At 37.3% G+C, this 144,179-nt stretch overlaps 11 protein-coding genes and 1 long non-coding RNA gene across 16 annotated transcripts in view; 8 read left to right on the top strand and 4 right to left on the bottom strand.

Moving 5' to 3' along the window:
• The first annotated feature begins 24,546 nt into the window (after nt 1-24,546).
• bdkrb2 (bradykinin receptor B2) lies at nt 24,547-27,090 on the top strand. Its single transcript, XM_063006727.1, has 2 exons — nt 24,547-24,569; nt 26,160-27,090. The coding sequence occupies exons 1-2, from the start codon at nt 24,547-24,549 to the stop codon at nt 27,088-27,090; spliced, it is 954 nt and encodes a 317-aa protein (XP_062862797.1).
• A 6,132-nt stretch (nt 27,091-33,222) lies between these two features.
• LOC134324848 (B2 bradykinin receptor-like) lies at nt 33,223-34,242 on the top strand. The gene has a single exon (XM_063006728.1). The coding sequence runs from the start codon at nt 33,223-33,225 to the stop codon at nt 34,240-34,242; it is 1,020 nt and encodes a 339-aa protein (XP_062862798.1).
• A 4,441-nt stretch (nt 34,243-38,683) lies between these two features.
• On the top strand, nt 38,684-39,754 carry bdkrb1 (bradykinin receptor B1). Its single transcript, XM_063007981.1, has one exon. It carries the CDS (start codon nt 38,684-38,686, stop codon nt 39,752-39,754), a length of 1,071 nt encoding a protein of 356 aa, XP_062864051.1.
• Nucleotides 39,755-43,809: 4,055 nt separating this feature from the next.
• Nucleotides 43,810-44,784, top strand: LOC134324849 (ovarian cancer G-protein coupled receptor 1-like). The gene has a single exon (XM_063006730.1). It carries the CDS (start codon nt 43,810-43,812, stop codon nt 44,782-44,784), a length of 975 nt encoding a protein of 324 aa, XP_062862800.1.
• A 5,950-nt stretch (nt 44,785-50,734) lies between these two features.
• Nucleotides 50,735-51,667, top strand: LOC134324850 (psychosine receptor-like). Its single transcript, XM_063006731.1, has one exon. The coding sequence runs from the start codon at nt 50,735-50,737 to the stop codon at nt 51,665-51,667; it is 933 nt and encodes a 310-aa protein (XP_062862801.1).
• Nucleotides 51,668-59,551: 7,884 nt separating this feature from the next.
• kcnk10b (potassium channel, subfamily K, member 10b) lies at nt 59,552-73,891 on the bottom strand. Its single transcript, XM_063007579.1, has 7 exons — nt 73,837-73,891; nt 68,542-68,951; nt 64,300-64,417; nt 63,065-63,225; nt 62,702-62,894; nt 61,408-61,550; nt 59,552-60,528 (listed from the first exon to the last, which is right to left on the bottom strand). The coding sequence occupies exons 1-7, from the start codon at nt 73,889-73,891 to the stop codon at nt 59,881-59,883; spliced, it is 1,728 nt and encodes a 575-aa protein (XP_062863649.1). The 3' UTR covers nt 59,552-59,880.
• A 2,783-nt stretch (nt 73,892-76,674) lies between these two features.
• Nucleotides 76,675-85,248, top strand: spata7 (spermatogenesis associated 7). Of its 2 annotated transcripts, none has more exons than XM_063007312.1 (11): nt 76,675-76,832; nt 78,020-78,112; nt 80,604-80,651; nt 80,747-80,862; nt 80,967-81,412; nt 81,886-81,928; nt 82,053-82,159; nt 82,257-82,307; nt 83,049-83,126; nt 83,223-83,280; nt 83,376-85,248. In XM_063007312.1, the coding sequence occupies exons 1-11, from the start codon at nt 76,790-76,792 to the stop codon at nt 83,913-83,915; spliced, it is 1,623 nt and encodes a 540-aa protein (XP_062863382.1). In that variant the 5' UTR covers nt 76,675-76,789; the 3' UTR covers nt 83,916-85,248. The 2 variants fall into 2 exon arrangements, with proteins under 2 accessions (XP_062863382.1, XP_062863383.1); XM_063007313.1 differs by having other exon boundaries at nt 80,747-80,805.
• A 770-nt stretch (nt 85,249-86,018) lies between these two features.
• On the bottom strand, nt 86,019-87,983 carry LOC134325801 (uncharacterized). The gene is made up of 2 exons (XR_010014356.1): nt 87,904-87,983; nt 86,019-86,599 (listed from the first exon to the last, which is right to left on the bottom strand). It is a non-coding gene; the product is annotated as an uncharacterized LOC134325801 (long non-coding RNA).
• Nucleotides 87,984-88,450: 467 nt separating this feature from the next.
• ptpn21 (protein tyrosine phosphatase non-receptor type 21) lies at nt 88,451-105,996 on the top strand. 2 transcript variants are annotated; one of them, XM_063007652.1, is made up of 20 exons: nt 88,451-88,538; nt 90,275-90,565; nt 91,967-92,136; nt 92,259-92,356; nt 93,112-93,179; nt 93,306-93,376; nt 93,738-93,825; nt 93,982-94,070; nt 95,012-95,099; nt 95,345-95,424; nt 95,507-95,614; nt 96,107-96,167; nt 97,106-97,187; nt 97,740-99,190; nt 100,775-100,912; nt 101,140-101,358; nt 102,976-103,104; nt 103,217-103,451; nt 105,171-105,331; nt 105,487-105,996. In XM_063007652.1, exons 2-20 carry the CDS (start codon nt 90,386-90,388, stop codon nt 105,613-105,615), a joined length of 3,645 nt encoding a protein of 1,214 aa, XP_062863722.1. In that variant the 5' UTR covers nt 88,451-88,538; nt 90,275-90,385; the 3' UTR covers nt 105,616-105,996. The 2 variants fall into 2 exon arrangements, with proteins under 2 accessions (XP_062863722.1, XP_062863723.1); XM_063007653.1 differs by lacking the exon at nt 95,507-95,614.
• Nucleotides 105,997-114,511: 8,515 nt separating this feature from the next.
• Nucleotides 114,512-123,094, top strand: LOC134324915 (akirin-2-like). Its single transcript, XM_063006838.1, has 5 exons — nt 114,512-115,114; nt 119,617-119,760; nt 121,045-121,194; nt 122,232-122,303; nt 122,397-123,094. The coding sequence occupies exons 1-5, from the start codon at nt 114,940-114,942 to the stop codon at nt 122,405-122,407; spliced, it is 552 nt and encodes a 183-aa protein (XP_062862908.1). The 5' UTR covers nt 114,512-114,939; the 3' UTR covers nt 122,408-123,094.
• An 807-nt stretch (nt 123,095-123,901) lies between these two features.
• On the bottom strand, nt 123,902-138,824 carry orc3 (origin recognition complex, subunit 3). 3 transcript variants are annotated; one of them, XM_063007157.1, is made up of 20 exons: nt 138,743-138,812; nt 135,178-135,232; nt 134,889-134,986; nt 134,654-134,798; nt 134,470-134,574; nt 133,974-134,128; nt 133,665-133,789; nt 132,428-132,587; nt 132,226-132,339; nt 132,007-132,140; nt 131,073-131,136; nt 129,207-129,323; nt 129,057-129,136; nt 128,729-128,862; nt 127,451-127,536; nt 126,265-126,359; nt 124,724-124,865; nt 124,526-124,642; nt 124,324-124,403; nt 123,902-124,030 (listed from the first exon to the last, which is right to left on the bottom strand). In XM_063007157.1, the coding sequence occupies exons 1-20, from the start codon at nt 138,764-138,766 to the stop codon at nt 124,021-124,023; spliced, it is 2,040 nt and encodes a 679-aa protein (XP_062863227.1). In that variant the 5' UTR covers nt 138,767-138,812; the 3' UTR covers nt 123,902-124,020. The 3 variants fall into 3 exon arrangements, with proteins under 3 accessions (XP_062863227.1, XP_062863226.1, XP_062863228.1); XM_063007156.1 differs by having other exon boundaries at nt 123,902-124,047; nt 138,743-138,800; XM_063007158.1 differs by lacking the exons at nt 123,902-124,030; nt 124,324-124,403; nt 124,526-124,642 and adding an exon at nt 124,992-125,028 and having other exon boundaries at nt 124,731-124,865; nt 138,743-138,824.
• Nucleotides 138,825-141,180: 2,356 nt separating this feature from the next.
• znf292a (zinc finger protein 292a) overlaps nt 141,181-144,179 on the bottom strand; it is a 20,510-nt gene continuing 17,511 nt past the window's right edge. Inside the window, exon 9 of the mRNA XM_063007770.1 lies at nt 141,181-144,179. This exon is cut by the window's right edge and continues 1,848 nt beyond it. Coding sequence (XP_062863840.1) covers nt 141,586-144,179 — 2,594 coding nt within the window. The 3' untranslated portion in view covers nt 141,181-141,585.

Consider the following 144,179-nt stretch of genomic DNA (forward strand, 5'->3'; position numbering starts at 1 on the left):
GAACCTAAACATGAGAGGTTTGTAATGTAAGATGGATTTAATGCAATACATTTTTTGGTGATTTCAGATACCAAAAATTAAACCAGTGAGGTAGACAATGGAGGAAAAACCCAGCAAAACCCATGTAAAATTAATTGAAATAATCAAAATATTCAATGGTAGTATTTTTTTTAATGATTTTATTATTGTCATGTTTATTTTCTATGTTACTATATTGTAAGCATTATACTCATCAGGGTTTCAGTGGGTTCAAAGTGTCCCAGAAAGAATTCCATCATTTACATTAGTGTAAACATTTCAGTGGAAAGCCCTCCTTGCTACACTAATCTTGCTGTTAAAACATACTCGGGTATGTGACAGGGCGGTAGCTCAGCAGTTAAGGTACTAGACAACTGATCTAACAGTTAATGCTTCAAGCTCCAGCAATGCAAAGGTGCCTTGAGCACAGACCTTAACCCTGAAATGCTTGCAATGTAGTAGATTACAAATGGAAGTCACTTTGTATAAAAGCATCCACTAGTTGTGAGAGGGAGGGAATTCAAAAGTATGGATTGATTCTCTGTCCGTGTGTATTCTTACCTAGCTCCTATTGTTTTCATGAGACAAAAATGCACATCAGATTAGTACCTGCCCTTTAGTCATAGAAACAATTCACAGAAACAATTACTGCCCTTAAAATGACTACCCAAAATTATATTATTTACGTGAAATCTATAAAAAAAAACAGTGTATAAGTTTAATGACAGTTTTCCTTGGATGATTTTATTAAATCAGCTTACTTTTTTGTCATACAATAATTATCATTGTCATATGCACTGTCAATAGGACCAGATCTCTTTCATGCACAATTACAATTTTGACTGTATCAAACCTTTACATTATTATTTTTATGCTAATGGACATGGTTATATGACCTGATAATGATTCACCTAAAACTCATATGTGTGGAGACATACATTTAGATAATGATTGCCCCTGAACTTATCAATTGTGAATAACTTATTTCCAGAGTTGCCGCAGGTTAAGACTCTATTTGACAAAGGCAATATTCTCTGAATTCATTCAGTAATGGTATTCTGTCTGCCTAGCTGTTACAAACTAAAACAGTGGGAATTATGAGCTAAAATGTTTTAGTGACCCTTTTAGATTTAAGATGTGAATACTGTAACCAGTTGTAGCTGCATGTAACCAGGGCAGTTGTAGCCTAGTGGTTAAGGTACTGGACTAGTAATCAGAAGGTTGCCGGTTCAAGCCCCACCACTGCTATGTTGCTGCTGTTGGGCCCTTGAGTAAGACCCTTAAGCCTCAATTGCTTAGATTGTGTACTGTTACAACTGTAAGTCGCTTTGGATGAAAGCGTCTGCTAAATGCCGAAAATGTAAATGTAAATGTAAATGTAACCAGACCAATCACTTTAACAAATGCTTCTAAAAGTACAATTTAAGATTTTAATTGGCATGCATATAATTCAATTGTGAGTAAGCATGTGCTAACTTTAACTTATCCATAAGCAATAAGTGACACTCAAGTGGTAGGTGGAAATTTGTACAAAATGTGGTTTAAAACAGTAAGTCAGGAGCTTGGGTGATGCAGTTGTCTAATAATTGAGCTCACCACAGATGAGATTTGAGTTCAAATTTCAGTTGTGCTATCAACCAGTGATGCACCTACACAGACAAACAATTTGGCTGTATGACTGTAAGAGAAAGGGACAGTGGTCTGCAATCACAGCCACTGATGGCTCAAATGAGATGCCTGTAAAAAGAGGTTGTTGACTGCAATGGCAATGCATGGCTCATACATGCTACTGCACTCTATGAGACTCCACCTATAGCAAGTATAAGGATGTGGTCAGTTTATAACCCCTCTCGGTTGGAGGTGGCATCAAGAAAGCCTAGAAGCTACAAACAACATCAAAATAGAAAAAAAGGACAAAGGCAAAACTGTAAAATAACGTGACTAAAAAAAAGATTTGATTTAGGTGTATATATTTATTCTTTCAACACGGATGTCATAGTGTCAGGTAGCATTAGTCCCATACAGTTCCAGCAACCCCTGTACAGTCTCTGGTTCTGGTTACTGTCTGTGTAAAATGTTTATGTTCTGATATGCTCTTCCTGTGTTTGCATTAGTTTACTTAAGGTTCTTTGGTTTTCTTCCAGAATGAAAAAGTAACAAAAAAATAAATAAACCGGACAATGTTGCCATCCTTAATATAAAAATGTTTTGTTTGGTTTAGCTTTGTTTATAAAGAAATACCACTTGACAAAATCACAGTTTATTTTGTTTCATTTTGTCTCTTGTTGCTATCCATTTTCCTTATATGGTCAATGTTTCCTGTTCTTGTTTCTTGCCAAGTGGTAGGTAATTAGGTTAATTAGGTAGACCAATTAATCAGCTGCTAAGTCTACTTAAATCCCTTTGTGTTTGCCCCAGATTTCTTTATGCTCCACATGAAAGGCATATTGAATTTATTCTTACAGCACTTTAACTATATTATATCAGTATTTTGCTGCAGCATGTTGCTGTTGAAAGGATTGATATTTGCTAAGGATAGCTTCTAGCAAATGCTGCCTGCCTTATTGTTGCTTTTACTACTGCTGCTAGCTTTATTGATGCTAACAGGCTCAAAGCTAAAAAGTATGTTTCCTTGAGCCATTTACTTTTCACAACTGCAATAAAAGCTTTTAGATGCCATTGGGGGTGCTGCTGCAGATTTTGAGAGTATTGAATTGTATTAGCTTCCCTTTAGCCAGGCTATATTATGCATATGTAAACAAGAATTCAATGAATTGTAAATCACTAGCTAAAGAGGATTGTGGTATTTTGAATAAATAATGTGTAACTGATGTGGTTCAGTTGTATGATGACATGCTTTTGAAAGATATACATGCTGTATAATCTAATAGTCTTAGATGCCAGTTTGTTTATAACCGAAGAGAAACGTATTCTTTTAACAGATGCACTATTAAAAGCCGAACATGCCCTAAAATCCAAAGCCTGTCTGGTTTTGTTTCTTCACATAAATTCCTAGGTGCTTTAGGGTGCTCATGCTGAGCTTCCATTACTACTTTAATCATTTTTGGACACTCGTTTGCCAACCGAGTCTGCCTCTGGTTATTATGCAGAGTCCAGAACAGGACAGGTTATGTAAAGATTCTGACTGTCTAATGCACTTTTCATGTACTCATTCTTTTTCACCAAGAGATGTAGTATTGCAGTATTCAACTGGCTGGTACGAAAACCTGCCACTGCAGCTTTCCATTAACGTACCTGTATACTATATGGCTTCATGTGGGCAGACTTACTAAGTATTAGGTTTAGGTGTTTTAGCCACAGTTATTTCTGAGAGGTGTACAAAATCATAAAAGTAAATACTTTAAGCTTTGTGGCAACAGTTTAAGGACCATGTTCTGCTCCTACTTGACTGACATGAAGAAATACTTTGGTTTCTTTAGGTGTGTTGTATCTCCAGTGGCCTAAACACAGCCTTGACCAACCTTAACCCCAATTAACACATTTGGGATAAAGTAGAACATGAATTGTTAATTATTAATTTAACTTTCTGATTCAATAGAGAAGGCTGTTATAGCTGCATAGGGCAGATGTGGGTAAGCTACACCTTGTCTATTGTTTTAAAATTGGATGTCAATTGTGCATTTCTAGTAATAAATATAGTAATTATAGAAGCTTGCGTTACAGTTTATATGGGTACAGCTTTTGAAACATGTAATTTAAGACAAAATGGTAAAACTAATGGAATTCTTTATTCTCATCTATTACTGTATTGACAGTAATAGGTGCTGAATTTCTTTACAGCTAGTGATGGGGTAAAAAACTAAATACTGATGTAATTTCAAACAGGTGATTGTAATCATGAAAGGCTAATCCACAAAAGGCTAAATCTCTGAGGGGCAAATATGGGCAGAGGATCTTCAGTTTGTCAACAAATGCATGAGCAAATTATTGAAATGTTTAAAAAAAGGTTCCTCGAGAAAAGATTGGAAGGGATTTGCATATTTCTCCCTCTACAGTGCATAATATCATGAACTGATTCAAGGAATCTGAAGTAATTTTAGTGCATAATGGGCAAGGACACCAATGATCTCCAAATACGGTAAATACGGTGCCCAGATGCCAGAGCGAGATATTCCACTAGCACACAAGCACTGATATGCTGAACACCCCGGTTTGAATCTTGGCTCTGCTACCGGTTGGCTGGGCACCATCTAGCGGGCACAATTGGCAGTGCCTGCATAAGAAAAAATTGGCCACCATGTCTGCTGGGTGGGAAAGTGACTGGACTAAGTGGATGGGGTATTCAAACGCTGTGCAAGGACCCTGGTTAGCAGTTAAAGGTGCCTCTGCACAAAGTGGATGAGCCTCATGTGCGAATCCACCGAAGCATGGGCATAAAAGAAGGGGTTGAGGACTGTGCACGCATCAGAGGGGGGGGCGTGCGCAAGCAAATATACCCTTTTTAAACGCAGTTGTGATCCCCAGCAGCGGAGGACAAATTGACTACGCTAAATCGGGAGAAAATGCATAAATACATTTTTAAAAAATAGGCAAATACATACATACCTGTCTATTTAGTCTGTGTTGAAATGTGAAGGGTTAGATCTGCTTGCAGTAGAAATAACGTCAGGCCGTCTATAAATTCTGAGAGGGCTTGATAATAGTGCTTCTATTAGAAACCAATTTTAAATGACAACATTGACCAATCACATCTTTCCTCTAAAGGTGCGGGCTAGGAAAACTATATGCACTCAATATGAACTTTTTAAAACTTTCAAAACTTAAAGCTCTTTGCTTTACTTATCTTTTTAATTATTATGTTGGCCAAGAAGTGATGAGAGGATTAAAGTATCCAACAAATGACACATCTTTTCATGTCATGCATTAAAATGTAGGGATGAGTCATCCGTTTCAGTGCCAAGACATTTTTATATTGGCCTTTTTTCCTTTAAAACTTGGAGTCAGTGCGGTCCTCCAGTAAATTCCAGGTTGTGTTTATATTGCTCTCATGCTATCATGCTATGTTCAGTGAAGATTTTTGCTTTTTTGTGCATCTGTTTTAAATTTGTGTTTTAGTACTGGCTGCAGCTTTAACTCAAGCTATACACTGGGTGTGCCTGTAAACTTTCTTTTGGCTCTATTGTATTGAATATCTTACTTTTACCTTTTTAAATAAATATTTAATATTAATTGAGCCATAATTTTCTTGGCTTGGGTATAAATAGGGTATGATTATTAGTTTTCCGATTGTAAAAATTGTGTCTGTTTCAGTCATCATATCAATTGCAACTCTTGGTTTCACATCCTCTAACAAAGCGATCAACCCACTCCTAGAGTTGTAGTACTAGAGGAGGAAACTCAATTGTACTCAAATTGGTAAAATGTATACACAGTTTTCTTAAGTATATGTCATGCATATTGACATAATTAAAAAAAACTTATAAATGTTAACTCTACACTGTCATAAAAAGATTCAGATTTGTGGCCAAGCTGTCTGTGGGCATAGCAATGGATGATCTGGAGAGCTTAGCGAGTCTCTCTGAACACTATTCAGCCCTCTATGAGACTCCATTACAGACAGATGGAAAGATGTGGCTGGTGACTATGTGATTAGGGTAACAGATAAAGATAACATGGTAAAATAAACACTTCAAAACACAACTAAGTGGACATTTAAGCTTAGATTTAAGGAGCCCATCTCTGTAATAATCTTTTTTTTTCTTTTTTTCTCCCACTTTTTAGCGCATACAATTTATGCCCATCAATCATCCTCTCACTAATGCTGGTCCCAGCTCATGATTGGGGAGGACGAGGCTGCTCCACGCCCCCTCCGACACGTGCACAGCAATCGAACATCTTATCACCTACACTTGACGAGTGCAGTACAGTGCTGTGTACGGAGAGCCACACCCTCTACCGCACTCCTTTCCCATCTCCGTGCAGGCGCCACCAACCAGCCAGCAGAGGTCGTAATCGCACTAGTCTGAGAGAGAGTCCCCATCCGGCTTAATCCCGTCCCTATCTGGACAACAGGCTAATCGTTTTTCATGTGGCCGCTCAGCCTCAGCCGGCAGGCAGAGCCAAGATTCGATACAATGTATTCGAGATCTCAGCTCTGGTGAACAGCGTGTGTTTTTACAGCTCCTTTAATAATCTTATAAATGTTAACTGTACAATATCGAGATTCAGATTTCCAAAATATGGCCAAGCTGTCTGTGAGCATAACAATGCATGACCAGGAACCCAGGATTGTTGGGTGGGACTGCTTGTTCTTATCAGTTATCATATTAATTGCAACTCATGGTTTCACATCCTCTAACAAGGCATGTGCTAGCCCTCATCACCCCAGACTTAGAGTTGTAGTTTTAATGGAGGAAACTCAATTTGACTTAAATTGGTAAAAAAAAAACTATTGCTTATGTCTCTCAAACAGATTCCGGTTATGACAGGAGTTTTCATGGACTCATCACCCAACGATGACTACAGCGCTGAACACTCTCTCTTCAACTCGTCTGCAAGTGTGAATGCAGCCCCAGCAGTCTTAGTGCAGACTTACCATGATGAACACCAGCATGTGTCCACAGATGCCATCTGGTTGTGGATTGCCATTACTGCCACCATTGGGAACATTGTGGTGGTTGGGGTGGTTTATGCATTTACTTTTTGATCCGTCCAAAAAAAATAGGACTTGAACTCAAGAAACCGATGGTGAGGTAGATTTTTTTATTATATAATCATAACTTTAGAACAAAACTTTTCCTTCAACAGTTTTATCTACAAGCTATATAAAGATTTACAGTTCAGTGAGCTGTAAACTTATTCAGAAGATATTCAAAGGGATTAAATCACTCTAAGGATGGAACCTGCTTCAGTGTCCCCTGGAGACATAAGAAGCAATTAAGAGAGATGTTGCTCAATTATTTGGACTAATGTCTTTTGACGCTGCTGTTCCAATCATTTGAGATTCCATTTAATCAGGAAGTGCTTATTTTGCTGCTAGAATTTAAAAGGCAACTATGATAACAGCAATAATTACAATACATTACAATATGTGGGTAAAAATATGTGAACACCTGACAATTAGCTTGGTGGACATCTTACCATTGGTGTTAAAATTTATTTTGTATAAATGGTTTTATATACCTTTTAGCAAGATGTATGGCAACCAGCCGGGTGCCCATGCACAGGCACAATAGTCTGTGCTTGTATGGAAGGGAAAAGGTCAGACATTCAGTCATAGTACAATTGTAGCCTCTACTGTCTGGTCAATGAGTCTAGCAGTGGATGATCTGAAAAGCTTAGTGTGTCTCTCCAAACATGATTTATCTGTCTGTAAGACTTTATTACAGGCAGGTGAAAAGATGGGGCTGGCGACTAAGTGCGAGTCATAGGGAGCCCTCCTCTGCCAGTGCAGGGGGCTGTGCAAATGGAAAAAAGGCAAGAAAAAAAAAACTAAAACATTTCAAAATACAACTAAGTGGACCTTCAAGCTCAAGGTACAACATACTTAGATTGCACCATCCATTCATGGTAAAAGGAAGGTACATCTTTTACAAGCAAGACACGAATAGGCCAGTTTGGACCTTTCAGGTAACTGAATGTTTACAGATAAAACTCATGTAATGTTTGAAGCTAACAAAAAAGAATGCACCATGCACACTGTTAAACATAGATGGGATTCAGTGATGTTTTGGGGTTGCCTTGCTGCCTCAGACACTGGCTGGCTTGAATCTGTGTAAGGCACTTTAAAGTCAAAAGACTATCAAGGCATTTGAGTAGAACAATGACTAGAACAGAAGAACAGAAATCCAATATGGAATTACATAAAACACTTGATTTCAGTGTTTGACTCCAAAGGCTGTGTTGTAAAATGTTAAGTGTACCAATATAATTGTATAAAACATTATAATTGTAATAATTCTTCATTCATGTTCTATAACTTCAATACAACGTGAAATAAAGCTTAATACAATACATTTGTCAGTTTTAATTTCAATAACATTTAAGATGCAGTTTGGTGTACTTTTTTCTTTAAAAAGCATTGTCTGAAAAGCACTGTAGAATATCCAGGTGCAAACCTGAGACATGATGTGATCCCTTTCTGGGCCCCTTTTAAAAATTATCAGCTGTGAACTGTAAATGATGTATTAGCACTATTGTAAGACATAAGTATGATTGTATTACTAGTTTAGTCAAAATGTGTTTTTCTATAATTATTACATTTAAAAACTCACTTATACTTATACAATTAGGGTCGCGGGGATGCTGGAGCCTATCCCAGCTTTTCAATGGGCGCAAGGCACACAGTAACACCGTGGACGGGGCGGCAGTCCATCACAGGGTAGACACACATACACACACCCATTCACCTATAGGGCAATTCAGTGTCTCCAATTAACCTGACCGCATGTTTCTGGACTGTTTGGCCAGTTTAAAAGTTCCAGTTGAATTGCCATTTTTGTGTAACTATTGATGAAAGAATGAATTCATTTATAGTCACGTTTTACATTTGCTGTAGCATTATTGGCTTCTGTACCTTGTACTAATTGCATGTGATAAAGTTTAAAGGTTAATATCTAAATAATATCCTGTTTTTTTATTATTTAGAAATAGTATTGCTAAAATGAATAAATATAGAAATGAGCTGCATATGTTACACCAGTGCCATTCTTATCCAAAGACCAACTTGTTGAAATGAAGAGTTCGTCTTACTATTGCCAATGTCTATGTGGTGTATGACAGTGGTAGCCTAGTGGGTAGAGCTTTGGGCTATCAACCGGAAGATTGGCGATTCAAATCTAGGCTCTGCTATGCAGCCACTGTTGGGTCCTTGAGCAAGGCCCTTAACCCTTTCTGCTCCAGGGGCGCCGTACGATGGCTGACCCTGCGCTCTGACCCCAGCTTCCAAACAAGCTGGGATATGCGAAGAAAGAATTTCATTGTACTGTACACCTGTATATGTACTGGTGCTGGTCATAAAATTAGAATATCATGAAAAAGTTGATTTATTTCAGTAATTCCATTCAAAAAGTGAAACTTGTATATTATATTCATTCATTACACACAGACTGATATATTTCAAATGTTTATTTATTTTAATGTTGATGATTATAACTGACAACTAATGAAAACCCCAAATTCAGGATCTCAGAAAATTAGAATATTACTTAAGACCAATACAAAAAAAGGATTTTTAGAAATGTTGGCCAACTGAAAAGTATGAAGATGAAAAGTATGAGCATGTACAGCACTCAATACTTAGTTGGGGCTCCTTTTGCCTGGATTACTGCAGCAATGCGGCGTGGCATGGAGTCCATCAGTCTGTGGCACTGCTCAGGTGTTATGAGAGCCCAAGGTTGCTCTGATAGTGGCCTTCAGCTCTTCTGAATTGTTGGGTCTGGTGTATCGCATCTTCCTCTTCACAATACCCCATAGATTTTCTATGGGGTGAAGGTCAGGCGAGTTTTCTGGCCAATTAAGAACAGGGATACCATGGTCCTTAAAGCAGGTACTGGTAGCTTTGGCACTGTGTGCAGGTGCCAAGTCCTGTTGGAAAATGAAATCTGCATCTCCATAAAGTTGGTCAGCAGCAGGAAGCATGAAGTGCTCTAAAACTTCCTGGTAGACGGCTGCGTTGACCTTGGACCTCAGAAAACACTGTGGACCAACACCAGCAGATGACATGGCACTCCAAACCATCACTGACCATGGAAACTTTACACTGGACCTCAAGCAACGTGGATTCTGTGCCTCTCCTCTCTTCCTCCAGACTCTGGGACCTTGATTTCCAAAGGTAATGCAAAATTTACTTTCATCAGAGAACATAACTTTGGACCACTCAGCAGTCCTTTTTGTCTTTAGCCCAGGCGAGACGCTTTTGACGCTGTCTCTTGTTCAAGAGTGGCTTGACACAAGGAATGCGACAGCTGAAACCCGTGTCTTGCATACGTCTGTGCGTGGTGGTTCTTGAAGCACTGACTCCAGCTGCAGTCCACTGTTTGTGAATCTCACCCACATTTTTGAATGGGTTTTGTTTCACAATCCTCTCCAGGGTGCGGTTATCCCTATTGCTTGTACACTTTTCTCTACCACATCTTTTCCTTCCCTTCGCCTCTCTATTAATGTGCTTGGACACAGAGCTCTGTGAACAGCCAGCCTCTTTAGCAATGACCTTTTGTGTCTTGCCCTTCTTGTGCAAGGTGTCAATGGTCGTCTTTTGGACAACTGTCAAGTCAGCAGTCTTCCCCATGATTGTGTAGCCTACAGAACTAGACTGAGAGACTATTTAAAGGCCTTTGCAGGTGTTTTGAGTTAATTAGCTGATTAGAGTGTGGCACCAGGTGTCTTCAATATTGTACCTTGTCACAATATTCTAATTTTCTGAGATACTGAATTTGGGGTTTTCATTAGTTGTCAGTTATAATCATCAACATTAAAAGAAATAAACATTTGAAATATATCAGTCTGTGTGTAATGAATGAATATAATATACAAGTTTCACTTTTTGAATGGAATTACTGAAATAAATCAACTTTTTCATGATATTCTAATTTTATGACCAGCACCAGTATATATGACAAATAAAGTATATCTTCCTCTTAAGACTTCTTAATTTCAGAAATATTTAGCAAATTTCTGTATTAACTCTGAGATTTTATTGCTATGGTGATTAATGTTTTCTAATCAGGGACATTAAATGAATATTCTCCAGGACATGGCCAACTTATTTTTGGGTACAGTTGTTTTCCTTTTTTCAGGTGGAGTAAAATTATACATGGAAGCAGCGATAAGTGCATGACATGCTCTGATATAACAGAACTTTAAAATATGATGCTACTGAGAAGGTCAAAACTGACAGACAGACAGACAGACAGGACACTAATATTGTCACAACAGGGCTGTGGCTTTCTGTTGGACTTGCAGAGAAATCATGAGAAAAGTCAGCCAAGCCTGAGAAAAAATAATTTATTCATGGACATGAAACTGAATTTGCCTCTTTCATATTTTGCATAATCCTATGCAAAATTCTGTGTGGTACAGTGCTACATTATTTTATTACTATATATACCACTGCTAGTACACTATTTTGGTATACTTTGGTTTAAGTACAGTATGTGGGATTTGTGATGCTTCATACATCATCAGCTGTCATTATTGAGGTTATTTCATTATTGTTTCCTGCCTTCTGCCTAATGAATCGGACCCAGCCCAACCCTGACCAGAATATAGGGGTGGTAAAGCAGATAATTAATGAATAATAATAATAATCATTCCTTAAAATAAACTTTTACCATCCCATCTGCCTAATTAAAACACGTTGAAAAACAGCTATTAGAATATTTACCAAACCCATAACCATTTCTGCAGAAGCTGCAAAAGCCATCAGTAAGGTGACCTTACATATTTTTCACATTGTTGCCCAGAATAAATGCACATACTAATGAGCTTGTAAATCTTAAATGCATAAAAATGTGGAGTCTCCTGAGATTTACCACAACATTCTTTCCTCAACTTGACAGCTCTGCACCAACAGGTTCAATATGCTAATGTAGGTCTGGGTTTTTAGAAACAACCTGTCATCATCTGTCAGCTCAAACATCCCATACTAATACCACTGTTTTTTTCCCTAGCAATAGCAATCCTTCACTACCATTTAGTCATTTTGTAATCCCTGTCACATTGCCAGAAACAGTCTGACTTAGCTCAGACCAGAAAGATCAATTTAATCTTAAAACATTCTTTGTCTTATAGTCCCTTGAATGTTTATTAAGGTGAAGATTTTAAATCATTCATTTACTCATTCATTCACTTTCTGTTTTACCCCTACTTTATTCTGGTCAGGGTCATGGTGGGCCCAACCCACAGAGCGAAAAGTAGGAAACACCCTGGACAGGGTGCCACTCACAGGACAAATACACACATACTCACACCCAGAGTAATTTTAGTAACTTCAGTCAGCCTGACTGCATGTCTTTGGACTTGAGGGAAGAAAGCCGAGCCCCTGGAAGGCACCCACGTGGACACAGAGAGAACATACAAACTCTACACAGGAAGAACCCAGTGCAATTGAACCCTGGCCCTTCTTGTTGTGACGTGACAGCGCTAACCACTGTGCTACCATGCTGCCCTTTTAAAAAATTATATGTTGGCCTAAATTGATTAAGTTTAGTAAGTTTATGCATTCATATTATTACTGAAACATGTTTTAGTAACACACTCGCCACTGCTAAGATTTAAACCCGTATTCTATCAGCTGACTGGGTGACATTAAATTTTGTTTCTTGGATAACTAATAAGTTTTATCAAATAGATAACTGCTACTCATATACTGACGTACAAACAAGTGAAATTTCAGTATCAGAGTCTTATTTTTATTACTATAGTCTAACTGTTACTCAACAGAACCTGAACATGGATAATTTTCCATAACCATATTATGTTAATACACCATTATTGCTTTGGAATGGTTGGCTGCGCAGATGGTTCAGCTTTTTCCAACGCCCTCTGTTTTGTATAGTTAGCATTTGCAGCAAGCAGGCTGGATATTTAGCCATTATAGTTAGTAAGCTTTGACATTTACAGAGACTTGATATAAATATGTTAATCATCTGCATCAATCCTTTAGTAAATCGATCCTTCTGCATAAATAGTATGGCATGGTTTTGAAAATCTGGCCACCTGAAGATTATGTTTAGGCTAAATACCCTCAATTTAAGGTTATAAATTTGCTTCCATACAGTCACATTAGCATGTACTGTATGTATTAGCATATATGTATCCCACACCAAACGCAAATAATTTCCTCATAGACCTTTTTTAATGACGTAACAATGTTTGTACTTTGTGTCATGCGAAATCAGGAAAGGTATTTTTACATAAACTGTTTGCATAATTGTTTCTCTTCCAGCCAAAAACAGCCCAAACTTATTAATCCTCTTTCATCAAAATTTAAATCATTTATTCAGGTAGATAGCATTCTCCTGCTGTCTGCCAAACCAAGATTTATCTGTCTGACAAAACAGATGAAGCATAATTTTTCACTTTAAAGAACATGTTTCCACACTTTAGAGTCCTTTGGAGTTGATATTTACGCATGTCCAGCCTCATTCTGCGTGGTCTTTTTAGGCTTTTGGTGTGTGGCTGCTTAACTATTTAAAGCAAGTCAATGAACTGTTACATGTGCTGTTTAATTAAAAAAGGTGGCATATTGTGAGACTACTATAGCAAATGTCACAGAGCTCTTCAACACTCAGTGCCAGTGTTTGTCTGCTGGGCTGTATCCTAAATTTCATGCACCTCTTTGCAACTGTTTAGGGGAAATTAACTGTGCTGTGTTTGTGCAGGATGTAAAATGCTTACACTGTGGGTTCTCCTGTGTCTCTGTACAACAATACAGGATAAAATTAGCTGAACGTGTGATAATGTGATTGACTAATGTACAAGAACTGATCATTCAACTGATAAAAACTATTGTTCTTCAAAGACACTATAGTACAACACTAAGTATTTTACATTCTGCATTAGGACTGCGTTAAGAAAGTTTTTTTTTTTTTAGTATTTTATTCGAGATTTTATTGTTAATAAGCATTTCTTTTTTTTTTTTTTTTTTTTTTTTTTTTCCTATTTATAAGCGCACATTTCTAGCCAGAAGAGGGCACTGATTTATCAAGAATGTGACCCAAGCAAACCTTGACATTTTTTTTCCAGCTTCTGCGTCATTAAACCACATGAATTCTGGCTTGTTGTAAGTTTATATCAACTGAGGCATAAGTGTCTGGTTTGGGAAATCACCTTTGTAAACTAAATTGACCCTAGTATTATTTATAAAGCTTCTTGAAGCTGTCTTAGACAAGGTTATCAGTGGAATGTTGAAATATGGTATGTAACTGTACTCATTCTGCCAAAAATGAAGTGAAAACATCACAATTTAGAGAGAATGTTCCTTGTAATTTTTTACTTATGTGCAAGTATGAGGCGTTACAGTGGTACAATGGGTACAATGGGCCTGGGTTTAATTACTTGGCTGGACAGCCAGTGTTCTTTTTGTGTTCTTCCATCAGGTGATTTCCTCCCAGAAGTCCAAAGACATAAAGTCAGGCCAATTGGAGCTACTAGAAATGGCAGTGGTAAAACAGACAATGAATAAATGTACATGTTGTCTTTTATTATTTAGCACAAAATGTTTAAATATTTAAAAAACACATGTCTAAATGTATATCAGAATCAGCTTTTTTCACCAAGTATGTTTACACACACAAGGAATTTGTTTTCGGCTGTTGTTAGCTCTCTACAATATACAATCAATACGATATACAGACAAGACTATACAGATAATGTACAAATTTAACACTAGACAGAATTTAGTATATATACAGAAATTAGAAAAATAGCATAGATAAATAGTCAAAATTTAAATGAAATTACAGTAATGTACAGTATGAATAAAGTGCAGGGTGGCATGTAAACAACAGTTCAGTTCTGGTTATTAATAAGTTTGATGGCATTTTGGGAATAAACTGTTACAGTGTCTGTTTGATTTTGTGTGCAGGGCTCTGTAGCGCCTGCCAGAGGGTAAAAGGTTAAAAAGGGTGTGAGGAGTCCATGATTATTTTTTCTGCCCAGTTTCTGGTTCTTGTTATGTACAAGTCCTGGAGGGTGGACAGGGGAGCACAGATGATTTTCTCTGATTTGAGCATTTTATTAATATGTTCTTGCAAATTCGTTTATTCCAAATTTTTATTATTGTGGAATACCCTGCTGGCATTTACCAAGCCCGGATTTGTTCATCAGCTTGCCAGATGTTATGATTTGTTATTTTAGGAATGCCTTCAACCTGTTTCTGAGTCCAGTAGTGGTGTGCTGGGCCACATTTACATTTTTAACATCTCATAACATGCATTGTAACTACTGACAGTATGTACTGACATGCTATGTTGTGCCATCAGTTTTTTAAACTATTCACAGAAAGACTGATTTATCATGCAATAAAGCATGCAAGAATGATTTATTATGCAACATGTAATCAAAAAGATAGAGCTTTATTAATTCATGTAGGAGAAGATTATAAGGCAGAAATATCCCTGTACAACTCATCAATACTGCTTAAAGTATGGACCTGTATTTGTATGTTTTATGCACTTAAACTACATTGTACATTTTAAAGTTCTCATATCAAGCATAAAGGAATACCAGTAACCTAAAAACATAACTTGCCTTTAGGAACAATCTTTACTAAACAAATTACAAAATAGTACACCCCCATAAGTATTTTGTATGTGTGTGCTTACTGCTTCACAACTGAACTGTTGTTGCTTCTAAACATTTACATAAAAAGTACACAGAGTAAACCAGAACTGGCAAAACTCTGACAAACTGACTTGCTGGAAAGGCAGCATACTGAATGTGCTTTATTTGGGGTAAATGAGCAATTTAGTACTAATTCATTCTACTGCCAGTTTCTGGCAGTGCTGATTGCATGGTTATATGCCTGATTTTATACATTTGCAATAGATGGCTAAGTAGACAAACTCTAAACAAAAAGTTAGGTGTTTCCCCATACTTTAAACCATGTCGTGTATAGTGTGTCAAATAGTTGTATTTTACTATATATACAATTTACATATCTAGCTGTAATGTTTTTTTTCCCCAGACAAATAAAACATTAGTGTTATCCATAACATTCTACATCAATATTCTCAATTTAATCTCATAATTTACCAAAATCTTCAGCAGTTATAATTTTTTTAAGCTGTTGAGCTTATGTATGTTGCCAAGCACATGTGAGTTTGGTCTTTTTCCTGTTTTTGGCAACAGAATACTATAATTCACCCCACTGTTGACGCCTAGAAGCTTATTAGTGTGGTTTAGTGGCAGCATAATTTCAGCCTGGAATAACAATTGTACAGACAACCACCTTGCTACAGTAGTACAGCCAGTCTGTGGTGCTTCAAGTTTTTTTTTTCCACCAACAGTATGAAAATGAATACATATGCAAAGCTATTTCTGAAAGTAGAGATATGATATTTTTCCATACACAAGTGTACATTTCTCTCTTAGATGTTTGTATTAAGCAGTTTGTACTGTTTTTTTTTTTTTTTTTAATTCTCATGAATATGTTCTGTTTACTATGTCTAAACATTCTATAGTTGGAGATGTGCAGCCAGCAGAGGTTTCATATGTAAACATGAGAGTAGTTCACTGTTTTTAATTTAAAAGCCACGGTGTTCCAAAACACTTCCCTCACAAAATACACATTATCTTCTAGGCTCAGATTTCAAAATCTTCCAAGCTTCCAAGAGAAAACAGACACATTGTCTGCCATGAACATGTATATAATAGACCATATTTGGAAATGTGCTTTAGGTGTTTGAGAATTATTATTTCTATATTTGTCATGCTCTAATGACTAACAGTCACTGCGTCAAGTGTGACTCTTCCCGCCTGATTCTATTAAAAAGCATATGTCAACACATCCAAACAAACCCACTGACCAGTTAATAATTGTTGCGTCACTTAACTAAAAGGGTTTATTTTCTGTTCTGCACTACATAAAAGCACCATATGACCATAGGAAAAACATTCAAATGCACACAAAGTAAAGAAAAAGGTAATGAAACAGGTCAGCTTAGAACATGATAATCTTCAGAATGCACACACAGATAATACCAGTTTAACACATGCAGAGAAACACATATATTAATGTACTGGGCCACCATGAGCCATCACAACTGCTTGGCATGGATTCATAACCTGCTGACATGCCCTGAGGATGGGCATCCTGAAAAAGACCACACCTATCAGAATAGTATGTTTTATCATATTGATTAGGTCAGGGGTGTCCAAACCTTTTCTGTTGGGGGCCAAATGGAGTAAAAAAAACATGCAAACACGGGCCACAGACTCTTTTGTAACAAATAACAATATAATAGACTTACCTGATTACTAACAAATACAGTGTATCACAAAAGTGAGTACACCCCTCACATTTCTGCAGATATTTAAGTATATCTTTTCATGGGACAACACTGACAAAATGACACTTTGACACAATGAAAAGTAGTCTGTGTGCAGCTTATATAACAGTGTAAATTTATTCTTCCCTCAAAATAACTCAATATACAGCCATTAATGTCTAAACCACCGGCAACAAAAGTGAGTACACCCCTAAGAGACTACACCCCTAAATGTCCAAATTGAGCACTGCTTGTCATTTTCCCTCCAAAATGTCATGTGATTTGTTAGTGTTACTAGGTCTCAGGTGTGCATAGGGAGCAGGTGTGTTCAATTTAGTAGTACAGCTCTCACACTCTCTCATACTGGTCACTGAAACTTCCAACATGGCACCTCATGGCAAAGAACTCTCTGAGGATCTTAAAAGACGAATTGTTGCGCTACATGAAGATGGCCAAGGCTACAAGAAGATGCCAACACCCTGAAACTGAGCTGCAGCACAGTGGCCAAGATCATCCAGCGTTTTAAAAGAGCAGGGTCCACTCAGAACAGACCTCGCGTTTGTCGTCCAAAGAAGCTGAGTGCACATGCTCAGCGTCACATCCAACTGCTGTCTTTGAAAGATAGGCGCAGGAGTGCTGTCAGCATTGCTGCAGAGATTGAAAAGGTGGGGGGTCAGCCTGTCAGTGCTCAGACCATACGCCGCACACTACATCAAATTGGTCTGCATGGCTGTCACCCCAGAAGGAAGCCTCTTCTGAAGTCTCTACACAAGAAAGCCCACAAACAGTTTGCTGAAGACATGTCAACAAAGGACATGGATTACTGGAACCATGTCCTATGGTCTGATGAGACCAAGATTAATTTGTTTGGTTCAGATGGTCTCAAGCATGTGTGGCGGCAATCAGGTGAGGAGTACAAAGATAAGTGTGTCATGCCTACAGTCAAGCATGGTGGTGGGAATGCCATGGTCTGGGGCTGCATGAGTGCAGCAGGTGTTGGGGAGTTACATTTCATTGAGGGACACACGAACACCAATATGTACTGTGAAATACTGAAGCAGAGAATGATCCCCTCCCTCCGGAAACTGGGTCGCAGGGCAGTGTTCCAGCATGATAATGACCCCAAACATACCTCTATGACAACCACTGCTTTATTGAAGAGGCTGAGGGTAAAGGTGATGGACTGGCCAAGCATGTCTCCAGACCTAAACCCAATAGAACATCTTTGGGGCATCCTCAAGCGGAAGGTGGAGGAGCGCAAAGTCTCGAATATCCGCCAGCTCCGTGATGTCGTCATGGAGGAGTGGAAAAGCATTCCAGTGGCAACCTGTGAAGCTCTGGTAAACTCCATGCCCAGGAGAGTTAAGGCAGTTCTAAGAAATAATGGTGGCCACACAAAATATTGACACTTCAGGAACTTTCACCTAGGGGTGTACTCACTTTTGTTGCCAGTGGTTTAGATATTAATGGCTGTATATTGAGTTATTTTGAGGGAAGAATAAATTTACACTGTTATATAAGCTGCACACAGACTACTTTTCATTGTGTCAAAGTGTCATTTTGTCAGTGTTGTCCCATGAAAAGATATACTTAAATATCTGCAGAAATGTGAGGGGTGTACTCACTTTTGTGATACACTGTACACTTCCTTTTTATTTCAGTGACATTGTTATTTCAGGGATGCCTTCATACTGTCAGTGCAAACAATGATGGGTCGTGGTTCACCACTTTGTGCCAAACTTCATGAGAGAATCGTTAATTAGTTAAAATATATATTTCTCAATGCAAGATTGCAAATAATTTCACCATCTACCATACATAATATTTTAAAAGATTCAAGTAATTTGGAGAAATTTTAGACTGTGTAGGGCAAGGTCTGATACAACCGCTGTTGAATGTGCATGATTATCAGCCTTTGGACAACATTGCATGAGAAACTGTCCTAATACTGTGATAAATATAGCCATGTTAGCTTGGGGGTAATTTGGAAAACCATTGTTACTTCACACAGTCCACCACTGTATTAAAAAATCAGCAAACTAAAACTCTATTACACAAAGAGAAAGCCAAATATCAGTTCTACACAACAACACTGCCAAGTGGACCCAAGATCATCTTGATGGTTCAGAAGACAGCAGAAATGTGTGCTATGTTCAGATGAGTCCAAGCTTCAGCTTGCTTATGGATAAAAAACAGATTTCAATTTCTGTGTGCCATAGATAAAAAGGACCATCCAGACTGTTATCAACGAAAGGCGCAAAACCAACTGTCATGATGTGGAGGTGCATCAGTGCCAACAACATGGGTGAATTGCATAGGTGTGAAGATACCATTGATGCAGAGGCATACGTATATTGGACTTTTAGAGAAAAACATGCTGCCATCAAGGCAGCATCTTTTCCCAGAAAGTCCATGTTTATTTTAGCAAGACAATGACAGGCCTTATTATGCACACACTACAACAGTGTGGCTTTGTAGACGTAGGCCTGGCCTGCCTACTTTCTTGATCTGTCTCCTTTTGAAAATGTTGGGTGCATCATGAAGAGAAGAATCAAACAACAGCAGCCACAGACTCTTAAGCAGCTATAGTGCTGGATCAAGAAATAGTGGAGAAAAATTTTACTTGCAAAACTGCAACAATCAGAGTCCTCAGTTCACAAACCATTAAAAAGCTGAATAAACACAGTGCTAAACATGCATCTGTCCCAACATTTTCTGAATGTGTTGCAGATATAAAATTCTAAATGTGTTCATATTTACAAAATACAATGATCAATGAAAAATGGGATGTTTCTTTATACTTTGTTAAATAAAGATTTAAGAGAATTCAATCAAATTTTTTTCTTTTATTGCATTTTATAAAATGTCCAAACTTTTGAAAATGGGGTTTGAATTTGGTGTTCTGTTTTATTTTACCAAACAGTTACCATGTCATCCAATGATACTAGATGCCAGTTATTAGCCACAACATTCTATTTAGCCAACATAGTAACATTATCTATACAACCTTTTTTTCCAATTTTCCTCCCAATCTAGTCATTTCCAATTACCCGATTATGCTTCCTCTCTACTGATGCTGATGTCCACTTCTGATTGAGGAGAGCGAGACTGACACACGCCCCCTCTGACACATGTGCAGTAGCCGACTGCATCTTTTTACCTGCACAAGGCAAGTTCATATGCAGATCAGCTTTGTGTTCGGAGAACCACACCTTGATCAATGCATTATTCCCCAGCTCTGTGCAGGCACCATCAATCAGCCATCAGAGGTCGTTATTGCACCAGTTATGAGGTCCCTATCCGGCTTCCCACCCTGTATGAACAACAAGCCAATCGTTGTTCATGTAGCCACCCAGCCCAGCCGCATGGCAGAGCTGAGTTTGAAAATGTCAGCTCTGGTGTATACAACTTAGTGTACATCTACATACATACTTAAAGATGTTGTTCACCTCTTGTTCATATCTTGTAAGTACAGTATAGGTTGTTGTCAACTCCATGTCTTTGCTAGAACCAAAGTTCCAAGGCATCAGTATTATTTTTGCCCTGCTTTTTTATTGTCCAGCTATCACATCCAAAAAGAACCACAGAGAACACCATAGTCTGAAGAAGTCTGGAATGTATTTCATTACTGCTGGATATTTTGCTGTTAATTACTAAGTTATTTATGTGGTAGACAATTATTAACAGGTGCAGCAGTGTTGTTGGGGTCATTAAACACCTAAACGTCAATGCTGGGAGGACAGTAGTTACCCAATCACAAATATAAAGCAATTAATAAAACAGGTACAGAACAACACGTGAAAAAATTGCATAGCTTAAGCATATAACTGTGCATCTACAACATGTACAAACAAGGTCTGTGTGCCTAATAATGTGGTCAGCAAGTGTAAACAGTAAGATACTATACTATTATACTAATGGAATATTACAGTACATAGTAGTAAAAGCAATAAGCCATAGTGATGAGCTTGCTTTGACTATTTATTCAAAACTTGTAATGCAGCTCAAGGCCAGTGTTAATTTTGACAGCAAAATTTGATTTAGTTTTAGTCATAGTCTTTTGACTAAAATGTAATTTAGTTTTAGTCATAATTTAGTCATCTGAATTGTTTTAGTTTTAGTCTAGTTTTAGTCAACTAATTATCATAAGAATATAGTCGACTAAATCTACAGTCGATTCAGTCGACTAAAATACATGTTTGTTTGTTTATTAGGATTTTAACGTCATGTTTTTACACTTTGGTTACATTCATGACAGGAACGGTAGTTACTCATTACACAAGTTTATTCGATACACAAGTTTATATTGAACACAGTCATGGACAAATTTAGTATCTTCAATTCACCTCACTTGCACGTCTTTGGACTGTGGGAGGAAACCGGAGCACCCGGAGTAAACCCACGCAGACACGGGGAGAACATGCAAACTCCACACAGAAAGGACCCGGACCCGCCCCTCCACATACGCTAAAGTAGTTATGATTGGATCTGTTTCTAACTTGTCCCTACCTTCCACAAAACTAAATCAGTTCTGATTGGATGTCATCCCTGCCAAACATTTTCGTCTCGTTTTTATTCGTTGACGAAAGTGTCGATTCATTTCGTCATAGTTTTTATTCTTTTTTGTAGTTTTTATTTAGTTATCGTCTCGTTTTCGTCATGAAAAAAAAGTTCGTTGACGAAAACTATGACGAACATCATTCGTCAACGAAATTAACACTGCTCAAGGCCAACTTCCAATGAACTTATATGACTGGAGCTATTAGGTCTACCAAAGAACTAGGAAAGATATGATCCATGCAACTAATATTTTGTCTGGGGAGTCCAGTGCATTAAGTGAAACCCCTTAAGGGGACAAGTGAGAGAATTATTTATTCCAGCATACAGAACGTAAGTGCACAATCCAAACAACAGATTAGAAATCACACATCTGTGGTCAGTAATGGATTATACATGATAATGCACTTAGAATTAATTAAGTATGAAGACAACATGAGTGACAATTAAGATGGCACATACGACTTATGTGGTCATTAATGGCAACTATAATAATAACAGCATTTTAAGAGCCTTTTCTGTACTGAAATAATCCCTTTGAGACAATCAGCAAAAGAAAAATGGTGTTAATTGCAGATGTGAGGAGCATTGATTGCCATTACAATATGAACATAAGTTCACTTCATTTCATCTGCTGAAGGGGCAGCAAGGTGGGTAAGTCATGCAACATGTATTATTATTATTATTAGTAGTAGTAGTAGTAGTAGTATTAAGTAATTAAAATGTAAGATGTGTTCAAATAAAATTAGAATGAAATATCCAAACATTTTAACTAACCAGTAATTTTTTTAGTAGGTTTTTGTAGTTTCTGCCAAATTGAGTTAATTTTAGTTTTAGCATGGTGAAAAGCACTAATGTAGATGCATGTAATTCCCCCACTTTACTGTCTTATTTATATAAGTGAGGCAGAAGATGCAGCATTGGTGTCTCTCTAAACACATTTTTATAGGGTCATGACTTCAAATACTTTATAAAACTACTTTATCAAGCAATTAATAAGTCAAGTCTAGACAAATAAACAGTCTGACTATATTTGGTGTAAGAAAAAAAAATCACTTTGTCTTATTTAAGCCAGGAAACTGTGATTCATGAAAAAAGAGAAGGGGAGGAAAGGACTGGTTGTGGCAACACTTTTAGAGGCAGTTTAGTGGGTTTTAAAGGAGTTGGGCTAGGCAGTATGCTGCAGAGTTGTGCAAGAGGGAAAGTGACAACATCTGGAGAAGAAAACACATCTGGATCGATTTTCTATAGGGTCTCATTCAGTGAATTGCGACCGGCTTTTGTGTAAACCATAGGCTGAGTGAAGATAACATAGGGTAAGTAAGAATTGTCTTTACATAAGTATTTTAGATTTAGTAAGTCATTTTCACAGTAATTCATATAAGTGACTATTAAAACTTTTGGTAGAAGTGGTTACTGACATAGCAATAATACAAATGACATAGGGACATACATTAAACAGCATTTGAGTTTGTTGACTTGTATCTAAACTTTTGTAATACATTTTTAATCAGTATAATAGCAAATAGCACATTAATTAATCAAACAATTTGCTGTATTAAGTATACCAGTAAAAATAATGTTAACCAGTTTTGGCATACTGTAAAATAAATTATAGAATATTTACTCTAGTTTACTATAGAACTACTTACAGTTTTATATAATGTTGTTTTTGTAATAGATACAAATACAAAGTGGGTAAATGTATAGTAGTTCAACCCAAATGTAATGAACAGTGAACTGTAAATTCTGTTTATAGATCGGGCTGATTGATATTCTGTGTGATAATAGGTGTAAAAAAAAAAATAGGAAAAAAACATTGGCCTTGCGATGGATTGGCGCTCTGTCCAGGGTATTCCTGCCTTCTGCCCAGTGTTTGTTGGTGAAAACAGACCTGCTACAACCCTGACCAGGTTAAAACGGTTGATAAAAATGAAATGAACGTGAATGAAAACCCAAGAACATAATACTACTTTGTTTCACTGTAGTTTAGGCAACAGTATCGAGAGTAAAATACTACATAGTTAAAACTTTATTTTAGAAGTTTAAAAATCTATTCAATCTTAACAACCTTAACTTCAACCTTAATGTTAGCTGGCTTCTTGCACAAGCACAGGTAGAGCAGCTGTAAATTCTAATCTCACAAAGTTCCACAAAATAACCTTAAGATTAATGTTTTATAAAAAAACTACGAACATTTATAATGATAAAATGAATAAATAATTAAAGCTTACTGATGGTTCTAAGATAAGAATGACATATAGGAAGGAAATGAGGCTTAACATGCAAACAAGCAGCTCATCAGGTTGGTTTGTGTGGTTTGCACTAATATTTAACTACTGATGTTATACTGGAAACTAACCTCCTAATTATTAATAGTTTATTAAAGAAAATATGATTTTTTTTATATTTTAAATATTATTGTGAAAACAAACATTATTTTACACTAAATAAGTAATTTCTGCCAACAAATTGGATTTACAGCACTGCATTGTTTACTAATACTGACTAAAACAATTGCTCTACCAACATCATCACAAAATTCATTAGAATAAATTGCCTTCAGACCATTTTATATGTATAACTATAAATAACTGAATACTTGATCTCTATGAAAGCTAATTATTAATGCTCTGCTGTGTCAGCATGCAGCATCGTTCACTTCCTTCCTCTCACATCTTTCTTCTGATCATTAACTATTTTCCTCCCAGATACTATAATTAGGTTAATCATGAGATGTTTCTAACAATATGTGGTTATTTCTTACTACAGAAGTAATAGCCATATGATCTGGTTTAAAATAGAAAACATGCGCTCAGGTGGCACAGAGGTAAAACACGCTAGCACACCAGAGCTGACATTTTGAACTCGTCAGTTTAAAACTCAGCTCTGCCATCCGGCAGGCTGGGCACCTACATGAACAACGATTGGCTATTGTTCAAAGGGGGTGCCGGAAGGGACCTCATAACTGATGCACAAAGTTGATCCACATATGAACTTGCCTCATGCAGGTGAAAGGATGCAGTCGGCTACTGCACACATGTCGGAGGGGGCGTGTTTAGCCTCAGCTCTCCTCAGTCAGGAGGGAGATAAACATCAGTAAAGAGGAAGCGTAATGCAATCGGGTAACTGGAAATGACTAGATTGAGAAGAAAATTGGGGGGGAAAATAGAAAACATGTTTTTTCATTAATTAATACCTTTTGGTGAGTGTTTGAGGTCAAATGATCACAGTAAATAAATCACTTTTTATTGAAAACAGGGATTTACCAAGTCAATCAGTTTTTTTTTTTTTTTTCTTTTTTTTTTTCTTTTTTCTCCCCCTTTAGCGCATCCAATTGTTCAATTTGCATCGTGCTTCCTCTCTGTCTATGCCGAACCCTGCCCTGACAGAGGAGATCGAAGCCAACCCATATCCCCTCCGAAACACGAGCAGCAGCCAGATGCATCTTTGCCACCCACACATTGATGAGTCTGGCGCCACCTAGCGTTGCATGCGGAGAGACACACCCTAAGGGCACTCTCCCTCATCTCTTGTGCAGGCGCCTCTAATGAGCCGGCAGAGAACGTAATCGCATTCTGACAGAGAGAGACCCACATCCGGTTCTTTGTCCCTGCCAGGTTGCCACTGTTGGGCCTTGAGCAAGGCCCTTAACCCTCAATTGCCACAGTACTGTGAGTTGCTTTGGATAGAAGCGTCCGCTAAATGCCAAAAATGTAAATATAAAAAAAAAAGATAAGCTACAATTATACTGTTTTTTGGTCCATCTGATATGAGTCCAGATAACTTAGAAACATTTCTACATAAAATTTATGTATGGCTTTCCTTTTGCATAATAGGGTTTCAGGTTGAATTTCTTAATGCAGGGGTGGACTGTGTTAAGTGACAACGGTTTTCCAAAAAAATTCTTAGCTCATGTGGCTATTTTTTTTAAAGTAGCATGATGACTTTTCAGGCAATGTAATCTGAGGGCCATGCACATTCATCAGTGGTTTCCTGCCTTGCCCAACATACTCTGGAGATTTCTCCAGATTTCTTAACCTTTACACAACATTATGTACGGTAGATGATAAAACACCTAAAGTATTTTTGAGTATTGAGTATTGTTCTTTTTGAATTGATTGATAATTCTCTCACAAAGTTTGGCATAAAGTGATGAGCCATTACTCATCTTTGCTTGCAAAGTCTAAACCTTATGATCCGTCACCTGTTGCCAATTTACTTGCTTATTGTGGAATGTTTAAAAAAAAAAAGTGTCATTTTAATACTTAATAAAATAAAATTTTTTACTCTAATATTGCTCCCGTCCCAACTTTTTAGTGTGTTGCAGGCAATAAATTTAACATTTATTTATATTTACAAAACATTAAAAGCTGAATGTGGTTCATGTTACAGCCATATTGTGGATGTGTGGTTAATCTTTTGCAGGTTTGCTATTATAGAATGGTAGGAGGACATGGGGTGGAATTTATATTTTACATATTTATTAATATTTATAGTTACTTGGTTGAATTATGTTATAAAAAAATTTTTTTATTAACAAACGAAAATCTCTTTTGACAGGCATCACATGGAGCCAGAAATCCTGGGAACAATGCCTTCATCTTATTCCACCAATCTATTAAATCATAGCATCTGCCATGAATCAGAGGCATGGGACTGGTTGTATACCATGCAGCCAGTCTTCATGTATGTCATCTGTGTTCTGGGAATCCTGGGAAATGTGTTTGTCCTTATGGTTTTTTGCTTGCACAAGAATGCCTGCACTGTGGCTGAGATATACCTCGGTAATTTAGCTGCGGCTGACCTCCTCATGATGTCCTGCCTGCCTTTCTGGGCAATCAATGTGGCCAACAGTTTTGAATGGCAGTTCGGCTCTCTGATGTGCCGCCTGGTCAACACAGGCATCAAAATGAACATGTTCTGCAGCGTCTACTTCCTAGTGCTAGTGAGTGCAGATCGCTACGTGGCTCTTGCGCATGCTATGACTTATGGCAGGATGCGGCGGCCCTGGTATGCCAAGCTCAGCTGCTTGGCTGTCTGGTGTCTGGGAGTCCTCCTGAGCATCCCAGCATTGAAATTCAGGGAAGTGAAGTTAATCCCAGAGTACTCGGTCACTGCATGCATACTGAACTACCCTACCCGCGAGATCGAACTGGCCTGTGACATTCTGCTCATTTTGCTGGGCTTCATCATTCCTGTGTCTGTCATATCCTTCTGCACTTGCAAGATAATAAAAGCCCTGCACTGGCGAGTGATGGATAGGTTTAACGTGGTAAAGAAAGAGAGAAAAGCCACAGTACTGGTGCTAGCTGTTCTGATAGCTTTTTTACTTTGTTGGGTTCCTTTTCATCTGGTAACTCTTTTAGATATTCTTTTGAGATCCAAAGTACTTAGTGGATGTGCACTTGAACATGGACTGGATATCTGTAATCAGATATTTACATACCTGGCTTTAAGTAATAGTGTTCTTAATCCCATCCTCTATGTGATCGTTGGCAAAAACTTTAGAACAAAAGTGAAAGAGCTTCACTCATCAACTCGGAAATCATTTACATCATAAGAGATCACACATCCTGTTGGAATTATTAACAAATAGCATCATGGATCTTATTCAAATAGAACAAAATCATTTTATTGAGAGCGAAAATTTTAATAAAAGGAAGCAAGATGAGTGAAATTTTACTCCAAAAGGGATGCCACTCAATAATAACTTCACATTTTGACAGACTGTACGATTAAGACATGGTGCTGGCGGTGCCATACACTTTCTACATCTTGATAATGCTTTAAATGGTACTCAGAGAGCTAGTTAAAAAAATATTGACACTTTTTGATCTGTCCTCTAAAGTGTGCTTTTACAAAACCTTATCAATAAGTATTTTTAAATGCATCATCACAACTATGGTAAATTTGTTGTGTTGCCATGTACTACTAGTAGTGGAAATCTCAAGAAACGGTTGTTTTTATTCTAATGTAATCAAAACCGCTACAGTTGGTGTCAGGTGGCGGCCACTTATCCTGGTTTGTGATCTGAAAAAGTTACAACTTGTAAAATAAAGCAGAACAATGTTATAAGATTTAATTTCTTTTAAATTATTAGAGTTTAATGGTAAAAACTTAAAATAAAATTATGATAGTGTATATTTATAAATACAATAATTTAAATACAAATATGGCCTTAAGTATTGAAACATCCTCTCTATTTAATTAATCTGTTCAGCCACAACATTTGCTAATAAATAGATGTACAGGTGTAATAAATCAATTATATAAAATAAATTATATGCTTTTAACTTTGCAGCGACAGTTTAGGGAAGGCCCTTTCTTGCTCCCGTGTGACTGTGCCCTTGTGCACATAGCAAGGTCCATAAAGACATGAAGAAAATCTTGGTTCAAACTAACTCCAGTGCTCTGCACAGAGCCCTGACCTCAGCCCCACCAAACAGTGACTAAATGGGCAAATTTATATGCTTAAAGGTTCATATAGAGGTCACGCTATTTTAATATAATTTGGTTTTAAAATTGGATGTCCAACAAGCTCGTGGTAGGCCTCCAAATACTTTTGGCCATATGGTGTGCTGTATTTGATGAAATCTCATTATTACGACGGCAGGCCACTTTAAAGAAAAATATTTTAGTACGTTTCGATTTCGAGATTAAAGTCGAAATGATTTTGAGATTAAAGTCAAAATATTATGGCCATAGCAACCTCCTTGTGTTAACATCAGGGCTGTTCATGATTTTGTAAAGTTATACTTTCATATCGGTTTCACAAATAAAGAAATCCCCAATCTCCTGCACATCAGCACCAGTTTGTTATTAGCTTAAGGATGCTAAAACGGCTTTGCAATAAACTGTGTTTATTTAGAAGAACGTGCGCCACCAGTGCACTCGGCGTCTGCATCGTTGCCAGTACTTCTAGCCTCATGGACTCGTACGATAAACTAAAGCTGTATGGCATCGCTTTAAATGGTTGCATTGAAAGGTATAGTCATCATGTCATGTGAATGAAAGTGTTCAGTACAAACAACGACCCAAAAATAATCATGGGTTATTAGATAACCACAGTAACGCTCATTATAGGCTGCCCTCAGCGCTTGCGTGCCAATCCAGGTACTGAGACCCATGCTTCTCTGAACTTAGGCTGCACACTCTTTGGCCATAATATTTCGACTTTATTCATACAATTGAAACTTAAAATGTTTTTTATAGTGGCGCTAATACGTCGTCGTACATTATAACTTTTTTTATTTTTTAGATCACCAAAACTCAGATAAACCACAAGAGGTCGTTTTTGCCTTTGTAAAAATGGAAAAATCTGGAAGGAATTTTGTACTAACATTTTACTATTTTATTTTTTGCAATTTTTTTGTAAATCCTGTAGAGAAAACAAAACATAACACAGCAAAATGACCCATGTGTTAGAAACTTGTTGTATGATTTAATACAATCTATCAAACATTGTACGTACATATTCATACTGTACATCTCTATATTTATCCCTAGGTGCATGATTTCTCAGCTAATTTCCAACTTTTAGTTTCTTGAATAATTTATGAATAATAGTTTTTGTTATCATAGTTGATTTAAACTTAGTACACTTCTTATGTAATGTATTATAATGATACAGATAATATGTGCATACAATATAAGTGGAGAAATGTTATAACTTGTAACTTGTAAATGCTGTATAATAGATTATAATGTGTAGTGTTGCTTAAGTGTGTATCATATGTGGTGTTAAGTGATTAAAAAGAGGAATAATAGTTATTTGAAAAAGAAGTGTGTATTTACATCTCTGGATATTGGGAAAAAAAGAACAAATAAATAATATTGTAAATATTTTCACATTCTTTCAGTGATGGTTTCTTATGTAAACCACTGAAAACCAAGTCACAATTGTGTTAAAAACAACTAAAAATAAAGTGTACAGCTGTTGCTTTTGGCCGTTTCTAATGTGTATATAATGACAATATAATGGGTTGAATAATTTAAAAAATGTGTCACAGTCTCTCTGGTTGTGGAAAGCCTGGTGTGTCTTGTGTTTTCCCTGAAGCCTGCTGTCTGTCGAGACATGTTGTCTAAAAAGCCACTAGTGAGTACATCACCCACACATGACCACAAGGTCCTGGCTTAGCAATAAGCAGGACTTTACCATTTTGACTGTGTGGGTGGGTACATGCAGCCTGGAAACAACTTGTCATCTGTTTCTTTTGCTTTTAGTAAAGAATCTGTTTTTTAAACACTGATCTCATCTGTGTAATTGTAATTTGAAAATAAAACTTCTGGGTTTTTAGCACAGACGTGGCTGGGACTGTTAAGTCATAAAAAAGTTCATATTTCAGAACTGCAGTAGGTAGATAGCCTAAAAGTCACAAACACTGTAAAAAGGCTAGCCTAGTGTCATCCAGTGGATCAATACTAAATGCTCCAAGTGGTCCACAGTCTGTGTTCTACAACACACGGATATACAGCCCACAATTTAATACACATTTATTTACTCATTTTCATTATTTACTCTGTATGGTTAACTTCACAGTCATTGGTGTCCTTGATGTAGATGGATTTAAAAAGGTTAATGAAAAATGTATATAATGTTTATTCACTTGTCCAAAAATACATCTAACATCTAACCATAAGCTCATTTCAAAACCATAGTCATTAATATGGAATTCCCTCCCCGTCTGAGGCTACTTTTTTGGGAAAACTACCTTCAAGATTTTGGACTGTATATGTGGGGATTTTTGATGGCAGGTACAAATGTTGGATGAGAAGGATTAATTTAGTTATGGTTTAGGCTCTGTCTAGGACAAACTCCCCAAACCATGCTTGAACATGCTTTTTTTTTTTTGCATCTTTCCCAATTTTCCTCCCAATCTAGTCATATCCAATCACCCGATTGCATTAAGCTTCTTCTCTACCGATGCTGATCTCCACTCCTGATTGAGGAGAGCGAGACTGACACACGCCCCCCCGAAACATGTGCAGTAGCCAACTGCATCTTTTCACCTGCATGAGGCAAGTGCATATGCGGATCAGCTTTGTGTACAGAGAGCCACACCCTGATCAAATCATTGTTCCTCGACTCTGTACAGGTGCCATCAACCAGCCAGCAGAGGTCATAATTGCATCAGTTATGAGGTCCCGGCTCTGGCTCCCGTCCTGTATAAACAACAGCCAATCAATGTTCTTGTAGTGGCCCAGCCTGCTGGATGGCAGAGCTGAGTTTCGAACCGACGAGTTCGAAATGTCAGCTCTGGTGTGCTAGTGTGCCTGCTGTCTTAAATTTGGAATCATCAAATACTATAATTGATTTTATTTACCTGTTATTAGCAACGATTGTGACTGAAATATACTAGAAAGTGCCCACATACTTTTGACCATATAGTGCATTATTTAATAAATCTACATGCAAGTTGCCACTTCACCTGTATGTTTAATTCAATCAGGAGGTATAAGAAATCTGTTTGGTTTTACCATTCCTTAAAACAAATTGGACAGCACGGTGGTGCAGTGGGGTGGGGTGACCAGGGTCTTTTCCGTGTGGAGTTTGCATGTTTTTTCTGTGTGCGCATGGGTTTCTTTCCATAAGTTTCCTTCCAAAAATCTGCAGTTATTTGGAGATATTAAAATTGCCCTAAATGTGTTTGTGTGTGTGTGTATATATATATATACACACACACTGCCTGGCCAAAAAAAAAGGTCATCACCTGGATTTAACTAAGCAAATAAGTAAGAGCCTCCCAATGGATAATTACTGCATGGGTGATTATAATTCAGCTGGCAACAAGTTATTTAACCCTAACTGACGCAGTGAGTAGCTTCTCATTTGTTAAACAACCATGTCGAAAGACACATCCCAGACATCCCAAGTTGCAAAAACTCATTTCAGGGAGGTACCCCTGGTCCCGGACCTCGACCCCGACCCCCCAAGCCCAAAAAAAAAGCTAAAAAACCTCTAGCACACACCAAAGGATATGGGTGATAACAGAACTTTTAGGAGCTGCTAACTGAGCTACTAAGCTAACTGTTTGCGTGACAAACACATTAATGTGTACTACATAGTGCACTACATAGTGTGAAAGATAATAGATTTATGTTCCCTACATAGTGCACTAGATTGTATATTAGAAAAGAATTAATGTTCCTTACAGTGCACTAGATAGTGTACTAGATAATAGACTTATGTTTCATACATAATATAATACATAGTATTAGTTAACGGATTTAGGTTCCCTACATAGTGCACTAAATTGTATATCAGATAACGAATTTATGTTCCCTACATAGTGCACTAGGTAGTGTATTAGATAATGCATTCATGTTCACTACATAGTGCACTAGAAAGTATAACTAGATGATGATTTGTGTTCCTTTCATAGTGCACTAGATAGTGTATTACATAATTAATTATGTTCCCTACATAGTGCACTAAATTGTATATCAGATAACGGATTTATGTTCCCTACATAGTGCACTAGACAGTATATTAGACAATTGATTTATGTTCCCTACACAGTGCGCTAGATTGTAAATCAGATAACGGATTTAATACGGGATCGGGGAAAAAAGTCTGTGTTGCCTGCGTGCGCGTGTGTGTGCGCTCTTGGCCGCTCGTTCTAGATTCCGGGAGATTTTATCTGACTTGCGGGCATCGGGGAGCCGCTATGTATATGCAGGAGACTCCCGGAACTTACGGGAGACTTGGGATGTCTGACATCCTGTGGTCGTGGAAAAGATGTTAATCTGTTTCAGAAGGGTCAAATTATTGGCATGCATCAAGCAGAGGAAACATCTAAGGAGATTGCTGAAACTACTAAAATCAGGTTAAGAACTGTCCAACGCATTATTAAAAAGTGGAACATCCTTCCCCGTGATAAAATTGCAGTAACGCACTGCCTCTCGTGACTTATTGCTTTAATAAATGAATCAATAAATAATTTAATGAAAACAAATATTGACATAGTTTTTTGACCAGATATCTTTTTTAATTGTTTTTTGACAACACATAACAAGTTTATTTAATTTAGTATAACTAGTTTTACATGTGATATCTACTTTAGAGGTGTCCAGGTATAAGATATTGATGCAAACCTGTCCGCCTATCAAAAATAAGCATTTAACATTGTCTTTATGCATTAGAACACTATACATACAATGTTATGATTATGCAGCCAGTGAGTGGCCATTTTTTTGCACCAAGCTGATTAAAAAAGTAAGAAGCACCTATTTAAGTAATAATCATATTTACAATAATGGGCAAAACAGTGATGTACTTGTACTTATTCATCCAAGCCAATGTAGGAAAGACAGCCCATATGATCCTTAATTTGTTATTTATTTATTTGTCCCACAAGTATTCCATGAGGGGCATGGCACTCAGTGCTATCCCAGTGTGAAGTCAGGCAGATAAGATAAGCCATCTGTTGCCTCCATTTGATGTTTATCGGCGTCATTTATTTAAAGAGGTTTCTAGAGGTCCATTAGTAACCATGTGCAGTTGTTGTCCTTCTTGTAATAAAAGGAGGGTGCCTGCCACCTCTACACTTTTTTGGCTTGATCTCATTTGCTTTCCTACAGCATTTCTTTCTGTATTCACATGATTACCTCTGTAATAGCACTTATTTATTTACAAATAAAAGTTTAATTGAGTTTTACAAGGTTCACTGGAACAGTTGTAATGGTTTTAAACATGACTGCAGATCTGACACACTTGGACAGGAAGGTGCTAGAATGTAACCACACAGATGCCTGGGACTGGGTCTATTCCATACAGCCAGCTTACATGTCCATCATATGTGTGCTGGGCGCATTCAGCAATGCCTTTGTCCTTGTGGTTTTTTGCATCCAGAGAGGGCACTGCTCGGTTGCAGACGTCTATCTCGGAAACCTGGCTGCTGCTGACCTGCTGATGATGTGCTGCCTTCCCTTCTGGGTCATCACTGTCATCCACAAGTTCAACTGGTCTTTTGGGGAGCCTATGTGTCAAGTGGTCAACCTTATAATCGGCATGAACTACTACTGCAGCGTGCTCTTCCTCAGCCTGGTAAGTCTGGACCGCTACCTAGTGCTGGCTAGGCCGATGACCATGGGAAGGCGCAAAGGCACTAGCCATGCCAAGGCCGTCTGCGTGGCGATTTGGCTTGCAGGCTTTTTGCTTAGTCTTCCAGCCTTGCTGTTCCGCTCAGTGCGGTTCTTTCCTGATCTCGAGGTAGAGGCATGCTACCTGGATTACCCTCATGATGGATGGAGGCTGCGGTATAACATGACAGTCAACCTGGTGGGCTTTTTGATCCCTGTACCCCTTGTAACTTACTGCAGTTATCATATTATTATCATTTTAAGCGACAAACAAGTGAGAAGGTGCTCAGCACTAAAAGCAGAAATGAAGGCTGCTTTCTTGGTCCTTGTTGTGCTCTCAGTTTTTATTCTTTGTTGGCTGCCTTTTCAGATTGTTATGCTTCTAGACACACTTTATTATTTTAATGTCATCTCCGGTTGTCTGTGGGTTCATGGTCTGGACATTGGTATCCAACTCTCTACTTATCTTGGTTACAGCAACAGCTCTCTAAACCCTTTTCTGTATGTGATAGTTGGGAAACAGTTTAGACAAAGAGCTAAAGGGGTATTTGAACAAATCCTAAGCTGTGGAAGCACCCCAGCTCACAAAGTCTACTCAAGTGTGAGATATACCGAGTGCACGAGAGTGTGAGATGAAGTGCTTAGATAGTGATTACACAGTGACCTCTGCTGTTTAGTGATTTTCATTGCCAGTACATTGTTAGATGAACTTAAAAATACACTAATTAGGGTTGCCAATGTTTAGTTATACAAAAAGTTATACATAAAGAGGAATAAGGAAACATGACCATTTTGATCTAAAAAGGGGACACCCCAAAATAGGACAGTTGGCAACACTTGGCTCTAACTGACTGCAGTCCTAAATAAGGTAAAACAGTTACCTAACCTAAAAAAAAACTGTACGTTTTCATTACAAATGCTTCGTACTAGAATTGTACCTTGTTTCTATAATAGGTATGTTTTACTATGTTTGTTTTATGTTGAATGGTTATATAGTGCTAAAATACTAAGATTTTAAGTTATTTTACACCAATAATTTGTTTTTGGAATACACCATATAGCAAACAATACATACAGCACACCTCCTAATTATTGAGTCTAGGTGTTTAAGCCACATATATTGCCAACAAGTGTAGAAAACCAATACTATAATCTTAAAGTACAGGATTTAAACTCTGTGGCAACAGTTTGGACAAGGCCCTTTCCTGTTCCGGCTTGACTGTGCCCTGTCCACAAAGTAAAATCTATAAAGACATGGTTTAACGAGTTTGGTATGAATAATCTTCACCTTAACCTTACTGAATACCTCTTCGATCAAATGGAATACTGTCTGCCAGGCTTTCTCAGCCAACATCAATCAGTGCCTCAGCTTCTCACAAACACACCCTAAAATCTTGAGGAAAACTTTACCAGAGAAGTAAGGGCTGTTACAGCTGCAAAAAGAAAAAGGCTTCATATTAAAGGCAATGATTTTAGAGAGATTGTTTAACAAGCTCAAAATCAGGTGTCCACAGGATAGTTGAATATGTTACTGTCATGTCATGTGACCCTGACCAGGCAGCTACTACAGATATATAAATGATGGTATAAAAACATTGATGTAATTCTTCTTTATAATCTTTAGGTAATACTCATTTATGTTCTTTAATTTATGCACTTATAATTAAAAAAAATAATAATAATAAGTGCTCTTATGGCACTACAGTTCTGATACTTATGCATACCCTGCAAATACCCTCTGTTTATGTTAGTAAAAGTATGTCACATGACTTGGTTTGTTATCTTTGAGCTGATATGATCATGTTTATATGTGCTGCAGCGCATTTATGATTTGATCATGAGATTTTTCAGTAAACTGCACCAACATTATAAACTCATAAGGCTTTAGTCTAAATTCTTAGTCTATGTCTTTACTGATAATGAAAGTTGTTGCAAATCATGGTGTTATTTAACTAATTTAAATCTCATAAAGCTTGTTTAGAACCTGTTTAAACCAGTCTTGGCCAAAATTAAAGCCAGTGGTCATTTTAAATGAATTGTAATAATTTTTTGCATGATGTAATTGTGGTTTCATTTTAATCACATGTATCTTAATTTAGTACATTGTATCTAACTGTTCTGTCCCTGTTCAATAATTACAGTAATCATATAATGTATTTTAATGTATAATTATTTATATTACTTTATAATTTAAGATTTCTTTTTTTGCAGTTATTTAATAGTTTTAACTTGCCATTTCATTCAATTCATTTACTGGACATAGAGACACAGAGTAGGAATACAGCCCAGACAGACCACAGTACATTGCTGGTCATCATATTCTAAATAATTTACTCACTCACACAGAGGGGCAATTACAAGTATCCAATCCATCTTCTTCATGTTTTAGGAGGTTGGAGAAAGCCAAGGTTCTCTAATCTTAACACTGTAAGGCACCCACACACAATTCACATATTTAATTTAAATATAAGGTGTTTTATACTGACTGTAATTTATTATAATATACCTTTCAATGTGTTTTTTTTTCCATCCTGTCCCAGGGCAATAACTGATTTTGTAGATCACAGTAATTTATAATATTAAACAATTTCCCTGCCAGTTAAAATAAAGCATTGCAAAAACGTTATTTTGTGAACATTTGCTGAATAATGTAAATATTAAAGGGCCTACAGCAATTACCTTGACAAATTTCTAGTTTATACAGATTTATTGTATCAGTTTGTATCAGCAGTTTGTATCACCAGTGCAGAGTGAGAAGCCAGAATTATAAACAAGACCTATCATTTAAGCTTTGTGGGAGTGGAGGAATGCAGCTATGTACACCCAGCTCCCTTTCACTGCTCAGTTAATCAGAAAGAGCTGTGCGTGATCTTAGCAGTCTGGATCATATAGAAAGACTTGCTTGTAAGGTAAGTATTATTTTGATCTGGCTTTATTACATAATCTCTCAGTGTAACATTGCCAATAGATGTTTAACTATTAGCGCAGCTGAATGAAAATTAGTACTACTGCATATACTGAAATATGTTTTACCATTGTGTGTTTAATGTTCTTAGATATAAAAGCAGAAACAACTTTGAAACCATTCTCTAGATGGGTTGGGAGCTTTAAAATGTAAGTCTTAAAATACTAACATACACACCCTAAGTGGTTTGTGGTGGCATGTAAGACAAACATCTTTCAGGGAAGATCTGTATTCCAGTATGTGTTTCAAACTTCCTATAAATGTCCAGTGAGGTTCAAATCTGGTGGTTGGAGTCCTTAAACCATGTTTAAACCATTTTGGCATTATGTAAGGGCATATTGTTTCTCTGAAATACACAAAAGTTATCAGTAAAAGTGTTTGCATCATATGGTGCTCCTGGTCCTGTAAAACAGTTAGTTGGCCATGCAAACCATTCACTGAACCACATGATAACTCACTGAACCAGGGCAGCGGTTGCCCAGTGGTTCAGGCACTGGACTAGCAATCAGAAGGTCCCTAGTTCAAGCCCCACTGCTGTCAGGTTGCCATTGTTGGTCCCCTGAGCTAAGTCCTTAACCCTCAATTGCATGCATTGTATTCAGTCATAATTGTAAGACACCTTAGATAAGAGTGTCTGCTAAATGCTGCAATTGTAAACAATTGTCTTTACTGTTATAGACACCCCCCCCCCTTTATTTAACAGTAAGCAGCAATTCATCACCTAGATGAATTGCTGCTTACTGTTAAATACAGAGGGGGGGGGTCTATAACAGTAAAGACAATTGTAGGAAATATGGGAAAATTTACTCATTTGACTGATTTATTTTTACCACTGCACAGGAGTCCAGGATTTGTACCCCTTACACCACATTCTACATATTAACAAATTGGTTTTTTTTGTAAAGAGCATAATAACGCTAATATTAAATAGGATATTTTAGGCTGGGCCATTAAAGTGAATTTGAATTTTGTGGATAAAGTCATTTAGCATATGTCTAGTCTATCCCAATCAATAATCTTCAATTTGTAATAACTGTTCTTCTTTCCTGATGTGGTTTGTCCATTGGACATACACTGTCATGTATAGTGCTGTGAAAAGTGTATTTGGCCCTGAAACGGTTCCTTCTATCTTTGCTAATTTGTCACTAGTTTTAATTTTTTTAAAAGACAAAATGATTAAACTTAAAATACAGCTTTTAAATGATCTTTCCATTTATTCCATCCTGCAATCAAATGTTGCAACTTGCGAGTCTTACATCATTGTAGAGGAATTTTGGTCCATTTTTCCTTGCAGGATTGTTTATCTGCAGAATTGTTTATCTACATTGAAGGACCATTAACTGCCTGTTTAAGGTCTTGTCACATTATCTTAATATGATTCAAGTCAGTACTTACTTTCATCTGGTCATAATTGTCCAGCTGCATAATTTAAACTGAGCACGAGCTTTAGGACACAAACTGATGGGCAGAACTTTTCCTTCAGAATTTTCTAATAGAGAGCAGAATTCATGGTTATAATAAGTCACCCTGGTCCTGTGGAGGCAAAACAGTCCCAGACCATCATACAACCACCACCAAGTTTAACTGTTGGAATGATGTTTTTATAGTGGAACGCAGTGTTTGAATGATCAGTCCATGATAATCCCAAAAGTTTTAAAGATAATTTAGATGTTTTTTGGCCCAGTGTCTTTCTTATTGTAGAATATTGTACATTGTCTCAGAGCCTTAGTACTAATCCAATGAGCTGTTTGTGGGACATTCTATCCTGTATCACATTGGTTCTGAAGTGATCTTCAGATTTAACAGGTCTGGCAGTAATCATGCCAGGGTGTGGCTAGTGAAATTGAACCTGATTCTCAGATTGGTTGATTAAGTAGCCAAGGGAGCAATTACTTTTTCACATAGGGTAAAATCAACATTCAAGAAATGTACTTGGGTCATCTTTCTCTAACTTTAAAAGCCGTTTGATTTGAAACATTCAAGTGTGACAAATACAGAAGAATTGGGAAGGGGCAAATATTTTTTCACAGCACTCACTGTATGTTGAAACTTTTTTCTTAAAAAAAAAAAGTTATAGCTGTTTTTTCTTTTCTTTTCTTTTCAAAGAATGGATCAACAGGAGCCCATATATGTGGATTCATTCCAGGATCTAAATTCTACAAATTTCTCATCGTCAACGTGCAACTCCTCAGAGTGGTGTCTGTTTAATGCTTTAGTTCCTCCATACATCTTTATTGTATGTTTGGTTGGTATTTTGAGCAATGCATTTGTGCTGTTGGTATTCTTCTTACAAAGAGTCAAGTGGAGCGTGCCTGAAATCTACCTAGGGAACTTGGCATTGGCTGATCTGATATTGCTGACTTGTCTGCCATTCTGGGCCATGAACATCCTAAATGACTTCTACTGGCCATATGGAGAGATCCTGTGTAAAGTTGTTAACCTCTCCATCATCGTCAACATGTACGCCAGCATTTACATATTGGTGATGGTTAACATAGACCGATACCTTGCTCTAGTCCTGACTATGAAAGCGAGATGGTTTAGACGAAGACGGAATGCCAAGATAATTTGCTTCTGTGTCTGGCTTTTTGGAGTTGGCATGGGCGTACCCACTGCAACTTTCAGAAAAGTGCAGTATGTCCCGTATTTTCATACCACAGCCTGTATAATCCATTACCCTTCTGACTCCTGGAAACTGGCCCACAATCGTCAGTTGGTCCTGTTGGGCTTTGCCTTGCCTCTTCTGGCTATTGTTTTCTGTACCTGCAACATTGTATGGGTTCTTCACAAAAGAAGGGAGGGGGTTCGGCCACAGAATGAAAATGACAGGAAGGCCACAGTGCTGGTGTGCGCCGTAACCCTGCTTTTTTTCCTCTGTTGGGCTCCATTTAATATTTTTACCTTCCTGGATACTCTATGTGACACTGAAGTGTTGGATATAGATAGCTGGTCTCACATCTTAGACATTGGATCACAGTTCTCTACATACTTGGCATTTCTAAACAGCTGTCTCAATCCACTACTGTATGTTTGCTCGGGGCACTATTTCAAGAGGAAAGTTAGTGAAATCTATAAAAGGAGGAAGAGTTCTACTGCATCTATTGCTACAGCAATGCAGCGATCAGTTATATCAACGTATGTTCAAAGAAGTGAACAAATTAAGCCTGTTGTGCTGTAGTATCAGAACTATAAAATATACACATCTATAAATGAATATATGATGTATTACACTTTTGTCATATTGTGTGGAAATGTAATCAGGCACAAATGTACTGGTATACATAATACAGCACTGAAAATATAAAAGTTTGTAATCATTAACGAGTTCTGTGGTCTGGAAATTCTCAGGCGGTTGTCTCTATTTGCAACAGTACTTGTGAGGTGTATCTAAACATTTACCATATGTGGCAATTTAGGCAGTTCCAGCAGTTTATTCTAACAGCATTTCTGTTTTGTTTTCATCCAAACATCACTTCTTGAACATAGTGCACATTAATATTGAGGAAATAGTACATAATATCAACATAACCAGTCAGCAGCATTACTGGAGGTGCGGCTGATCCCCACCTCAAAAAACATGCCAGCTGGTAGTGTCCATGATAAAGGTTTTGAATAAAAGTAAGTTCCATTCCAATTCTAATTAAATTTCTGAAGATTAATACAGTGCAAAAAAATTCACCCATTTTTCAACTTATTTTATTTTTGCATATTTGTCACACTTACATTTCAGACCATCAAACTACTTTTAATATTAAAAAGATAAACCAAAGAAACACAATGTTTTTTTAATGATGATTTATTTTACTGAATGAAAACTGCTGTTCAACTCTTTTTGGCCCTATGTGAAAAAGTAATTGTCCCACTTGCTACTAAATCAAATTACCCAAATTAAATTAAGAATTATGTTCAAATTTATTAGCCACACCCAGGCATGATTACTGTTAAACCTGTCAAATCGAAACATCACATAAACAGAACCTGTCTGGCAATATAAAGCATGGTAATACATCTGAAAAAGTAGCACATGATGCCATGTTCTAAAGAAATTCAAATACAGTTGCATAACAAAATCATTGAAATCTAAAAGTCTGGACAGGGTTGTAAAGCCATTGGTGAGGCTCTGGGATTCCAGCAAAGCATAGTGTGAGCCATTATCTACAAATGGAGAAAACTTGGAACAGTGGTGAACCTTTTCGCATCAATGGTTCATCCAGGAGGTCACAAATAAAACCCAGATGAAGTGATGATCTAAAGAACTGCAGCCCTCACTTGCCTTAGTTTGATTGCAGCTGTTATTGCCAAGGGTGGCACAACTGGATTTGGCACTTGCTTTTTCACATAGGTGATATAGGTTTTACATCTTTATCTTTAATAAATGGAATGATTATTTAAGAGCTGTATTTTGTATTTATTCATGTTGTCTTCTATCTTCTATCATATTATCTTATACAAAGGAAATTAAATAAAATGTTTTGTTAGAATTGGTAAAGAGTTGCTTTCTAAGAAATTAATAATTTTCTTATTGTGTTTTGTGAATAACAAAATGTTCCATTTGTCATCTGTTCAGAATATCTGATTGTTCGCAGCCAGGCCAAGCACAACGCAAGCAAAGGCAATCACAAAAACGTGCAGTTGTAGCCTAGTAATGAGAAGGTCGCTGGTTCAAGCCCCACCACTGCCAGTTTGCTGCTGTTGGGCTCTTAAGCAAGGCCCTTGACCCTCAGTTGCTCAGATTGTATACTGTCACACTACTGTAAGTCACCTTGGATAAAGGCATCTGCTAAATGCCGAAAATGTAGTTAGTAGCAGCTAATCTGTCAGACTTTACTTGATACCTGTGTGTGTGTGTGTGTGCGCGCGTGTGCGTGTGCGTGTGCGTGTGAATTTTGCATTTAATACACATACATTGTAGGAAAACCTAAAATGCATCGTTTTCTGATTTAAAAAAAAATCAACTAACTTGCCAGAGTCACATCTGAGGTCTCAAGTCAGACACCACCAGTTTATTTCTTTACCTTATATTTCCATTTAAACCAGTATCATTATCTCTGCTGTCATCATCCCTCCACAAATTAATTTCTGAATAAAGTTCTGGATTTAAAAACATGAACCCCACCCCCAGCGAAGCAGTCCAGAACCGGGGCTGGTTCACAGTTTGCTTCTATACCAGAAATTCCCCAGTTTATACCTTACAATGTTTATATGCCCTGCATTCCTCTTGACAGATGATCAAATACTCCCTCTACTGGACTGGAAAGTTCATCTCCTTCTCAAGTTATAGTGAGAGGCACGACGTCAATGTAACGAAAAACAGGCACATGGATGAAATATGAGCTGTATCTACAGTGTATGGTTCTACAGGGAAAGGAATTCTACAGCAGGGCTATAAGGAATTTACATTGAACAGAAATGTTGCACAATACTGCACTGTTTAATAAATGGTCCAATAAAAAGTGGCATCAGAAATTCATTAATCCCTTTGAATATAAATGATTAAGAAAACAGATGTTTTTGGTGTGAATTGATTAGTACATCAAAAAATAATTCAAGGGAAAAAAACAGATGTTTTTCTTATGTATAAAAAACTACACTTGGTGTGGCAGTTACACTTCCCAAAATACATGTACTAAAACGTACATTTGCTTGTTCTTATTTATACTAAAGGGACAAGGTCTTAGATATTTCATCTAAAATTACAAGTGTTGAGTACCTCTTCAATCGTTCAGGTTTGTTCTAATTCTCTGCTCACTGTGTGCAAAGTTTGCTAAGTTTTTCCTTGGTCTGTTCTCCCACCTCCCAAAACAGTAAGTCAGTTGACTGGCTACAGTAAATTTCCACTAGGTGTGAGTGTGGTATCCTGCAATGGACTGCTCTCTGGGTTCAGGGTGTATTTTGTCTTGTTCTCATTGTTTCTGGAAAAAAAGCTTCTGACCCACCACAACCTTTTATTTTAGAGTGTTACTGAAAACTCTCATCTCTTTTTAGTTGAAATTTTAATGTAAATCTCACATTCTGTGGTATAAAATATGTATTTTTAATATACATTTATTAGTGATATACTGGATGCTTGGTTTGTCTGATACTAGATGTGTCCACATGAAAAGAAAAAAATATCCAAAAATAATATTTATATTAAAACTTTAGTATAAGGCATTTTTATCATGATATTTAAATAAAAGACAATTTGTTAAGACAATAAAAATTAAAATTAAAGTTAGAAAAGGAAAAATCCCAAATCCTAATCTTTAAAACATTTGCCTGTCTGTTTACATATATTTGTCCAAAAATTTTAAATGATTAATTTCAGACCTGCCTGTGGGTCATACCTAAATAAATTTAAAGTATTGATTTTAGACCTGCCTGTTGGTCATTATAGGGACCACTGCACTGTTCAGTTTACTCACTCACATTCTTAACCGCTTAGGGTAGCTTTTCAATGAACGCAAGACACACAGCAACACCCTGGATGGGGCGCCAGTCCATCGCAGGGCAGACACAAATACACACATACACACACCAATTCACTTATAAGGCAATTCTGTGTCTCCAGTTAACCTAACTGCATGTTTTTGGACTTTGGGAGGAAACCAGAGCTCCCGGAAGAAAACCCACGCAGACACGGGGAGAACATGCAAACTCCGCACAAAAAGGACCCGGAAAGCCCCACCTGGGGATCAGGTCACAGCAGGTCCAGTTCAACCAGGGGACACTGGGTACAAGGCAGGAATTCCCTTGACTGGGTGCCAATCCATCACAGGGCTTCTGCTAACTGCCTCCCTCAGACATAGCCAATTATGTTTGTGTATATTTTGATCCCTCTAGCTACCAAATGCCTTGTACTATTTTTTAGTTAATACTATAGTCACTTAGTAACTTACTAACACCTCGGGGGAATTTAGAGCAGCTAATTGGCCTTCTGCATGTTTTCAGGAGGTGTGAGGACACCAAAGTATACTTCAAGGAAAAAGTGACTTGGGGGTTAGAATTAAACCCAGGTCCCCAGCACTTGTTGCTGAGTGCTACCAACTCTACCACATGAAAAACAGTTCAACAACAGAACAAAGTTAGGTTCTTTCTCTTCTTTGAAAACACTTCCACATCAGAGACTTGTCATAATGCAAATATATTAATTTGCATTAATTTGCATGGCACCAACATTTTCGACTACTTACACGCAGCATGAAATGAAATGTGTGCATTTATGGTATTCAGACAGCAGTCCGTGGAGTCATCATGGCTTCGAATGAATCCATCAACGAGGATGAATTTTCATCTCTGTGCACATACAACGACACTGTGGATGCTTACATGTACCCTACAGCCTACGGTCTGTTTTTCATCTTCGGACTTCCAGGTAACTGTTTGTCCTTGTATGTAGCATGGGTGTTAATGCGAAGAGGAAACACCCTGGCAGTGTACTTGGTCAGTCTGTCCGTGTCTGATCTGCTATACATCATTACTCTGCCTGTATGGATCATGCTAGCTATAAGGCAGCCAGTAAATGACACTATTTGCAGTCTCATTGAAGTCATCATGTACAATAGTTTCTATGTTGGATCAGGCCTACTTTGCTGCATCTCTGTGGACCGCTATCTTGCTGTGGTCTTCCCTCTACACTTTACCAAGGTACACAAGGTTCGAACAGCCATACTGGTCAGCACAATTGTATGGCTAATTGAAATCGTTTTACACATTGGACTTTTAGCATACACATCAGAACTGCAAACATTCTCATCTAGTCGACTGTGTGATACTAGAATACCCATGACCACACAATCAGCCCACGCAGCGATAGTGAGAGCAGTACTTGGATTTCTTATCCCCACATTCCTGATGGCATTTTGCTTTCAGCAGATAGTCGTATCTCTGCAAAAGAGTGTATCCACAGTGGCCAGTGAACGCCAAAAGATCCGCAACCTGCTTCTGCTTCTTTTCCTAATATACATGGTGTCTTTTACCCCCTTCCAGGTCGTCATGTTTCTTAGGGGGTTGTTGGAGCCTGAAAGCTGTGACTATGCCAAAGGTTTCAGAGACTACTACATGGTATTTGTTGCAACCACAACAATTAATAGTGTGGCAGATCCAGTAGTTTACTGCTTAATGACAGAAAGTGCCAAGGCAGAAATCCTGAGGATTTTTACAAGCTTTCGGACACAGTTCCACAAAACTGTTTCCATAATGAGATCATCTTCCTCCTCTACTGCATGACTGCAGTACTTTTTTCCTGCAGAGGTTCTTAGAACATTTTTTACATTAACAATATATTTCTGTCTTTCTGCTATTGACAAATGCAAATATTTTTATTGTGCTGTAATAGTTTTTTGAATGCTACAATATTAGCTTCAGATTTCTAAAACATTGCAAAAAAATGCAAAAAATAACTAAAATATGGGTGTTTTAAGATGTTTGATATTACATGATTAGACTGTCAGCATGAACATTGTTATCTACATACTGTTAAGTTAAATAAACCAATAAATACAAAAATAAAACTTAATGAAACTTAAGAGAAAGTAAAGATGCACTATTTTTGTGATGGCTTGAGATACCAAAGATACATAAATTTTTGCCATTGTTTAGTCAAAAGTTTGTATTGTACTCTAATTGTCATTTAGGGTTGGTCAATAACATGTGTAATCACCCACTAATGTCAGGAGAATTCCAATGCAGTATATATATATATATTAGGGCTGTCGAAGTTAACGCGATAATAACGCATTAACGCAATCTCAATTTAACGCGATTAAAAAAAATAGTGCCGTTAACGCAAATTCTAGTTCATGTTGAGATTTGACTGGTAGAACCAACGTTTTAATGTCGGACTTGCCACCGTTGTTCATTTGCGGTTTGTTAAAATAATATAACTGAGCGTCGTAGGGATGCACTTGCATAATAAAGAAATAAATACACGGTATATTCACAAGTTGTCGGGAGCAAAACACTTTATTAACTTAATCTGTTACGGCACTGAATACCGGAGTCAAGCACGCTAGTCCATGAACTATGGAAGCCCCAAAAGGGTCAAAACACACTCACTTCGTGTAGAAACGTCCACTTTTCACATTTCACTTAAAAAACCTTGTTTTCTATAACATTTACACAGATTTTATTTAATGAGATTAATCGCGATTAACTATATGAAATTCTGAGATTAATCGCGATTAAAAATTTTAATCGTTTGACAGCCCTAATATATATATATATATATATATATATATATATATATATATATATATATATATGAAATATATAGATATACAGCAAACACTGATTATATATATGGAATTAAACTTTATATATATAAAATAAAACTTGATATATATAAAATGAAAACATTATTTTATATATATATATATATATATATATATATATATATATATATATATATATATATATATATATATATATATATATATATTGGTTTTCATTCCACATATATCAGTTTCATTCAAAAAATATCGAGTTTCATTATATATATATATATATATATATATATATATATATATATATATATATATATATATATATATATATACAGTGTATCACAAAAGTGAGTACACCCCTCACATTTCTGCAAATATTTTATTATATCTTTTCATGGGACAACACTATAGACATGAAACTTGGATATAACTTAGAGTAGTCAGTGTACAGCTTGTATAGCAGTGTAGATTTACTGTCTTCTGAAAATAACTCAACACACAGCCATTAATGTCTAAATAGCTGGCAACATAAGTGAGTACACCCCACAGTGAACATGTCCAAATTGTGCCCAAATGTGTCATTGTCCCTCCCTGGTGTCATGTGTCAAGGTCCCAGGTGTAAATGGGGAGCAGGGCTGTTAAATTTGGTGTTTTGGGTACAATTCTCTCATACTGGCCACTGGATATTCAACATGGCACCTCATGGCAAAGAACTCTCTGAGGATGTGAGAAATAGAATTGTTGCTCTCCACAAAGATGGCCTGGGCTATAAGAAGATTGCTAACACCCTAAAACTGAGCTACAGCATGGTGGCCAAGGTCATACAGCGGTTTTCCAGGACAGGTTCCACTCGGAACAGGCTTCGCCAGGGTCGACCAAAGAAGTTGAGTCCACGTGTTCGGCGTCATATCCAGAGGTTGGCTTTAAAAAATAGACACATGAGTGCTGCCAGCATTGCTGCAGAGGTTGAAGACGTGGGAGGTCAGCCTGTCAGTGCTCAGACCATACGCCGCACACTGCATCAACTCGGTCTGCATGGTCGTCATCCCAGAAGGAAGCTGACGCACAAGAAAGCCCGCAAACAGTTTGCTGAAGACAAGCAGTCCAAGAACATGGATTACTGCAATGCCCTGTGGTCTGACGAGACCAAGATAAACTTGTTTGGCTCAGATGGTGTCCAGCATGTGTGGCGGCGCCCTGGTGAGAAGTACCAAGACAACTGTATCTTGCCTACAGTCAAGCATGGTGGTGGTAGCATCATGGTCTTGGGCTGCATGAGTGTTGCTGGCACTGGGGAGCTGCAGTTCATTGAGGGAAACATGAATTCCAACATGTACTGTGACATTCTGAAACAGAGCATGATCCCCTCCCTTCGAAAACTGGGCCTCATGGCAGTTTTCCAACAGGATAACGACCCCAAACACAACCTCCAAGATGACAACTGCCTTGCTGAGGAAGCTGAAGGTAAAGGTGATGGACTAAACCCAATTGAGCACCTGTGGCGCATCCTCAAGTGGAAGGTGGAGGAGTTCAAGGTGTCTAACATCCACCAGCTCCGTGATGTCATCATGGAGGAGTGGAAGAGGATTCCAGTAGCAACCTGTGCAGCTCTGGTGAATTCCATGCCCAGGAGGGTTAAGGCAGTGCTGGATAATAATGGTGGTCACACAAAATATTGACACTTTGGGCACAATTTGGACATGTTCACTGTGGGGTGTACTCACTTATGTTGCCAGCTATTTAGACATTAATGGCTGTGTGTTGAGTTATTTTCAGAAGACAGTAAATCTACACTGCTATACAAGTTGTACACTGACTACTCTAAATTATATCCAAGTTTCATGTCTATAGTGTTGTCCCATGAAAAGATATAATGAAATATTTGCAGAAATGTGAGGGGTGTACTCACTTTTGTGATACACTGTATATCAGTGTTTGCTATATATTTCCTGTTTGGCTTGCCATAATATTATATATATATTGAATTTAGGTTTTAATTTAATTACCACATGTTAGTAATGTGCTTTATTTCTGAATAAAATAATGCATTGAAACACTGTAACTTATCATTTAATAAACTGAATCTGACATTTCAACTTGACAATAATCACCAAACATCAAGGCAATGTAACTCAAAAATAGTTCCAAACCATGAATTAAAAGGAAAGATGCTTATAAAGACTAATGGCTTTCATTAACAGTTAGGGACCCACATAACCTTGGCGAATTAAAGACTATAAGATTACATTTGCCAAAAAGAAGAGTGTCAAAACTGAACCACAACGCACTAAGAAGCTAATTATTATTAATGTTTTAAACCTGCAATTGCAATAAATTACTATTGTTATTATTTCTCTATTAACTTGCCTTTTTAATAAATCTGATATTAAAGCCATGTACAGTAATTGCCTTTTTTTTTTATTTCTTCATTTTGATGTACAAGCATCAGGACTTCAGAACAGCCTGATAAAATCATTGATCATTTGAATTTGTGAACAGTTTAATTTGCATAATTTATTTCATATACAGTCTACTGATTCTATATATGGCCTCGGTTTTTTATAGTTCACATACAGTATAAAGTAGTCTGACTGCCTTTGTTACTGTATATTTATCAAACTAAATTTAAGATTGTAAAGAAGAAATCTTTAAAGGAACTTAAGTCAAAAAGATACATGTATTAAGTTATAATCTTTATCATTTGATTACATTTAACCAACACCCACATTACCTTTGTGAAAAGGTAATTACAGATTTACTAGGTTACTTACAATGCTGTGAATTAATATTATCTCATTTTTTTGCACAATTCCTTTAAACAAAATGCACTGGTTGCTTTTTAGAAACAAGGAAACAGAACTACTGATTGCGTTTTACCACTTTGTTTATACTTATTCTATTAAAAAAAAAAAAATTTACACTTCGATTAACCCTTTGATGCACAACATGGGTCAAAAATGATCCTTATGTATTTACTATGGAACTTGACAGAAACTACTGACATTTGTAAGTGTTTGTAGTCAAAAACATATTTACTGATCTTTTGAAAGACAACCAAAGATTAGGCTCTTGAATCTTGAATATGTCCAATACTATTTGCTGAATACTATTTGCATGAATAACTGACAAATGTGCATATGAAAATATTCTTGAATGGATGAATATGGGTCATTTTTGACCCATGTTGTGCATTAGAAGGTGTTTGCTTAGCTTGTGCATCAAAGGGTTAAGATTATGGAAAGAAAGAGAGATTTTTAAATGGTTTAGTAGTGGGAGTCCAAAGCTAACATTCAGTCACCTTATGGTCAGTAAACCAACAACTGAACCAGTAAAAGAAACATTCTTGACATCAGTGTAGCAAAGCAAATCTAGAATATGAACATGATTATGTCGTTATCAGTAAGGAAATCAAAATTTCTAAATAAAACTGAAACATTTAAAGACAGTCAAGTGACAAAGTGAACAGTTTGTGTCAACATGAATATTTAAGTCACCCAATAGTATAACAGCGGGGCAGATGTAGGTTGTTGTAAGCAGTTCATTCAGATTAGACAAAAATGAAAAGTAGATTTTGGAGGACAATAAATGAGCAGCAGAAGCAATGTAAAAAGCAAGTTACATCATAAAAAACACTGCTTTACCTGTCAAGCTGAAAAAACTACAACCCCCAACCCCCGACCTCAGAATGTTTTCACTTCTGTTATTACACCCACTTAGAACATGAAGACAGACAAACCACAAAATGCAGGAAATGACGCAATACTTTTTTTACACAGAGTAGAAATAGACACAGTGGACACGGTCTGCGTTTAGCTCTTTTTAGATTGTATTTTTTCATTTAAAAACTGAAGTCCATGAAAGGTCACCTGAATGAAATGGTGAGTTTATTGTGTCTGTATATTTTTTAAGAAATTTGTAATATGTCTGTGACTTAGAGATCTACAAATGGCTTTTGATTTATCTTCTCTGCATGTTCATATTTGTCAAGTGGAGTGTAACTTACTTAATGAAAACATTAGTTTGCTAAAGTAAAAAAATGGTCACACTAAGTTAGTTGTAGCATTAAAACAAGGTTGTTTGCAATCATCAGTTAGTTGTTATAATAGAAAAACATGTTATGTAACTAATCAGCCATAACATTAAAACCACCTCCTTGTTTCTACACTTACTGTACGTTTTATCAGCTCCACTTACCATATAGAAGCAATTTTTAGTTTTACGATTACTCACTGTATTATTTAGGTGGTGAATCATTCTCAGCACTGTGACATGGTGGTGGTGTGTTAGTGTGTGTTGTTCTGGTATGTGTGGATCAGACACAGCAGCGCTACTGGAGTTTTTAAATACCGTGTCCACTCACTGTCCACTGTAGCCTAGTGGTTAAGGTACTGGACCAGGTACTGATCAGAGGGTCACTGGTTCAAGCCCCACCACTGCCAGGTTGTTGCTGTTGGGTCCTTGAGCAAGGCCCTTAATCCTCAATTGCTCAGACTATATACTGTAACTGTAATGTATATGGTAAGTGGTGCTCATAAGATGGGCAGTGAGTGTAGAAACAAGGAGGTGGTTTTAATGTTATGGCTGATCGGGGTATATATATATATATATATATACAGTATATGTATATATATACTGTATATATATATGCTAGAAATTCTAGAACACTGTAAAAAGTTTTCCCAGTACTGTGCAAGTTAATCAGCAGTTGCAAAAAACAGTATTTCTCATAACAGAGGTTCTACCTGTTATTAAATTCCAGAGTAAAATGATGCAGGATTATTGTAGGCCTTTAAATAAATTTTGTTATTGGCTTTTACAGCTCAATGATCGATAAATTGTTACTTGTCCCTGTTTTACCACTGGGAAACAGAACTATTGTTTGCTTTTCATCACTTTGTTAGGCATTATTACCTGATCTTTTTCTGTTTCTTTTATATATGTTTAGCTGAACAAATATGAATTCTACAGCTAACCATACCTATAAAGATGACGATTGTTATCCTGATGATATTCTACCCAAGCACTTCTTTATTGTTCTCCAGCTGCTCATCATGCTGATAGGCATCCCTGCAAACATTTTTTCTCTGTTTGTTTCTTGTCATCACATTAAACAGAAGAATGAGTTGGGGATCTATCTACTAAACTTGGCTCTTTCAGACATCTGTTTCATCGCAAGCCTACCAATATGGATTATATATACTATCAAAGGGTCCTGGATTCACACCAGCACTATGTGTACAGTTTGCGTATTTCTTCTCTTCACCAACTTCTACACTAGTGCCTGGCTACTGAGCTGCATTGCTGTGGACCGCTACCTTGGTGTGGTTTACCCACTTAGATTCACTTTTTTTCGAAAGCCCAGTTCAGCTCTCGTGGTCAGTGCTGCTGCATGGTTATTGGTAATCATAATGAACAGCTTCATTATTTCACCAAAAAGCATTTATGATGAAGATGCAATGGTCTGCCTGGATGTTTACCCTCTGCGCAAAAGGAATATAAATGTAGCCCGGTTTGTTCTAGGCTTCTTCCTACCTGCTGTGGTAGTGGTTTTCTGTTACTGGAGGATCTGCAAAGAGGTGCAATCAAACAAGGCTACTTCCTGCTTAGAGAGAAAACGTTTGTTTAGACTTTTGGGAAGTGTATTATTAAGTCTCACTCTGTGTTTTGGGCCTCTCCATGTTGCACTACTGCTAAGGGCTGTCCTGGAGGACTGTAAACCTCCAACTTGGCTTTTCCTACTTATTCAGATAGGCAAGGCTCTCTCCAAACTCAACTGCCTGGCTGATCCATTTCTATACTGTTTCATCACTAGAACTGGTAGGAGCAGCATTATTCAGGCAATAATGATGTTAAAGAGGAAGGAAGAAGGAGCCACAATGACACAGTGATGCCAAGAAGTAAATATAAGGAAGCTTTAAAATGTGTGGTACATTGTGGTACATTCTGACCATGCATGAACTACATGTATAAGGGTTACCATGGCGTTGCTGTACATGTATTAGTACCTCAAATTCATAATGATAAGTTGTTACAATTAAAAAGGTTTTAAAGGCATTAAATAATGTATTATTTTTAAAGTCCACTTGTATATACTGTATGTATATACACTGATCAGCCATAACATTAAAAACACCTCCTTGTTTATACACTCACTGTCCATTTGATCAGCTCCACTTACCACATAGAAGCACTTTGTAGTTCTACAATTACTGACCGTAGTCCATCTGTATCTCTGCATGCTTTGTTAGCCCCCTTTCATGCTGTTCTCATGGTCAGAACTCTCCCAGGACCACCACAGAGCAGGTATCATTTGGGTGGTGGATCATTCTCAGCACTGCAGTGACACATGGTGGTGGTGTGGTAGTGTGTATAAACTGGTATGAGTGGATAAGACAGCAATACTGAAGGAGTTTTTAAACACCTCACTGTCACTGCTGGACTGAGAATAGTCCACCAACCAAAAATATCCAGCCAACAGCGCCCCGTGGGCAGTATCCTGTGACCACCGATGAAGGTGTAGAAGATGACCAACTCAAACAGCAGCAATAGATGAGTGATTGTCTTTGACTTTACATCTACAAGGTAAACCATCTAGGTAGGAGTGTCTAATAGAGTAGACAGTGAGTGGACACAGTATTTAAAAATACCGCATTGCTGCAGTACAACACCTCTTATCTCTGATTAACATATTTATTAGGTACAAACTCACTTTTTTACATCTACAAAAGAGTTACATTTTTTCAAGGTAAAATGTATAACTTTTATAATATATAATATAATAAAAATAATAATTTATAATATAATAAAAAAAACTGTTTATGCACAGCATGTGGTGTAGTGTTTTACTTTAACCATTAGATAATTACATTAAGAGCTTTAAACATCACTGACAAGCTGTAAGGCATAAACTTGTGGTTATGTTAATGATTTTACACAACTCTCAACAGTCAACCTGCTTGGCAACAAATTTCTCTGCAGGTTTCAAAGAGTAAAAATAGCAGTATGCAAAATTCACAGCATGTATTCACAGCATGGTAGGAAGTTATAGCGACATTGGCAAGCCTGAACATCAATTTTTTTTATTCTCTATTTACAACGTGTGGTGTCAGCAGACATGTGGGTATATGCGTATTGAACTAATTCCAGCACCTTCAGTTGGCCTTGGAGGGCTCTTACCCTTGGAGGACTATTAATGCAACAGATAACACCATCCACATAGGATCAGTATCAGCTATGTCTACTTTTTCATCCTATCCTATGTCCAGTACTATTTCCACTGATTTGGAAAATACTTTAATATGCAATGACTGATTGCAAAAAGATCTCTAGATATATTTTGAAGAACCACTAAAAATTTGCCTACGTATTCATTATTTTTACTTTATTTACTCTGGAGGAGGTGTCACGCTAAAAGAAATGCTTATGCATTGCCTCAGATTGTTTCAGTGCTCAAATGATGGGTAAAATATAAAGTCATGATATGTCAATTTGAAATAAAATCCACACCACAAAAAGGCAGTGGTACCTCAGCAAATAAGCTACTGGACAAGTAATCAGAAGGTTGCTGGTTCGAGCCCCAACAATCACCAAGTTGCCACAGTTGGGCCCCACAGGTAAAATGTTTCTTGGACCAATTTCAAAGGACCTGCAGGTTCCTTAATCAGCTGTATAAACAACAGTCAAGATACTTGGATAAGCCCACAGGATGTGCTCAATTTCAAACCTTGTTTTTAAAAAATCACAGATTTCATGGATTTTTAAAGAAAAGTGGCACATTTCACAGCAGTCATTAAATAACACTCTTAAATTAAATGATAGAATAAATGGAGCTACAGTACACAGCACAGCCTACTTTAATAGTTGAATGTAAACCTAGAACATTCAGCAATGGTGTGAGGCTTCATGTTCGAAAATTTGTGTCAGTGTTTTGGTACCGCCCTCTCTCCATCTACAGAATTGGAAGTTTTCCAAACTCAGTTACCTAAGTAGTGTTTTTAGCTGCTTTACACTTCGACATCTCTGACATTTTGACTAACCGAATGATACCTCAATTGTTATAGGATTGCTAGGAGTGACTTATAGTCCAAATTAACCAGTAAACCTGAGACACTTGAATCCTCTGAAAAATGTTAAATTGCTAAACACAAACCTTCAATTTTGAATTTCACAGCAAGTGGGTAGCACTGTCGCCACACAGCAAGAAGGTCCTGGGTTCAGCCCCCAGGTGGAGCGATCCGAAACCTTTCTGTATGGAGTTTGCATGTTCAGTCAGAGTCAGAGAGGTTTTATTGTCATTTCAGCTACATACAAGTACATATTGAAACGAAACAGCGTTCCTCTAGGATCACGGTGTAACACGGTACAAAAAGTGCAAGACAATACAAAACAGTGTAAATACAACAATAAATACAAAAAATCCTATAATAAATAACTACAAAAGATATTCCTAATTATCCCTAATCTAAACAAGTAATTAGAAGACAGGACTAAAGACAAGTGTTAGTACATGATGGTGAATAGATGGTACAATGGTTCATGAGGTAAAATGTTCTCTCCGTGTCTGCGTGGGTTCCCTCCAGGAGTTCTGGTTTCCTCCCACAGTCCAAAGACATAAAGTCAGGTTAATTGGAGATACAAAATTGTCCATGACTGTGTTTGACATTAAAACTTGTGAAGTGATGAATCTTGTGTAACGAGTAATTACCTGTCCTCTCATGAATGTAAACAAAGTAAAACATGATGTAAAAATCCTAATAATTAATAATAATGATAATAATAATAATTTCACAGCAAATTGCAGGTTACACAGGAAACACAGTCTCATTTCACGGTTCATGGCATGATTTTCTTGGCCGTGAATTAGATAGGGTTTTAATCATAATATGGGGCTGCTTTTCTACAAGTGGTACAGATAAATTATTAATATTAAACAAGTCATAAAGAAGGTCCTGGGTTTGATCCCCAGGTGGGGCGGTCCGGGTCCTTTCTGGGGTCCTTTCTTTCGTTTGAATGTTCTCCCCTTGTCTGTGTGGGTTTCCTCCGGGAGCTCTGATTTCCTCCAACAGTTCAAAAACATGCAGACAGGTTCATTGGAGACACTAAATTGCCCTATAGGTGAATGGGTGTGTGTGTGTGTGTGTGTCTGTCTGTCTGCCCTGCGATGGACTGGCGCCCCCACCAGGGTGTTACTGTGTGCCTTGCACCCATTGAAAAGCTGGGAACCCCCAGCTTTTCAGAAACCCCCCCCCCCCCCCCCCCCCCATGTCCCTAATTGGTTAAGCGGTTAAGAAAGTGAGTGAGTGAGTTATAATTGGTGCAACATGCCAGGACATATTACAGAAACACAAAATAACTTATATATAACTTATATATAACATGGTCTAGCCCAGCCTTTCTCAACCGGGGTGCCGTCTGGCTTCGTCAGGGGTGCCGTCAAAAATATTCTGATAATGATGGGTCGTTCGCGAATGATCCGATTCTATTGAACGGCTCTTTAAAATGAACAAAAGGAACCGAGTCACGCCTCTGGGAGCCGATATATATATATATATATATATATATATATTAGGGCTGTCGAAGTTAACGCGATAATAACGCATTAACGCGACCTCAATTTAACGCGATTAAAGATATTAGTGCCATTAACGCAAATTCTAGTTCATGTTGACACTTGACTGGTAGAACAAACGTTTTAATGTCGGACTTGCCACCGTTTTTCATTTGCGGTTTGTTAACATAATGTAACCGATCGTGGTAGTGATGCACTTGCATAATAAAGAAATAAATACACGGTATATTCACAAGTTGTCGGGAGCAGAACACTTTATTACACTTAATTAACTTCTTCTTCTGTACCGAATACCGGAAAGCTGAGTCGAGCACGTTAGTTCATGAACTATGGAAGCCCCAAAGGGTCAAAACACACTCACTTCGTGTAGAAACGTCCATCAAACCATCGTCACGATACAACCACAGACAAGTCTGATACAATAACTACGCCTTATCCCACCTAAAGCACCGCTGATCTACAATGTTTGCTGATGGAGAAATTCTAACCTACAATCTGACATTTACTGTCTAGTATGTGAGTGAATAAAACTCCCTTACAGTTTTCTCTTGTCCCAGCAGTTTTTAACATCAGTACATTTAGCATAAAATGTGTTCACCATTTTAATTGTAACATTTCACTTAAAAATCCTTGTTTTCTATAACATTTACACAGATTTTTTTTAATGCGATTAATCGCGATTAACTATATGAAATTCTGAGATTAATCGCGATTAAAAATTTTAATCGTTTGACAGCCCTAATATATATATATATAATATGGGTGATTTTTCAATTGCGGGCTCTTTTTACCATCTTAACTTTTGAAAAATAAAATTAGTAATAATTTAGTTTTAATTATGTCAAGATAATGCTTACACACTTTAGAGCAAATGAATTTTAATATTTCATATTTATTTGCGAAGTGGCATAGCAAAATGTCATTATGTGTTGGTAATGACGTGTTGCGGTAATGACAATTTTTACTTTTTTTAAGAAAAAAACTAGCTAGGCCATGGATTTGCTAAAGCTAGTCAACAGCTAGTACAAGATGCACTTTAAATACATATAAATAATGTGTAAAAAAAAAATTTATGGTAAAGTACTGCAATATTGATGTAAATGGTAATGACGCTGAATAAATATACTCTATGATCAGGAGGAATACATGATTAAAATACTCACATTTCCAGACATTAAAATGTTAATCTTCTCTCATGGCCTTGTGAGTCTTTGTTTCCATGGTTACAACATAAACAAGTGTTACCTTCAATGATTCCCTATGATTCCCTACAGAAACCATACACTGTTGCGCTAATGACGATAATGCTGGGGACAGTAATATATTGCTCAAAAATATGCATAGGTTGTACAAATATGGGAAAAAAAATTACATTTTGTTTCTTTTTAAGTTATTATAAAACTCATATTGTGATTTTTATAATGAATTGATCACTTTTTAGCATTTTATTAGAGCAGAGAAGTTTTAAAGTCTGGGTTGGGGACAAGGCCAAAGTAGCAAAATATTGATGTTTAAATCATCATAAAAAATGGAAATGGAAACCGAGAGCGAAGAGCGAGCGACACAGAGAGAGAGAGGGAGAGAGAGAGAGAGAGAGAGAGCGAAAGAGAGAGACACACACACACACACATACAAACTGATCATTATTACTACCTCATTACTGTAAATATTATAATTTTTATTGTTATTATTTTGCACTGTTTTTATTAATATTTTATTCTATTTTATTTTTTTTGCACATGTAACTGTTTTGTATATATTTGTTCTTTCTTACTGTTATTTTTTATTATTTCTCTCTAACTTGCTTTGGCAATATGAATGTCTTTATTTGTCATGCCAATAAAGCTTCTTTTGAGTTTGAGTTGAGAGAGCTGTAACCGAGCTACAGAGAGAACATGCAGAAAAGAAGCAGTGCTCTTAGTATAATGACAAATAATTGAGAAATAAACTATAAACTTGTTTAATTATGTTAAATCTGATTCGTTCATGGCGCGAACTGGGCTTTTCGAGCCTAACTTACATCAAGAACAAGTACAGGGAACGACTGAGGGCTCTGGACCAGGGGCTCTGTGTCTGCCTCTCATCCATCCCTGCCAGAATAGGGCGATTATGTGCATCATCCCAGGCTCAGGTTTAACATTAAGAGTAAGTCACGTTTACCCCTCCCTAAATGACACGAGGGATGCAGAGTGTAAGTTTTTTAATACATTTTAGACTGGGGTGACTTGAGATTTTGTATACTTTTAAAGGGTGCCGTGACTGAAAAAAGGTTGAGAAACACTGGTCTAGCCAACGTCCTGAATAGAGTAAGAATATATAATGTTTATAATATTATTTATGAAGAATATAAAATTTCTAGGTCCTCAGAGGGACCTTTAGATCCTTGTGGAATTAGAGATGTATTGCAGTCTTACAGTATTAAGTTTTGTTAAAAATGATTTATGTTTGCTTTCATAACCCAGAATCCTACTGTCTTTGGAGCTGTTGATCTGTTTATGCCTGATGTCATCTTTGTCCTTCGTCCTTATGGAGGCCCGATCCTTGCCAAAAATGCTTTTAGAAATTAGATGAGTCAGCATTGTTAAAAGCTTTCTTCATAATTGAAAAGGCAGAAATAAAGTAATTTGTGTCTTTTTTTATTTTCATTTTAGAGTGTCTCTGATTGCCCTCTAAGTCTATCTTGTCTAAGGGTGTTATTTTAAAATTACAACCCAAACCCAATTACTGTCTGGTTGACACTGTTGGACCATTAGATAAGGCTCTTAGCCTTGGCTTGTATTGTATTTGGTCACAATTGTGTCAATTTGGATAAAGCATTTGCTAAATGTTGAAAATGTGAATAAACAAAGGATCTTCAAAAAGTTTCTGCACTTTTATATTTTTGTTGAAAAAGGTGAGGGCAGGAGGAGGAGTAATTGCTCGTGTCTGAGAGACTGAGAGACAGCTTACAGTCTGGATTTAGCGGCATCTGATTTTCACCTTTTTGGACCACTCAAGGAAGCTTTAAGGAAAAGAAGATTTTCATGTGATGATGATGTGAAAGCAGCGGTGCATCAGTGGCTACGCACTCAACCAAACACATTTAGCTTATGGCATTAAAAAGTTAGTACGATGCTGGGAAAAATGCATCAGAAAGTGTAGAAAAGTGATGTCATTTGTTTTTGAAAATCTTGTGCAGAAACTTTTGAAGAACCCTCATACATACTTACGTGTAGGGACAATTTGAAGTCAGCAAACAACATTGTGCATATTTCTGGGAGGTAACAGCATACTAAAGTGCCCCTGCAGACAAGGGGAGAACATGCCAAAGAGTGATCATAGGCAATCCACACTAAATGCTGAGTTGGAGAATGCGTTTTAAAATGACCACAAATTACTGCTAGACTGATGAAGAGGTTTTGCTTTATTATCAAAGAAAATGAGTCAAGATTTCTTTTTGTGGTCTGTATACCTGATTTGGCACAGTTTTACCCTGGATACCCTCCTTTTTTCATTTGGGCATGGGACCGGCACTGAAAGCACACTCATAAGTGCACCTCCAAATGGCTAGGTGGTTCTGGCACAACTTGTTTATATATATTTTTTTTTTTTAATGCATTTTCTCCCCTTTTTCTCCCTTTTAGCGCATCCAATTTGCTCGATTGCGTCATGCTTCCTCTCCATCAATGCCGATCCCTGCTCTGATTGAGGAGAACAAAGCTAACCCACGCCCTATCCAACACGTGGGCAGCAAGCTGTATGCATCTTATCACCTACACTTTGATGAGTGCAGTGCAGCTCAGCACTGTGTACGGAGAGACACACCCTGAGTGCACTCTTTTCTCATCTCTGTGCAGGTGGCATCAATCAGCCAGCAGAGGTCGTAATTGCATTAGTTATGAGAGCGAGAGAGAGAGAGAGAGAGAGAGAGAGAGAGAGAGAGAGAGAGAGAGACCCTATCCGGCTTAATCCCACCCATATCTGAACAACAGGCCAATCGTTGTGCATGTGGCCCCTCAGCCAGGCCGGCAGGCAGAGCTGAGACTCGATACGATGTATTTGAGATCCCAGCTCTGGTTCCAGCGTGTGTTTTTACTGCTGCGCCACCTGAGCAGCCCTGGCACAAGTTTTTGATAAAGTCTGCTAAATCACAAAATGTAATCGTTAATATAATGACAGAAATATCAAGTACATATCAGTTTGACTTTTTAAATATTTATTCAGTTGATAATAAAGACAAGGAGTTGAACCAGTTTTTCTTCCTTCAACACGATGAAATTAAACATGTAGTCTGTAATATTGAAACCAAGATACAGTTAGGAATAGTAACTGGATGGCACAGCAGCAGTTTCTCTCCAACCTCCAACCTCTGATATTTTGGGAGATTCCCATAATCGTTTAACCCTGATAGCTTCCTAAGAGCTGACATTTTTGGCAACCAAGATGTTTAGGACCAGCTCAAGTCATATGTTTATGCGTCAAGCAATAATGTACAAAACAGAAAGGCACATTCTGCGGTAACATGAATTGCTCGCCTCTTTATCATAGTCTCATCTATGGCTGGTGTTCTCTCTCTAGCAGCATTTTCTCTGTTGCTCCTTCTTTGGTGTGTACAGGCACAAAACCATTCTGCTTGTTCTGCTCAGCAGATGGGCTACTTAATGTGGTGTTGTTCTCTTTTTGTATTATATTCTCTTCCTGCTCATCCTCTTCGTGAGCTTCCCGTCTATCCTCAGCCAACATGGTGTTGCTGCTGTCATTATTGATTCGCAGTGCGTCGTCTGTAATATTTGGCCGCATGTCTTTGTTTCTGTTACGCTTGGCCAGCTTGGTGAGCGAGCCAAAGCGGTTAAATATGTTTTCCTCTGAGGATGTGTGTTTGTTGAGGTGCTTGTCGTAGTGCTTGTCATATTGCTCAGCCTTCATTCGGAGGGTGTTTATCTTGGTGTCGATGCTCTCCTGTGAGGACGCGGTGAACCGGCCCCGATCAAAGCTGGAGAACATTGCTCTTTTCTCGGGTGAAAGCATGTCAAGGGATTGTGCTCGCTGTTCCAGTCCTAGACGCCTTCGTTCCATGCTCCGGATGGTGGCAGCACGCTGAAGCCTGTCATGGAGCTCTCCACTAAGGCGCCGGCGTGTCTCCCGGAACTCAGCACGTACGCTAGCCTTCCATTCAGCAGCATGAGCCTTAAACTCCCCCACCTGAAATTCACATATTAGGTCAGTATGGCTAGTAGTTGTAAGCTGTTAGTGATTTGTCAATACATTTTAATAAACTGAACTGAGGAAGAACAAAATATTAAGTACCTTAAACTGGCAGATAAGTGCCCACATATATTTAATGTTATGACAAAAGTCAATTTATCCTGATATGAACTTTCAAGGTGGATGGATGGATGGATGGATGGATGGATGGGATGGATGGATAGATAGATGGATTTAAAACAAGACAAATGGGCAGACAGGGGAAGGTTTGTGGCTCACAGGCAGGCAGACAGAAAATGGTTTATGGGCCATTGAATGTAAAAAATTAAAATGGTAATCGTATAAGTTTGCAGAATTGCATGCCTGATGTTTATCTGCATTTATTTGTTTAAATTTAAATGTTTATGAATTCATTTGTTGTAGAAAAAACAAGCACTGAAATTTCATTTTCATAATTAATAACATACCATTGTAATATATTATTTATATTAATAATATTAATATTTCCTAATAATATTTGGAAATAATTTGGATGATTAACCAACAAGTAAGCATTTCATAGTTAATATTACACTTAAATTTACGCTTTCTCAATCCAGACATGAGTTTCTTAGGAACCAGACCCACCGTGACCCTGACCAGGATAAAGCGGTTGATAAAAAATAAATGAATGAGTAATAAATAATTGATAAATGGGAAAACTATTAGTAAAAATTAAGTAAGCCCAGTTTATCATCAGATAAAGGCTCATTATGTCTTTTAAAATAAATGTTGCATAAAAGGTTTCTATATAACTGTTCAGTGATGTTTGTGCAGTAATGCCATGTATGAAATAAATGATTCATAAGAAATAACTTAGTTTTCTTAATATCTTACCTCCTCTTTTGTCTTTTTTGAAAGGACTCTTAGCCAGTCTCCAATCATGCTCAGAACTGCAGCAAAATACGCCAAGCCCACTAAGATCCAGAACCAAACTAATGGCTTATACCACTTCATGTATTCAATTCTTCTGTCTCCACCTGAAAACAAATTGTCAGATATCAAGACCTTTTAGAAGAGTAAGGTCAAAGAATTTGAAAGGAAACAATATACTTTGGTATCCTCACTATATGACCCAAGAAAAGTAAAATAAATCAAAACGTGCATAATAACAAAATGGTTATTTTTGATCATGTGTTTAATCAAAATCGTTAAAGCTTTAGTCTGTAAAATTAGTATTTTTGTCAAATTGAGTATTTTTTCCTAAAAACACAAAAATTACAACATATTGTTTTTTTATTGTTTTATCTATTTTTCGTGCTATTTTTGATGCATTCTTGTTTGTTAGTAGGTAGAATTTTTTTTTTACTTTTCCATCTCCATTATCCCGTCTTTGTGCAGGCACCATCAACCATTTACCACTCAGCAGTCATAGTTACGACTGTTTTGAGGAATCGCTTAGAACCTGCCTCCCTCTGACAAGTCAACCATTGTCTGTGTTGGTGCCCGGAGGGTCAATAGCACTCACAAGTTTAAAATGTCAGCACTGGTGGGCTAGTAGGTTTTACCTCTGTGCCACCCATGTGCCCAAGAACATTATTCTACACCAAAACAGTATTGTCTTCCCGGCAAGCAATCAATCAGAATCAGAATCAGAATACTTTATTGATCCAGAGGGAAATTGCAGAAACATAAAGCCATTGTCATTGTCATGTTGTTTCTATATGACATTTATGTATCCCTTTCAAAGCCATTATCACAACAGAAATTTTAAAGTGGTTGTCATAATTTCAGCTGGAAATTATTTTTATTTTGTTTCAGTTAGCAAGTAAGCCATGGCATGGTTTTTTAACTTTGACTAACCTGTAATTTTAGAATTTATTCCTTCAGTCAGTACATTGCTTTATTAAGCGTTTCTGTCACGTTAAATTAACTAGGCAGTAATGTGAAGCCTTTTCATTATTCAGACACAAATATGGTGCATTTTACCTACTTACACTAGCAAATTTTATTTCCACCAATAGCTGACAATGTAAAACTGCCTACTGCTGCTAATACAACTGAAATTGATACAATTTTACACGTGGATTTTATACAGCTTGTCAGTGGTATGACATTTGCATGATTTGTATATCAATACAATTATTATTCACAGCTTTACTGCACAATTACAAAAGTAAGTAACTCTTACCTGCTACGTAATCCCCAATACCAACAGTTGTTAAAGTAATAACAACAAAGTAGATGGCCTCCAGTGTGGTCCAGCCCTCTATGTGTTTAAATATGACAGCTGGGAGGGTGACAAAAATTATGCACCCTGCCAGAATAAAGAGAATGGTGGAGGTGACACGAATTTTGGTCTGACTAATCTGTCTGTGTTTTTGCTGTGGATAGAAACAGAAAGAATATGCTCAGAAATAGCACACATTCAAAAATATATAGCATAATAAAATCAGTTCATATTAATGAATATAGAATATAAATACTCTGTTCATCAATTCATATATCACAGGATTCAAAACTAAGAAATCATTAACTAAAGTGAAACAATTACCTTGAAAATTCTCTCCACCTTTAAAATGCTTTTAACAAACATGGTTCCCAGTTGATCACCAATTCCAGCCAGCAAAAACCCGAACAAAGGAATTCCAAATATGGCATATAGGATGCAGAAAATCTTTCCACCCTCAGTGCTGGGAGCAATGTTTCCGTAGCCTGTATATGTGGGTGTAGAAACAGCAAGATGTTATTTTAATATTGCTTCCCACTAAGCAGCACATCACTGATTGATCTACACAACTGAACTACACAACCCCATCATGAAAAGAAAATTGTTAGGTTACATTTAGACAAGTCAGTAATTGCAGGTTACTGTAGAGAAACAAAAGCTGACATTTTACTGTGAAATAAAAAAAAAAAAGAAAGGAAAAGTAGGATTGGTTTTTGAATTAGATTATCTAAACAGCTAAGCAACCAGGATTTTCCAAACTGAATACAATACAAAGATCATTTTACACAAACTTTATCATATTAGGCACAACCTCAAATGTCAAAAGGGTGCATATCAGTGCTTTCACTTCTTTAACAGCTAAGATGCCATTCAATAGCATTGAAACTGACTGGCAGAGTGAATACAAATAAAACAGTGAAAGAGCTCTGATTTTTTTAATCCCTGGACGAAGGGGTGTCATAAGACCTAATTTCCTGGGCCATGTGCCCCAAAAAATTTTGCTAAAATCATGTCAGGAAAGGTCAAGATAAACATAAACTTTCCCTTTTATACAAAATTGCTTCAGCATTCTTCCAAAAGCCTGAGTGACTGACACTTTTAGTCAGAGCCAGTTTCTTTTGCATGGAGTGCTGGGCATGCATAAATATTTAATGGACAATTAGCCACACATCAGACAATAATAGGAAATTATAGCTAAATATTTGGCTATAATATAACAATATCATGTTAAATTAGCAACTGCAGAAGGAACTGATTAAATTGTCAGTGTACCCCATGTGTATAAGAGAAAGAAATGTGGATGCAGATTTAGCAATAGTAATGCAAAACTAAACAGAATTTACTGTTCTGTGACTGACTCTCATCCATGACAAAACACCCAAAATTACTTAATCTAGTTAGTGTTAACAGGCTTTTTACCAGGTGCACAGTTTTGCCCCATTGTAGATAAGCAAGCAGAGATGTATGATTATGCCCCTTTTAATTCTGTGTCCCGTAGTATGACAAGTAATATAAAAACACACCCGCCTGTACATTTACTGACATTAAAATGAGATTACCTATGGTAGTGATGACTGTCCCAGCGAAGAAGAAGGCACTGCCCAGGTCCCAATGGCTGGAGTTATAGGATGTGTCTCCAATAGGACTCACACCAGCACTGACAGCATCTACTGCATGCTGAGAACAAAATGACCAAAACTTCATTTAAGAAGAAGGTTTTTAACCCGTCATGTTTAGCCAGTTTCTATACATAACATCAAGCAATACACAATATGCAGGCATACTGCATCACTCACTTTCTTCCCTGGTAGGGTAGTAACATGAAAATCTACAATCAGCAACCATGCTTGCATACAAATAATTAACGGTACATTCAGTGGCTTCATTACAGTCAGTTACTCATTATTTCCAGGCTTAAAATTGATATAAATGGTACTTGCCTTGGTTTTTGCATTGTAAATTGCCTATTTAAGTAAAGTCTATTTATTAATTATTATCTGTATAATTTGCTACATCTTTAATGTAAGTCATAAGACTTTAATCAGCAGGTTACAAAGGCCATATTTTATAAATGTATGTTATTTTTTCTCACTGTTTCTTTAGGGTATAAATGCAATTCTATGCAAATCTGTGATTTGTTAAGTCTTCGGAACATTTATTCTAACAGACAAAGGTTTAAAAATTAATTTTAAACAAAAAAATTTAAAATTTTATGTTCTGGCTGTAATAGAAAGGCCAGTTTTATGTACAGTACATTAGTATGCTTAGTTTTAAAACAATTAAAACACATATTTGATGTGAAAGGTAATGTAACATCTTATATGTGACACACATCAAATTCTAAATTTCTTAATTTTTATTTTTTTTAATCCAAGTTGGTTAGTAAAAACACTGCTCTTTTCTTTGTACTTTTGTCAGTTAAATAAAGGTTCAACTGAAATAACAAATCAAGGGATTTGTTTTTATTACATTTTACAAAATGTTCCAGCTTTTGGGAATTGTGACTGGGGATTGTAGCAGTTGACCTATCATTAGACAACACACAATTATAACTTTAATTGTACAGAATTTAAACATTAAATTAAAAATTTCATAATAGATGTTGGGTCAATCTGAATTAGTGTGTAAAATATCCAAACAGCCGATAAACAGCTGAGTATAGTGTGGTGTAAGCAGTGGTATAATCAATCCAGTCCTCCGGGTAGGGATTTGACCACCGACAAACACAAAGTATGCTCATCTGTTTACTTAGCTTTTTGTGCAACAGCTAATCGGTAAAACAGGATGCTATTCTATTTCCACTTAAAATGTCATATATAACCAGGACAGTTCAAGTGGTATTTGCTCAATCCTGTCTCAAAGTATCAGCAAATAAAAGCCTTAAACAACTCTGACAGGAAGCTAAATGTTAACACTTCAAATGTGTAAGGAGGAGAAATCAAAGCAATACACAGCATGTAATTAAGAATGTTCTGCTTTCTCTGAGTCATGCTACCACCCAGGTTCAAAAGCAGCATCCTGTCATAAGGAGAACATTTTGAGTCACTGATGCTCAACCCCCTGAAATGTACCATCATCCGATACCCCCATAAAGCAGAACCACAACACTGCGTCAGTCCAGCTGGTCAAACGCCCCAGGACAGAAAGAAAATATGACAAGCATGACAAGGCATCAAATGCATACGGCTGTGAGCATGCTGGAAACTATTCAATCTTATTTATGACCAATTATTCATTTGACCTGTTTTATACTATTTCCGTTTAAAACATGATCTCATGCTGTTGTTATCAAAAATAAAATGTTTGTTCTGAATCCAGGTCACGAAGCTTAATAAAGATGTGGAGCGGCTGTAAGTGCTATTATTTGGATTTAATGTGATATAAGATAAGATAACAACTTGTGATGAGTCAGGATATGAGCAGTCTTACTACATCCAGCCAGAGTTTACAGGAAGAGACCTAACCTCAGAAGACCAGGAATAATTCATTTTATATAGAGTTAACATCTCTCTTAAGAATACAGCTAATGGCCTGATCATATGTGCCGAGGCTTTTAAGTGGGGGTTTCAGTAATGAAGGACTGTTAGATATCCAGAGGTGATGGAACCATATGGTGAGTATATAATTTATATTCCTAAAAAGCAACCTAAAAAGCATAGTGTCTATGACAGGGTGGGTTTAGAATATTTTCCCCCTCATTCCATGAAGTGAGTTAATGAAAGCATTAGTTTATAAAGTACTGCTCCCAATATTGACAAAATGTGTGTTGATCTGCTTTCTGATTGATATGAAGTCTTCAATATCCATGCAATGCCTTAATAAAGTACTGTATTCAATCTCTCAAAAATATTTTAATTGGCCCTGAGTAAAAAGGTATTTAACATCCTAGTCACTGCATCAACCACTTTACCGAATGCAATAGATAATAGTTTTGCTCAATTAAACTTCACGCAGAGGCTTAATTACTGCAAGCCTTATTGAATCTATAATCATTTCAATTAAATGTTGTTAGTAGGTTAATAGGTCTCAGGAAGCAGCAAACTTTGCCACAAATAAAAAAAAAATTAGCAAAAAAGTTAACATACAGAATAATAGTCTTCAGGCTTTAATTTTAAAAAAGATAACAAAATCAAAGTCACCAGGCTCATGTTAGACAGAAATATAAAGCTTGCTTGACAGCAGCTTCAAATTTACAGCAGACCTGTTTTTGCTGGTTCTTCGATTACATTTCACCACATCACTACAACCCTTCAGAGTCTTCACTGTTCACCTATTGCATTTCATATCCAGTACAAGGTTCGTTTCATTACATATGAAGCTCTGCACAGCCTGACTCCTCACTACCTGGTTGAGCTTTTCTTTCAGTATGTCCCATCTTGTACCTTATGACTAACCTTAGCCTAAGGTTATTCTTGTCAGCCTTCTTGTTACTGGCCAATCGTTTAGTGTGGAAACTCCCAAATCGTGGAATACTCTTTCCATATTTTTATGGTTATGGCTGTACTTGAATGTCCTTTGTTGTACCTCTGTTTACTGTGTTTATATTCTTTGGTTGCAAAGCCTCATTGAGCATGAGAAAGGCGCTATAAAAGTGATGATGATGATGACCATCCAGACAAATTTCCTCTCAGCATAACGTAAAAAGCTTTTTCACAGCCTTGGCACCCCAGGCACCCATCAATCAAAGATCTTAGCTGCATGCTGGCTAAACTTCAGTTATATGCTTTACTGATGTTAGTATACTACCATGCACAAATGCACTCTTTCAAACATCAAGGAAAAAACTTTCCTCTCATATCCCCAGTGCTGTTTTAAACATTCAGAGTTTAAAGGTATACACTCTATATGAAGTGCAAGCTAGTAATTCTTTACACTTGTTATTAATTATTGTTATTATTATTATTAAGTGCCATCAAGTCAAGCAAGACTCCTGACAACTATCTGGATAATATTTCTCCAGAACAATATGACTTCTGTTTGGGTCTCCAGGCATCTTAATGGCTCATTCATTGTTGGCCATCTTCTTTCTTCTTTCTTCTTTCTTCTTCAACTCTTTGAAGCATAATAGTTTTATTTTCCAATAAATTGGCTGTTGTCATACTGTGTCTAAAATAAGAGCACTTTAGATTGATTATCTGGGTCTTCAAGTGAAAGGTTAGATTTAATTTTGTCAGGAATCAATTTGTCTGTGTTCTTCACCATTCAAGTTACCAGCATTCAAAGGCATCAGTATTCTTCCTGACCCACTTTTTTTTACTGTCCATAAAGAACAGCATTATGTTTTCTTTAAAGACAGGTGGTATGTTCTCCAGATCAAATTACGGGAGCCTAATTGTTTGATGCTTTTACTTTTTTCTTAGCTTTATTCTGAGCTTGGACATTGAAAGTTAGTGGTATGTTCCACATTAGGCTCCAGGCTATGGCTTTGCAATTAAAATTGAGTTTGTCTGTCTATTGGTGCAAAGAATGTAGTCAATTTGGTTTCAGCAAGCTTTATCTGGAGTCAAATCTTTACATCTCTTTTTCTGTTTTGACTTTTACTCAGCTTTTTTGTGTTAACATGTGAACACCAATGCATTTGTAATTACAACAATTTTCTTGAAGAAGTCGTGGATTTCTGAAATAAGTGTAGTGTGCCAATACTTTTGACCATGACTGTATCTGCTATGAGCCCAACATTTAATTTAACCCTGGCCACGCACACCAGCATTGCCATGTTACAAAATATGCATTGTTCTAATGTACAGCTAACTTGTTCAAAAAACAAGGCATTTAAATGAATCCATCTTCAAAGTACTTACCTTGATTAGGGCTTCAAGTTCAGCAGAGGACACACATGGGTTCCTCTGGAGGAACAGTGCTTTCTCCTGTGTAATGGTGTTTTTCTTATCACTCTCAAAGTGCTGTTCTAGTGCCTGAAACACTAATCCACCTCCCACCAGGTAGAGCACCACAACGACGAACACAGCCAGTACTGTCTTCCACTTCATCACTGAGTGGAGGGTTGAGCCTTCAGCTACAGCGTCCATGCTGGCCACTATACTCGCCGAACGGGAGGAGATGGAGAGCCTTGGCAGTGGGCAGTAATCATTTGCCTTTAGTTCACAACCCATTGGGTTCTGCATGGTGGCCACACTGGCTTGAACCAAGGACGACTGTGCCACGCCAACCTGTGGCTTTTTTGGAGGGGCCATATTCGTCTGAACCACCACTAAAGAAAGATAAAAACAAGTCCGTTTATCAAACACTTACAACTGGTAATGACTAGATATGTTACCTGTTGCATACAAATATATGACAAGTATTTGAATAAATATCACTTTTTGTGTTTGTTCTGCATTTTATCATGAAGTCAGATAAAAATTGTGACTAATCAAAAAAAGCCATGTTGGACAGCAGTTTAATACTAGTAGTTAAATTAATAAGTGTCTGTTTAAGCATGGTTTGGTAAGTGGATGGAAACGCGAGTAAATCCACAATAACATTAAGAAAACATTCCAAACATTCCAAACAGGTAAAAACTGAAGCAAAAAACTTTTTGTAAGGACACAAATGTCATGCACACTAAACTATGGTTTGCAGTCTTGTCCTACACAATCTATGATTTCTCCGGATTTTCTGAATATTTTGACAATATTATGTACAGTAGATGGTCAAAGACCTAAAATTGTGGTCATTTTGATTGACCGATTTGGTTCTCATGAGGTTTGGCACAAAGTGGTAAACCATGACAAAATTTTGCTTGCTGTGGGGAAGCTCCTTCACCTGCCCCATCAACTGGCAGCAAGACGAACAAAGTAAGCCACGTGCGATGGGAGTCAAGCACAAGAGGAGGAGGAGAGTGCAGAAGCTTGTTGTTTTAAAGCAAATGGCTGCAAAGTTTGATGCTGACCCAACTCCTGATGTGTACTACATTTGAACACCAGGTAGCATCTAAACTAAGGCAAATATAAGACCCAACAAATAGAACTAATAGAAATATCATGATATATGATACTCAAGACAATAAAAATATTGAAGTGGCCTGTACAACATTTGCCAAATTGTTGCCTAAATCAATCTTCTGCACTTACACTGCATGTTTAAGTAATCATAGGTGTACAGAAAACCTTTACAGTTAAATTACTGAAGTAAGAAACAGTTGCAGTTTAAATGTGTGGACTGCCATATATAAATTTATTGCAAACACATCAGTAGAAGTTGTTTATACAGGGATGTGTTATAAACAGATATTCAGGTATCTACCCAGGAGGGAATAACTGACAGCTGCTACTACAACCATGAACACACAGGGACAAAGCAAAGAATGTAATGCATTTTAATGTGTGTTTGAGATGCATGCCGGCAAGCCCCTCTACCTATGGGAATTGCTTCCCTTTGTGTCATACACAAGGGTGGAGTCTGAACTAACAATGATGTAATGATGTAAAATGAAGATTCACCACTAGCTGCACAAAACTAGCCATGCTTTGGCCCAGGTGTAAGGTATACCATTAAATACAGTAGCAAAAAGAAATACATAAGACATTCATTACCAAAAGCCATTTGACATTTTACTAGGTTTGTAATAAATGTAAAAGAAAACCATGATAGCACATAAATGTTTTAATTTTAGTATTTCTTTTATAATAAGTCTTAAGATTTTGTATAGTATGTAGTGTGTACAGTTCACTGAAAAAAATATTCTGAACATTAGTTAATTAAATGTAATTAAATCATGCATGAGATAGATAGATAGATAGATAGATAGATAGATAGATAGATAGATAGATAGATAGATAGATAGATAGATAGACAGACAGACAGACAGACAGACAGACAGACAGACAGACAGACAGACAGACAGATAGATAGACAGACAGACAGATACTTTATTTATCCTGAAATAAATTATAAGCATGTATGTTACCATTCATTTTTTTGGTTTCAGTAAATGATAATGAACAACATAAAAGCAGAAAATAAGCATATTTTGGTTACCTTATATCAGCTACAAATAATTAGGCTCATGGTGCTTGAGGTTTACACTGTGCTTGAGGTTCACGCCTTTGCCTGGAACATCACAACCTTTTTTCACTGTCTGCTTTACATGGTGTGGATTTTGTGGTGCCACCATATTTCAGTAACACAGTAAGATTATATTATATGGAAACTCAGCCTGAAAAGGACATTATCTTTTGTAAATAGTCTGCATTTGCACATTTCTGATCTGCCGTGGGGGTCATGGGTAATTTGTTTGTGTATTTGTTCCATCTGTGTTTATGTGTTTTTCATAGTTATCCTCAGTTTTTCTCTATAAAAGAAACAAGTATCATCTACATAGTTCATTTAATTAACATAGCAGATAAAGCTGAAACTCACTTTTAGTTAACTCTATTCAGTACAATTATGCTGATATAATAATACTGTTACAATCCAATCAAATCAACTACAGTGTATCACAAAAGTGAGTACACCCCTCACATTTCTGCAGATATTTAAGTATATCTTTTCATGGGACAACACTGACAAAATGACACTTTGACACAATGAAAAGTAGTCTGTGTGCAGCTTATATAACAGTGTAAATTTATTCTTCCCTCAAAATAACTCAATATACAGCTATTAATGTCTAAACCACCGGCAACAAAAGTGAGTACACCCCTAAGAGACTACACCCCTAAATGTCTAAATTGAGCACTGCTTGTCATTTTCCCTCCAAAATGTCATGTGACCTAGTGTTACTAGGTCTCAGGTGTGCATAGGGAGCAGGTGTGTTCAATTTAGTAGTACAGCTCTCACACTCTCTCATACTGGTCACTGAAAGTTCCAACATGGCACCTCATGGCAAAGAACTCTCTGAGGATCTTAAAAGACGAATTGTTGCGCTACATGAAGATGGCCAAGGCTACAAGAAGATTGCCAACACCCTGAAACTGAGCTGCAGCACAGTGGCCAAGATCATCCAGCGTTTTAAAAGAGCAGGGTCCACTCAGAACAGACCTCGCGTTGGTCGTCCAAAGAAGCTGAGTGCACGTGCTCAGCGTCACATCCAACTGCTGTCTTTGAAAGATAGGCGCAGGAGTGCTGTCAGCATTGCTGCAGAGATTGAAAAGGTGGGGGGTCAGCCTGTCAGTGCTCAGACCATACGCCGCACACTACATCAAATTGGTCTGCATGGCTGTCACCCCAGAAGGAAGCCTCTTCTGAAGTCTCTACACAAGAAAGCCCGCAAACAGTTTGCTGAAGACATGTCAACAAAGGACATGGATTACTGGAACCATGTCCTATGGTCTGATGAGACCAAGATTAATTTGTTTGGTTCAGGTGGTCTCAAGCATGTGTGGCGGCAATCAGGTGAGGAGTACAAAGATGAGTGTGTCATGCCTACAGTCAAGCATGGTGGTGGGAATGCCATGGTCTGGGGCTGCATGAGTGCAGCAGGTGTTGGGGAGTTACATTTCATTGAGGGACACATGAACTCCAATATGTACTGTGAAATACTGAGCAGAGCATGATCCCCTCCCTCCGGAAACTGGGTCGCAGGGCAGTGTTCCAGCATGATAATGACCCCAAACACACCTCTAAGACGACCACTGCTTTATTGAAGAGGCTGAGAGTAAAGGTGATGGACTGGCCAAGCATGTCTCCAGACCTAAACCCAATAGAACATCTTTGGGGCATCCTCAAGCGGAAGGTGGAGGAGCGCAAAGTCTCGAATATCCGCCAGCTCCGTGATGTCATCATGGAGGAGTGGAAAAGCATTCCAGTGGCAACCTGTGAAGCTCTGGTAAACTCCATGCCCAGGAGAGTTAAGGCAGTTCTGGGAAATAATGGTGGCCACACAAAATATTGACACTTCAGGAACTTTCACTAAGGGGTGTACTCACTTTTGTTGCCGGTGGTTTAGACATTAATGGCTGTATATTGAGTTATTTTGAGGGAAGAATAAATTTACACTGTTATATAAGCTGCACACAGACTACTTTTCATTGTGTCAAAGTGTCATTTTGTCAGTGTTGTCCCATGAAAAGATATACTTAAATATCTGCAGAAATGTGAGGGGTGTACTCACTTTTGTGATACACTGTATGTGCAACCATTTGACAAAAATTGGGGTACTTCAAAGAGTCATTTTTTAGTGTAATTGGCAATTTTTTTTTCATAATTTCATAATTATTTATATAATTTATTTTTATCTGCATTTGTACATAATTTATTATGTATTATTTGTTTAAAATAGCAATATAAGACCATATTGTTGTAACTTATCTCAAAGGTATTTAATTTGTTTAATGAGTTCACTATACTATTCTGTTTTACCTAAAAGTATTACCGTTAATATGACTTTCGGCCGACGCTCAAAGTGACCTACACATGACACGCATGCATGTGTGGAATGCCTGAGTGATAAAAGATATAGGTTGTCTTTGTATTGTAATTAAAGTGCATTGGGTTATGTTATTGATAATTGTACTACTTTACAATCATCATAAGCCAAATATTAATTTTTGGCATTCTTTAGATATTTTTCAAACACAAAGGCAATATTTATCAGTGATATATTTATGATTATGTTTTAGATTGTATATCCTTGTACATCAGATATTTCTGGGGTTTGTTGTGTTTTTTGTACAGTTAGGATTTAAAGTACAGAATAGAACACACTTTTCAAAGTTAATACTGTGGTTTCATTTTTACTCAGCAGGTTTTTATTATAGATCATGTTTACCAATATAGCTTGGTTGAACACATTATTTTAAATAAGTAAGACATTTTATTATATCTTGTGTCTTATATATCTGACCAGGTGGCCATAGATTTGTGTAGGGCATCCACCCATTGATCAATAGCATGTCCAGGGTCATGAGTATCAGTTTTCAACTAATACTATTGCATTATATCATCTATAAGTCACTGCTGAAACGTGTAAAACCTTTTACATACATTAGAAATAGTTATAGGTGATTATTTTAATACACTATACAGGTATTATGCATAACGTTGTAATATAAATATATTTAAAGCAGCATATGTGTATATAAAACCTATACACAAATAAAGGAAGGCATTCACACATATTATTCTTTTCTAAATAAATCTGAAAGAACACTTACCTTGTTCAGGGTCCCAGTTTACCTGCTTTCTGTGATTCTCTATTGGAAATTTCATCCTGGTAATTTGAAAGTGTCCACTCGTGGGTAAGGTTAAATCACTGGTTTAACGCATTGTCTGCTGCTGTAGTAATTCTGCCGGTACGGGAGCGCGCACTGTGGTCGCGCACGCTTCGGCTGAATGGTCACTTAATTTAACGTTATACCCACTATAGTAGCCGTTATCACACTAGTCTGTATATATCTGAGGAAAATTGACAGGTTGAACAACCAATTGGACCAAAAATGTGAACCTAAACGTGGTTATCGGTGTAGATTAAGCTACAATAAACCTCAGTGTGGCACCTCACTGCATCCAGTTGTCATGCCACTTTGTTTCCATAGCCAGTGGGCGAAACCCGTATCGACATGTCGACATATTATTCTTAAATTTAAAAAAAAGCTGTTGGTGATGGTTAATAAAAACATATTCAGACTAATGTACTATTTAAATACTTTTACTTACTGGTTCCAGGATGGATGCTACAGCGGCGTGTGTTGCTCCACCTCAGAAGGCGCGTCTGTTCCCGTCTCTCCAGCACTCACGTGGGGGTTGAGACAACGGCTACGTATAGGCTATTATACCAACTGACACGTCAAGAACAGACTCCCACCTTTTTTAATATTCGAGAATAGGATGAAACCAAAGTACCAGGTAATAGCACACACACACATGAAAATGCAAAACTCTCAGACAGTGAAGTAGAAAGAAGTAGATTGAACCCCAGGTTCTCAGGACCCATGTTGCATTGGGGGCACCCACTCAAGAGCTGCATCAGTGAAACACATGGTGTCAATGCTTTAAAACAAAATGTATTTGTAAGCATTTTTGCATTGCATTACCAAAAATGTCAGATGTTGAGACAGTCCCATCACACACCCACAAACAACAGACTATTAAAAAGGGGGATTTAATCATAGAAAACTACAAGTAAAATAGTCTGTTGTTCTAGTTTAAAGCCACTGTTATGCTGGTTCAGCTTCCAGTGTCATGGTATTATGATTTATAATGGCAAGGGTGCCGGTGGATCCAGCACCTTTCCACTTAACACAGGTTGCAATACATGCAGAACAGGACATTAGTCTGTTACAGTGCATCATAGACTTGCCCACACATTTACATCTAAGCGGCAGTCCCCAGATATTTTCACTAATCACACTCTAATGAACACACCTAAAACATATGATAATATTAATGTGTTATAATTCTTCCCTTCCCATCCTTTTTTCTCAGTTTGATTTACAACCCCAGATCAGAAAAAGTTGGACAGTATGGAAAATGCAAATAAAATCATTGTGACAAAAAATACCTCAAGAATTTTTACAATTGTGCCGTGGCTTGGTGTGGACCCCCACCCTCATAATGAATTAAGCATGAAATTGTGCTTAGGCCTTCCTAAGACAGCATCTATTAATAACAATAAGGCAGTGCAGACTCACTTTATGACCATATGCCATTCAGTACATAAAATATTTAGTCTATCAAGTGCAAAGCTACCCCATATAGCTTTTTATCCATATTACAAATTAAACATGTAACCTTTACATGATCATATAAGCAAAAAAATAATTAAACAAGATTTGTCTTTGAAATATGTGCATTCAAAACTACATTTGTGACAGTTTTTCACAGGGCTGCACATTAACACAGCTGGTCAGATCAGTGGAGCCACACAGACATGGATGCCACAAAGACATAGGCGTTGAAGACATGGGTACAAAACTTACATTCAGTCATTGTCTGTAAAGATATCTGAATGGTTTTTTTTGGGTCTGCATGGGGTTTTCTCTGGGTTCTCCTATTTTTTCCCACCTCACACAATCATGCATGAAGTGGATTGGCCACTCTTTTAGACTTTTCCAAGTTCCGCACAGCTTTGGAATGACCTGGAACATCAATTGAACAATATTAGTGCCCAGCCATATGCCTCTCCCACTGTCAGCAAACCATCCCTGATCACTACTAATCTCTATAACTATATACCACTAGTTTTGTCTAGGGCAAGAGTGGACATTCCAAACCCAAAAAATCAGCTCATACAAATGACCCAGCGCATTGCATAAATACCAGGCCAGTGGGTGGGAAAGATCTCAAACCCCAAGAATGAGAAACATACACCTCTTGTTTACAAAGATTATTCAAATGCTTAAGAAAGTGAGCATGTTTATTTATTTATTAAAGTGTCTGAATCCTAAACAGAGGAGGGGAGATTATTTTATAGTGCATCCTCCCGCTTTGCCTTGGGCAGCACTGTCGCCTCACAGCAAGAAGGTCCTGGGTGCAATGCCCAGGTGGGGCGGTCAAGGTCCTTTTTGTGTGGAGTTTGTATGTTCTCCCGTGTCTGCATGGTTTTCCTTCAGGAGCTCCGGTTTCCTCCCACAGTCCAAAGACATGCAAGTGAGGTGAATTGGAGATACAAAATCCATGACTGTGTTTGACATTAAACTTGTGAACTGATGAATCTTTTGTGATGAGTAACTACTGTTTCTGTTATAATGTAAATAAAAGTGTGTAAAACATGATGTTAAAATCCTAATAAATAAATAATACATAAAAAACTGGTGTTTGATGCACTGCCATCACGTGATACGATTGTATCAAATCTTACTGGAATACCAACACTTTAACACCTTGTGAATAGAGGCTTTTTTGGGACTAAAACGGGTCCCATTCTGTATCAGCATATTGTTCCTAAAAAGCTAAACCACGCTATATATTAATTATTCATGAGCGTGATATCGACGTGCTTTCGTTGGGATGTACGTGACGTAATGACGCACTCTTAGCAACCATCATGGCGACGAAGAAGCGTTGTTAAGTTTAGTATTAGGTAGTGGATAATTGTAGAAATAATTGTATAATGTATATATTTGAAGTAGCGACTGTTTACAAAGTAAACGCTGTAGTATTCTGAGCATGGGATACCGGTCTGTGGTAACAACCATGGATGCAAAGCGAGGTAAAGTGATAAACTAGCAAATTAGCAATTAGCTCATGTACAACTAACTGTACAACAGACACAAGCTGTTTCTGTTATATAGCTGTTTGTATAGTTTTCTGTTGAACAAACTAAAATTAGTCGGTATGGTATGAAATGAACTGTACAGTTTATTTTTAAATTTATTCAAAATCAAATGCATTACACAAAAAGTGTGTAAAACGGATACTTTCTAAAGCCACTGTATTATTTTAAATGTATTTACCAATCTTTATTGTTACTAAGATATGTTTTACAGAAAGAAATTGCACGAACACATATTCGATTAACCTGTCGCATTGCAGACAAATTAAATACAAATAATTGCATAAATGCAATAATTTTTTATATGGTTGCCCTGATTTGAGTTAATACTGGCTTACAAGCAGTACTATATCTAAATGTATACAAATTTTGATCTGATCAATGGTATTTTTATACTGTGAATGTGTATAACCTTGACTTAAATTTAACAAACCATAAACATCAGCAGTGGACACAGATCATAATTTAAAAAAGCATGTCACTTTTGCAAAGTCAGCTGGTAAATGGATAGATGGATGGATAGATGGACGGATGGATGGATGGATAGATGGACGGATGGACAGATGGACAGACGTCCATCCATCCATCCATCCATCCATCCATCCATCCATCCATCCATCCATCTATCCATCTATCCATCCATCCATCTATCTATCTATTCATCTATCTATCTGTTCATCCGTCCGGCCGTCCGGCCATCCCACCCAGCTCAATAAAACAAATTAAAACTGGTCTAAAATTTTAATTATTGTGATCTATATTTTTAATATGGCAAGGGTGGGATTTTAACAATATGATACATTTTAACAAATATATTTTTATTTCACAATTTGAACACTGATAATGGTGTACAATTTAAATGTAAAAAAAAATAAAATAAATAAATACTTTTTTACGGTTGGCATGTGTTTTCCTTAAAATGTCACGTGACAGGCTATGTACACTGCCTCTTAGATGCTAACCTTGTAAAGCTAATTTTGGTTGGACTTTGAATTTAAATCAATATTGCAACTGAATTACTGGAACTAATAATACAATAACACTGCTGGAATTTGATTTAATAGATTAGATTAGTTTATAATTGATTCTTTGTTACTCATACTCATTTTTTATGTTTTTTTCAGCATTTTGTCCTGGCTCCTCTGGCAAACTGACTAATCAACTACTTATTAAGGACCACATGATATCACATTACAAAAAAGTATACTCAGCGAAAGGTAGGTCCCAAATCATCATATTTAGGTTACTAAAATCCTAATGTCACTTAACACAGTCCACTGCTGCATCAGGAAGTTCAACCTGAAATGCTTATTACACAAAGAGAATACGTAAATGAGATACACAAATTTTATGTATCAAAATTGTCAAAAAGTGGAAATGTGTGCTATGTTCAGATGAGTCCGCATTGCAGCTTGTTTTCATGAAAAACAAACGTTGGACTGCATGGGTGACTTGCATATACAGTGTATCACAAAAGTGAGTACACCCCTCACATTTCTGCAAATATTTCATTATATCTTTTCATGGGACAACACTATAGAAATAAAACTTGGATATAACTTAGAGTAGTCAGTGTACAGCTTGTATAGCAGTGTAGATTTACTGTCTTCTGAAAATAACTCAACACACAGCCATTAATGTCTAAATAGCTGGCAACATAAGTGAGTACACCCCACAGTGAACATGTCCAAATTGTGCCCAAATGTGTCGTTGTCCCTCCCTGGTGTCATGTGTCAAGGTCCCAGGTGTAAATGGGGAGCAGGGCTGTTAAATTTGGTGTTTTGGGTACAATTCTCTCATACTGGCCACTGGATATTCAACATGGCACCTCATGGCAAAGAACTCTCTGAGGATGTGAGAAATAGAATTGTTGCTCTCCACAAAGATGGCCTGGGCTATAAGAAGATTGCTAACACCCTGAAACTGAGCTACAGCATGGTGGCCAAGGTCATACAGCGGTTTTCTAGGACAGGTTCCACTCGGAACAGGCTTCGCCAGGGTCGACCAAATAAGTTGAGTCCACGTGTTCGGCGTCATATCCAGAGGTTGGCTTAAAAAAATAGACACATGAGTGCTGCCAGCATTGCTGCAGAGGTTGAAGACGTGAGAGGTCAGCCTGTCAGTGCTCAGACCATACGCCGCACACTGCATCAACTCGGTCTGCATGATCGTCATCCCAGAAGGAAGCTGACGCACAAGAAAGCCCGCAAACAGTTTGCTGAAGACAAGCAGTCCAAGAACATGGATTACTGGAATGCCCTGTGGTCTGACGAGACCAAGATAAACTTGTTTGGCTCAGATGGTGTCCAGCATGTGTGGCGGCGCCCTGGTGAGAAGTACCAAGACAACTGTATCTTGCCTACAGTCAAGCATGGTGGTGGTAGCATCATGGTCTTGGGCTGCATGAGTGTTGCTGGCACTGGGGAGCTGCGGTTCATTGAGGGAAACATGAATTCCAACATGTACTGTGACATTCTGAAACAGAGCATGATCCCCTCCCTTCGAAAACTGTGGAGGAGTTCAAGGTGTCTAACATCCACCAGCTCCGTGATGTCATCATGGAGGAGTGGAAGAGGATTCCAGTAGCAACCTGTGCAGCTCTGGTGAATTCCATGCCCAGGAGGGTTAAGGCAGTGCTGGATAATAATGGTGGTCACACAAAATATTGACACTGGGCACAATTTGGACATGTTCACTGTGGGGTGTACTCACTTATGTTGCCAGCCATTTAGACATTAATGGCTGTGTGTTGAGTTATTTTCAGAAGACAGTAAATCTACACTGCTATACAAGCTGTACACTGACTACTCTAAGTTATATCCAAGTTTTATTTCTATAGTGTTGTCCCATGAAAAGATATAATAAAATATTTGCAGAAATGTGAGGGGTGTACTCACTTTTGTGATACACTGTATGTGAAGGTGCTATTGATGCAGATGTGGGTTGGGATTTTAGAGAGACATTTGCTGCCATTACTTGACCAAGGCATGGCATCCCAGTAAGTCCATGGTTATTTCAGCAAGATATAACAGGCTTCATATAGCATACACTACTACAAAGTTGCTTCCGAGATACAGAGTGCATGTGCTTGACTGGCCTGCCTGCTGTCTATATCTGTCTCCTATTAAAATACATATGGTTCACCATGAAGAGGAGAATCATATGATTATTCTGTATGGACTGTTGATGCGCTAAAGTCTTGTATCTAGCAAAAATGAGCAAAAAATTTTACTTGCAACAATTTATATTAATTGTTAATTGCAACAATAAACAATTAACCTACTGCAACAATTAATATTCTATTCGTAGTTCCCAAACAAGTAAAAAGTGTAATTAATAGAACTGATTGTAATGGCTTCTTGATGTGTCATTTATATTCTGAAATACATATTAGAAAGTAATGCGCTGTATATGAATTTTTTATGTTTTTAATAACTGCCATGCTCATGGCAGCTGTTTTATAGTGCTTTGCAATTTGTTGTGTGAATCCTCAAAAGTGCTTTGGATGTGACAGAAATTTGTTTAAATGGCAGAGAAAACTTTTTATTTATTGGTATTGATATTGGTAAAAATATTGGTTAACTACAACTGGACAGAGCTTCAGTTGTAACTTGCCAGTCTGTTTGCCAAGTCTGCCAAGTGCAGAGTTTTAAATCTTGCCTATTTCTTGCTGACTTTAAAGCTGTTGTGTCTTTCTTTCTTATTTAGCTGCAGTGGACTGTTCAGTACCTAAAAGTATGCAATGTAGTATAAAATGTAAGTTCAAGCCCTTTATACCTGTAACTCTGCTATTTAATTCATGAACAGAAATAAGTTTCCTTATAATAAACCTTACCCTTGCGTATGTGCAGATCGTGACCAAAAGCGTCGTGAGCAGATGAAAAAAGACAGCTCTGAGAGAGTGCAGTCAGTAAGTTCTCTTTCACAGAGGAGCATCAGTAATGCAACCTCCTGCTCATTCAGAAATGTAAGATTACGAAAAACATTGTATTGTTGTTGCTATTGGGACAAAGGTTTTAAAAATCTGCATTATTTTGATATTTGTACTTTAATACTGAACATCATTTGCAGGTTAGACCCGCTGCTAATGGAGAGGAGAGTGCTCTTTTTTACTCAGGTGGCTCTGCCTTGTCCTCACCAAGATTCAACACTTCATTCCCTTCTAGGCAAATAGTTTATCCATCCCAAATTGCTGCTAGTCCTCTAAACTGTCGACCTGCTTCAGAATCGAGTTACAGGAGTCCCAAGTCTCAGAGGCTTCACTTCACTCAATCAAGTGCCACATCTTCATGTCAGGAAAAGTTTAGAAGCTTTCAAGATCCAACACAGAAAACATACAGTGGTGATATTCTCCTTAAACATGCCCACAACTTCACTCAGGAAAAGCCTTTCACGCCTAGAACTTTAAAAACACATTGCAAGTCCAATCTGTCTACTTACCGGTATTACACTCCTCCAAAGAGAAAAGAAGAAAAGACTCGGTTAAAGTGTAATCAACAAGACACTCACTATGAAAGGTATTTTTTTTTTGTTCATAGTAGATTATCACATTTATATGTGAATGGTTGTGAATATGTAAATGGTTTAATTTCCTAGTTTTAATAATTTGTGGTGTGTTTATGACTTTCGTTTAATTTTATTTCTGAAATCATCCACATAATGTGTGGATTTATATTAGTAAAATTGTAAGATTTTGGCAATATCTGAATTAGATCTACATGCACTACAGTAATCAATTTTGTCCTTTTTAAAAACAAGAATGACTATTTTATTTTAGTATATGTTCCTAAAATTACTAGAATGTACTTAAATTAATACAAACGTGAACAGGTGCTTTGTAGTTACTGTAGATTGTAGTCTAATAATATTTTGTAAGCTTTATTTTGGCGGTATGATGGCACTTATGATAATTCATTATAATTTTACAAATTAATTTAGTAAATCTGATGTTGCACCACATTAATAGCCAGCTTCTTTATTTTCTCTGCAGCAAACACAGCAAAAGTAGACTTTCAGAACAGGATTTTCCTAAGGTATGTAAGCTGGACGGTTCTGATGCTGTTCACTACCTTTTTATTACTGCTTTGTATTAAATATGTAACACAATATTAGTATGTAAATACCTAAATACTATACTTACCTAAAATATTTTTACAGCCTTACAGTGTTGATCCTGAGTGGTCTGATGATGAGACAAACATATCAAGACATTACAGAACCATGGATAAGTCCAAAGACTATGATTTTTTTCTTTCCTCATCAAGGTACAATTGTTACATACATGTATACTTGTAACATTCTATATTATGAATCAGTTTGGATGAACTTACTAATCAAAGACAACACTGGTTTATTTTGCAGAATATCACCAGAGGGAATGAAGTCTCCAATTATGAGAAAAGTAACAGCTGAGTAAGTATAGCTATTCTATACTTATATAAGGGTGGAATTTAAAGAAAAAGTAATGGAAAAATTGTACAGCAATCAAAGTGAATATGAAAGGTGAACAATTTCATGATGTACTGATTTTATTTTATATTACACAGTTTCTTTTCCATAGAGAGCTGAGCTTGTTCTGGAATGCAGAGTTATTTATCTTTATAGCAGATGGTTAAGATGAAGTTGTAAAACTTGAAACTGGTAGAATCTAGTTTTAGTATATATTTTTTAGTTTTAGGTTTAGTTTTAGTATATTATTATTTGTGCAGTTAACGAGAATAACGGCTGTGCTGCAGGGCACTTTATAACATAAAACAGAATTCACTATTGGTATAAGTGAATAAGTGAATAGTGTAAGTGAATCATTCATGCCAGGCTGCTAAAATGTAGTCTTAGTCAACCATAGGTCCAGAATGCACCTTACATTTACAAAACATGATTAGAGTCAGAGCAAGTACACACTGCAAGTCAAATTAAAGTTATGTGGTTTAATTTAACTGGGGGTTGGAAGAGTGATGAAGATATTTTAAGATGTTACAACACTTAGATCTTTTTTAACTGATTTAAAAGTGTGGTTGTAATTATTTGTTGTTTAATTTATACCCCACTAACATAATAAATTTTGCTAGTTACATGTAATGGTAGTTGTGTTTTATGATTCACAGTGTGATCCACATTATAGTGTGTAAGCTGCATATTTGTGCTTCTCATTAGAGAGGAAGAATTAATGTACTTGGAGTTTGTTACTGATGTTACAAATGAGATTATAGCACGGGGCATCTACTCTGACAGGTTGGTTGCAGTTTGGTCATCCTATACAATTCATTATTTTCAGTTAACTCCTAATGTATCTTAATGTATGTGTGTATGTTTTTTCTTTTCTTACAGGGTACTAAAGCGGGTATTTGAGCGTCACATTGAAATTAACAAACAAAGATTAAATGAGGTGAGTTTATATAAGGCCTGAGATTCAATAGTTTTTAAACACTTAGATTTCCAGTGTTTTGAATGTAAGAACATTGTATCCATTTTTATTATAAGGACAAAATGCGCCACCTACTGGATGCTCTGCAGAATGATCTACAAAGCCCACCTTCTGCTTCTGTCACCGTTCTTGAGCAGAAGGACGTGGATAGTTCTGTATTATTTAGACACAAGTATTCAAGCTTTGCGCAAGATCTGGATTCATCAACTACAGACCCAACTTTAAATAAAGGGACAGAGGAACATAAAGACACAGCTCTTTTGATAGATCCCGACCCAGTAAATCACAATATTTTACATGAAGCAACACCTAGAAAAGAAGATAATTACCTGGCAGACATGAAGCCTATTCAAAAAGAAGGAACTACAATATTGCAAAGTACAGAGCTTAAATATAGAGGGGGAAATGTGCCAGAGTTAACAGACAACCCTCAACCAAATGAAGAAGATAAACATCAGAATAATGATGAACTGGTGAACGAGCTTGATGAACTTGGAAGAAATATGGCAGAGTCCCTAAATTTGTCGGACAGTTACAGTCTAGAAGAAACGACTGAATTGGAGACATCACTAAAACTAAGTGATGATGAATTTTAAACCTTATTTGTTCAGCTATGATACTCAGTTGCAAAGTCTCATTGCATAGTATTGTCTCAGGTACAATTTATCTCAGAAAGGGCTTATTTAAAAAAAGATTTATTTACTGAAAGTGACTCAACATCATTTACAGCTGCAATAAAGAGTAAATAATTTTACTCAGCATTCTTAAATATTTGGACAGTGATTTTTTTAGGTACTACAGCTCAGTGGATTTAAAATAAAACAATGACCATGAAGTGCTGTTTACTTTGTCTGCTCTCATTTCCTTATTGCCTCACAGCAAGAAGGTCCTGGGTTCGATCCCCAGGTGGGGCAGTCCGGGTCCTTTTTGTGTGGAGTTTGCATGTTCTCCCCGTGTCCACGTGGGTTTCCTCCAGGTGCTACGGTTTCCTTCCACAATCCAAAGACATGCAAGTGAGGTGAATTGGAGACACTAAATTGTCCAAGACTGTGTTCAATATAACCTTGTGAACTGATGAACCTTGTGTAACGAGTGACTGCCATTCCTGTCATGAATGTAACCAAAGTGTAAAAACATGACGTTAAAATCCTAATAAAACAAAAAAACGTGTCCTTATTAGCCCTATATTCTACAGAAAATATTTAGGAAGATTATTACATACAAAGACTATCAAAACCCAGTCATAACTGGCTGTTTCAGTGATTTCAAGGCACAATATTGTTACATCAGTACTATCTGTAAATTTGACAATAACCATCTCAAACCAATTTAGCAGGATAATACCAGGAAACATTAATTTATCTCTGAACAGAGGGCCATTAAGAGAACACAAACAAAAAACTAATTAATAACATCAATACTTAGAAGAATCACATACAGAAATCACTGGGGAAAGCCAGAACAGCAGATGTGTTAGTTACGTTTAGTCCAGATGTTATACTATGACTATCATACAAACCATTTTTCTGTTTAGAATGGTGTGGGGAATATAAAAAGCCAGATGCCTAAAAGAGTAAAATGTAGGGGTGGGGGAGCAACAGATTACCTCCTTCTTAAAACAGTGGTGTAAGAATGATTGCTAAGAGGACTGACTCACTGGCCTTCAGTGATTAAGGATTCTGGCATTTTGAAGTAGTGTATAGTGGACTGAGTTAAGATATACTGATATTACAATATATTAACTAATACAATAATTATGTTATAAACATACATATCTTAAATAATTCAGCCCGGATGAACATGTAACTTATACTGTACGTGTTTTTGTACCACTGTAAAGAGTAGCTGTACACTGTGAGATACTGTAACCAAAAACAACTTCACTGTATATGTGAGCATACTCTGCTATTAAAGTCTGTTTCTAATACAGTTTTATGACTATTATATGCATTGTCAGGTATTATTAAATATAACATTTCTGAGTTGCTGGAAAAAGTTTAAATGTCTAAAAAGTCAAATGTCACTTACATATTATGCATATGCATATGGCACAAACTACAGTGTGGCACAAACATTACCTGACTTTGTCACCCTCAAGTAACTTGATTTAAATGGTTAAAAGTTGGAATTGGGCCAGCATGGTGGTGAAACTGGTAGAATGGGTGCTTCACAGCTACATAGGTTCTGGGTTCAATTACTGCCTCCAGTTGCCTGGTAGGGTTTTATGTTCTCCCTGCGTCTGTGGGTTTACTTCAGGTAATGTGGCTTTCTTCTAACTTCCAAAAATATAGAAGCTGGATTGGCCACTTTACATTACCCCTAAAAGTAAAGAATTTTAAGTAAATGTGTCTGTGTGTTTAGTGCTGCTATGAAATGGTGCACTGCCTGGGTGCCACTGAACAGCAATTGCGGCCTCTGGTGGCGGGTCGAGGCACCTGAATTGGGTTATTGGATGCGGCCAGTTTGGGGGGGAAAGGAAAAATGCAACTAAGAATTAAAAAATCTACAAAAATTATGACATGTTTTTGATATCATTCATCCATAGTTAACCAATTTGGAGTTAACTAAATGCCTCAAAACAATCTTCTGCATCAGCCTTGTAGTAACTGGTTAATTTAGAACCCAGTGAGCTGGAAAACCAAGCAAAACTGAAATATTTTCTGTTTATAAACGTACAGTTAAAACTAAAGGCACTAATAGTCGGAAATAGTAGATTTTATTTACAGTCCTACACAAATAAGCGTAATGAGAGAATTCTTTGTTTCAAAACCATCGTCGTACAAGACACAATTACCCCTGTGTAAAAGGGTAAATACAAGCAAAACAGTGCAAACATGCATGAGTTGCTACTTATTGTTGTGTACTAATCTAATCGCTTTAGATAAACGCTGAGTGGGAGCTGCAGCTGCTTCGTTCCTCACATTCCCGCTGCATGGCATTCCAGCTGTCTGATGTAACACACCCCAATCCAGTGTACCAAAGCGCGTCAAAATACACGTAATAAAACGCCAGGCTTTACATAATGTCAATTTTACCTTTGAAGATAAATGCTTACAGGTTGTGTGTATGAAAAACATGTGTCATGCATACTTATAAAATAAGAATTTAAAGACAGCTATGAAAAAAAACGGTAAACATTAAGTCCGCGGAAGGATCTGCTACAAAGGTTTTAGTGCTCTGGCCGGAAGTGAAGTTTGGGAGCTAGGGCTGAGATGTTGGAGTCGACTCTGATTCTGACAGCAGTTGTTCATGTAGATGGAGTCGATCACAGGAGTCAATTCTACACAATAAATGTAAACAACTTTAAAATGTAAACATTGAAAAGGAAAATATTTTAAATTAAAAACGTGTAAAAAACAATACAACCGTATGATTAAAATGTGACTGAAATGATCTTTACAATATTTTATTAATTAAGTACATGTGTACGTAACTAAAATTCTTACTAAATTCGGGATCATCACGTGTGTTAAGGTTAGTTTATAGCTTTGTAGCGCTTTTAAAACACTTTTACATAAATATATCCAACTAAAATCTGCCTAACTGCATTGTGCAATGTGTACTAAAATGCAAAATACAGTCTTGTGCATAAATGTGGACACCACTGGTGAAATCACTTAAATTATGTTTTGTTAAATATACTGTATATATATATATATTGTATATAATATATGTTGTTATATATTATATATAATTATATATACTATTTAATAATTATTATAATAATAATATTATAATTAAACATGAATAATTATTACAATATGTAACTTATTTACAATAAGTGCAATACGTAATATATTTTGCATATCTGAATGTATATATTATTTTTTAGATTTTTTTTAGAGTAAATAACTACACACTATGTGCAATATTTTCACTTAGTTGTATTTCTTTCTGTTTTTTTCCTGTCTTCATACTGCTGTAACAAGTTAATTTCCCTAAGGGGATTAATAAAGTCTTATCTTATCTTATCTTATCTGTATATATAATTATAAATATATAATATATAATTAAATATTATATTACCTGCAGTTGTAGCCCAGCGGGAAAAGTACTGGACTACTAGTAATCAAAGAGTTGCTGGTTCAAGTCCCACCACTGCCAGGTTGCCACTGTTGGGCCCTTAAGCAAGGCCCTTAACCATCAATTGCTTAGACAATATACGTACTGTCACAGTACTGTAAGTCGCTCTGGATAAAAGCGTCTGCTAAATGCCTTTTTTTTACTTGATAACTATTAAATGTCAAGTTTGCACATGTCAAAGTACATGTTTTCCCCTCAATAAATTATATTTATCAAATTAAATTGTGGAGAAGTGTTTCCTGTAAAGGAACTTTTTGAGGGGTGTCCAAAACTTTAGACTATAAACATAAGACTATAGTCATATCTCATATGTGTAACAGGGACACAGATTTCACAATTATTGTACAATATATGACGATCATGCCAATGCAAATTAAGTTTTGTAAATATGTAATTGTTAACCATTTGTTTACTCTTTCCTCAACTGCAAATTTAACCAAAAAAATTTAAATGCTTTAATTGAATTTCTTTTTTTCCAAATGAATATAAATATTTACTTACTATTCACAAGGCGCTTGATCCTGTTTCGGGTTGCGGTGGATGTGGCCCCACCCAGGCGCAAGTCTGGAGTAAATCCTAAACAGGACACAAGTGCATCACAGGGCAACTTACAATCATTCATTCACACCAAGGGGTCATTCAGAGTAGGCAGTCCACACTATCTCGGTTTAAGGAGATGAAAAAAGTATCCAGACGAAACCCACGCAAATAGTGGGAGAACGTACAAAACAAAACTCGCATAGAATGACTGGAGGCGAGGATCAAACCCAGGTCTCCAAGGCTAATGTTGTTGTGCTGCACCCATTTTACCACCGTGCCTTTAAATTGTATCTTAACTTTCAGCACGTTATCTTGGCATGCACTGTGAGCGTACAAGGAACATTAGCCCAATCGATTATCCCGGCACAATAGATTCTATTGCTTTAGAGTCGACTCCTGATTCACAGGCTTGAGAGTCGATTCTTTTTGGCATCGACTCCTTGCCTTGACTACCAGTGTGACCCGTGAGTCTAACATGCGTGATTCAACACAAACTTTAACAAAATATCTTTGTTTGTTAATCTTAACCCTGAGTGGATATTAACTTCAGAAGTGACTGTAAATTAAGCGGTTATGAGAGGCGGGTTATTAACAAGGTAAGTAACGTTGTTGGTAGCTGCGTTTCCCAACACGAATACTTTAATGTTACACGCAGAGCTTTAATAGCCATTATGCTAGGCTAACTCCTCATTAGCTTTCATGGAGCGTAAGTCTTTAACAAATGTTCTACATGCATACCGCTTTAGTTCCTAAAATCCTTTATTTAAAACTGCCATTGACAGAAACGTGTAGTTTTTTAAACGTATTCCGTTTTGGTTTTGTGCGGTCACTTGTTGCAGCAGCCACAGCCAACAACCTGTTGTTTATAGCATATACAGTTTCTTTTATCGTTGTTATAAATAACAGAAAACTACCAAACTTTTATAAAACTGCGATTTTAATGCTTAATATGCAACTTGTTTTATGTAACATGTAATGCTTATCTTGTTACCTTATTGTAATGGAACAATATTATCAGATAAATATCTGCAATAAGAGTCATCACTTGAGATCTGACATACTTTGTAGTTTGAGTTAACACCCATTTTTTGACTAACTCTACCAATTAAGTATTATTATGGTGCTCAAAAAGGTTCCAGAGCCTGACTTTTGTATCTATTTAACTTATTTTCACAATCAAGGCAAAAAAGAATCCATCCTGTATGTACTTACCATATATATATATATTTGTGTTGTTTTTTTTAAATACAGTGTGTTATTGTTAAGTTAGTTAAGCCGTATTTGACAGTGTTAAAGTCAGAAGCCTTTTTGAATAAGTCCTCTTTACAAAAATTCTCCACATTCTTGTGTTGTAGTTGGGGGGCGTTGGTGCACAGCTGTTCTAAAATCTGGCCACAAATGTTTTGATGAAGGTCAGGGCTCAGAACTGGCCACTTAAGAATATAAATATTAATTTGGAAATTTTGGAGTTGGAAGTGTGTGTGGGGTCATTGCCATGCTGAACGACAAAGGTCCTTCCAGTTTATGTTGTACAGCAGCACTAGGAAGAATACTAGTTTTCTTTCTAATCTGCACATAAGGTTTCCACCTTGAATGTGGTTGATCAATGAAGCTATCGACTTCTGAGATTTAGGCTGAGTTAAACATGTCACATCAGCCTTTAGAATGAGTAACTTTCTAGTTTGTTGACTAAGTTTGGAGGAGTGACCTGACCTAGGCAGTGTGTCTGTAGTTAAAACATTGCTTTATTTTTCTATGATAGGCTAATCTGAGCTCAGAGGTCTGTTTACTGCCTTTGAGATGGCTCGTTCTCTAAATCTGTGCTTCACTGTGATTAAAAACCTGACTTGTGGTTTTCTCTGTGGATAGTTACACAGACGTCAAAAAGAGATTCCAAGTAATTAAAACTTTTCTGCAAAAGTATTTGGACACCTGATCATGAGCTATTTATATAGAGTTACCTCTATGTGATCTTTTCAGCTATAACAACAGCCGCTCTTCTCTCAAAACTTCAAGGTATGTCTGTGGGAATTTGTGCTCTTTTAGTCAAAACAGCATTTGTATGGCTGGGCACTGATGTTGGCCAAGAAAGCATCCATTGATGTTTCAGTTCATTCCAAACTAACTAGCTTTATTTGTATGGAATCTGTTCATATTGTCTTGCAAGTTGCTGTATGTATGTTTTTCACTTAAATAACTCAGTGTGTTTCCAAAGTAGGGTGGGTTTCAGAATTATCATGATATACATGTCCATTAGAAGTTTGTGTAAACTGTTGTATGTATTATAATTCCTCCTAATGTGTTTTACTTTGATTTCCATTTTCTTCCCCAGAAAATCGTGCCTTCTGGAGCCTGGACACAACTTTACATTTGGCAATGGCTTAAAATTGAACCAAGCTGAGTGCATCATTCTGGCCAAATAGGCACATGTTACTGCTGAAACATGCCCTTACCATTCGGATTCAAACTTAAGAGAACGCGAAGATATACTGTGTCAAGTAAGAGCTGTCTGGTGACACGCATACAGTTGCTTAATGGCGAATTTATTGAGTTTACACTTTCTGTGGAGAGCACAGGCCAGGAATGTCTGGAAGCAGTTGCACAGAGACTCGAGTTACGAGAGGTTTGTATTGTTTTTAGTTAACAACATTCCAACTTGTTTTTGACCTGTTAAAAAAGAAACAGTTGTAGAATTATGTTTTCTTTCTGTCAGCACACTGTCCAGAACAGCGTTTTAGCGGTTCTATAAATGGACTTTAACATTGCCCAAAAGTGTTTTATTTTTAGACGTATTAAGCATTATTACAATCACTGATTTAAAACATCAAGTTTATGTACACCTATTTGCACTTCATATTTAGCTGCATTTTTAGTTGTATGTAGTAAAGTGAACAGACTTTTCACTAACAATTCATTTAAAGATACAATCATATACAACTTGATACAAGATGAAAAGATCAGCAGAAACTAAATAATCAGAAGTAAAGTCATTGTATAGTCTGAATTTATTTGTTGTTGGTACTGTGGAGTTTGTGGCCATTAGGGGAAATTATCACTATCTTTACCTTTATTTAATTTAATAAATAAAGTATCTATGCTAATAATTCCTTTATGTTTAACTTAGGTGAATATGGGTTAACTGACATTGTATGATTAATATTGTTGGTTAAAAATGTCATTAAATTTATTTTGAACAGCTCTCACTTGTTTTGAGCTGAGAGCAGAGGCTTCTGTCAGTACAAACGCAAGAGCTCAGACCACTGAGTTGCGATTCACCAGCACCGTGCATGTTCCAGTTCTCTCAGAGAAAGTGCTCTGCCATTCTCAAGTCAAGCAGAAAAAGATGTTATTCACCTATATAATGTAAATAATGAACAACAGAACTATTATGCGCTGAAACTGTTTGTGTCAGTGTGCTGGATATAACTGTTGACTGTCGTTTAAAAAAAAAAAGAAGCTTAATTTGCATCCATAGGTGGATGCATTCCTTGGTGAATGCAAATAACTCTTGGGTGACCAACCTTGACTTTACAATGACAGGAAAATCCTAGTGTGTATAGTTCAGATAGGATCTGTCAACAGGTCACTTTTATTGCCTGTAATTCATTAGATTTATTTAGTTCTGTGTATAGTTGCCTGTTTAATGACATGTTTTTTAATGAGTGTTTTAAACCACTCAATGTATTATGGTTGTTGGCCGGATTAAACATCACTAAGCTGTACAGTATGGTTTGTGGCCAGTGTTTTCTAAGTGTGTGGTTTTGTTTTGTTTTGGGTTTTTTAGGAAAGGGATGACAAGATCTGTCACAAACCAACTTGCCAACCACATTGTCATGGCTGGCATTTTTATATTATCACACAGACATATAGAACAGTGCAGCAATTTAACTACCATTCAATAAGGAGGTGTTCTGTGTTTTGGTGTTAGTGGTCTTAGTCTTTACTAAATTACCTTTTGTAAAACAGCAATGCAATATCCTCCTTTTTATCTGTGAGCTTTGCTGACTTTGTGTTCATTCTCCAGATAACATATTTCAGCCTCTGGTACTTCAACAAACAAAATCAGCAAAGATGGATTGATTTAGAAAAGCCACTGAAGAAACAACTCGACAAGTATGGACATGAGCCCACTGTTTACTTTGGAGTTGTGTTCTATGTGCCGACCATTTCCCAGTTACAGCAGGAAATAACCAGGTAACATAAATTGCTGAACTGATTTCTTATTAATCCCAGAGTTTGGTGTAATTGATCAAACAGAATTTAAACAAATAATTGATTAATATCTTAATTGCAATTTGTTTTCATGCTTTCAAAAGATACCAGTATTACCTTCAGCTGAAGAAAGATATTCTTGAGGGAAGAATTCCATGCTCAATTGAACAGGCAATCCGGTTGGCGGGCTTGGCTGTACAAGGTATCCTGTACCACAGATATTATAATTTTATTGTATTTACGCTTGTTATATGCTTATTAGATTTATCCAAATGCAATTTTGAGATATGCCCTACTGTTAACTGTATTCTAACCTTCATCATGTATGTTAGGACATGCATAATTAAGTTAAAGTGCAATTCTGCAGTAAGCTAGCTGAGCTTGTAGGCTTAACATTTCTGGCTGCAATGAGAAGAATCTCAAACACTGCTGGCAAGGATATATCTGGCAGCACAAGCTCATGGCTTGGTGTTAACATAGCAGAGAAACTGACATCACTTACAGTTACAGCCAATACTGCTGTTACACAGACACTTTTGAACATTTCTAAGTAATTACTCAGGCAAAAAGTGCTTTGCTTTGGGTCAGCCAGATCACGTACTGAACGTGCTATTTGTGTTTTTGCACAATGCTGTGCATAAACCTTGTAGCTATGCCAATAATTTAAATTGTTAGCATTGTATATTTGTGTTTGATTCTAACCAGATGACTGAACTTTGCTTTAGATGTTGGACTGCTAAGTTGGCTTCCATGCAGGCCAAAATTGTTTGGGTATTTTAAAGGTTTCCATGTTGCAGCATGTTAGTTTTATTTACAGCCCACTTGTTTATGTATACATAGCCTTGCTGTGTAATATTTGAGAACATGGGCACTAAGCAGATTTTTTAACCATTACTTGTGTTTCTGCATATAAGTAACCAGTGCAAATGATATACTTCTGTCATTTCTTGATTCTAGCTGACTTTGGAGATTTCAATCGCTATGACTCGCAGGACTTTCTTCAGAAATATGTGCTTTTTCCTATTGTAAGTGAATTTTTTGTTTGTTTGTATTGTGTCTATTTTGCCCACTGTTGTGATAGTGTTGGGCAGTACTGAGTAGCACTGTCCAACAAATTTCATTACAGTAATAACTCCCCTGTCTTTCTCTAGGACTGGATTCAAGATGAGAGGGTTGTGGAAGAAGCCACTCAAAAAGTTGCCATGCTTTATCAAAGCTACAGGTGAGAAATTCCTCAAATTTTTGTTTAATTTCAAGTTCTATGTTCACTGTTTTGAACATTCTTTAAAGCTTTTGTAAAGATACGTTGTAGTGTACCTCTGGCTCTGGTTAAAAGTCGCACATTGAAACCATCTGTTAAGTTTCAAGTTTGATTTATAGCCGGTCAGATAAAAAGCAAATCCTCTGAAATTTGGTCAAGAGTTTGAATACGAAACTGCATGAATGTTAAAAATCCAGGGTTATCCTGCTTCTTTTTAGCAGATGGTTCACATTTTTGCATGGAGATGTAAGCATAGTTAGTTGAGCTTGTTAATTGGTGTGTGTGTTGTGTGTTTTACTGTTCCAACCCTTTTTGCACACAGAGGTATGCCGATTCCAGAAGCAGAAATGCTGTACATGCAAGAAGTGGAGAAGATGGACGGTTATGGTCAGGAAAGTTTTCAAGCAAAGGTGAACACCTTCAGTGCAATTTGCCCAGGAAACATTTTTATTCTATAGATGTTGAAATCAATGTTATGACTTATTGCTGCCTAAAAGTCATAATGCACCAGTATTCCTGGTATATTCCTGGCTTCTAAAGTGATTTATTTTTTCACTATCACACAGGATAACCAGGGTACAGATATACTTATTGGATCCTGTCTGGATGGGATTTTTGTCAAGCACAAAAATGGACGTCCACCTCTTTTATTTCGGTATGTGTATGAGCATTGTGAATAAAAGTGGTTGTTATTTTATCAATAAAAAATCAAATCAATTTGCATGTAATATATACCATTCCCACAGGGATCTCACAGTTCTTTTGTAATTATTATTAAAAAGCTAGTAGTGGCTTTTTAAAAAATGTATGAGAATATTAAAAGAAACTTTCAAGTATGCGGTAGGCCAATCCACAGCCAGGAGCTGACTGGCCATGTTTCTGCGTTCTTATCTCTTCTTTTAATTGTGACATAAGTTCGTGTGTATGGATGAGCCTATTTTGCAAGCATGTTGAGCTGCTAAATGACATGGAACAGGAAAGCTACATTTACATTTATAGCATTCAGTAAACACTTTTATGCAAATGATTTACAAGTGCTTGTAACTTACAAGTACCAAGAGCCTTGCCCAGGGCCCAACATTGGCAACTTGGTTGGGGGAATGTCCAGAAAAAATGAAAGCTAAAAAAAAAATAGCAACATAGACTGACATATTTCTACATTTTTAAGCATGTCAGTTGTCAACTTTTGTTTGTGTTACACAGTAATGTTGCTGACTTACATGTTTATTGCAGAAACAAAATAGTGAGCTCTTCAAATATTGCAATTCTTGGTTTCATTTGTGTACACTGGCATACATTTTCCATTTCTGGGTGGACTGCTTTACCAGCAGACAAGTGACCAAGCAAAAATATTTAGTTTTAAGCTGCCAGAACACCTTCAGTGTACCAGAGTTACTGCAACTGTATCATGGCTCACTCTTCTTCTAAACAATATTACCTTAGTTGGTATTCTGATTATGTTGCTGGTTAACTTTCTAACATGTCAGTTAATCATAGATGTTTGCTTATCTCTGCACATGTGTGTGGTTAAATTAAGTCCATTCATGCTGAAGGTTTTGTGCCGTCTAACCCCCACCACCTCTTTTTTCCTTTTAGGTGGAATGACATTAATAACATGACTCACAACAGGTCTTTCTTTGCCTTGGAGCTGGCCAACAAAGAGGACACCATTCAGTTTCAGACTGTAAGTTATAGGCATTGCTGCTTCATTCACTCATTGTTCTCTTTTCTCAAAATAGCTTAACACCCACAGCTATTCCTTCCATCATGCTTATATTAATAGATGGGTGTGTCTGCATGCGCATTAAATGCCTACATGTCTTAATCACACAGGGCAGTCATCTGATCACTCACCTATATACAATAGATTTTAGTCATGATTTCATGTGACTTGATTGTTTCTGTAAGTTTGTTTACTATCTCTTACAGGAGGATATGGAGACGTCCAAATATGTGTGCAGAATTTGCCTCGCACGGCACAAATTTTATAAGATTAACAAGAGTACTCTGTAAGTATGGATTAGACAGGATATGTTTGTCTGTCTGTGTGTCACTCCTCATGGTTTCATCCCTGTCCTTTCCTGTCTTCAGAGAGGAATCTGATGCCCCACCTTCTGAAGACTCCCAGAAGTCCATTCTTACTCTTTCATTTCCTCGCTTTCCATTACTCTCTCGTCCCTCTCTGGCTTCTAACAAGGGGTGAGCAAGACTGCTTCAGCAATCCCCTATGCTTTCCAAACGCCCTTAGTAGCACAGCTGCAAAGACATTTAAAATATGTCCTTGTGATTTGTCATATGCAAATGTATGCTGCAGAATCAAACGATTCATAATGTGCAACTTTACTCAAAGTAGCTGTTTAAGAAGAGCCAATATACATTTTAAGATGTGCTTTTTTGCATAAAGGCTGCTCAACGTATGATACACTTTCACTTCTGTGAATATGCCAGCTCTTTTTGTTGTTGTTTTTTGTTTCACAACCAGCTTCTTGAATGAAACTCCTTAAATATTAGTTTAAATACTTCAGCTGGAAAGTCTTTCCATACTATACTATACTAACTTAGGAATATGTACCAGTATATGTTTGTAAGCTATTTCTGGAAAATGTTTGGAGTTTCCCCAGCTGTCAAAGTGCATTATTGTTGTAGGCCTACACAGTTTTTTTTCACCACTGTTTTCCTCCGTTTTGGCAGACAAGCTGAACCAGCACCTGTGAACCCAGTTAGGCGACGCTCCTCCACACGAATTTCTATGGTAGGTGCAGCCTAAATAAATCTCTGGTTAGACTTTCTGCCTTTCTGAATTGTGCTATGGAAATGTACGTTCACAGAGCACATTATTAGGTACAGTAAAGCCAGCCGAAGTCCTGTACTCATGAGTGTTAACAGTCATTTTAAACAGTATTTAATAATCCCACCAATGCTGCTGCACTTTGTTACCCTTGTTAGTTTCTGTGCAGTGCTGATAATAATCCACCACCCAAATAACATCTGGTTAGTGAAGGTAGTATAAGGGTGCCTTTGGATTGATTAATGGGTTACAGGGGCGGGGCAAAGTCAATAGAGCTGGGCTAAAAGTGGGCTAAAGTCAGTAATTGTACACATTTAAAGTTTATCATGATAGTGTCAATGAATAGATATATATATATACATACTAAAGGGTGTCCCAAAATTCACGCAAGATTTGAATTTGGCGCCATTTGTGCGGTAAAGTGTTGCCAACGGAAAAAAAGACAGCGTGACAGCTCACAGTTCAGGGTTATTAAAAATGGAGCGCTACACGAAAGAACAACGCGTTTTCATTGTTGAGCAATATTTTAAAAATAATGAAGGTTTGGCAGCTACAGTTCACAATTTTCGTACAAAATATGGTCAGAATAGTGATTTAACTTCATTTCGACAAAAGATTGCGTATGTGCCAGCAAAGCCGTGGAGGCCATTTACCCGATATGCTATTCCATACATAACCCTATACTGTATACTTTATGAATCAATTAAAAATTTACAATTTTTAATTAAAAACCTGTGTTCTCTATCAAAATTTCTTCTTGCGTGAATTTTGGGACACCCTATACATATGTGTACCTACTTTAGTGTTCATTGAGTGTATGTCGTTACACTTCTGTCTATTTTGAGTTACATTAAAGAAAATGTGAGCTTAAACTGAATACTAATGCTGATCTTTTTTTGCAGCCCAAACCTCAAACCTACATGCTGCCGCCCCCTCAGTTGCACTACAATGGTCACTATCCAGAGCCTTACACATCCTCTCAAGGTAAAAAATGCATTATTACCTATAGACTGTATTTACATTTACAGCTTTAGCTGACGCTCTTGTCCAGAGCTACTTACAGTTGTTATTGACTACAATCCAAGCAATTGAGGGTTAAGTGCCTTTGCTGAAGGGCCCTAACAATGGCATCCTGGCTGCAGTGGAGCTTCAACCAGCAACTTTCTAATTTCTAGTTCAGTTTCCTAACCATTGAACTACCACTGCCCTAAATGTTAGTACACAAATGCATACAAATGTTTATATGGACTTGTAGGGGACTTGTTTTTCATGGCAGTCCTGGGTTTTACTAATTTGATGCTTGGAACACATGCATCTGCCATGCAAGACTGCCAATAAGGTATTTTAGTGTGGGTTTTCTGAAAACCTGACACAACCTACTTGGGTTATTTATTTAATAATGTAGTAAAATTGCATGTTGTCAACATTTATTCGTTCAGAAAACTGACTTCTGAGCTATATATAAGAGCTTTGTGGCTACTTTAGGGCATTTCTGATTTTTCTGTAGACCTGATAGTTACATTCTTATCCTTACAGACAACCTGTACATGAACAATCACAATATTTACTACTACCACTCTCAGACCAGTCTTGACCGCTCACCACATGAGTATAACGGAAGGATCAGGAATGGCAGCGTCTACAGTGCTCATAGCACCAGCTCCCTCACCAATCCACAGCATTATCTACAGCCTTCACCCATGTCCTCGAACCCAAGCATCACAAGCAGTGATGTCACTCGGCCCGACTACTCTCAGCGACACAGCATACTGGTCCCACCCTCGTACCGTGCTACACCAGACTATGAGAGTGTCATGCGCCAGAAGAACCGCAGTGCCATGGTGACTATGCCTGAACGCCATAGCCACTCTATGAGAAACCTTAACATTGGCAACTCATACGCTTACAGCAGGCCTGATCCACTTGTGTATAGCCAGCCAGAGATCCGTGAGCATGTAGGAACTGCAGCTCCGTATCACCTTAACTACAGCTTCCACAGCCCATTACCATACCCATATCCCGGTGAGAAACGGCCTGTGGTGGGCGCTGTCAGTGTGCCTGAGCTGACAAACGTTCAGTTGGCGCAAGCCCATGCCTACCCCCCACCAAATATCATGAGGGCTCAGGTGTATCGACCACCCCCACCATACCACTACAGCCGCCCGCGCCCGGCAAACAGCACGCCAGACCTGTCGCGCCACCTTCATGCAAGCAGCAGCAGCCCTGATCTGATTACTCGCCGTGTACACCACTCAGTCCAGACATTCCAAGAGGACAGCTTACCTGTTGCGCACTCTTTACAAGAAGTGAGCGAGCCACTGATTCCTACCACTGCACGCCGTCCCTACATGCACAAGCGCAACTCTGTTGAGCTGGCTGGCCTTACTTATGGTATGGAGAACATACGGCTAAAGGAGAGAACTGTTTCCGCCTCTGCCACAGAGACTCACCCTCCACCTGTCTCCCCACCTGTCGCTCCCCCCGCTGTGGCTACGAAGTCTGATCTTGAAAGCTTTCAGGAGAGGACTGAGCCCCAGGACGTAATTCTAAAAGAAGACCTGCATTTTGGACACAAAAAGTCCCTTTCCAATGCCACCATGCTGGTGCACAGCAGCGGGGAGGAGGAGGATTTTGAGGATGACAGTGGACGACACACACCCCAGTCACAGGATGTTCCTGCTGCTCAAGAGCAACTTAATATTCTGGACCTCCCTCTCATGGAAACACCTCTGCCTGCTTATTCTTTCAGTCCCAGCTTAGATCCAGTTATTACCAATCCGCTAAGCTTTCAACCTCAGCCTCGCATCCATGAGCAGGATGAGACTGTGCCATTGTATCTGTTAAGTGAGGTTACCATCATGCCTTCGGTTTCGGATAGCGATCTCAGCAGCCCTGGCTATGCAAAGCCCAAAAGAGAGATGATTAAAAAAAGACCTGTCTCAGATGTACCCACTGCAAGAAGAAACATTGATGGCCTTCCACCAAATGTAAGTAATTTTTTTGTTAAATTGATATTAAACATGTCAGTATAAAAATTGACATGTTGGAAATACTGTACATGACATTGATAACTCATTTAAAACACTAAAATACAAGACCGCTCAGGTGGCGCAGCGGTAAAAACACACGCTGGAACCAGAGCTGAGACCTCGAATACATCATTCCTTGCCGGCTGAGGCTGAGCGGCCACATGAACAACGATTGGCCTGTTGATCATATGGGCGGGACTAAGCCAGATAGGGTCTCTCTCTCATGACTGGTGGCTGACTGATGGTGCCTGCACAGAGATGAGAAAAGAGTGCTCTCAGGGTGTGTCCCTCCGTACACGCAGCTAGGTTGCACTGCACTCGTGAAAGTGTAGGTGATAAGATGCATACGGCATGTTGCCCACATGTCGGAGGGGGCATGGGTTAGCTTCGTTCTCCTCAATCAGAGCAGAGATCGGCATTGGTGGAGAGGAAGCATGATGCAATCGGGCAATTGGACGCGCTAAAAAGGGGAGAAAATGCGTAAAGAAAATATATTTTTTTTAAAACCACTAATATGTTATCTGTCAACACTTGCTATATTAGAAAGTTAAATATATTGATTCTGTAGAATATTGTCTCACAGGCTGTGGACAGTTTTGGCAGTCAGGTGGTGCAGCACTAAAATATGCTAGCCCACTGCATGTATGCAGACATGATTGGCTGTGTCTAAGGGTTGGGTGTAGCAGTCGAATAGCCTATCCATTGGGAGGTGCACTCGTCAGTGCACTCTCAGTACCGGTCCCAAGCCCACATAAAAATAACCAGGGTTTCATCTGGAAGGGCATGCGACGTTAAACTGAAAGTTTAGGTATGCTGACCCAAATGATCAGCTGTGACGGGTTTTCAAGTACAGAAGCAGTCAGTTTAAGTTTAGATCTCTGTTTTGGCTGACATGTTGACTCCTGCTATTTCTGTTAACTTAAACCAGACTCCTCTATCAACAAGTCAAGTGTTTCCGCCTACAGAACTGCTGCTCACTAGAGGGTTTTTTTGCTGCATTTTGTATAAACTGTAAAAACTTTTAAAAGACTTGTGTCAAAATACAAGATAAGTCCAAGATTAGTCAAAGCCACTCTGAAGTTTGATGTGAACATTAACTGAAACATTTGACCCATATCTGTATAGTATATTAAATCATGCAAGTTTATCATGATAAACTTTAGATTTAAAACACTGTGGTTAAACTTTGAACGCCTTAGGTGTCATCCACAGATGTGTCAGATTGGCAATATTCAAGTTGGTTTTACTTAAAAACAAATATATTATGTGGGGCATACTTCATGTCATTTATAAATAGCGTGACAGATGACACCAGTTGGGGCAGGGACATAACATGCTGTTTGATTATATATATTAATCCTCTGTGCTTATGACTTCATAAATGTGGAGTGACTGGTAAATTCCTTACTCTATAGAATGTAGTAAAACATGTTTGAAAACATGGCTGGCTGCATTCCTCTGAGCATTGGGAGAGTCTTTACAATGTCAGCTAGCGCACTTTCTGATTTTCATTCTCTCTTACTACCACCACCTAAACAACAGGGCATGAAGAAAATAGGACGTTCTGAGAAGAAAATGGGCCCTGTAAAGCAGGCAGCCCTAAATGGCCTGTCATTGTCCAGAATGCCTGTTTCAGATGAGAGCAAAGACGACGCGGGGAAAGCCTCCAATGATGATCGGGTGAGAATGCAGATTACCACTCACAGCACTTCTGTCTTAATGAATAGAGTCGGCAGATATGTAGAAGTATTACACTGTCTTTTGATTGCTGCTGTTGACAGTTTCCATATAACACTATATAACATTTATTTTTAATACTCAGAACTTTGTTGTAAATTAAAATAGTCTTACATGTCCAGTTCATTTGAGTAGTTTCTTCACAGTTGCTGTGCATGTGTGAATTTTAGTGTAAGCTCCTGGAGCAGCGTCTGGAACAGGGCATAGTGATTACAGAATATGAACAAATACCAAAGAAATGGCCCAACAGAGAGTGCAGCATTGCACTGCTGCCTGAGAATGCAGAGCGAAACCGCTTTCAAGATGTGCTGCCCTATGATGCCACACGTGTGGAACTAGTGCCCACTAAGGAAAACAACACGGGTTACATCAACGCCTCTCACATTAAAGTAAGTGCTTCAAAACAACAACCTGTCAAACAAAGTGTCATTTTAAAGGAAGAGGACATTGCATCCTTTGATAAACACGCAAGTCATTTTACATTTGTTATTTCAAAAGCAAATGTTTTCTTAAGTATGTTTACTTTCTGAAGATTTTTATGTAGAAATTTATATCAAGCAGTCAGAATGTGTTAACCCTGCTACTTACTAGTAGGTAGCTGGGCTGACATGAAAACAAATTGTTACTGTATGTTTTCTCTTTCTCTTTCTCTCTCTCTCTGTGTGTGTGTGTGTGTGTGTGTGTGTGTGTGTGTGTGTGTGTGTGTGTGTGTGTGTGTGTGTGTGTGGGTGGATGGATGGATGGATGGATGGATGGATGGATGGATGGATGGATGGATGGATGGATGGATGGATGGATGGATAGATAGATAGATAGATAGATAGATAGATAGATAGATAGATAGATACTGTATATATAGAGAGAGAGGGAGAGAGAGGGAGCATTTAGGGACATGAAAATATTAGTTATAAAGTATAGCTTTAGAATGATTTAGAATTATTTAGAATGAAATTGGATAACATGCAAGTAAGTTAGGTGAAAACAATCAACACTTATACATTTTATCTGTTAAGCTTATTTCAAAAACTACTTTAGTGGAATGATTTAGAAGGACTTTAAGCCCAATACTTGCATGGCAATTTTCTTTCTGGTTTTTGCCCTGTATGCTTTAACAGTGTTATCTGTTTCCATCACGCTACCACAGATGTCATTCATCCTTTTGTCATTCATTCAGTTTTGGTTTTGGTTTTGAAATCTAAAACATGGCCTGGTCCCACAAGGAAGAGGAATCCTTTTTTTTCTTTTTAACATTTACACATTTCGGCATTTAGCAAACACTCTTACTCGGAGCGACTTACAGAAGTGCTTCCGTAGTGAACATTACCTTACTCTAGTTTAAGTAAACAACAGTTCAAGAATACAAATCTGCTGAAACCCTGTTAGAACCAAAGGTTTATTAATGCAAGAAATAAATAAGAGTTAGTAAGTACATGTCAGCTTAAGTGCTTAGTAAAGGGGTGGGTTTTTAAATCATCTTTTGAAGACAGCAATCCAGTCATTTCTCATTCGTGATTTGTAGCTTCCTGACTAAGGAGAGCTGCAGACTAGCACACACCCTCTTCAACGTGCATAAAGTTGCCGCTTACTTGATTTCTCCCACAGAAAGCCAGATCCTGTATAGCAAGTCATGCTGTGCTCTGCTACTTATGCAGGTGGCTCGACCAGACTCATTTGCCGAAGCAATTAGAAACCTTGCCGACCTCCCTCCCTCAGCCACAGCCAGTTGTGTCTGTTAGATGTTTGACCAAGTAGATAGCCTAGTGGTTAATGTACTGGACTAGTAATCAGAAGGTTGCCGGTTCAAGCCTCACCTCTGCCAGGTTGCAACTGTTGGGCCCTTGAGCAAGGCCCTTAACCCTCAATTGCTTAGATTGTATACTGTCACAACTGTAAGTCTCTTAGGATAAAAGCGTCCGCTAAATGCCGAAACTGTAAATGTCAAGTAGGGAGTATACTTTTAAACAGTACTGCTCTTTCATGCTGTGTTGTATTCTTGTCTTTACCAGCTTACAATCGGTGGAGAAGACTGGAATTATCTTTCATGTCAGGGTCCTCTCTCTAACACATGTCAAGACTTCTGGCAGATGGTTTGGGAACAAGGAGTTGCCATCATTGCAATGGTTACCGCTGAAGAGGTGTGTTTTATAGTAGTACATGTATTATACACACATCTGTACGAGCTGGTGTGTCTTTCTTGAACAGGTTCATCTAATAATTCCTTGATGAAATTTTTTTCTGTTTATGCAGGAGGGCGGTCATGAAAAAAGCTTCCGTTACTGGCCTCGTCTAGGCTCCCGTCACAACACAGTTACATATGGGCGCTTTAAAATCACCACACGTTTCCGCACAGACTCAGGCTGCTATGCCACCACAGGCCTGAAGATTAAACATCTTCTGACAGGCCAGGAGCGAACTGTCTGGCACCTACAGTACATAGACTGGCCTGACCACAGCTGCCCAGAGGACTTTAAGGGCTTTTTAGGTAAGTTTTAAATTGATAAAAAAAATAACATTGTTAAATTAATCTAATATGTTGAATTAATCAGGTGTTTGTGTAAAATAACCCTAAACCATTTCGAACCATAAGGAGAAATTTGGTCTTAACAGTTCGATGTATCTTATTAATCATTATTTTACCCTTAATTACTATTAAGTTCCACGGAATTCAAATATATGCGTACCAAGCAAGCCATGCATTAAGCACTGACCTCAAAATCAAACGTAAGCCTTTCTGTCCAGCATCAATGCCTAACATACAGATGCTCTTACCTCATGGGCGAACAGAGTAAGCTGTGTTCATACTTTTAATAAACAACTAAAAGTATGGGTATCCACATACTTCTTGCCATATAGTATATATAATATTTACTGTATATATAATTGGAAATATTTAACTGTTTGGTTATATGGATCAGCAGTTCATCTGGTTTATGGTTTAAGGCTAGGCTTATGACAGCATGACTGGCATCATAAATTTACAGAAATACATATTGAAGAGGAATGTTGTGCCTTCTTTGGTGAAGTTAAAATAATGTGACTTTCCAAGAAGACGATGATCCCAAGCACACTTTAAAGTCAACCAAAGTTTGTTTAAGGAATCAGTCCTGGAATATGTGGATTTAAATCCTACAAAAACCTCTGGTGGGATTTAAAGAAAGCAGTTGCAACACGAAATCCATCAAACCTCAATGAGCTGAAAGCTTTTACATGAGAATAATGGGTGAAGATACCACAGAGGTGTCAGAAGCTTGCTAGCATTTACCGAAATCACTTAAAGGACTAAAAGCTAAAGGGTGTTCCACCAAGTACTAATGCTGGAGGAGTTTAAATAATAGTGCGCATGGACATTTGTCAAGAACACTGAATATTTATAATCAAAACTCAATATTCTATACACATCATACCTAATATTTCTAATTGCAACTGTGTGTGTGTGTGTGTGTGTGTGTGTGTGTGTGTGTGTGTGTGTGTGTGTGTGTGTGTGTGTGTGTGTGTAAAAATCTAACCTTTAATTAAAGTAGGTCAACACACTTTTCCTTTACTGGAATTATATGTTCTTTTTGTCTTTCCTACGTTAAATAATGAAGGAAATTCAACCTCTTTGTCACCTCATATATATACCTCATTTAAATGAAAAGGTTATTGATCACTTCTTAAAAGTCTATTTCTGCTGCTACTGCAGTATACAATCTCTGGGACAGAGACCTTAGTTTGGCTCTCTGTATGAGATACGACTCTGTGTGGTAACCCAAAACCATAGGTGAATAGAAGCGGCTGCAGATTGGACTTGTTTGGACTTGTGTCGGAGGGGATGTGTAGTGATCTGTCTCTCCTTGATCAGACTGTGATCAAAGAGTTGTGCATGTATTGGAAATAGCTAGACTGGGAGATAAAGGGGAAATTCAAAAAAAAAAAAAAAGTAAAATGTAAATAGAAAAATGCTTTTATTTCGCTTTTAAGTATTTTAGGGGTGCTGATAATTGGGCCATATTCAATATGCCAATAATTATTTTTTGATAAGGGTTTTTTTTTTTGTCATAGGGGTTCGGTGAATTTCTTTTAACCCTCTTTACTAGCTTGTAGATTTATATTCCAACTAATTTGTCTAACCAACCATCTCTAGTCTTACAGTGAAGTAAAATGTTCTATAATACACACAAGCTGGAAACAAGCTGAGTAAACCACTCTGACTCTGTCTTAGCGTATTTAGAAGAGATCCAGTCTGTAAGGCGACACACCAACAGCAGCAGTGATCCAAAGAACACAAATCCGCCCGTGTTGGTGCACTGCAGTGCAGGGGTGGGTCGCAGTGGCGTGGTCATTCTCAGTGAGATCATGGTCGCTTGTCTGGAACATAATGAGGTATGTGCACACTTTGCTTGTTCTGGCACGAGTGCTGGAAATGTCCTTGCATGTCATTTGGTTTAATCTGTACTTGATTTTTGCTATTTGCTGCTGAAGGGGGTAGTTTAAGAAATTTGTGCTGAAGTTTAACTTCTTGACCTCTGCTTTTGTAGATGCTGGACGTCCCTAATGTTCTGAGCTTGCTGCGACAACAACGCATGATGATGGTGCTTACTGTTGCACAGTACACTTTCATTTACAAAGTGCTTATACAGTTTCTTAAAAACTCCAGACTCATATAAATAAGCTCACAGAGTGTTGACTAAACTGGCAAAGCCATGGACGATGTGTTCTGTCATAACTGGAGTAAAACTTTAGGCCTCAGGGGATTTTGCAAAAGGGTGCCAAAGGGTAGTGTGCTGTAGGAAGACTGATAAACTGCAGTCCTCTTGCTTCCACTCCATGAGCCCCTTTCTCTGAGTGTAAGTGAAGGATCAGAACTTGATTAGGTGGGTATGAAGTATGCTGTAAACCAGTGTAATATGTTCTCAGTATTCAGTATTAATCAGCTTTCACTGTGGAGTTTTACACTACATGATTACTGCTAAATGAATCCCAGCACTTTTACTTTACTGTATATAAAAATGACACTAATGCTGCATTTTTATTGGTAAATGTGTAACAATAATGATGGCTGTAGCAATAATAATGATTTTTTTTGTGTCTTTTTTAAGCTTAAATATTGTAAGCAAAAGTTTACTTTGTTGAAATGAAAATGATTGTCCCAGTATTTTTAAAATTCTGTGCAGGGTTAAGGTTGAAAATGAAGGTTGTTTCTGTGCATCTTAAATGTTTTTTATTAGAGTATTATACAATAAGTTATACTGTTCCATATCATGTATGTATCAAAAAGAATTTATTAACCCCAAGCCTGTTTACCCTGTTAGAAACTCTTAGAAGTATAACACAACCAAAGAGACGTCAGACTTGAATTTTGAACAACTTTTGTCTTTATCTGAACTGCTTATGGTCTAGCTCCTTAGCCTGGAAAGTATGATCTTCCAAAGAAGACATGTTGCTTTTGAGATTTCTGTAAATACTGTGAACTGTCCTCTACGTCAGAAGTATTAAATATGAAATGGGAAGGCAAGGTAATGTGCCATGTTAAGTTCTTGTGTGCACATGCCATTTGATTAGTCAAGCCTTTAGAGCCATTGCAGCCTGTCCAGCTACATTCCACCCCAGGATTGAATGGTGTTTCTGCGTACAAACATACTTTTACTGTGTACTGTCTGAGCTGTCTGAATATACTGTTTTACCAGGATTACAGCAAGTCTTATAGTATTTAAGTGTAGATAATATGTGGCTTCCCGTTTTTAACCACCTGTTACTACTTGCAGTTTAAGACACTGTATTTTTAGTTCCTCATGGAACTACAAATATCAAATGAATCCATGATTGGGTCTAAAATAGCAACCTCAGGAATACAAATTAGTCTTGATTTGTTGGTGATGGGCTTTTAAATCGTGCCTATCATGTTTTGTTATAGCAAGATTGATTACTTCTAGTTGTGTGTTTCTGTTGTCAACACACAGATTGCATTATTTTTATAGAGACGTCTCTTACTTTGACATCCACACATTTGGCAGCATCATAATGGCACAAAAATACCTTCCTCAGTGCCTTTCTCAATTCAGATGGAGACTTCTATGCAGATAAGGGTTTTTATGCCTCGTTAGGCAGAAATATGTTTTCAGTTATCACAGTTGATTCACACAGTTTGTAATCTTACACAAATTGGAAGATCAGACAAATCCAAGCAGTGTCATTTAGGCTAAGGCTTCAACTAGTGGAAAACTGACTTAATAGTTCAGGTCTAAAGCAAATTTGGATCAGTGAAACTACTAATCTTATTTTACTTAAAAATATTCATTATGAAGTTACGTAATATTCGTACAGTGGTGCAGCTGGTTAAGTAGTTGATACACAGGTTACATAGGTCCTGGGGACTTGGGTTTGATCCATAAAATGTTGGTTTTCAGAATAGTGTATTAGACTTTGTGTTAACAGGTTTTCTGAAATACGTAAATGTCATTTGCTTTGGCAAAATTTTGATTGTTCATTGCAATACCTCAAGCCATGAGTTTAAGGAAAAAGCATCAGTTATTTAATAGTGTGCTAATTTATTAAAAATAAAAAAAACTTTAGAGTGCTAAATGGTTGCCATAGACAGAAATTTTGGTAAGTTTTATGTTATGGCAAAATTCATCAAGGTAAATCACAATCACTTTACAAGCAATTCTGAAAAATATTGCTGTCATTTGTATCATTGCAAAGAGAAATACCAAGATTATTTTGTATTATAATACAAATATGGTTTTCTAAAATGTGCTATGGAATTAAAAGGTGAATTACTGTAATTTGTTTTTTTTTTAAAGTTTCTACAATATTTTATCTTTAATTTGTTTAAGAGATCTTAACTTCACCTTCACATTATGTAATTTCAAATAGTTATGAACCAATTTATCCTTTGGACAATGAAAATCAATAGGTCAATTTACATTCAGGTGATGTGAGCACAATAGTTGGCTAAATATTTGGAGTTATAAAAGACCTCTGATAACATGTATGTATAATACAAAATAAACTAATTTGGGATTAATAAGAAAGCAGATACAGTATTTCCACCCAGCTGCATTATTACCTGCAAACTCAGTTTTTGCTAGCTTATGTTTTTTAAAAACGAAAGCATCCTGTCATCATTGTACTTTTATTTAGTTACTGGTATACAGCATTGCCTGTAGTATTGGTTACATTTGGCTTACTGATACTGGCTTTTTGAAGTTTTTAACTGCATTTTTCAATGGAATAACATACTTGTAATTAAACCTACTTCATTTACACATATAAAATGGTTTTAAAATGAAGAAAATGTACTGTTTGTAGTGAATTTCACTAACAGGCATCAACATTATTTTTTTTCATTGCCCCTGATTAACTGTATTATGGTTTAATTATGTATCTATATGACTTCATATGTACATTTAAATGACTTCCCTACAGAAAATGTTTTATTTAGCAAATAAATATTTTAAATACATGTACTGATTATTATTTATTTGGTATTATTGTAACTTTTTTATATTGCATTAGACGCATAAGCTTTAATTTAGCTTGAGTCTCACTTTTTTCACTACAGAAGTTTTAGATTAGCATTTGAATGATAGCCACTTTATTTTACCCTCAGTACAGCCCTGAAAATGTGCTTACAACAAATAAGTAATTTATCATTTATGTATAATTTAATTTGTATATTTTAATGCAAGTACATGATTACTAAAGCAACCCAAAGCTATTTTACATGATTTTAAAATGCCAGGACGTATAAAACACCTTTGGTTAGCTTAACTGCTATGTTACTTATCACAGACACACATGAGATTTTAATATATTTATCTTGTATTATCTTAAAAGTCTTTGTTTTTACTGTCAAATTTACAGTGATTATTATTTATTAGCTTCTCTTATCACATTTACTTACCCAGAACCTGAGACAGAATTTTCCATAATTGAATATAGAAGGGCTTAAACTAACGCTTAATCGATTATTACTAAGTCGGATGTGGAAAAACGACCAGTTTTGTATCTATTCTGACACTTTGTGTTAGTGGGTTTAGATGCAAATAATTTGGAAGCGGTTTTGATTTCTTTTAAACATTTAAAACTGTCAATCAAGGATAAGAATTACAATCTGTTTCTGCTTAAAAGACAAATGTTTGTCCTTGGATTTATCCTAGCTGTACGGCCATACTTTGTAATGGAAATCTTTTCAGTTTTTTGTATTTATCTGTTTTCAAAATATAATCATCCTTAAGGTTCTCGTTTATTCACACTAATTACGACTAGTAGTCTGCTGCCCTCCAGTGGATGACTTTGAAATTGCTTTCCCCATTCATCGTAAAAATGTTTTACATATTGTTACTGAACAGTGTGTCAACAAAAGAGGAGCCAGTGCTATTAAAAATTAAGAATATATGAGGCGATATGACTATTAACCAGAGATGTGAAACCATGTTGTATTTATCTATTTTTAAAATAAAATCACTTTTTATCACAGTTTTTCATGTATTCACTCGTAAGCTGCTGCCCTCTAGTGGGGGGCTTTGAAATTGCTTTCCCCATTCATTGTAAAAATGTTTTGTATGTTGTTTTTGTAACTGTTAGTGTTTACAGTTACTGTGTGGAATTTGCTCACTACGTCTGGTACATAATGACGTCACAACCTAAGCAGACTCCTACTTTCACAATACAATAAACTATACACTGAATACACTGAACAGGACGATGTGATCACGTGTAAGCTGGTTATTGATGAGTGTTTCCATGGAAATCGTACATTTAAACGTAAACAGTCAGTCTATTTTACTGATTTTATGTTAAATTCATTTTAAAAGATGTGCTAACTGTTTAACATCAGGATATGACTCTAAACGTTTATTACAACCTAGCACATAAAATAAATAATAACAATAAAGCCCCATACGGCCATAAATAAACCCATTTTTATGGTGACTTTTCTAATTATTTGCAGTTAGCTGTGCTTTAGGTTAAGGTTTATTGTTTTCATCAATTTCTTCTTTTTTTTTTACAAATAATTAAAAAATCACCAAGTAAAATGGTTAAAAATTTAAAATGTACAAAATAAATAAATACATTTATAAAAAAAATAAACCTTAACCTAAGACTGTGCTTTAGGTTTCATAAATGTATTCATTTTTTATGAATTAATTTATCCGTTTACCTGTTTTCATGGTGACTTTTTAATAATTTGTAAATAAATAAATGTATGAAAAAACAAAAAAAATTTTACAAATAATTTAAGTCACCATGAAGAAATGTTAAAAAAAAAAAAAAAAAAAAAAAAATATATATATATATATATATATATATTATATATATATATAAATGTATATATATATATATATACAGTGAGGAAAATAAGTATTTGATCCCCTGCTGATTTTGTAAGTTTACCCCCTTACAAAGACTTGAACAGTCTATAATTTTTATGGAAGGTTTATTTTTATTTTTATTTATTTATTTATTTATTTATTTTTTTTACCCCTTTTTCTCCCCCTTTTTAGCGCATCCAATTGTTCAATTAGCATCGTGCTTCCTCTCTGTCTATGCCGAACCCTGCCCTGACGGAGGTGATTGAAGCTAACCCATATCCCCTCCGAAACACGAGCAGCAGCCAGATGCATCTTTGCCACCCACACATTGACGAGTTTGGCGCCACCTAGCGTTGCATGCGGAGAGACACACCCTAAGGGCACCCTCTCCCATCTCTGTGTAAGCGCCTCCAATCAGCCGGCAGAGAACGCAATCGCATTCTGACAGAGAGAGACCCGCATCCGGTTCTTTGTCCCACCCCCCATATGAGCAACCGGCCAATCGTTGCTCATATAGCCACTCAGCTTCGAACCGGTAAAGCAAGGCTGGATTCGATACCACGCTTCTCAGAATCCAGCCCTGTTTGCAGCGCGTTTCTTTTTACCGCTGCGCCACCTGAGCGGCTGGAAGGTTTATTTTAACAGAGAGAGACAGAATATCAACAAAAAATCCAGAAAAAAAAACATGAAATAAAAGTTTAAAAGTTTAAATTAAAAATTAATTTGTATTTAATTAAGGGAATTAAGTATTTGATCCCCTACCAACCAGCAAGAATTCTGACCCCCACAGACCGGTTATGTGCCCATGAGGCACACAAATTAGTCCTGTCCCTGTATAAAAGACTCCTGTCACAGAGTCTGTTTCTTCCGTTCAAATCTCTCGACCACCATGGGCAAGACCAAAGAGCTATCAAAGGACGTCAGGGACAAGCACAAGGCTGGAATGGGCTACAAGACCATCAGCAAGAAGCTTGGTGAGAAAGAGACCACTGTTGGTGCGATAATTCGAAAATGGAAGAAATACAAGATCACAGTCGGGAGCTTGTCAATGATCTCAAGGGAGCTGGGAGCACAGTCACCAAGAAAACCATTAGTAACACACTTCACCGTAATGGATTGAGATCCTGCAGTGCCCGCAAAGTCCCTTTGCTCAATAAGGCTCATGTACAGGCCCGTCTGAAGTTTGCCAATGAACACCTGAATGATTCAGAGAAAGCTTGGGAGAATGTGATATGGTCAGATGAGACCAAAATTGAGCTCTTTGGCATCAACTCCACTCGCCGTGTTTGGAGGCAGAGAAATGCCCAGTGGGGATGGTGTTCTTGGGGTCATATCCAGCATTTCTCTGCTCCCAGCTCCCTTGAGATCATTGACAAGCTCCTCCCGTGTAATTCTGGGCTGACCTCCCCTTTCTCAGAATCATTCTTACCCCACAAGGTGAGATCTTGCATGGAGCTCCAGAGTGAGGGTGATTGACTATGATTCTTCCATTTTCGAATTATCGTGCCAACAGTGGTCTCTTTCTCACCAAGCTTCTTGCTGATGATCTTGTAGCCCATTCCAGCCTTGTGCAGGTCTACAATCTTGTCCCTGATGTCCTTTGATAGCTCTTTGGTCTTGCCCATGGTGGTCGAGAGATTTGAACGGAAGAAACTGATTCTGTGACAGGAGTCTTTTATACAGGGACAGGACTAATTTGTGTGCCTCATGGGCACATAACCGGTCTGTGGGGGTCAGAATTCTTGCTGGTTGGTAGGGAGTCAAATAATTATTTCCCTTAATTAAATACAAATTAATTTATAACTTTTATTTAATGTTTTTTTTCTGGATTTTTTGTTGATATTCTGTCTCTCTCTGTTAAAATAAACCTTCCATAAAAATTATAGACTGTTCAAGTCTTTGTAAGGGGGTAAACTTACAAAATCAGCAGGGGATCAAATACTTATTTTCCTCACTGTATATACAGTGTATCACAAAAGTGACTACACCCCTTACATTTCTGCAGATATTTAAGTATATCTTTTCATGGGACAACACTGACAAAATGACACTTTGACACAATGAAAAGTAGTCTGTGTGCAGCTTATATAACAGTGTAAATTTATTCTTCCCTCAAAATGACTCAATATACAGCCATTAATGTCTAAACCACCGGCAACAAAAGTGAGTACACCCCTTGGTGAAAGTTCCTGAAGTGTCAATATTTTGTGTGGCCACCATTATTTCCCAGAACTGCCTTAACTCTCCTGGGCATGGAGTTTACCAGAGCTTCACAGGTTGCCACTGAAATGCTTTTCCACTCCTCCATGACGACATCACGGAGCTGGCGGATATTCGAGACTTTGCGCTCCTCCACCTTCCGCTTGAGGATGCCCCAAAGATGTTCTATTGGGTTTAGGTCTGGAGACATGCTTGGCCAGTCCATCACCTTTACTCTCAGCCTCTTCAATAAAGCAGTGGTCGTCTTAGAGGTGTGTTTGGGGTCATTATCATGCTGGAACACTGCCCTGCGACCCAGTTTCCGGAGGGGGGGTTCATGCTCTGCTTCAGTATTTCACAGTACATATTGGAGTTAATGTGTCCCTCAATGAAATGTCACTGTCCAACACCTGCTGCACTCATGCAGCCCCAGACCATGGCATTCCCACCACCATGCTTGACTGTAGGCATGACACACTTATCTTTGTACTCCTCACCTGATTGCCGCCACACATGCTTGAGACCATCTGAACCAAACAAATTAATCTTGGTCTCATCAGACCATAGGACATGGTTCCAGTAATCCATGTCCTTTGTTGACATGTCTTCAGCAAACTGGTTGCGGGCTTTCTTGTGTAGAGACTTCAGAAGAGGCTTCCTTCTGGGGTGACAGCCATGCAGACCAATTTGATGTAGTGTGCGGCGTATGGTCTGAGCACTGACAGGCTGACCCCCCACCTTTTCAATCTCTGCAGCAATGCTGACAGCACTCCTGCGCCTATCTTTCAAAGACAGCAGTTGGATGTGACGCTGAGCACGTGCACTCAGCTTCTTTGGACGACCAACGCGAGGTCTGTTCTGAGTGGACCCTGCTCTTTTAAAACGCTGGATGATTTTGGCCACTGTGCTGCAGCTCAGTTTCAGGGTGTTGGCAATCTTCTTGTAGCCTTGGCCATCTTCATGTAGCACAACAATTCGTCTTTTAAGATCCTCAGAGAGTTCTTTGCCATGAGGTGCCATGTTGGAACTTTCAGTGACCAGTATGAGAGAGTGTGAGAGCTGTACTACTAAATTGAACACACCTGCTCCCTATGCACACCTGAGACCTAGTAACACTAACAAATCACATGACATTTTGGAGGGAAAATGACAAGCAGTGCTCAATTTGGACATTTAGGGGTGTAGTCGCTTAGGGGTGTACTCACTTTTGTTGCCGGTGGTTTAGACATTAATGGCTGTATATTGAGTTATTTTGAGGGAAGAATAAATTTACACTGTTATATAAGCTGCACACAGACTACTTTTCATTGTGTCAAAGTGTCATTTTGTCAGTGTTGTCCCATGAAAAGATATACTTAAATATCTGCAGAAATGTGAGGGGTGTACTCACTTCTGTGATACACTGTGTATATATATATATATATATATATATATACAGTATATATATATATATATATACGTATATATATAATGTAAAAAAAACAAATAAAGCCTTAGGGGTTTGTTTGTAAAATTTTTACAAATAATTTAAGTCACCATGAAAAAAAGTTTTAAAAAAATGTTTAAAAAAAAAAGAACGTAAAAAAAGTCACCATAAAAAACGGTATATATATATATATATAATGTAAAAAAAACAAAACAAATAAAGCCTTAGGTTAAGGTTTGTTTTTTACATAAATCTAATCTATTTTTTTTTATTTTTCTTTTTTTTTATAGAAAGACAAAGACGGTGCTTTTCTTTAAATCTTGAAAGAGAAAATACAAATGAACTCGTTATAACATGAAAACATGTATTTTCAAGTCCAGTTAAAACACAATTGTAAAATCACTGCTTCAAACCCACCACTACCAGGTTGCCAGGTATTCTGTTACAACCGTGAATCACTTTGGGTAAATACCAAAAATGTCAATGTAGTTTTAAATTCAGTATTACAAGAAGAAACACAATTGAGTCGATATCCCAAAAACAAGCAATTAAATAGATGGATCGCTTGACCACTCTACCGTTGAGCCGTCTGTGTTTAAAAATAAATCCATGAGGTGGCAGTAGATGCATTTAATTTTGGTTTTCCTGTAGCCGTCAACAGGCAGAGAAGAAAACAGAACCAATCCTCAACAACAGCGAAGTGAAAATGGTGGAAAAAGATAAACAGAGTGCAGCTGAGTTCATTTAACTGGGTTTGTTTTTGAACGTCGCTGTTATCGCAGCTCAGCAGTTTGTGACTCACTGAAGCTTAATGATTCCAGAAGAATCGAATAAAAAGACACTGGACAAAATTAACCGTTCAGCGGCTTGGTTTGTTGAGCTTCTAGCTAAATAAGAACGCTCGTCTGAAAGGCCTGGTGAGTGTGCTAGCTACAGATCTGATTAGCGGCGTTCCGGGACTCTGCTAACCGACCGAGCCTCAGTTCAGTCTCGTTTACTCCTGTAATCCAGCGTGTTAAGGGTTTTAATCGTATCTGAGAGCAGCAGTAATGGCGTGTGGAGCTACACTAAAGAGATCTATGGACTTTGATCCGTTACTGAGTCCCAGCTCGTCTAAACGGAGGAGATGCGCCCCGGTTTCTTCATCCTCCTCATCCTCACCGAGAAACTCGCTGCGCCATGAACCTTCTCCATTCACCCAGCTGTCAGTGTCCCTCACTACAGGTCTGTACATTTATTACATTATTATCATTCATCCATTCACCCAGTTCTCATTGTCCCTCACTACAGGTCTGTACATTTATTACATTATTATAATTCATCCATTCACCCAGTTCTCATTGTCCCTCACTACAGGTCTGTACATTTATTACATTATTATAATTCATCCATTCACCCAGCTCTCATTGTCCCTCACTACAGGTCTGTATATTTATTACATTATTATAATTCATCCATTCACCCAGCTCTCATTGTCCCTCACTACAGGTCTGTACATTTATTACATTATTATAATTCATCCATTCACCCAGCTCTCATTGTCCCTCACTACAGGTCTGTACATTTATTACATTATTATCATTCATCCATTCACCCAGTTCTCATTGTCCCTCACTACAGGTCTGTATATTTATTACATTATTATAATTCATCCATTCACCCAGTTCTCATTGTCCCTCACTACAGGTCTGTATATTTATTACATTATTATAATTCATCCATTCACCCAGCTCTCATTGTCCCTCACTACAGGTCTGTACATTTATTACATTATTATAATTCATCCATTCACCCAGTTCTCATTGTCCCTCACTACAGGTCTGTATATTTATTACATTATTATAATTCATCCATTCACCCAGCTCTCATTGTCCCTCACTACAGGTCTGTATATTTATTACATTATTATAATTCATCCATTCACCCAGTTCTCATTGTCCCTCACTACAGGTCTGTATATTTATTACATTATTATCATTCATCCATTCACCCAGTTCTCATTGTCCCTCACTACAGGTCTGTATATTTATTACATTATTATAATTCATCCATTCACCCAGCTGTCAGTGTCCCTCACTACAGGTCTGTACATTTATTACATTATTATCATTCATCCATTCACCCAGTTCTCATTGTCCCTCACTACAGGTCTGTATATTTATTACATTATTATCATTCATCCATTCACCCAGTTCTCATTGTCCCTCACTACAGGTCTGTATATTTATTACATTATTATAATTCATCCATTCACCCAGCTGTCAGTGTCCCTCACTACAGGTCTGTACATTTATTACATTATTATCATTCATCCATTTACCCAGTTCTCATTGTCCCTCACTACAGGTCTGTATATTTATTACATTATTATCATTCATCCATTCACCCAGTTCTCATTGTCCCTCACTACAGGTCTGTATATTTATTACATTATTATAATTCATCCATTCACCCAGTTCTCATTGTCCCTCACTACAGGTCTGTATATTTATTACATTATTATCATTCATCCATTCACCCAGTTCTCATTGTCCCTCACTACAGGTCTGTATATTTATTACATTATTATCATTCATCCATTCACCCAGTTCTCATTGTCCCTCACTACAGGTCTGTATATTTATTACATTATTATCATTCATCCATTCACCCAGTTCTCATTGTCCCTCACTACAGGTCTGTACATTTATTACATTATTATAATTCATCCATTCACCCAGCTGTCATTGTCCCTCACTACAGGTCTGTATATTTATTACATTATTATCATTCATCCATTTACCCAGTTCTCATTGTCCCTCACTACAGGTCTGTATATTTATTACATTATTATAATTCATCCATTCACCCAGTTCTCATTGTCCCTCACTACAGGTCTGTATATTTATTACATTATTATCATTCATCCATTCACCCAGTTCTCATTGTCCCTCACTACAGGTCTGTATATTTATTACATTATTATCATTCATCCATTCACCCAGTTCTCATTGTCCCTCACTACAGGTCTGTATATTTATTACATTATTATCATTCATCCATTCACCCAGTTCTCATTGTCCCTCACTACAGGTCTGTATATTTATTACATTATTATCATTCATCCATTCACCCAGTTCTCATTGTCCCTCACTACAGGTCTGTATATTTATTACATTATTATCATTCATCCATTTACCCAGTTCTCATTGTCCCTCACTACAGGTCTGTATATTTATTACATTATTATAATTCATCCATTCACCCAGTTCTCATTGTCCCTCACTACAGGTCTGTATATTTATTACATTATTATCATTCATCCATTTACCCAGTTCTCATTGTCCCTCACTACAGGTCTGTATATTTATTACATTATTATAATTCATCCATTCACCCAGTTCTCATTGTCCCTCACTACAGGTCTGTATATTTATTACATTATTATAATTCATCCATTCACCCAGTTCTCATTGTCCCTCACTACAGGTCTGTATATTTATTACATTATTATAATTCATCCATTCACCCAGTTCTCATTGTCCCTCACTACAGGTCTGTATATTTATTACATTATTATAATTCATCCATTCACCCAGTTCTCATTGTCCCTCACTACAGGTCTGTATATTTATTACATTATTATCATTCATCCATTCACCCAGTTCTCATTGTCCCTCACTACAGGTCTGTATATTTATTACATTATTATCATTCATCCATTTACCCAGTTCTCATTGTCCCTCACTACAGGTCTGTATATTTATTACATTATTATAATTCATCCATTCACCCAGTTCTCATTGTCCCTCACTACAGGTCTGTATATTTATTACATTATTATCATTCATCCATTCACCCAGTTCTCATTGTCCCTCACTACAGGTCTGTATATTTATTACATTATTATCATTCATCCATTCACCCAGTTCTCATTGTCCCTCACTACAGGTCTGTATATTTATTACATTATTATAATTCATCCATTCACCCAGTTCTCATTGTCCCTCACTACAGGTCTGTATATTTATTACATTATTATAATTCATCCATTCACCCAGTTCTCATTGTCCCTCACTACAGGTCTGTATATTTATTACATTATTATAATTCATCCATTCACCCAGCTCTCATTGTCCCTCACTACAGGTCTGTATATTTATTACATTATTATCATTCATCCATTCACCCAGCTGTCATTGTCCCTCACTACAGGTCTATATTTATTACATTATTATCATTCATCCATTCACCCAGCTGTCATTGTCCCTCACTACAGGTCTGTATATTTATTACATTATTATAATTCATCCATTCACCCAGTTCTCATTGTCCCTCACTACAGGTCTGTATATTTATTACATTATTATAATTCATCCATTCACCCAGCTCTCATTGTCCCTCACTACAGGTCTGTATATTTATTACATTATTATCATTCATCCATTCACCCAGTTCTCATTGTCACTCACTACAGGTCTGTATATTTATTACATTATTATCATTCATCCATTCACACAGTTCTCATTGTCACTCACTACAGGTCTGTATATTTATTACATTATTATAATTCATCCATTCACCCAGTTCTCATTGTCCCTCACTACAGGTCTGTATATTTATTACATTATTATCATTCATCCATTCACCCAGCTGTCATTGTCCTTCACTACAGGTCTGTATATTTATTACATTATTATAATTCATCCATTCACCCAGCTGTCATTGTCCCTCACTACAGGTCTGTATATTTATTACATTATTATAATTCATCCATTCACCCAGCTGTCATTGTCCCTCACTACAGGTCTGTATATTTATTACATTATTATAATTCATCCATTCACCCAGCTGTCATTGTCCCTCACTACAGGTCTGTATATTTATTACATTATTATAATTCATCCATTCACCCAGCTGTCAGTGTCACTCACTACAGGTCTGTATATTTATTACATTATTATAATTCATCCATTCACCCAGCTGTCAGTGTCCCTCACTACAGGTCTGTATATTTATTACATTATTATAATTCATCCATTCACCCAGCTGTCATTGTCCCTCACTACAGGTCTGTATATTTATTACATTATTATAATTCATCCATTCACCCAGCTGTCATTGTCCCTCACTACAGGTCTGTATATTTATTACATTATTATAATTCATCCATTCACCCAGCTGTCAGTGTCCCTCACTACAGGTCTGTCTGTACATGAATTACACCACTATTCATCCATTCACCCCGCTATCATTATCCCTTACTATAGGTCAATAGACGTATTACATTATTATTCATCCATTCACCCATCTTTTAGTGGCCTTCAGTTCTATACATGTATTACATTATTATTCATCCATTCACCCATCTTTAAGTGGCCTTCAGTTCTGTACATGTACTATTACATTATTATTCATCCATTCACCCAGCTCTCAGTGTCACTCACTGCAGTTCTGTACATATATTACATTATTATTATTTCATCTCTATATTATTGTTTATTGTTTTGAAACAGAAGTAAGATAAGCTCATGACCAGGTGTCCACATATCTATATAGTGTATTTCAAAAGAATGACAGCAAGATAATGCAGATATAGTTTTATAAACTCTGATAAACCCCAACCCAACAATTAAACAAAAGATAATTTTACATATTTAGTGTAAAAATATACAATTATTTTTGACACAAACTTTTTACTGTATCTTTCCATGTTCTTCACCCACACCTTTTCTTTTTTTAAATAGAGCAAATCCTTCATAACATAAAGCAGGAGTATAAGCGAATGCAGAAGCGAAAGCATCTGGAAGGAAGCTTTCACCAGCCTGAGGCTTGTTCATCTCTCTTTTCACAACCTCATGCATCTCTTTTGAGTGGATCCAGCTTTCAAGGTGAGTTGGGTTACAAACAACAGGCTTATTTTTATGCTTCATACTGAGAGTAAAACTGGGGGAGGGGTGTATGGGGGTTTTGTTTTTGGTTATTGTTGATTTTATTCCTCACATGCTCTCTTTTGTGAGCCATGGTCCTATGGATAAAGTTTATATATCTCCAATCGAATTGCATGTAATTCTTTTTTGTAAAAACAAATGTCTGCACATGAATGCATGGATGTTTAGTATTGTTTTTATTTAGATAATGAAAAGAAATGAGCATTGTAGTGGTAGAAGTAAATAATGACAGTGTTTTTAATGTTAATATTAGTTGTTCACTGTTACAGAAGCCACTGAGTTGAATTTTATAGCTGAATTTGAATGTCTGACTGGGCGTATCTGGCCAGGTTTAAACCTAGTATTAATTTCCATGTCAAAAGTGAGTGAAAAAGTTAGAAATAACACATTCTCTGGCATTTAGTGTAATTTTATCAAATTGCTTTTACTTTTGTCAGCTTATAGAATGCATAGTAAACCTGATGGGTTTAATTAATCTGATGATGTAAATATCTTCAGATGCAGATCTTGAGAATGTTTCGCATTATGATGCATCATGTCACCCCAGATATTTAGCACAAATGAAACTGGCATTATACTTTACGGACTTAAAAACTTGTAAGTTTGAATCTTAGCTTTGCTACTGGCAGGCCGGGCACCTATATGGTCAATAATGGGTCATCCATGGGTGGGTTTGCTGGAGGGGATTCATTATATCTGCTGCAATAATGACCTCTGCTGGCTGATCAATAGGGCTTGAGATGGGGGATAATGAAGATCAGTGCATGACTTTCTATAAACAATACTGAGCCCCATATCAACTCTCCTTGTGCAGGTGAAAAGAAGCAGTCGACTGCTGCACACATGTCGGAGGGGGTGTGTGTTAGTCACAGCTCTTTTTTTGTCAGGAGTGGGGATCACAGCAGTAGAGAAAATAAAATGCAATTGGGAGAATGGATACAACTAGATTGGGGGGAAAAATTTAACTGCAGATGTTTAAAAAATACTTTGGTGAACCAGTATTATTTTTTCTAATAGTACAAGTTTGAGTTCATATGTATTGTAATATCAGACTCTGTGACGTGACGTAGATCTAAGCTTAAAACCCTTAGCCCTATCATTTAGGCTTTTAGACTGTCTTCATTAATTGGCAATGGGAACTGTGGTGCTACTTCATCCTTAACACATATATTATACTATTACCCTTAGAGATAGATACTTAACATAAAACTTCTAAATTTTCAGAGACATCCTCTGGAGCTGTTTCACCCTCAAGGAGAGAACAGCCACTGTTTACTTTAAGACAGGTAGGCATGATATGTGAACGTCTCCTGAAAGAGCGCGAAGAAAAAGTCAGAGAAGAATACGAGGAGATACTGACATCCAAACTGGCAGGTATGAATTAAACTGCTTTTGTACAGAACCCTTTCAAATTAAAAGTGAAAGAAATAATGGCACCAAATTTCTGCTGGCTGATGCTCTTTAGGGACAGTGGGAGCGTAATGGGTAGAGCTTTGGGGTATCAAAGGTTAGCGTTTGAATCCCAGCTCTGCCATGCAGGCACTGTTGAGTCTTTGAGCAAGGCTCTTAACCCTCTCGGCTCCAGGGGTGCCATACACTGGCTGACCCTGCGCTCTGACCCCAGCTTCCAGACAAACTGGTATATGTGAAAAAAAGAATTTCGTTGAACTGTACGTGTGTATATGTATATATGAGAAATATAAGCATTCTGTTATATTCTGTTCTTTAGAGGGTGTATTGTATTTCCAGCAGTCCAAAGAGTGGAATTGAATTTCAAATTTGCTGCAGTAATTTTGTTTGTTCGGGCAGCACAGTGGCTCAGTGGGTAGCACTGTCGCCTCACAGCAAGAAGGTCCTGGGTTAGATCCCCAGGTGGGGCGGTCTGGGTCCTTTCTGTGTGGAGTTTGCATGTTCTCCCCGTGTCTGCGTGGGTTTCCTCCCACAGTCCAAAAACATGCAAGTGAGGTGAATTGGAGATACAAAATTGTCCATGACTGTTTGACATTTAACTTGTGAACTGATAAATCTTGTGTAACGAGTAACTACCGTTTCTGTCATGAATGTAACCAAAGTGTAAAACATGACGTTAAAATTCTAATAGTTAAATAAATAAAATAAAATTCTGATAAACATAAACTGTGTTGAGTTTACATGTTCTCTCTGTGTCTGCATGGGTTTGCTCCAGGAGCTCCAGTTTTCTCCCACAGTCCAGACACCCAAGTGAGGTGAATTGGAGATACAAAATTGTCCATGACTGTGTTTGATGTTAAACTTGTGAACTGATGAATCATTGTAACGAATAACTACCGTTTGTCATGAATGTGTGTAAAAAGTGTGTAAAACGACATTAAAATCCTAATGAATAAATAAGTAACATTCCATTTGTTCTGACTTGACTGTTTTTGTTACAGAGCAGTATGACACCTTTGTGAAGTTCACACATGACCAGTTAATGCGGCGATTTGAAGAACAACCTGCTAGTTGTAAGTGACTTATAAAATTTTTTACCCCAACTTATTACACATACAAATGTTATTTCCCAGATTTAATGTGTTTTTGTTTCTCTTTTATTGAAGATGTATCTTGAGCTGCTCAATGCCAAAACGCTGTTTGACTTCAGTTGCTGCAGTTTCCTGAGCTGAATGTTCCGTCAATCACACGCAGACCTGGTTTTAAAACAAAACTGCTCCAGTGACACTTATGCTGACTGAGTACTTGTCAGTATGTATAATTGTTCCTTGTGAACCTGGGTGCTTCCTTCTGTAAATGTATACGGACCTGTTTTTTTGTCTGTTATCTTACCAGTGGCCTACTTAATACGTGTACCATGAGCCTTGTTACACACTTTTCTGGCATCTAAGACTTATCAGTATGGATTGCCATGTATTATTTCAAGTCATGCCACATACACATAGGTGTTAGTATGGTCTAAATCTAAAATGTTTAATACCTCCAAGTATTTCCAGTTTCAGTGTGCTATACAGGTTAGTCTTTCATGAGCCAAATATAGTAAGTGGAGCAGCAGCAGTGTACTCTAGGGCTGGAATTGGGGTAAAGCTGTTTGTGCTATATACTGAGCTCATGTTATTTTTATGCTCACTTGTAGCTTTTTGATTTGCTTTCTTTGTGTATTGGTATAGATCATAGATGTCAAAGTTCAGTCCTGGAGTGTAATAATCTATTTCTCACACTCTCGGCCATGAGACTGACAGTCACGGATTAGAAAATAATTCCAAAAATGTAAAAACATTTTATTAATAAAGACTTGTGTTCACTTGTGTTTCATGAGCTTCACTTTTTTTAAAAAGTGTGAATGTATTTTTAAATAATGTAGTGTAGGAGAGTTTCTGTCCAACATATATTGCACAAAATGTAATTTGAAAATGTAGCAACAATTCATGCAGTCATGCTAAGTATGTCATGAGATTGATGGAAAACCAGGGTTGGGATTTTGATTTTGCAATAATTTTTGTGTAATTTAGTGTATTTTAAATCTGCAATCCAGCATACGCAAAAAGTATAGGGTTGCCGCTCAGGTGGCGCAGCGGTAAAAACACGCTAGCACAGCAGAGCTGGGATTTCGAATACATCGAATCTCAGCTCTGCCATCCAGCTGGGCTGGACAGCTATATGAACAACATTTGTTTATACAGGGTTAGAGAGCCGGATAGGGACCTCATAACTGATGCAATTACGACCTCTGCTGGCTGGTTGAGGAATAATGCTGATCAGGTGTGGCTCTCTGTGCACAGGGCTGATTAGCATATGAACTCGGCTGGTGCAGTTGAAAAAAAGCAGTCTGCTACTGCTCACGTTTCAGAGGGGACGTGTGCCGGTAGCTCTCATTAATCAGGGGCAGGGGTCAGCACCAGTAGAGAGGAAGCATAACGCAATTGGGTTAAAAAAAAAATTGGACGTGCTAAAAATCGGATAAAGGGAAAAAATGCATTAAAAAAAGGTATTGGGTAAAGAAGTAATTTAATTAAATCTGGCTGGTGGATGTAGTGTAATTAGCAATTAACACTGGCTATTTCGTAGAATATTAAACACTAACCAAAAAATGTAAATGCCATCAAAAACATTTTATTAGAAAATAGTATTTATTACCAAATGGATCATCATTAACACCCGCCCCAAGTAAGTCGTGCCACATGGTCAGTTTTCTGCTTCGTTGACTTCACAAATCCCAGAAACTCCAGTTCAGACACAGCTTGGATGAAACGAGCACTTGTTAGTTAAGGACAATACACAAAACCCCTTTGTTTAAATAAGCTAGCATTATTAGAACCAAATTAGGTAGTAGAACTGCTCTGATAGTTTCCTAGTTTGATACAGTACAATACAGTTAATTTACAGATTCACTGTAATGTTACAATGGAAATAAATAAGTCTAGTCTAAAAAGTTCACATTGAACCAGTTTTTATTGATCACACTAGAAGTGCTGGCAGCGGTCTGAAGGCCTGGGTGTGCTGATAAGTAATTGGTATTTAGATAAAGGATACTGTTTGACTTCATCAACTTTTCCATACTCATCAGAATCCGGATCCTTTCCTTCAGCAGCTGAAGCAACAGTTGCATAAGCCTGAAGAACAAAACAGTTCAATATATTTTTATCAAGAAAAAGCTTAAATATGCAGCACTGAAGCCTGAGTTCATGCTGAAATCTCAAAAAAAGTCATTTGTTGTTTTACAAAATGGACCCACCTCCAGCCAGTCAAACAGGTTGATAAGTCTCCCACACTCTAGGTGAAGCTTGTATGCAATGCAGATATCAGGAGCAGCATTGGATACCATGCCTGTATCTGTTTTCAGGTTCTCATTCTGCAACATTGAAGCAAGATTAACCTTTAAAATATTCTACAATCTTTAACTGACAATCCTGCATAATTAAATGGTTTCTACCTGTAGGTAATAGAAAGGATGGTTCAGTGCAGTCTGGATGGAGGTGCGTGGGGTGGCATTGAGGTGTCGCCTCAGAACCCCTGAGAAGCTGTAGTAGCACACCTCATACAGTGGCTGTGTCTCTGGTGGAATCAAATGGCTTCTAAACAGAAATTTTTTTATTATATACCAGGGGTGCACAACATACGGCCCGGAAATACTCTCCATCCGGCCCACCAAATAAAGTGCTGATGGATTTTAAATAAATTATGCTGTCATTTTAACTTACCAGGTAATTCCATGAAATTGCGAATGAAAAGTGCCTGCTAAATTAAGTAAATACAAGTTACTTCAGCGGTACCATGTCTTTGTCCAAACCAAGTACGAGTACAAAAAGAAAAGTGGATCTCGAGCATAAGAAATTTAACTCTGAATGGACATACAAGTATTTTTTTAGGAAACGGGCCATGACATTTTCTCATGTCTGGTGTGCTTGGAATGCATGGCAGTGGCAAAGGAATATACGGAGGCATTATGAAACAAAACACCTAAAACTCAACGATCTCCGAGGCGAGGACATAAAGCAAAAGATTGAAGCACTTGCGACCACCACATTAATCAGTTGGTGTCAGAAAGACGCTTCAATATCTCCCATATTGTAAAAATAAAATTTGTGGCCCTCTGGTGTAGGTGTTTATGTGAAATCGGCCCTTGGTAAAAAGAAGTTGTGCACCCGTTATATACTTTATTACAACACTTTATTACTGTCATGTTAAAGTTTCTTCTAGTAATGAGTATTTACACTGCATGTTAGCAAATAAATCGTTATTGAGCTCAGTGATAGTTTTAGACTGTCTTAAGTTTGATTTTCTTAAATGGATAATTACAATAATAGGCAAAAACATTAGGACTCACCGTCACCCAAAAATGTGCATGGCAATACTTGTTTCACAACAACTGTGCATATCACGGTCAGGGATACATTAATTTCAGGCTGATGAGTTACTCATATTACATGTGTTGAACACAGCAGTTATTGGCAGTCATACATGCCATACTGTTATGGCTAGGCACATGTGCACAGTTTACCCGCACAGAAAAGAAATGGCACCAGCATACACTGCAGGATGATGCACCCCACAACATTCAGAAGTTTAAGTTAATGGACCTGCAGATACCACATGACTCCTTCAAATGTCTTGTGGAGTCCATGTCTTACCAGGTTAGAGCTGTATAACAGCAAATTAAATGGGTGGTTCTAGTGTTTTGGCTTAACAATCCTTTCTTACAATCATAATTGTATTAACATTAAACATTAATAGGACTGAGTTTAGCCATTAATAAACTTAATTACTGCCGTTAGCAAGATTTTTACTTTTTAAATGTGTCCCTTTTACTGATATGTGTTTCCTATTTTGTTTGACTGTATAAACTAACAAAATATACAGTAGAGAATTAAACAATACTATGATTAGTAGCAAGGCATTCTGTAACATCTGAAACAGCAATTTCTTTTAAATAATATTTTAGATGGATTAGTATGAAGCAAAAAAATCACTAACCTCACAAGGTCATCAAAGACATCTAGTGCCTCATTTCTCAAAACCTCAAATGGACTAATTTTTTTCGACCTCCTGGTCTCCATCTCCAAGAGTGTCTAGGGGAAAATAGACCAGATATGAGAAATCTAACAGTGACACCTACAGTTGTGGTCAATATTACTGACACCCTGGATAGTTTACTATAAAAAGATGCTATCTTCAGAAATAAGTGGATATGTACCAACTTTCTATCATTGGAAGATTTTAACAGCATGTTTAAATGTATTCAACAAAAAAAGTTAACCTGTCAACATACATGCAGTCAAAAAAAGACATGAAGAAGAAACAGCATGTACCCTTCTATAAAGCTTAATTCCACAATCTGTGACAATACCAGCCTACAGATGCAAGAAGTTCACAGATGGCTACAAAAATTTTCTTAGGCTCTTGAATGTTTGCAGGGTTCTTTTTCCCAATAGCAGATTTTAAGCTCTCTCTAAACATTTTCAATTTGATTGAGATGACTCATTGCTGGCCAGTTTAAAACAGTCCTTTTGTGTGTGCTGTGGGTCATTATCCTGCTTTAGAATTTATTTTGTTCAACACAAACCTAGTTCTTGTACACTAGGATTTCACTCTAAAATGCTCTAACAATTATCTGTTTTTATTGTTCCTCTAACACTTTCAAGGCCTCTAATCCCACAGGCAGCAAAGCAACCCCACAATATTATGGATACGGATTTATCATCTATAAACATAACGTATAACATTTTCCTGAAGGATTGTGGTTTGTCTGTAAATTTTGACAAAGTTCAGTCATTTTATGCCTTTAAGCAGTGGAGTCTTTCTTGGTTTTCACCCATAGAGCCCTGTTTTGTAATTGCCATTGTGAACAAGAATCAGTGGAAAAACTGATCTTTTTAAGCATTAAAGCCACAATTCATAGGCTAATTAAAGTCAAGTGAGCGCTGACCAGGTGTGAAGAGGCGAGTCTAATTTCTAATTAATCTAATTTCTAATTATTTGGGTTTTATTGTTTTGTGCTTTTCTATATCAAACATATGAGTTTATGTATATATATCCAATCAGTTTCACTAAACACTTTATTTCAGGAGAACTTTTACATGGTGTACTTAATATTCAGCAGTGCCAATGCTGACCTCAACTGTATAACAGGAAACTTCAATTAAACCAAAGAAACACTCACTTTTTGAAGTTGAAAGAGATCTGTTTTTATCTGGAGATCTTTTTGTGAAGTGGCCTCCTCTTCATCAAGATTATCTGCAGACAAATCTAGGAGACAACACAGTGTTTTTTTCTATTATTCTAAAATTAATTTTAGCAGCATATAATAAAAAGTACAGGAAAAATGGTAATTGTGACAAATGCTAGTAAAATGGAGATTACCAGTGACTAAAATGATATGCAACTATATTAAACCAGAAAATACTCCCAGCAATTTAAGGTATCTCAAATCGGTAGGATTAAACAGCTCACTGTAACAAGTGTCCTTAAGTGATAATATCTATTGCAATTGTGAATTTGTAGTTTTTTGACTATTAGGCCAGTTTCCCAACCACTGTGCCGCGGCACTTAAGTGTGCCGTGAGAAATCATCAGGTGTGCTGTGGAAGATAATCCAATTTGGTACTCTAAGCCAGTGTTTCCCAATCTTTTTGACCCACAGCACATATTTCACATTAGAAAAATCACAAGGCGCACCACCAAAAAAAAAAAAAGTCACAAAAAGTATTGTTGTACTGCCCTCTAGTGGAAGAGAATGTAATTGAGTCTAAGCGAGCGGCGTGTAGTGACAGGCAGAACAATTACATTCTCTTCCACTAGAGGGCAGTACAACAATACTTTTTGTGAAAATTTTTTTGGTGGTGTGCCTTGTGATTTTTCTAATGTGAAATATGTGCCGTGGGTCAAAGAGGTTGGGAAACAGTGTATTAGGCTACCAATACAACACACAAACTGTTATTCCTCTATTTTAATAGAAATGCTACATTTTGGGTAGATATTATTACAGCCAAATTGGCTGATTTTTAGATTTTTTCAATCGAGTTTGGTTTTATGGGCTGAATTAATACTGTTGGCACAAATTCATTACTGATTGCAACACAGCCCTGCTTTTTGATACCATGTAAAAAATAAAACATCACTTGCCTATTAAAATAACGAATATTAAATGCTAAACAGAAAATAACTGGCAATTTGCTATTTACGATAATAACTAATCATGCATTCAGTGCCTTGTGTAAATGTTTAACCCCTTGATATTTTACACATTTTGAAGTGGTACACAAATTAGGTTTCATGGTATTACACGCTACAGTATGGTAAAAAAAAAAAAAAAAAGTGTTAAAACTGTAACTATATAAACAGCAGCAAATGACTCCATTACTCCACCTACAAGTCCAGACAAAACAGGGGCTGATATAATACATTCATTTTGTGTTTATCATTTCACAGCAATTACTTACTGTCAAGCTGCTCAAATTTGATAAAGTAGTCCTCCAGCTGCTCCAGTGCACTTCTTGTTTTCTTTGTGTTTCCTGATTTCAGAATGTCAGCACACTTTCTCAATGTTGAAACAAGCTCGTCTTTTGCTAGCAACCTGTAGTGGTGTTACAATGTAAGCATGTGTCTTCAAATCTGGGTATGTTATAATAATACATAGCAACAAATAGCTTTTATGTTTAAAAGGCAGTGGGTAAGGTTGGAGGAGGCACTTGAGTTACAATCAGAAATTGGAAATAACACATTTGGGAGGAAAGGGGGGTGATGATAATTTGAGCACAAATGTTGTACCTCAGAAGCTGCATAGCAGATTCATATTCATTTGTCTCCCAAATATTCTTTTCAAGACAGGATATGTGCAATTCTCGTATCTAAACACAAACATTCACATTACATATTTGGTAAAACCATATTATAATTTAAAGAACTTAAAGATCTTACCTGTTTTCCTAGTGGATACTTTGGCAGGGATGAGGTCAGAGTGTGGAGACAGCGCAGAATGGGATAGTAGTTCTTATGGTATTTTCTAAGGTCCTTCAGTAACTTTTGGCAGACTGTCTGTAATAATTTTACATAAAATATGTTACTATTATATATATGTAAATAGTGCTGGACAATAATTCGATATCGATATATATCGCGATAGAAAATGTTTCAATAACGGTGATATGATTTTTAAACAAATTCGATCGATATGCATTACGTCAGTGCGCTTTGCCCGTGTTACTTTTTTGCGGAAGCATTTCTGCTCGCAGGTTCCCACAGGGACGCAATTCAACAGCGCACCTCAAGCGAGTAGTTCTCCATCAAAACAGTGCAGTTACACACTCAACATAAATGTCAACCACCAACACAATTACAAAAAAGTATTACTACTGAGTACTAATACTACTGAGTACTAATACCAGTTATTAATATTACTTCTTATTAGTTGTGGCGCGCTACGAATAAAGGCACCAACGGGATATTCGCGTTCCACTGTTGCCAGATTGGGCGGTTTTACTCCTAATTGGGCGTGTTTTTTTTTCCAAAAACAATTTAATAGCTTTTATATAACACTTCTATTGAAAAGAGAATATTCAGTTTTAAGAAGCCCCAGCATTGTAGAAGGCTATTAAAAGTAAAGTCAAGTTGGTCAAAATGTATCATATTCTTGAAAGAAAATTAAAATTTGTTTTCCATGCATTCATGCTAGCATGTTCTGGGGTTCAAATGAGTCTCATCAGTACACACAAGTTTGCAATCAAATGATCAAGTATTGCAAAGGAATATCTTTGAAATTCTGTTAAAAGGTTATAGCCTATATTTTAGTTTTTCACAGGGAAAATGAGAAAAAATAAAAAGTTTATTATGCTAGGCTTGATGTCATTCTACATGGTACTCACTGCCTGTATAGGTAAACGAGTGAGTGACCAAAACATTACTAGATCAACAGCCACTAGCCATATACAAAAATAAGGTATCAGACAGTTTCTGTGCCACCCCTGTGTGAGCAATGGTCTCAGTCTGGCCACCGCTATGAAAATTGTCTGGCTCCGCCACTGTCCACAGTTGAAAAAGAAGCAGATGAAATAGCTGATAAGAGAGGAAGGACTGATTCAGTGGTGTATTCAGCCTGTATTTCTTGCCAGAAACCAGAAAAGAGGTTTGCAGGTACAGCCATCCAATGTTGGTGTTTTTGGCAGTTTTTCTGACATTTGTGTCATTCATATCGATATTATATCGTATCGACCGAAATTAGGAGTTATATCGTGATATAAATTTTAGCCATATCGTCCAGCCCTATATGTAAAAGATAAAAATAATAACTTAGCTGCATACCTAATAGAACATCAACAAAGGTGATTTTGTTTGTTTGTTTGGGTTTATTGCCATATCAGCGACATATTGGCTAATTTATGGCATAGACAGATATTGGAACTGTAAATCATTATGTTTAGATCATTTGTTTTACATCAAGACTTTCTAAAAAGTTAAGAATTTTAACTGGAGAAATCTTCTCAAACAATTCTTTTATGTTCTCAACCCTATAAAAATTGTCTCTGATGGCTGAAATTGTATGACATTCTAATAAAATGTGTTTGATTGTTAGGGGTGTAGCACATAATTGACAGGTTGGTGCCTGCTCGCCAACCAGGAGGTGTCGGTGGGTGAGGGCAGTATGACCAATTCAACACCTGGTTATAATTGTCTGGTCTTGCCTATTTAAGAAGCAACAAAGGTGAAATGGCATTATAAAAGTTCATTTAAGAATTAGTCTCGTACACACACACACACACACACACACACACACAGCCTGATATTTACCTTAACATGCTCATCACTGGTAAGAAGCTGCACTTGTTCCTGTGGCTCTTGTGCCTCCACAAATCTAAAATAAAAACCGTAGTCACACAAAACCAGGCAACCATGCGAAAAACAAACAAACAAAATTTCCACCCATGTATAGTAGTAGTAGTATTTGGTTTTATTGCCATACCTGAATCTAGAGCTACATCTAGGGCATACACATTTATGATCATACACTATTAGCTGACTTCAGAAACAACTGTAGTTACGTGCGTTTTGGTATTAATGTTCATGTTTATGCAATAGGTTTAATGTTTGTGGAGCATAAAGTCTAGAATTTTCTTTCGATATTTGTTGGTATTTTCTTAAAGAGGCCTTTCCATCCATGTATAAGGTATATTTTATATAGCTAGCAATCAAGAGTCAACAGGCAATTTAATTTTACCCACTCAGTATGAGGTTTATAGGGTAATCATTTACAGGTACCTTTAGAGTAGTCACAAGACAGAAACACCGACAAGCAGCTAAATTATAATAATTTGAGTTACAAGATATGTAATTTAACTCCTTAAAAACGTGCAGGTACACAATTTAAATAGTAGCCTAGCCTTACTATTAATTAGTAAGATGAATTAGTCCTCTACATATATGGCCAAAGGTATGTGCACACCACTTCTAATTACTGAGTTCAGGTGATTCAGCCCCACCTACTGCTAACATGTACATAAATCAATTGTATGCTTTGAACTTTGCGCACAGGAGACATGGTTTGACTAGTTGAGTGGAAAAACTCCAATAGCCTACAGAGCTTTGACCTCAATCCAATTTAATTCCAGTACAAGAGTATTTAAACAATTAACTTCAACTGTAAATGTAAAAAAAGCACATTCTTAAGTATATGTCCGTTTACCAATGGCGCACTCTAGTTTTCAGTTTACAGCTAATGCATTACCTCATAAAAGAAGGCAGCTGGCGGATCAGCTCCACATCTTGGTGGCTTAACTTCTCAGCATAATGCAGAGCATCCCGTTTTTCACAGCACAGCACACTGAGAGGTTGTGAATGGAAGTGCTCCAACAGTGCTAACTGTACAAGAACAAACATTTATATCTCCTGTAACATAAAAAGTTAGAAACTGGTAAGTACTTCATTTTTATGTGCATATGCTTACCTGCAGGCCTTTGACAAAGTTGCGCACAGAGAAGTCATGGTACAGAAAGATGCTCACCAGCACCTGTAACACTTTGCCACTGAGCTTAAAGGGAAACTCTGAGGTCACAATCAGCTGTAACAACAAAATTTTAAAAAATAATAAATAAAACGATACATTTAATCAGATGAACTACTGCTTATAAACCATCAGTAATAAATACCTTGTCAATAACTGTTGCAAGATGTTGGGTACAGGAGAGGGACTGAAAGAGCTCAATGCACAGCAGAGAAGACACTGAATGCGGCAGCATGTGCTGAATTGTGCTGGGAGATGTAGCAATGCCAAAGACGAAGATCAGCGGAAGCTCCTGGATGTAGCGACTGTTTAAAATATTCAAGAATTCTTTGTTTAAAAAGTATATAATGCATTTCACTAATATTCTGATTTTTCCATTTTTTCCCCATCAAGCACTTTATGTTCATGTTAGGGTTAAAGCAAGTCCAGTTCATCTGGGAAACACCAGGCATAAAGCAGGAATTCCCTGGACAGGGCGCCAATCCACGGCAGCGCTTTAACCACCCCCAGACAAAGCCAATCATGTCTTTGTACATGCCCAGCCAACTGAACCTGGAGAATGCACCACCCACTGCATGCACCCACATTTCCCTAATATAAATCTCATAATAAAAGTCCCAGTTTTTATACCCAAAGTATTTGTGTTCTGAATCTTTTATTTTACATTTAAGAAAAATGGATGAACAAAAACACTAGCACCCTTAATTTTTTGTCCAGTATTTCTATATTTCTCAGCTGGAAATCTGTTCTACTGAATCAGTTTGCCTTTGATGCTTAGCTGTTGGTGAATTTTAAAAACTGTCAGTTAAGTGTTTTTAATGATTTTGTCATGATTTCCCATGATTGACTCAAGGCAGGTTACAAAAATACTATAGTCTACTCACCCATTCTTGTTTTTTTGAGAAATGTTTTATGTCATCCTGCTAAACCACAAAGTGCAACTGAGACATGGCCTGAGAAACTATGACCTAAGATTGCAGTTACTGCCTTCAAAGCTTGTGATCCAAAAATGTTATGTTTAGGGTAACAATATTTACACCCATGGCATTTGTTGCATAATTTACAAGAATGTACAGTCATATTTTAAAAGCAAAGTTTCTTTTAAATGTGAAATAGTACTGACCACCATCACTACGCTTGCAACTAGACGTTGAGTAGGGCATATTAGACGACTACAAAAATCAGGTCACTGAACAGTGAGCACTACAAAAGAGCCTGGTACAGGGGCATGACAAGTCTAGATTCCACAAAGCAAGTCAGCAAGTGGAAACTCAGAAGATTTTCAGAAGAGCCACTTTTTTTTTTTTTTTTGAGTGCGTCACATTAACCAGAATCCTCTTCTGGTATAACAACACTGAAATGTGATGAACAAACACCTTTACCTGCAGATCAGAATAAAATCCTGTAGAATACGTGGATTGAAAGCTTCAAAATCTTTGAAGATCAACACAATTGGAGGACTTGCTGATAAACTGCTTTTCTTCCCTGGAGATTTCACAATGTGTTTCTGCAAGAAGCAGCCACCAACACAACAAACACAGAATTCTCAGTATTAAAGTATTTCTAAATCTAAATATATATATAAATTTATACAGATTTTAGTAATGGTTAATAAACAATCAGTATGTTGTAATTTTTTAAAATATATTTTCATTTAAAAAAATTTAACTACACTTTTTAAACAGTGTTACCTTCACAACAGTCTTGTACCACTGACAAAGTGCATTTATTGAGCATGACACCCTCTTCTGTGCTAAAGACATACCAGGGTCTTCCTCATATTCCTCTAATAACACCCCAACCCCCATCAGCCTTTCTAATACTCTCTGCATCAGGTTCTTCAGAGCTGTGTGAAAACAAGATCATTTCTGTTCTAAAAACATCATTGGTTTTGAAGTTTTATATACATAATTACACTTGACCATGTATAATTAATTAAAAATGTAATAGCAGCAGGATATCTCAACTTTCAAGACGCATTGCATTGGCAAAAAAAGACATTTGTGGTTTATCAGCACAAAGAAAGTATAGAAAAAAAACATCCAATAATTGTGGCATTCAATATAATTTAAATTAGAGATTATTTATAACACTTAGTTAAAATTTGGGCAATAGGTACATTGAGAGAGAGAAAAGGAGGGAAAGACAGACAGGGACTAACATTATCACTTTACAATGAAAGTATACCTGAACATTCCTTAGCCTGTAAAGACACAGCAAATGGGGTAACAGATTCCTTCAAGAGGTCAGTAAGGCTCTGAAATGTCATATCATGATCCGGTACATTCACTCCTATGAGAAATAAAAGTTAGTAAGACATCATTTCCTTTACTGAATTACCACTTTTCAGAAGTAAAATTAATGCACTCACCAAGCACCAGGGCAGCTGTAGGTATTTCACTGGCTCTCATTAGTGATGCCCAGTCATCAGCTCTAGACTCAAAGCTTGTGGTATACTTTTTAATGAATTCTAAAAGGCTATCCAACATTTTCTTATTAAGCTCATCTTGCAATACCTGAAATAAAAATGCCATTTTGTTATCAAAGGGACAAATGTGACACAGAAAACCAAAATGTTGTATACTGTATAATGTAAATACACAAACCTCTGTGTCCGTATTAATCTTCTCCCAGAGTCTTTTACAAATACTAAAGCGTTCTTTGCCATAGCCACTGTCCTCACCTCCATCAACAAAATAATCCTCTGCAATGCCAAGAAGATAACAAGCTCAAGTCTGTCAGGAATCGGCTCTTAAAAAGACATTTATACTATATGTGGACACCTGTTTTAATTAGTGAGTTTATTAATTGGCCATGGTTTTGAAATGAAAATATCGAACAAGCATTGCTCAGATGTCCACATACTTTTAACCAGCTGATTGACTTTTCACCTACCTGCACCTACAACTCGCTTTCTTTTCTTGGAGGCTGGCTTGAAGACAAAGCACCCCTAAACAGGGGGGGGATAGGTTAATCCTGATAAATTGTGGTTTTATACAGGTAGTTAAGACTTCGCATTACAATGGGTTAAAACATGTTCTAATTACAGTAGACCCTTGACTTACGAATTTAATTGGTTCCGAAGGGCTGTTCTTAAGTCAAAATGTTCATTAGTTAAACCTATTTTTCCCATAAGAAATAATGTAAATAGAATTAATCCGTGCCAAACCACCCCAAACCACCCCCTTACCTAACCTTTCTAATGTCTTAAATGGTCTTTTTTGTTATAAATACAAATGTATTTTCCCTTAAATCTTAAATAGAATAGACATTACTGTAATAAACAATAATAAACAACAATACACAGTAGTACTGTATACATAAAAAACACACATCACATTTCAGTGCATTACGTGTTCTGTACCATACACCATAATTCATTTCCTTCTTTTTTTATAAGATGTATCTACCAGAAACAACAATAATTCTCATATTTCTCTATTATTTCCTTGTTTATTTTAATAGAATTGTATTTTGTAGGTCGCACGAAAAAAAATACTTTACTCAGCGGACTTCCTTCTTCTCTCTCACTCACTGTCCCCTCTGTCTGATACACAGTGACAGCTACTGGCAGGAGTAATTATACAACACAACAACGCTTTCTCTGCAGCTTCTTTTGGCCATTTTAATATACGGTCGGAGTGAACTTGTTCGTGACGTCACGTGTTTGGAGAATTTCGGTTCGTAATCCGAAATTTGTTCGTACGTTAAGTTGAAAAAGATCGTTCGTAACTCCAAATGTTCGTATGGTAAACCGTTCGTAACTAAAGGGTCTACTGTATGTATTACTTCATAATACCCAGCATTACTTTTCCTCCATGGTCCTGGAGGATCATTATTTTGTTTCAATAAGTACTTGTACTTTTATATAACTGAAATCACAAAGTATCTTGTACTTAAATCATGGTTGCTAGATGATGGTAACAGTCCTCCCAGCTTCAGCAACGTTGGAACAGTTTAATCATGAATAAGGGTAAACTGAACAGTATAACTTTAATCAGATTCTAAAGAAAAAGACATAATTAGGTATTTTGGGCCATTCATTGCTCTTATTCCAACATCTAAACAATGTGATGTGAACAATATACAGTGTATCACAAAAGTGAGTACACCCCTCACATTTCTGCAGATATTTAAGTATATCTTTTCATGGGACAACACTGACAAAATGACACTTTGACACAATGAAAAGTAGTCTGTGTGCAGCTTATATTACAGTGTAAATTTATTCTTCCCTCAAAATAACTCAATATACAGCCATTAATGTCTAAACCACCGGCAACAAAAGTGAGTACACCCCTAAGAGACTACACCCCTAAATGTCCAAATTGAGCACTGCTTGTCATTTTCCCTCCAAAATGTCATGTGACTCGTTAGTGTTACTAGGTCTCAGGTGTGCATAGGGAGCAGGTGTGTTCAATTTAGTAGTACAGCTCTCACACTCTCTCATACTGGTCACTGAAAGTTCCAACATGGCACCTCATGGCAAAGAACTCTCTGAGGATCTTAAAAGACGAATTGTTGCGCTACATGAAGATGGCCAAGGCTACAAGAAGATTGCCAACACCCTGAAACTGAGCTGCAGCACAGTGGCCAAGATTATCCAGCGTTTTAAAAGAGCAGGGTCTACTCAGAACAGACCTCGCGTTGGTCGTCCAAAGAAGCTGAGTGCACGTGCTCAGCGTCACATCCAACTGCTGTCTTTGAAAGATAGGCGCAGGAGTGCTGTCAGCATTGCTGCAGAGATTTAAAAGGTGGGGGGTCAGCCTGTCAGTGCTCAGACCATACGCTGCACACTACATCAAATTGGTCTGCATGGCTGTCACCCCAGAAGGAAGCCTCTTCTGAAGTCTCTACACAAGAAAGCCCGCAAACAGTTTGCTGAAGACATGTCAACAAAGGACATGGATTACTGGAACCATGTCCTATGGTCTGATGAGACCAAGATTAATTTGTTTGGATCAGATGGTCTCAAGCATGTGTGGCGGAAATCAGGTGAGGAGTACAAAGATAAGTGTGTCATGCCTACAGTCAAGCATGGTGGTGGGAATGCCATGGTCTGGGGCTGCATGAGTGCAGCAGGTGTTGGGGAGTTACATTTCATTGAGGGACACATGAACTCCAATATGTACTGTGAAATACTGAAGCAGAGCATGATCCCCTCCCTCCGGAAACTGGGTCGCAGGGCAGTGTTCCAGCATGATAATGACCCCAAACACACCTCTAAGACGACCACTGCTTTATTGAAGAGGCTGAGGGTAAAGGTGATGGACTGGCCAAGCATGTCTCCAGACCTAAACCAAATAGAACATCTTTGGGGCATCCTCAAGCGAAAGGTGGAGGAGCGCAAAGTCTCGAATATCCGCCAGCTCCGTGATGTCGTCATGGAGGAGTGGAAAAGCATTCCAGTGGCAACCTGTGAAGCTCTGGTAAACTCCATGCCCAGGAGAGTTAAGGCAGTTCTGGGAAATAATGGTGGCCACACAAAATATTGACACTTCAGGAACTTTCACTAAGGGGTGTACTCACTTTTGTTGCCGGTGGTTTAGACATTAATGGCTGTATATTGAGTTATTTTGAGGGAAGAATAAATTGACACTGTTATATAAGCTGCACACAGACTACTTTTCATTGTGTCAAAGTGTCATTTTGTCAGTGTTGTCCCATGAAAAGATATACTTAAATATCTGCAGAAATGTGAGGGGTGTACTCACTTTTGTGATACACTGTACATTAGTGAGTGCTGCTTAATTCCAATGCTCGTCCAACATTTGTATTTTCAGCATTTAGCAGAAGCTTTTATCCAAAGCGACTTACAGTACTATGACAGTAGCTTGTCTAAGCAATTGAGGGTTAAGGGCCCTGCTCAGGGGCCCAACAGTGGCAACCTGGCAGTGATGGGGCTTTAACCAGCAACCTTTCGATTACTAGTCCAGTACCTTAATAACAGCTAGACTACAACTGCCCTGACTTCAACAGCACTTACAGTTGCACAGTATCAACAAGAGTACAGATTTATCTACAAGCAACATCTACAACAGAATAAATACGGTAATGCATGTTTTAGTAGCTGTTCCATCCTGATCAGGGCTGCAGTGATTCAGAGCAAAACCAAGAAACAAACCTTTGTCAGGATGTCTGTCTTTGCTGGACGCCACAAATACAAACACTACTACACACATCAGCAGCCAGTTTAACTACTGACATGTTTTTTTTCCATTTAAAACGTCACAGCCTCAGATTTTACTCGTTTACTGGCAGTAAAAATTAAACGCATGGCTTTTATTGTTATATTCATGTAAACGAAGTGAATTAATGAATATACTGCATATTTATACTAAAAACTGTTACTGAATTACTGACGTTTGCGTACTTTAAGCAGCTAGTTGTTTATATAATGCACTTTGGTTCGCGAATCCCGTTCTGTAACAATTTAAAAACATAAAACATGCATTTTTACCTTCGATACAGATGACGTAGCCATTATTATTTACTAAACTGAGCAACTTTTAATTCACACACCATGAACTCCACACTTCCTGTTCTTTTTCCCGCGCTTCTGACGCATGCGCTCTGACGTCATGTAGAAAACGTCCTCAGGCACTTTAAGAATAAATATAAAGTACACTGATCAGCCATAACATTAAAACCACCTCCTTGTTTCTACACTCACTGTCCATTTTATTAGCTCCATTTACCATAGAGAAGCACTTTGTAGTTCTACAATTACTGACTGTAGTCCATCTATTTCTCTACATACTTTTTTTTAGCCTGCTTTCACCCTGTTCTTCAATGGTCAGGACTCTCCCAGGACCGCCACAGAGTAGGTATTATTTAGGTTGCGGATCATTCTCAGCACTACAGTGACAATGACATGGTGGTGGTGTGTTAGTGTGTGTTGTGCTGGATCAGATACAGCAGCGCTGCTGGAGTTTTTAATTAGTGTCCACTCACTGTCCACTCTATTAGACACTCCTACCTAGTTGGTTCACCTTATAGATGTAAAGTCAGATACGATCGCTCATCTATTGCTGCTGTTTGAGTTGGTCATCTTCTAGTCCTTCATCAGAGGTCACAAGACGCTGCCCACAGGCCGCTGTTGGCTGGATATATTTTGTTGGTGGACTATTCTCAGTCCAGCAGTGACAGTGAGGTGTTTAAAAACTCCAGCAGCGCTGCTGTGTCTGATCCACTCATACCAGCACAACACACACTAACACACCACCACCATGTCAGTCACTGCAGTGCTGAGAATGATCCACCACCCAAATAATAACTACTCTGTGGTGGTCCTGGGAGAGTCCTGACCATTGAAGAAAAGGGTGAAAGCAGGCTAAAAAAGCATGCAGAGAAACAGATGGACTAAAGTCAGTAATTGTAGAACTATAAAGTGCTTCTATATGGTAAGTGGAGCTGATAAAATGTAGTGAGTGTAGAAACAAGGAGGTGGTTTTAATGTTATGGCTGATTAGTGTATATTGTCTGGGTCATTATCAAGGCCTGCATTTTTGTGTTCAGATCACAAATGTAACAGCTTGCGTCGTCGTATAAAGCTTTGTTGATGATAATGTTGTAAAAGGCAACACGTGTGTCCAAGGTTTTAAGTAAAACCAAGTACGGTGAAGGTCAAAACATATTTGCACTGTATTTTGTAATTTTCATCAATAGTTAATAAAAAATAAAAAAATGGAATAGGTTGATTACATGTTTTAAAAGCACTTCAACTCCATAATGTTTCACATCTTTTCTTGGATAAAGTGAAATATTATACTGAATCGAAATAAGACAAACACTGAATACAGTGGTACCTTGAAACTTAACGTCAATTGGTTTTGGGACTGGCACCGAGTTTAAAAGGTGTTGAGTTTCAAGGTATTTTCTCCCATAAGGATGTATGGGAAACCTGTTCATGCGTTCCATGGTCCCGTGGCATATGTAAAATAATGGGGTTGTTTTTGACACTTGTACACTGAAAATAACACAAATATAAAATAAAAACATTTAAATAAAAAGCTGATTCTTACAATTTCTCAGAACACCAAGCTGTGACAAGTTTAAAAGTGAAACAGGAGGAATATCCAGCTAAACAGATACACAAGGACGCTTTCAGAGTGAATCTAACGGTTATTCCACACAAATGCAGTTTCGTCTCTGATTCTCCCTTTCATGACAATTTACTGCACCGCTCAAGCCGAGCACTGAACAAAGCGACTGTTCATTGTTAATTAGAAATTTAATAAATACATTTTTTTTTAAACAAACTGAACATGCTGAGTTTAAGGGTACAAATTTCTCAACGAAGGGCATTAAGTTTCAAAGATTTTGAGTTTAGGGGACGTTGAGTTACAAGGTACCACTACCTGTGAAATGCCCAAAAGTTAGCTAATGTACAGTAAATGTTAGATGTTAACTTGTGTTGCTTTTTTCTATTTCATTTGATTTTCATGTTTTACCACCACTTTATCCTGGGTTGGGTCACAGTGGGTCCAGCCTCCTGGAATCACTAGGTGCAAAGCAAAAACAAACCCCAAATCCGAAGCCAATCCATCACAGGACCCCGGCCACTGATAACAGGTATGTGCTACAGTATATTCATCCTGTTTGGTTAGTAAAATTTTTCTTTTTTAATTCTGCTTATTACAAGTTACTGCTAGTTAGTGTCCTCCACTTTGTATTTAATCATTTAATCACATAAAAGGTGGTCATCCATAAACATAATGACACCTAACTACTATTTTCACAAAACCAAACTGTAACCATTTTATTCCATTGTGTTGGTTTTAAAATAAATGTGGTCCAGAGAACTATGAAAACTAAATACAAATGTATTTACAATACACAGTCTGATTGTAAGCAAGTCAAATAACCACTGCAGTAATACAGAAAGCATCAGGGTTATTTTATTGAATAATGCGTGGAAGACATATACAGTACTATACACTACAGTGAAGTAAAAAATAAATATATACTTAAAAAAGAAACAAATCCCATAGGGATATATTGAAAAACCTTTTTTCAACGCGTGTAAAATATTACATTTAGCAAATGCTAATTTTTAAAAGAGAACTGACTTCATAAATACAAATATGTTTCTACATTACATTTAAAACCTAATGTACATAATGGTACTCTCAAAATGTAAAAAAAAAAACTATATTTTTAATAAGAAGGTGTTTTTTAGACTCCCAGTATCAAGTCATGCTTGGAAAACCACTGTTAGTTGATGTACCAATCTGCAGCATGTAACATCTTATCCTGAGTGCAAAGCTCTGAATGGAGACGAAGGAGTATTAAAGTCAGTTATCAGCTGCACAGCCATTTTTTCAGGATGACCATGGGCCGCATATCCTGAAGTTGTTTCAGCAACAGATCTGCACCATTAGAAAAACTTCCATCCATAACAATCTTAACATTTTTCACAGACTCCAGCTTGAGTGGGTTTCTGAAATGAACAACATATTTCCGTTTACCAATCAGCTGAAACAGAGATTTTGTGTAAATCTTGTTTCCCAACGCTTGGTGTTTTTTTAGTTGTCGTTTTAAAGGCATACTGGTCAAAACCCTCCTAGCTAATTTACTTCTGACAGTGTTTCTAGATGGACTCTCTTCATACAGCTTAAGAATTGATGCTTTAAGTCCTAACGGACTGAAAAGTTTTTGTGCAACTCCATTCTCTGCCTGCTCCTTATGAGTAGCAGGTTTTAATTTAGTTCCCAAAACTTTTGGAACATGGTTGCTACGAATAGGTCTAATGTTTCTAAGACTTTTTCTTTCTGGGATGACTTTTACTGTCTTTTCCAACTTTCGGGGCCGCCCTCTTTTGCGTTTAACCTGTACTGGCATGGGCACAGAGTTCCTATTCAACTTTTCAGTTTCAGGAGATGTTTTGTTTTCAGGAAGTACACCCTGAGACTTAACCACAGTGTTCTCTGCATTTGTAAAACCTTTCTCTGTGTTGGGGACTTCATTTTTAACAGTTGTGGCAGTTGTAATGCTGTTCTTTTCAACCGTCGTGCCTTTCTCTTCAGTTGTGACTTCTTCGTCTGCAGCTGTGTCACCTTTTTCAGTGTTCGTGATGCATTCATCTGCATTAGCGATGCCTTTGTCAGCAGTTGTGCCCCCTTTGTCTGCATTATTTTCTGCAGACCCTGCCTTTGTAACCTCAGAGGTGACTGCTGAAACCCCATCTGATTCATTAACATCTTTGTTTCTTAATCGTGAGTTTCTCTTAGAAAATATAAAGTGACTCCTGCGATTATTAATATAGCGCTCTGTAAGACCATGAGTGGTGTAATGTTTGACTATATTTCGCTCTGTATTTGAGACTGAGTCACAGCCCTTAATCATACATGGGTACTCTAGAGAGAACTTTCCAGTGCATGTGGCAGAAGCTTCATCCTTGGTCTTCAGAGTGGGCTTTGCAAAGCTTGTCCAGTGGTCATTGGCTTTCTTCTCTTTTTTCTTAATGAGTTTCTTTCTCTGTTTAATTTTGTTAATTAAAATATTCTCCTTGCCGTCATTAGGTTTTCCACTAACTGCTTTTGCTGACACATTTCCTTGATCTGGATTTTTTTGTTTTGGTTTAACAGTTTGATGTTTTTTCAAGACATGACGCAGAAGATTTGATTTGGTGGTATAGACCCGGTCACAACCTTCATACTCGCACGCGAACGTGAGGTCCACACGCTCAAAGTCTCCATCTGCGGAAAGTCTTATTGCCTTGTGGTCATTCTTTATATGCTCAATGTATTTTAAATGACAGGTGAACTGAGCAGGGCATTTTGACTGATCACACTGAAATGTCCCGACCTCGACACCAGACAACAAAGAACATGCTTTTTCTAATGTGCATCTGTGAAGCAAAAGATAATGCTTCAATAAGCTGGTAACTTTGGTGACAACCTTTGAACAGTCTTTCATTTGACAATTGAATTCATGAATCTGAACAGATTCTTCATCTTGTTCGGGAGACCCAATAATAGTTCCAGCTGTTTGATTTAATACCTCTGAATCATGCATTGCTTTGTAATGTAGCAAAAGATTGTGCTGTACAGAAAATGCAGCTACACAGCCTTCATGGACACATCTGTATGGCCGATACAGTGAGAGGTCATTAACTGTATCCACAAAATCAGATTTTCTCCCCAGTTTTGTGTGTATTGTTTTCTCTTTTTTAGGGGACTCGGTCTTCTCTTTACATTTTGTCTTTTTTGTCAAGTCGTTCTGCTCCATCATGGGTTCAACAACATGATCAGTAGCTTTGGTAACTGGCTCCAAATCACAGTGTCTACCAGGAGAAAACAAGAGTTCAGTTGCCAGAGCTGGTTTTGTATCTTGTGTAAAGCACTGTACATTTAAGTTATCTGTAGTGCAGCAAGGGTCTTGTAGTGTTTTAATATCTTTTTCTGATATTAAGCTTTCTGGATTGTTCTGCAAAACACACGCAGAGCTTTGGGTTATTAATGAAGACTCTTGTTTAAAACGCTTCTCTTTGCTTAACTCTGCTGGTATATTGTTTATATTGGTAGCTGCCACTGTAAAAGCTGGACTTGTCATAGACTGTGCCTGCACTGATGAGTTGTATGTAAGACTGACCGGACCCTTGTTTACACAGCTGAAATTGTTAGATGGTAATGACTTTTTTCCAGGCCTGCCAATTTTTATTTTGGAAATTTCCTCTTTTGATAAGTGATGGACATTTTTATAGTGGATTTTAAGGCCTGTGGTTCTAGTAAATGTCTTCGAGCACATGGAACAAGCATATGGTGATAATTTCTCTGGATTTTTTTTCAGTTCATTTATACAGTCTTCGCTCTCTTCATGTACTCTTGTTAAGTGTTTAAATAAAGCTTCTTTAGTCATTGCACCATATGCACAGTCTGCCTTGATGCATCTAA

The sequence above is a fragment of the Trichomycterus rosablanca genome, chromosome 13 (assembly GCF_030014385.1).
Source record: "Trichomycterus rosablanca isolate fTriRos1 chromosome 13, fTriRos1.hap1, whole genome shotgun sequence".
Lineage (NCBI taxonomy): Eukaryota > Metazoa > Chordata > Actinopteri > Siluriformes > Trichomycteridae > Trichomycterus > Trichomycterus rosablanca.

Excerpts from the sequence above, each read along its gene's own strand:
- kcnk10b (XM_063007579.1), bottom strand. The coding sequence starts at position 73,891 with ATGAAATTTCCAATAGAGAATCACAGAAAGCAGGTAAACTGGGACCCT. Across the intron at positions 64,418-68,541 it reads AACTTGAAGCCCTAATCAAG|CATGCAGTAGATGCTGTCAG; the intron begins GTAAGTACTTTG and ends TTTTGTTCTCAG. Across the intron at positions 60,529-61,407 it reads CAAAAAAGACAAAAGAGGAG|GTGGGGGAGTTTAAGGCTCA; the intron begins GTAAGATATTAA and ends TGTGAATTTCAG.
- ptpn21 (XM_063007652.1), top strand. The coding sequence starts at position 90,386 with ATGCCCTTACCATTCGGATTCAAACTTAAGAGAACGCGAAGATATACT. Across the intron at positions 95,100-95,344 it reads ACACCATTCAGTTTCAGACT|GAGGATATGGAGACGTCCAA; the intron begins GTAAGTTATAGG and ends TATCTCTTACAG. Across the intron at positions 95,615-96,106 it reads TCTCTGGCTTCTAACAAGGG|ACAAGCTGAACCAGCACCTG; the intron begins GTGAGCAAGACT and ends CCGTTTTGGCAG.
- LOC134324848 (XM_063006728.1), top strand. The coding sequence starts at position 33,223 with ATGACTGCAGATCTGACACACTTGGACAGGAAGGTGCTAGAATGTAAC.
- spata7 (XM_063007312.1), top strand. The coding sequence starts at position 76,790 with ATGGGATACCGGTCTGTGGTAACAACCATGGATGCAAAGCGAG. Across the intron at positions 78,113-80,603 it reads AAAAGTATACTCAGCGAAAG|CTGCAGTGGACTGTTCAGTA; the intron begins GTAGGTCCCAAA and ends TTTCTTATTTAG. Across the intron at positions 83,127-83,222 it reads CGGGGCATCTACTCTGACAG|GGTACTAAAGCGGGTATTTG; the intron begins GTTGGTTGCAGT and ends CTTTTCTTACAG.
- bdkrb2 (XM_063006727.1), top strand. The coding sequence starts at position 24,547 with ATGCAGTCGGCTACTGCACACAT. Across the intron at positions 24,570-26,159 it reads CAGTCGGCTACTGCACACAT|CATCTGCCATGAATCAGAGG; the intron begins GTCGGAGGGGGC and ends ATTAAATCATAG.
- LOC134324849 (XM_063006730.1), top strand. The coding sequence starts at position 43,810 with ATGGCTTCGAATGAATCCATCAACGAGGATGAATTTTCATCTCTGTGC.
- LOC134324850 (XM_063006731.1), top strand. The coding sequence starts at position 50,735 with ATGAATTCTACAGCTAACCATACCTATAAAGATGACGATTGTTATCCT.
- orc3 (XM_063007156.1), bottom strand. The coding sequence starts at position 138,766 with ATGGCTACGTCATCTGTATCGAAG. Across the intron at positions 124,866-126,264 it reads GTCTTTGATGACCTTGTGAG|AAGCCATTTGATTCCACCAG; the intron begins GTTAGTGATTTT and ends ATTTCTGTTTAG. Across the intron at positions 124,643-124,723 it reads ATCCTTTCTATTACCTACAG|AATGAGAACCTGAAAACAGA; the intron begins GTAGAAACCATT and ends TCAATGTTGCAG.
- bdkrb1 (XM_063007981.1), top strand. The coding sequence starts at position 38,684 with ATGGATCAACAGGAGCCCATATATGTGGATTCATTCCAGGATCTAAAT.
- LOC134324915 (XM_063006838.1), top strand. The coding sequence starts at position 114,940 with ATGGCGTGTGGAGCTACACTAAAGAGATCTATGGACTTTGATCCGTTA. Across the intron at positions 119,761-121,044 it reads GAGTGGATCCAGCTTTCAAG|AGACATCCTCTGGAGCTGTT; the intron begins GTGAGTTGGGTT and ends CTAAATTTTCAG. Across the intron at positions 121,195-122,231 it reads ACTGACATCCAAACTGGCAG|AGCAGTATGACACCTTTGTG; the intron begins GTATGAATTAAA and ends TTTTTGTTACAG.